This window comes from Opisthocomus hoazin, chromosome 37 (genome assembly GCF_030867145.1).
Source record: "Opisthocomus hoazin isolate bOpiHoa1 chromosome 37, bOpiHoa1.hap1, whole genome shotgun sequence".
Taxonomy (NCBI): Eukaryota; Metazoa; Chordata; class Aves; order Opisthocomiformes; family Opisthocomidae; genus Opisthocomus; species Opisthocomus hoazin.
In genome coordinates, this window is record NC_134450.1 from 1,734,622 (window position 1) to 1,873,418 (window position 138,797).

Consider the following 138,797-nt stretch of genomic DNA (forward strand, 5'->3'; position numbering starts at 1 on the left):
CACTGTTCGCATACAGGCACAGAGAATGGGGCTGCTTGCTTATCTTGCCACTTGAAACTTCAAACGCATGCTGGGAATGGTGGTGTCCCTGCCAGGCTCCTTTCGCAGCCCTGCTCCGAAAGTGCGAACGTCTGCAGATAGCTGGCAGGCAGAAGGGGCTAGCCTGGAAAGCTGTTGCTCAGCCTCATCTGCCCATGGCACTGCTCGCACAGAGGCACAGAGAATGGGGCTGCTTGCTTGTCTTGCCACCTCAAACTTCAAACGTAGCCTGGGAAAGATGGTGTACCTGCTAGGCTCCTTTCGCAGCCCTGCTCTTGAAATGCGAACGTCTGCAGATAGCTGGCAGCCAGAAGGGGCTAGCCTTGAAAGCTGTTGCTCAGCCTCATCTGCCCATGGCACTGTTCGCATAGAGGCACAGAGAATGGGGCTGCTTGCTTGTCTTGCCACCTCAAACTTCAAACGCATGCTGGGAATGGTGGTGTCCCAGCCAGGCTCCTTTCGCAGCCCTGCTCCGAAAGTGCGAACGTCTGCAGATAGCTGGCAGGCAGAAGGGGCTAGCCTGGAAAGCTGTTGCTCAGCCTCATCTGCCCATGGCACTGTTCGCATAGAGGCACAGAGAATGGGGCTGCTTGCTTATCTTGCCACTTGAAACTTCAAACGCATGCTGGGAATGGTGGTGTTTCTGCCAGGCTCCTTTCGCAGCCCTGCTCCGAAAGTGCGAACGTCTGCAGATAGCTGGCAGCCAGAAGGGGCTAGCCTGGAAAGCTGTTGCTCAGCCTCATCTGCCCATGGCACTGTTCGCACAGAGGCACAGAGAATGGGGCTGCTTGCTTGCCTTGCCACCTCAAACTTCAAACGCATGCTGGAAATGGTGGTGTCCCAGCCAGGCTCCTATCACAGCCCTGCTCCGAAAGTGCGAACGTCTGCAGATAGCTGGCAGCCAGAAGGGGCTAGCCTGGAAAGCTGTTGCTCAGCCTCATCTGCCCATGGCAGTGCTCGCACAGAGGCACAGAGAATGGGGCTGCTTGCTTATCTTGCCACCTCAAACTTCAAACGTAGCCTGGGAAAGATGGTGTACCTGCTAGGCTCCTTTCGCAGCCCTGCTCTTGAAATGCGAACGTCTGCAGATAGCTGGCAGCCAGAAGGGGCTAGCCTGGAAAACTGTTGCTCAGCCTCATCTGCCCATGGCACTGTTCGCATAGAGGCACAGAGAATGGGGCTGCTTGCTTATCTTGCCACTTGAAACTTCAAACGCATGCTGGGAATGGTGGTGTCCCAGCCAGGCTCCTTTCGCAGCCCTGCTCCGAAAGTGCGAACGTCTGCAGATAGCTGGCAGGCAGAAGGGGCTAGCCTGGAAAGCTGTTGCTCAGCCTCATCTGCCCATGGCACTGTTCGCATAGAGGCACAGAGAACGGGGCTGCTTGCTTATCTTGCCATTTGAAACTTCAAACGCATGCTGGGAATGGTGGTGTCCCTGCCAGGCTCCTATCGCAGCCCTGCTCCGAAAGTGCGAACGTCTGCAGATAGCTGGCAGGCAGAAGGGGCTAGCCTGGAAAGCTGTTGCTCAGCCTCATCTGCCCATGGCAGTGCTCGCACACAGGCACAGAGAATGGGGCTGCTTGCTTGTCTTGCCACCTCAAACTTGAAACGTAGCCTGGGAATGGTGGTGTCCCAGCCAGGCTCCTTTCGCAGCCCTGCTCCGAAAGTGCGAACGTCTGCAGATAGCTGGCAGGCAGAAGGGGCTAGCCTGGAAAGCTGTTGCTCAGCCTCATCTGCCCATGGCACTGTTCGCATACAGGCACAGAGAATGGGGCTGCTTGCTTATCTTGCCACTTGAAACTTCAAACGCATGCTGGGAATGGTGGTGTCCTTGCCAGGCTCCTATCACAGCCCTGCTCCGAAAGTGCGAACGTCTGCAGATAGCTGGCAGCCAGAAGGGGCTAGCCTGGAAAGCTGTTGCTCAGCCTCATCTGCCCATGGCAGTGCTCGCACAGAGGCACAGAGAATGGGGCTGCTTGCTTGTCTTGCCACCTCAAACTTCAAACGTAGCCTGGGAAAGTTGGTGTCCCAGCCAGGCTCCTTTCGCAGCCCTGCTCCGAAAGTGCGAACGTCTGCAGATAGCTGACAGGCAGAAGGGGCTAGCCTGGAAAGCTGTTGCTCAGCCTCATCTGCCCATGGCACTGTTCGCATAGAGGCACAGAGAATGGGGCTGCTTGCTTATCTTGCCACTTGAAACTTCAAACGCATGCTGGGAATGGTGGTGTCCCTGCCAGGCTCCTTTCGCAGCCCTGCTCCGAAAGTGCGAACGTCTGCAGATAGCTGGCAGCCAGAAGGGGCTAGCCTGGAAAGCTGTTGCTCAGCCTCATCTGCCCATGGCACTGTTCGCATAGAGGCACAGAGAATGGGGCTGCTTGCTTATCTTGCCACTTGAAACTTCAAACGCATGCTGGGAATGGTGGTGTCCCTGCCAGGCTCCTATCACAGCCCTGCTCCGAAAGTGCGAACGTCTGCAGATAGCTGGCAGGCAGAAGGGGCTAGCCTGGAAAGCTGTTGCTCAGCCTCATCTGCCCATGGCACTGCTCGCACAGAGGCACAGAGAATGGGGCTGCTTGCTTGTCTTGCCACCTCAAACTTCAAACGTAGCCTGGGAAAGATGGTGTACCTGCTAGGCTCCTTTCGCAGCCCTGCTCTTGAAATGCGAACGTCTGCAGATAGCTGGCAGCCAGAAGGGGCTAGCCTGGAAAGCTGTTGCTCAGCCTCATCTGCCCATGGCACTGTTCGCATAGAGGCACAGAGAATGGGGCTGCTTGCTTGTCTTGCCACCTCAAACTTCAAACGCATGCTGGGAATGGTGGTGTCCCAGCCAGGCTCCTTTCGCAGCCCTGCTCCGAAAGTGCGAACGTCTGCAGATAGCTGGCAGGCAGAAGGGGCTAGCCTGGAAAGCTGTTGCTCAGCCTCATCTGCCCATGGCACTGTTCGCATAGAGGCACAGAGAATGGGGCTGCTTGCTTATCTTGCCACTTGAAACTTCAAACGCATGCTGGGAATGGTGGTGTTTCTGCCAGGCTCCTTTCGCAGCCCTGCTCCGAAAGTGCGAACGTCTGCAGATAGCTGGCAGGCAGAAGGGGCTAGCCTGGAAAGCTGTTGCTCAGCCTCATCTGCCCATGGCAGTGCTCGCACAGAGGCACAGAGAATGGGGCTGCTTGCTTATCTTGCCACTTGAAACTTCAAACGCATGCTGGGAATGGTGGTGTCCCTGCCAGGCTCCTATCACAGCCCTGCTCCGAAAGTGCGAACGTCTGCAGATAGCTGGCAGGCAGAAGGGGCTAGCCTGGAAAGCTGTTGCTCAGCCTCATCTGCCCATGGCACTGTTCGCATAGAGGCACAGAGAATGGGGCTGCTTGCTTATCTTGCCACTTGAAACTTCAAACGCATGCTGGGAATGGTGGTGTCCTTGCCAGGCTCCTATCACAGCCCTGCTCCGAAAGTGCGAACGTCTGCAGATAGCTGGCAGCCAGAAGGGGCTAGCCTGGAAAGCTGTTGCTCAGCCTCATCTGCCCATGGCAGTGCTCGCACAGAGGCACAGAGAATGGGGCTGCTTGCTTGTCTGGCCACCTCAAACTTCAAACGTAGCCTGGGAAAGTTGGTGTCCCAGCCAGGCTCCTTTCGCAGCCCTGCTCCGAAAGTGCGAACGTCTGCAGATAGCTGGCAGGCAGAAGGGGCTAGCCTGGAAAGCTGTTGCTCAGCCTCATCTGCCCATGGCACTGTTCGCATACAGGCACAGACAATGGGGCTGCTTGCTTATCTTGCCACTTGAAACTTCAAACGCATGCTGGGAATGTTGGTGTCCCAGCCAGTCTCCTTTCGCAGCCCTGCTCCGAAAGTGCGAACGTCTGCAGATAGCTGGCAGGCAGAAGGGGCTAGCCTGGAAAGCTGTTGCTCAGCCTCATCTGCCCATGGCAGTGCTCGCACAGAGGCACAGAGAATGGGGCTGCTTGCTTGTCTTGCCACCTCAAACTTCAAACGTAGCCTGGGAAAGTTGGTGTCCCAGCCAGGCTCCTTTCGCAGCCCTGCTCCGAAAGTGCGAACGTCTGCAGATAGCTGACAGGCAGAAGGGGCTAGCCTGGAAAGCTGTTGCTCAGCCTCATCTGCCCATGGCACTGTTCGCATAGAGGCACAGAGAATGGGGCTGCTTGCTTATCTTGCCACTTGAAACTTCAAACGCATGCTGGGAATGGTGGTGTCCCTGCCAGGCTCCTTTCGCAGCCCTGCTCCGAAAGTGCGAACGTCTGCAGATAGCTGGCAGGCAGAAGGGGCTAGCCTGGAAAGCTGTTGCTCAGCCTCATCTGCCCATGGCACTGTTCGCATAGAGGCACAGAGAATGGGGCTGCTTGCTTATCTTGCCACTTGAAACTTCAAACGCATGCTGGGAATGGTGGTGTCCCTGCCAGGCTCCTATCACAGCCCTGCTCCGAAAGTGCGAACGTCTGCAGATAGCTGGCAGGCAGAAGGGGCTAGCCTGGAAAGCTGTTGCTCAGCCTCATCTGCCCATGGCACTGTTCGCATAGAGGCACAGAGAATGGGGCTGCTTGCTTATCTTGCCACTTGAAACTTCAAACGCATGCTGGGAATGGTGGTGTTTCTGCCAGGCTCCTTTCGCAGCCCTGCTCCGAAAGTGCGAACGTCTGCAGATAGCTGGCAGCCAGAAGGGGCTAGCCTGGAAAGCTGTTGCTCAGCCTCATCTGCCCATGGCACTGTTCGCACAGAGGCACAGAGAATGGGGCTGCTTGCTTGCCTTGCCACCTCAAACTTCAAACGCATGCTGGGAATGGTGGTGTCCCAGCCAGGCTCCTATCACAGCCCTGCTCCGAAAGTGCGAACGTCTGCAGATAGCTGGCAGGCAGAAGGGGCTAGCCTGGAAAGCTGTTGCTCAGCCTCATCTGCCCATGGCAGTGCTCGCACAGAGGCACAGAGAATGGGGCTGCTTGCTTATCTTGCCACTTGAAACTTCAAACGCATGCTGGGAATGGTGGTGTCCCTGCCAGGCTCCTATCACAGCCCTGCTCCGAAAGTGCGAACGTCTGCAGATAGCTGGCAGGCAGAAGGGGCTAGCCTGGAAAGCTGTTGCTCAGCCTCATCTGCCCATGGCACTGTTCGCATACAGGCACAGAGAATGGGGCTGCTTGCTTATCTTGCCACTTGAAACTTCAAACGCATGCTGGGAATGGTGGTGTCCTTGCCAGGCTCCTATCACAGCCCTGCTCCGAAAGTGCGAACGTCTGCAGATAGCTGGCAGCCAGAAGGGGCTAGCCTGGAAAGCTGTTGCTCAGCCTCATCTGCCCATGGCAGTGCTCGCACAGAGGCACAGAGAATGGGGCTGCTTGCTTGTCTGGCCACCTCAAACTTCAAACGTAGCCTGGGAAAGTTGGTGTCCCAGCCAGGCTCCTTTCGCAGCCCTGCTCCGAAAGTGCGAACGTCTGCAGATAGCTGGCAGGCAGAAGGGGCTAGCCTGGAAAGCTGTTGCTCAGCCTCATCTGCCCATGGCACTGTTCGCATACAGGCACAGACAATGGGGCTGCTTGCTTATCTTGCCACTTGAAACTTCAAACGCATGCTGGGAATGTTGGTGTCCCAGCCAGTCTCCTTTCGCAGCCCTGCTCCGAAAGTGCGAACGTCTGCAGATAGCTGGCAGCCAGAAGGGGCTAGCCTGGAAAACTGTTGCTCAGCCTCATCTGCCCATGGCAGTGCTCGCACAGAGGCACAGAGAATGGGGCTGCTTGCTTGTCTTGCCACCTCAAACTTCAAACGTAGCCTGGGAAAGTTGGTGTCCCAGCCAGGCTCCTTTCGCAGCCCTGCTCCGAAAGTGCGAACGTCTGCAGATAGCTGACAGGCAGAAGGGGCTAGCCTGGAAAGCTGTTGCTCAGCCTCATCTGCCCATGGCACTGTTCGCATAGAGGCACAGAGAATGGGGCTGCTTGCTTATCTTGCCACTTGAAACTTCAAACGCATGCTGGGAATGGTGGTGTCCCTGCCAGGCTCCTTTCGCAGCCCTGCTCCGAAAGTGCGAACGTCTGCAGATAGCTGGCAGGCAGAAGGGGCTAGCCTGGAAAGCTGTTGCTCAGCCTCATCTGCCCATGGCACTGTTCGCATAGAGGCACAGAGAATGGGGCTGCTTGCTTATCTTGCCACTTGAAACTTCAAACGCATGCTGGGAATGGTGGTGTCCCTGCCAGGCTCCTATCACAGCCCTGCTCCGAAAGTGCGAACGTCTGCAGATAGCTGGCAGGCAGAAGGGGCTAGCCTGGAAAGCTGTTGCTCAGCCTCATCTGCCCATGGCACTGCTCGCACAGAGGCACAGAGAATGGGGCTGCTTGCTTGTCTTGCCACCTCAAACTTCAAACGTAGCCTAGGAAAGATGGTGTACCTGCTAGGCTCCTTTCGCAGCCCTGCTCTTGAAATGCGAACGTCTGCAGATAGCTGGCAGCCAGAAGGGGCTAGCCTGGAAAGCTGTTGCTCAGCCTCATCTGCCCATGGCAGTGCTCTCATAGAGGCACAGAGAATGGGGCTGCTTGCTTGTCTTGCCACCTCAAACTTCAAACGTAGCCTGGGAAAGTTGGTGTCCCAGCCAGGCTCCTTTCGCAGCCATGCTCCGAAAGTGCGAACGTCTGCAGATAGCTGGCAGCCAGAAGGGGCTAGCCTGGAAAGCTGTTGATCAGCCTCATCTGCCCATGGCAGTGCTCGCACAGAGGCACAGAGAATGGGGCTGCTTGCTTATCTTGCCACTTGAAACTTCAAACGCATGCTGGGAATGGTGGTGTCCCAGCCAGGCTCCTATCACAGCCCTGCTCCGAAAGTGCGAACGTCTGCAGATAGCTGGCAGGCAGAAGGGGCTAGCCTGGAAAGCTGTTGCTCAGCCTCATCTGCCCATGGCACTGTTCGCATAGAGGCACAGAGAATGGGGCTGCTTGCTTGTCTTGCCACCTCAAACTTCAAACGTAGCCTGGGAAAGTTGGTGTCCCAGCCAGGCTCCTTTCGCAGCCCTGCTCCGAAAGTGCGAACGTCTGCAGATAGCTGGCAGCCAGAAGGGGCTAGCCTGGAAAGCTGTTGCTCAGCCTCATCTGCCCATGGCACTGTTCGCATAGAGGCACAGAGAATGGGGCTGCTTGCTTATCTTGCCACTTGAAACTTCAAACGCATGCTGGGAAAGTTTGTGTCCCAGCCAGGCTCCTTTCGCAGCCCTGCTCCGAAAGTGCGAACGTCTGCAGATAGCTGGCAGCCAGAAGGGGCTAGCCTGGAAAGCTGTTGCTCAGCCTCATCTGCCCATGGCAGTGCTTGCACAGAGGCACAGAGAATGGGGCTGCTTGCTTGTCTTGCCACCTCAAACTTCAAACGTAGCCTGGGAAAGTTGGTGTCCCAGCCAGGCTCCTTTCGCAGCCCTGCTCCGAAAGTGCGAACGTCTGCAGATAGCTGGCAGGCAGAAGGGGCTAGCCTGGAAAGCTGTTGCTCAGCCTCATCTGCCCATGGCACTGTTCGCATACAGGCACAGAGAATGGGGCTGCTTGCTTATCTTGCCACTTGAAACTTCAAACGCATGCTGGGAATGGTGGTGTCCCTGCCAGGCTCCTTTCGCAGCCCTGCTCCGAAAGTGCGAACATCTGCAGATAGCTGGCAGGCAGAAGGGGCTAGCCTGGAAAGCTGTTGCTCAGCCTCATCTGCCTATGGCACTGCTCGCACAGAGGCACAGAGAATGGGGCTGCTTGCTTGTCTTGCCACCTCAAACTTCAAACGTAGCCTGGGAAAGTTGGTGTCCCAGCCAGGCTCCTTTCGCAGCCCTGCTCCGAAAGTGCGAACGTCTGCAGATAGCTGGCAGGCAGAAGGGGCTAGCCTGGAAAGCTGTTGCTCAGCCTCATCTGCCCATGGCACTGTTCGCATACAGGCACAGAGAATGGGGCTGCTTGCTTATCTTGCCACTTGAAACTTCAAACGCATGCTGGGAATGGTGGTGTCCCAGCCAGGCTCCTTTCGCAGCCCTGCTCCGAAAGTGCGAACATCTGCAGATAGCTGGCAGGCAGAAGGGGCTAGCCTGGAAAGCTGTTGCTCAGCCTCATCTGCCCATGGCAGTGCTCGCACAGAGGCACAGAGAATGGGGCTGCTTGCTTGTCTTGCCACCTCAAACTTCAAACGTAGCCTGGGAAAGTTGGTGTCCCAGCCAGGCTCCTTTCGCAGCCCTGCTCCGAAAGTGCGAACGTCTGCAGATAGCTGACAGGCAGAAGGGGCTAGCCTGGAAAGCTGTTGCTCAGCCTCATCTGCCCATGGCACTGTTCGCATACAGGCACAGAGAATGGGGCTGCTTGCTTATCTTGCCACTTGAAACTTCAAACGCATGCTGGGAATGGTGGTGTCCCTGCCAGGCTCCTTTCGCAGCCCTGCTCCGAAAGTGCGAACGTCTGCAGATAGCTGGCAGGCAGAAGGGGCTAGCCTGGAAAGCTGTTGCTCAGCCTCATCTGCCCATGGCACTGTTCGCATAGAGGCACAGAGAATGGGGCTGCTTCCTTATCTTGCCACTTGAAACTTCAAACGCATGCTGGGAATGGTGGTGTCCCTTCCAGGCTCCTATCACAGCCCTGCTCCGAAAGTGCGAACGTCTGCAGATAGCTGGCAGGCAGAAGGGGCTAGCCTGGAAAGCTGTTGCTCAGCCTCATCTGCCCATGGCAGTGCTCGCACAGAGGCACAGAGAATGGGGCTGCTTGCTTGTCTTGCCACCTCAAACTTCAAACGTAGCCTAGGAAAGATGGTGTACCTGCTAGGCTCCTTTCGCAGCCCTGCTCTTGAAATGCGAACGTCTGCAGATAGCTGGCAGGCAGAAGGGGCTAGCCTGGAAAGCTGTTGCTCAGCCTCATCTGCCCATGGCACTGTTCGCATAGAGGCACAGAGAATGGGGCTGCTTGCTTATCTTGCCACTTGAAACTTCAAACGCATGCTGGGAAAGTTTGTGTCCCAGCCAGGCTCCTTTCGCAGCCCTGCTCCGAAAGTGCGAACGTCTGCAGATAGCTGGCAGGCAGAAGGGGCTAGCCTGGAAAGCTGTTGCTCAGCCTCATCTGCCCATGGCAGTGCTCGCACAGAGGCACAGAGAATGGGGCTGCTTGCTTATCTTGACACCTCAAACTTCAAACGTAGCCTGGAAAAGTTGGTGTCCCTGCCAGGCTCCTTTCGCAGCCCTGCTCCGAAAGTGCGAACGTCTGCAGATAGCTGGCAGGCAGAAGGGGCTAGCCTGGAAAGCTGTTGCTCAGCCTCATCTGCCCATGGCACTGTTCGCATAGAGGCACAGAGAATGGGGCTGCTTGCTTATCTTGCCACTTGAAACTTCAAACGCATGCTGGGAATGGTGGTGTCCCTGCCAGGCTCCTATCACAGCCCTGCTCCGAAAGTGCGAACGTCTGCAGATAGCTGGCAGGCAGAAGGGGCTAGCCTGGAAAGCTGTTGCTCAGCCTCATCTGCCCATGGCAGTGCTCGCACAGAGGCACAGAGAATGGGGCTGCTTGCTTGTCTTGCCACCTCAAACTTCAAACGTAGCCTGGGAAAGTTGGTGTCCCAGCCAGGCTCCTTTCGCAGCCCTGCTCCGAAAGTGCGAACGTCTGCAGATAGCTGACAGGCAGAAGGGGCTAGCCTGGAAAGCTGTTGCTCAGCCTCATCTGCCCATGGCACTGTTCGCATACAGGCACAGAGAATGGGGCTGCTTGCTTATCTTGCCACTTGAAACTTCAAACGCATGCTGGGAATGGCGGTGTCCCTGCCAGGCTCCTTTCGCAGCCCTGCTCCGAAAGTGCAAACGTCTGCAGATAGCTGGCAGGCAGAAGGGGCTAGCCTGGAAAGCTGTTGCTCAGCCTCATCTGCCCATGGCACTGTTCGCATAGAGGCACAGAGAATGGGGCTGCTTGCTTATCTTGCCACTTGAAACTTCAAACGCATGCTGGGAATGGTGGTGTCCCTGCCAGGCTCCTATCGCAGCCCTGCTCCGAAAGTGCGAACGTCTGCAGATAGCTGGCAGCCAGAAGGGGCTAGCCTGGAAAGCTGTTGCTCAGCCTCATCTGCCCATGGCAGTGCTCGCACAGAGGCACAGAGAATGGGGCTGCTTGCTTGTCTTGCCACCTCAAACTTCAAATGTTGCCTGGGAAAGATGGTGTACCTGCTAGGCTCCTTTCGCAGCCCTGCTCTTGAAATGCGAACGTCTGCAGATAGCTGGTAGACAGAAGGGGCTAGCCTGGAAAGCTGTTGCTCAGCCTCATCTGCCCATGGCACTGTTCGCATAGAGGCACAGAGAATGGGGCTGCTTGCTTATCTTGCCACTTGAAACTTCAAACGCATGCTGGGAATGGTGGTGTCCCTGCCAGGCTCCTATCACAGCCCTGCTCCGAAAGTGCGAACGTCTGCAGATAGCTGGCAGGCAGAAGGGGCTATCCTGGAAAGCTGTTGCTCAGCCTCATCTGCCCATGGCAGTGCTCGCACAGAGGCACAGAGAATGGGGCTGCTTGCTTGTCTTGCCACCTCATACTTCAAACATAGCCTGGGAAAGTTGGTGTTCCAGCTAGGCTCCTTTCGCAGCCCTGCTCTTGAAATGCGAACGTCTGCAGATAGCTGGCAGGCAGAAGGGGCTAGCCTGGAAAGCTGTTGCTCAGCCTCATCTGCCCATGGCACTGTTCGCATAGAGGCACAGAGAATGGGGCTGCTTGCTTATCTTGCCACTTGAAACTTCAAACGCATGCTGGGAATGGTGGTGTTTCTGCCAGGCTCCTTTCGCAGCCCTGCTCCGAAAGTGCGAACGTCTGCATATAGCTGGCAGGCAGAAGGGGCTAGCCTGGATAGCTGTTGCTCAGCCTCATCTGCCCATGGCAGTGCTCGCACAGAGGCACAGAGAATGGGGCTGCTTGCTTGTCTTGCCACCTCAAACTTCAAATGTTGCCTGGGAAAGATGGTGTACCTGCTGGGCTCCTTTCGCAGCCCTGCTCTTGAAATGCGAACGTCTGCAGATAGCTGGCAGGCAGAAGGGGCTAGCCTGGAAAGCTGTTGCTCAGCCTCATCTGCCCATGGCACAGTTCGCATAGAGGCACAGAGAATGGGGCTGCTTGCTTATCTTGCCACTTGAAACTTCAAACGCATGCTGGGAATGGTGGTGTCCCTGCCAGGCTCCTATCACAGCCCTGCTCCGAAAGTGCGAACGTCTGCAGATAGCTGGCAGGCAGAAGGGGCTAGCCTGGAAAGCTGTTGCTCAGCCTCATCTGCCCATGGCACTGCTCGCACAGAGGCACAGAGAATGGGGCTGCTTGCTTGTCTTGCCACTTGAAACTTCAAACGCATGCTGGGAATGGTGGTGTCCCTGCCAGGCTCCTATCACAGCCCTGCTCCGAAAGTGCGAACGTCTGCAGATAGCTGGCAGGCAGAAGGGGCTAGCCTGGAAAGCTGTTGCTCAGCCTCATCTGCCCATGGCAGTGCTCGCACAGAGGCACAGAGAATGGGGCTGCTTGCTTGTCTTGCCACCTCAAACTTCAAACGTAGCCTGGGAAAGGTGGTGTCCCAGCCAGGCTCCTTTCGCAGCCCTGCCCCGAAAGTGCGAACGTCTGCAGATAGCTGGCAGCCAGAAGGGGCTAGCCTGGAAAGCTGTTGCTCAGCCTCATCTGCCCATGGCATTGTTCGCACAGAGGCACAGAGAATGGGGCTGCTTGCTTATCTTGCCACTTGAAACTTCAAACGCATGCTGGGAATGGTGGTGTCCCTGCCAGGCTCCTATCACAGCCCTGCTCCGAAAGTGCGAACGTCTGCAGATAGCTGGCAGGCAGAAGGGGCTAGACTGGAAAGCTGTTGCTCAGCCTCATCTGCCCATGGCAGTGCTCGCACAGAGGCACAGAGAATGGGGCTGCTTGCTTATCTTGACACCTCAAACTTCAAACGTAGCCTGGAAAAGTTGGTGTCCCTGCCAGGCTCCTTTCGCAGCCCTGCTCCGAAAGTGCGAACGTCTGCAGATAGCTGGCAGGCAGAAGGGGCTAGCCTGGAAAGCTGTTGCTCAGCCTCATCTGCCCATGGCACTGTTCGCATAGAGGCACAGAGAATGGGGCTGCTTGCTTATCTTGCCACTTGAAACTTCAAACGCATGCTGGGAATGGTGGTGTCCCTGCCAGGCTCCTATCACAGCCCTGCTCCGAAAGTGCGAACGTCTGCAGATAGCTGGCAGCCAGAAGGGGCTAGCCTGGAAAGCTGTTGCTCAGCCTCATCTGCCCATGGCAGTGCTCGCACAGAGGCACAGAGAATGGGGCTGCTTGCTTGTCTTGCCACCTCAAACTTCAAACGTAGCCTGGGAAAGTTGGTGTCCCAGCCAGGCTCCTTTCGCAGCCCTGCTCCGAAAGTGCGAACGTCTGCAGATAGCTGGCAGGCAGAAGGGGCTAGCCTGGAAAGCTGTTGCTCAGCCTCATCTGCCCATGGCACTGTTCGCATACAGGCACAGAGAATGGGGCTGCTTGCTTATCTTGCCACTTGAAACTTCAAACGCATGCTGGGAATGGTGGTGTCCCAGCCAGGCTCCTTTCGCAGCCCTGCTCCGAAAGTGCGAACATCTGCAGATAGCTGGCAGGCAGAAGGGGCTAGCCTGGAAAGCTGTTGCTCAGCCTCATCTGCCCATGGCAGTGCTCGCACAGAGGCACAGAGAATGGGGCTGCTTGCTTGTCTTGCCACCTCAAACTTCAAACGTAGCCTGGGAAAGTTGGTGTCCCAGCCAGGCTCCTTTCGCAGCCCTGCTCCGAAAGTGCGAACGTCTGCAGATAGCTGACAGGCAGAAGGGGCTAGCCTGGAAAGCTGTTGCTCAGCCTCATCTGCCCATGGCACTGTTCGCATAGAGGCACAGAGAATGGGGCTGCTTGCTTATCTTGCCACTTGAAACTTCAAACGCATGCTGGGAATGGCGGTGTCCCTGCCAGGCTCCTTTCGCAGCCCTGCTCCGAAAGTGCAAACGTCTGCAGATAGCTGGCAGGCAGAAGGGGCTAGCCTGGAAAGCTGTTGCTCAGCCTCATCTGCCCATGGCACTGTTCGCATAGAGGCACAGAGAATGGGGCTGCTTGCTTATCTTGCCACTTGAAACTTCAAACGCATGCTGGGAATGGTGGTGTCCCTGCCAGGCTCCTATCACAGCCCTGCTCCGAAAGTGCGAACGTCTGCAGATAGCTGGCAGGCAGAAGGGGCTAGCCTGGAAAGCTGTTGCTCAGCCTCATCTGCCCATGGCAGTGCTCGCACAGAGGCACAGAGAATGGGGCTGCTTGCTTGTCTTGCCACCTCAAACTTCAAACGTAGCCTAGGAAAGATGGTGTACCTGCTAGGCTCCTTTCGCAGCCCTGCTCTTGAAATGCGAACGTCTGCAGATAGCTGGCAGCCAGAAGGGGCTAGCCTGGAAAGCTGTTGCTCAGCCTCATCTGCCCATGGCACTGTTCGCATAGAGGCACAGAGAATGGGGCTGCTTGCTTATCTTGCCACTTGAAACTTCAAACGCATGTTGGAATGGTGGTGTCCCTGCCAGGCTCCTATCACAGCCCTGCTCCGAAAGTGCGAACGTCTGCAGATAGCTGGCAGGCAGAAGGGGCTAGCCTGGAAAGCTGTTGCTCAGCCTCATCTGCCCATGGCAGTGCTCGCACAGAGGCACAGGGAATGGGGCTGCTTGCTTGTCTTGCCACCTCAAACTTCAAACGTAGCCTGGGAAAGTTGGTGTCCCAGCCAGGCTCCTTTCGCAGCCCTGCTCCGAAAGTGCGAACGTCTGCAGATAGCTGGCAGGCAGAAGGGGCTAGCCTGGAAAGCTGTTGCTCAGCCTCATCTGCCCATGGCAGTGCTCGCACAGAGGCACAGAGAATGGGGCTGCTTGCTTATCTTGCCACTTGAAACTTCAAACGCATGCTGGGAATGGTGGTGTCCCAGCCAGGCTCCTATCACAGCCCTGCTCCGAAAGTGCGAACGTCTGCAGATAGCTGGCAGGCAGAAGGGGCTAGCCTGGAAAGCGGTTGCTCAGCCTCATCTGCCCATGGCACTGTTCGCATAGAGGCACAGAGAATGGGGCTGCTTGCTTATCTTGCCACTTGAAACTTCAAACGCATGCTGGGAAAGTTTGTGTCCCAGCCAGGCTCCTTTCGCAGCCCTGCTCCGAAAGTGCGAACGTCTGCAGATAGCTGGCAGGCAGAAGGGGCTAGCCTGGAAAGCTGTTGCTCAGCCTCATCTGCCCATGGCAGTGCTCGCACAGAGGCACAGAGAATGGGGCTGCTTGCTTATCTTGACACCTCAAACTTCAAACGTAGCCTGGAAAAGTTGGTGTCCCTGCCAGGCTCCTTTCGCAGCCCTGCTCCGAAAGTGCGAACGTCTGCAGATAGCTGGCAGGCAGAAGGGGCTAGCCTGGAAAGCTGTTGCTCAGCCTCATCTGCCCATGGCACTGTTCGCATAGAGGCACAGAGAATGGGGCTGCTTGCTTATCTTGCCACTTGAAACTTCAAACGCATGCTGGGAATGGTGGTGTCCCTGCCAGGCTCCTATCACAGCCCTGCTCCGAAAGTGCGAACGTCTGCAGATAGCTGGCAGGCAGAAGGGGCTAGACTGGAAAGCTGTTGCTCAGCCTCATCTGCCCATGGCAGTGCTCGCACAGAGGCACAGAGAATGGGGCTGCTTGCTTGTCTTGCCACCTCAAACTTCAAACGTAGCCTGGGAAAATTGGTGTCCCAGCCAGGCTCCTTTCGCAGCCCTGCTCCGAAAGTGCGAACGTCTGCAGATAGCTGGCAGGCAGAAGGGGCTAGCCTGGAAAGCTGTTGCTCAGCCTCATCTGCCCATGGCAGTGCTCGCACAGAGGCACAGAGAATGGGGCTGCTTGCTTATCTTGCCACTTGAAACTTCAAACGCATGCTGGGAATGGTGGTGTCCCTGCCAGGCTCCTATCGCAGCCCTGCTCCGAAAGTGCGAACGTCTGCAGATAGCTGGCAGCCAGAAGGGGCTAGCCTGGAAAGCTGTTGCTCAGCCTCATCTGCCCATGGCAGTGCTCGCACAGAGGCACAGAGAATGGGGCTGCTTGCTTGTCTTGCCACCTCAAACTTCAAATGTTGCCTGGGAAAGATGGTGTACCTGCTAGGCTCCTTTCGCAGCCCTGCTCTTGAAATGCGAACGTCTGCAGATAGCTGCCAGGCAGAAGGGGCTAGCCTGGAAAGCTGTTGCTCAGCCTCATCTGCCCATGGCACTGTTCGCATAGAGGCACAGAGAATGGGGCTGCTTGCTTATCTTGCCACTTGAAACTTCAAACGCATGCTGGGAATGGTGGTGTCCCTGCCAGGCTCCTATCACAGCCCTGCTCCGAAAGTGCGAACGTCTGCAGATAGCTGGCAGGCAGAAGGGGCTAGCCTGGAAAGCTGTTGCTCAGCCTCATCTGCCCATGGCAGTGCTCGCACAGAGGCACAGAGAATGGGGCTGCTTGCTTGTCTTGCCACCTCATACTTCAAACGTAGCCTGGGAAAGTTGGTGTTCCAGCTAGGCTCCTTTCGCAGCCCTGCTCTTGAAATGCGAACGTCTGCAGATAGCTGGCAGGCAGAAGGGGCTAGCCTGGAAAGCTGTTGCTCAGCCTCATCTGCCCATGGCACTGTTCGCATAGAGGCACAGAGAATGGGGCTGCTTGCTTATCTTGCCACTTGAAACTTCAAACGCATGCTGGGAATGGTGGTGTTTCTGCCAGGCTCCTTTCGCAGCCCTGCTCCGAAAGTGCGAACGTCTGCAGATAGCTGGCAGGCAGAAGGGGCTAGCCTGGATAGCTGTTGCTCAGCCTCATCTGCCCATTTCAGTGCTCGCACAGAGGCACAGAGAATGGGGCTGCTTGCTTGTCTTGCCACCTCAGACTTCAAATGTTGCCTGGGAAAGATGGTGTACCTGCTGGGCTCCTTTCGCAGCCCTGCTCTTGAAATGCGAACGTCTGCAGATAGCTGGCAGGCAGAAGGGGCTAGCCTGGAAAGCTGTTGCTCAGCCTCATCTGCCCATGGCACAGTTCGCATAGAGGCACAGAGAATGGGGCTGCTTGCTTATCTTGCCACTTGAAACTTCAAACGCATGCTGGGAATGGTGGTGTCCCTGCCAGGCTCCTATCACAGCCCTGCTCCGAAAGTGCGAACGTCTGCAGATAGCTGGCAGGCAGAAGGGGCTAGCCTGGAAAGCTGTTGCTCAGCCTCATCTGCCCATGGCACTGCTCGCACAGAGGCACAGAGAATGGGGCTGCTTGCTTGTCTTGCCACTTGAAACTTCAAACGCATGCTGGGAATGGTGGTGTCCCTGCCAGGCTCCTATCACAGCCCTGCTCCGAAAGTGCGAACGTCTGCAGATAGCTGGCAGGCAGAAGGGGCTAGCCTGGAAAGCTGTTGCTCAGCCTCATCTGCCCATGGCAGTGCTCGCACAGAGGCACAGAGAATGGGGCTGCTTGCTTGTCTTGCCACCTCAAACTTCAAACGTAGCCTGGGAAAGTTGGTGTCCCAGCCAGGCTCCTTTCGCAGCCCTGCTCCGAAAGTGCGAACGTCTGCAGATAGCTGGCAGGCAGAAGGGGCTAGCCTGGAAAGCTGTTGCTCAGCCTCATCTGCCCATGGCAGTGCTCGCACAGAGGCACAGAGAATGGGGCTGCTTGCTTATCTTGCCACTTGAAACTTCAAACGCATGCTGGGAATGGTGGTGTCCCTGCCAGGCTCCTATCGCAGCCCTGCTCCGAAAGTGCGAACGTCTGCAGATAGCTGGCAGCCAGAAGGGGCTAGCCTGGAAAGCTGTTGCTCAGCCTCATCTGCCCATGGCAGTGCTCGCACAGAGGCACAGAGAATGGGGCTGCTTGCTTGTCTTGCCACCTCAAACTTCAAATGTTGCCTGGGAAAGATGGTGTACCTGCTAGGCTCCTTTCGCAGCCCTGCTCTTGAAATGCGAACGTCTGCAGATAGCTGGTAGACAGAAGGGGCTAGCCTGGAAAGCTGTTGCTCAGCCTCATCTGCCCATGGCACTGTTCGCATAGAGGCACAGAGAATGGGGCTGCTTGCTTATCTTGCCACTTGAAACTTCAAACGCATGCTGGGAATGGTGGTGTCCCTGCCAGGCTCCTATCACAGCCCTGCTCCGAAAGTGCGAACGTCTGCAGATAGCTGGCAGGCAGAAGGGGCTATCCTGGAAAGCTGTTGCTCAGCCTCATCTGCCCATGGCAGTGCTCGCACAGAGGCACAGAGAATGGGGCTGCTTGCTTGTCTTGCCACCTCATACTTCAAACGTAGCCTGGGAAAGTTGGTGTTCCAGCTAGGCTCCTTTCGCAGCCCTGCTCTTGAAATGCGAACGTCTGCAGATAGCTGGCAGGCAGAAGGGGCTAGCCTGGAAAGCTGTTGCTCAGCCTCATCTGCCCATGGCACTGTTCGCATACAGGCACAGAGAATGGGGCTGCTTGCTTATCTTGCCACTTGAAACTTCAAACGCATGCTGGGAATGGTGGTGTTTCTGCCAGGCTCCTTTCGCAGCCCTGCTCCGAAAGTGCGAACGTCTGCAGATAGCTGGCAGGCAGAAGGGGCTAGCCTGGATAGCTGTTGCTCAGCCTCATCTGCCCATGGCAGTGCTCGCACAGAGGCACAGAGAATGGGGCTGCTTGCTTGTCTTGCCACCTCAAACTTCAAATGTTGCCTGGGAAAGATGGTGTACCTGCTGGGCTCCTTTCGCAGCCCTGCTCTTGAAATGCGAACGTCTGCAGATAGCTGGCAGGCAGAAGGGGCTAGCCTGGAAAGCTGTTGCTCAGCCTCATCTGCCCATGGCACAGTTCGCATAGAGGCACAGAGAATGGGGCTGCTTGCTTATCTTGCCACTTGAAACTTCAAACGCATGCTGGGAATGGTGGTGTCCCTGCCAGGCTCCTATCACAGCCCTGCTCCGAAAGTGCGAACGTCTGCAGATAGCTGGCAGGCAGAAGGGGCTAGCCTGGAAAGCTGTTGCTCAGCCTCATCTGCCCATGGCACTGCTCGCACAGAGGCACAGAGAATGGGGCTGCTTGCTTGTCTTGCCACTTGAAACTTCAAACGCATGCTGGGAATGGTGGTGTCCCTGCCAGGCTCCTATCACAGCCCTGCTCCGAAAGTGCGAACGTCTGCAGATAGCTGGCAGGCAGAAGGGGCTAGCCTGGAAAGCTGTTGCTCAGCCTCATCTGCCCATGGCAGTGCTCGCACAGAGGCACAGAGAATGGGGCTGCTTGCTTGTCTTGCCACCTCAAACTTCAAACGTAGCCTGGGAAAGTTGGTGTCCCAGCCAGGCTCCGTTCGCAGCCCTGCTCGGAAAGTGCGAACGTCTGCAGATAGCTGGCAGCCAGAAGGGGCTAGCCTGGAAAGCTGTTGCTCAGCCTCATCTGCCCATGGCATTGTTCGCACAGAGGCACAGAGAATGGGGCTGCTTGCTTATCTTGCCACTTGAAACTTCAAACGCATGCTGGGAATGGTGGTGTCCCTGCCAGGCTCCTATCACAGCCCTGCTCCGAAAGTGCGAACGTCTGCAGATAGCTGGCAGGCAGAAGGGGCTAGACTGGAAAGCTGTTGCTCAGCCTCATCTGCCCATGGCAGTGCTCGCACAGAGGCACAGAGAATGGGGCTGCTTGCTTATCTTGACACCTCAAACTTCAAACGTAGCCTGGAAAAGTTGGTGTCCCTGCCAGGCTCCTTTCGCAGCCCTGCTCCGAAAGTGCGAACGTCTGCAGATAGCTGGCAGGCAGAAGGGGCTAGCCTGGAAAGCTGTTGCTCAGCCTCATCTGCCCATGGCACTGTTCGCATAGAGGCACAGAGAATGGGGCTGCTTGCTTATCTTGCCACTTGAAACTTCAAACGCATGCTGGGAATGGTGGTGTCCCTGCCAGGCTCCTATCACAGCCCTGCTCCGAAAGTGCGAACGTCTGCAGATAGCTGGCAGGCAGAAGGGGCTAGCCTGGAAAGCTGTTGCTCAGCCTCATCTGCCCATGGCAGTGCTCGCACAGAGGCACAGAGAATGGGGCTGCTTGCTTGTCTTGCCACCTCAAACTTCAAACGTAGCCTGGGAAAGTTGGTGTCCCAGCCAGGCTCCTTTCGCAGCCCTGCTCCGAAAGTGCGAACGTCTGCAGATAGCTGGCAGGCAGAAGGGGCTAGCCTGGAAAGCTGTTGCTCAGCCTCATCTGCCCATGGCACTGTTCGCATACAGGCACAGAGAATGGGGCTGCTTGCTTATCTTGCCACTTGAAACTTCAAACGCATGCTGGGAATGGTGGTGTCCCAGCCAGGCTCCTTTCGCAGCCCTGCTCCGAAAGTGCGAACATCTGCAGATAGCTGGCAGGCAGAAGGGGCTAGCCTGGAAAGCTGTTGCTCAGCCTCATCTGCCCATGGCAGTGCTCGCACAGAGGCACAGAGAATGGGGCTGCTTGCTTGTCTTGCCACCTCAAACTTCAAACGTAGCCTGGGAAAGTTGGTGTCCCAGCCAGGCTCCTTTCGCAGCCCTGCTCCGAAAGTGCGAACGTCTGCAGATAGCTGACAGGCAGAAGGGGCTAGCCTGGAAAGCTGTTGCTCAGCCTCATCTGCCCATGGCACTGTTCGCATAGAGGCACAGAGAATGGGGCTGCTTGCTTATCTTGCCACTTGAAACTTCAAACGCATGCTGGGAATGGTGGTGTCCCTGCCAGGCTCCTATCACAGCCCTGCTCCGAAAGTGCGAACGTCTGCAGATAGCTGGCAGCCAGAAGGGGCTAGCCTGGAAAGCTGTTGCTCAGCCTCATCTGCCCATGGCAGTGCTCGCACAGAGACACAGAGAATGGGGCTGCTTGCTTGTCTTGCCACCTCAAACTTCAAACGTTGCCTGGGAAAGATGGTGTACCTGCTAGGCTCCTTTCGCAGCCCTGCTCTTGAAATGCGAACGTCTGCAGATAGCTGGCAGCCAGAAGGGGCTAGCCTGGAAAGCTGTTGCTCAGCCTCATCTGCCCATGGCACTGTTCGCATAGAGGCACAGAGAATGGGGCTGCTTGCTTATCTTGCCACTTGAAACTTCAAACGCATGTTGGAATGGTGGTGTCCCTGCCAGGCTCCTATCACAGCCCTGCTCCGAAAGTGCGAACGTCTGCAGATAGCTGGCAGGCAGAAGGGGCTAGCCTGGAAAGCTGTTGCTCAGCCTCATCTGCCCATGGCAGTGCTCGCACAGAGGCACAGGGAATGGGGCTGCTTGCTTGTCTTGCCACCTCAAACTTCAAACGTAGCCTGGGAAAGTTGGTGTCCCAGCCAGGCTCCTTTCGCAGCCCTGCTCCGAAAGTGCGAACGTCTGCAGATAGCTGGCAGGCAGAAGGGGCTAGCCTGGAAAGCTGTTGCTCAGCCTCATCTGCCCATGGCAGTGCTCGCACAGAGGCACAGAGAATGGGGCTGCTTGCTTATCTTGCCACTTGAAACTTCAAACGCATGCTGGGAATGGTGGTGTCCCAGCCAGGCTCCTATCACAGCCCTGCTCCGAAAGTGCGAACGTCTGCAGATAGCTGGCAGGCAGAAGGGGCTAGCCTGGAAAGCGGTTGCTCAGCCTCATCTGCCCATGGCACTGTTCGCATAGAGGCACAGAGAATGGGGCTGCTTGCTTATCTTGCCACTTGAAACTTCAAACGCATGCTGGGAAAGTTTGTGTCCCAGCCAGGCTCCTTTCGCAGCCCTGCTCCGAAAGTGCGAACGTCTGCAGATAGCTGGCAGGCAGAAGGGGCTAGCCTGGAAAGCTGTTGCTCAGCCTCATCTGCCCATGGCAGTGCTCGCACAGAGGCACAGAGAATGGGGCTGCTTGCTTATCTTGCCACTTGAAACTTCAAACGCATGCTGGGAATGGTGGTGTCCCTGCCAGGCTCCTATCGCAGCCCTGCTCCGAAAGTGCGAACGTCTGCAGATAGCTGGCAGCCAGAAGGGGCTAGCCTGGAAAGCTGTTGCTCAGCCTCATCTGCCCATGGCAGTGCTCGCACAGAGGCACAGAGAATGGGGCTGCTTGCTTGTCTTGCCACCTCAAACTTCAAATGTTGCCTGGGAAAGATGGTGTACCTGCTAGGCTCCTTTCGCAGCCCTGCTCTTGAAATGCAAACGTCTGCAGATAGCTGCCAGGCAGAAGGGGCTAGCCTGGAAAGCTGTTGCTCAGCCTCATCTGCCCATGGCACTGTTCGCATAGAGGCACAGAGAATGGGGCTGCTTGCTTATCTTGCCACTTGAAACTTCAAACGCATGCTGGGAATGGTGGTGTCCCTGCCAGGCTCCTATCACAGCCCTGCTCCGAAAGTGCGAACGTCTGCAGATAGCTGGCAGGCAGAAGGGGCTATCCTGGAAAGCTGTTGCTCAGCCTCATCTGCCCATGGCAGTGCTCGCACAGAGGCACAGAGAATGGGGCTGCTTGCTTGTCTTGCCACCTCATACTTTTAACGTAGCCTGGGAAAGTTGGTGTTCCAGCTAGGCTCCTTTCGCAGCCCTGCTCTTGAAATGCGAACGTCTGCAGATAGCTGGCAGGCAGAAGGGGCTAGCCTGGAAAGCTGTTGCTCAGCCTCATCTGCCCATGGCACTGTTCGCATAGAGGCACAGAGAATGGGGCTGCTTGCTTATCTTGCCACTTGAAACTTCAAACGCATGCTGGGAATGGTGGTGTTTCTGCCAGGCTCCTTTCGCAGCCCTGCTCCGAAAGTGCGAACGTCTGCAGATAGCTGGCAGCCAGAAGGGGCTAGCCTGGATAGCTGTTGCTCAGCCTCATCTGCCCATTTCAGTGCTCGCACAGAGGCACAGAGAATGGGGCTGCTTGCTTGTCTTGCCACCTCAAACTTCAAATGTTGCCTGGGAAAGATGGTGTACCTGCTGGGCTCCTTTCGCAGCCCTGCTCTTGAAATGCGAACGTCTGCAGATAGCTGGCAGGCAGAAGGGGCTAGCCTGGAAAGCTGTTGCTCAGCCTCATCTGCCCATGGCACAGTTCGCATAGAGGCACAGAGAATGGGGCTGCTTGCTTATCTTGCCACTTGAAACTTCAAACGCATGCTGGGAATGGTGGTGTCCCTGCCAGGCTCCTATCACAGCCCTGCTCCGAAAGTGCGAACGTCTGCAGATAGCTGGCAGGCAGAAGGGGCTAGCCTGGAAAGCTGTTGCTCAGCCTCATCTGCCCATGGCACTGCTCGCACAGAGGCACAGAGAATGGGGCTGCTTGCTTGTCTTGCCACTTGAAACTTCAAACGCATGCTGGGAATGGTGGTGTCCCTGCCAGGCTCCTATCACAGCCCTGCTCCGAAAGTGCGAACGTCTGCAGATAGCTGGCAGGCAGAAGGGGCTAGCCTGGAAAGCTGTTGCTCAGCCTCATCTGCCCATGGCAGTGCTCGCACAGAGGCACAGAGAATGGGGCTGCTTGCTTGTCTTGCCACCTCAAACTTCAAACGTAGCCTGGGAAAGGTGGTGTCCCAGCCAGGCTCCTTTCGCAGCCCTGCTCCGAAATTGCGAACGTCTGCAGATAGCTGGCAGCCAGAAGGGGCTAGCCTGGAAAGCTGTTGCTCAGCCTCATCTGCCCATGGCATTGTTCGCACAGAGGCACAGAGAATGGGGCTGCTTGCTTATCTTGCCACTTGAAACTTCAAACGCATGCTGGGAATGGTGGTGTCCCTGCCAGGCTCCTATCACAGCCCTGCTCCGAAAGTGCGAACGTCTGCAGATAGCTGGCAGGCAGAAGGGGCTAGACTGGAAAGCTGTTGCTCAGCCTCATCTGCCCATGGCAGTGCTCGCACAGAGGCACAGAGAATGGGGCTGCTTGCTTGTCTTGCCACCTCAAACTTCAAACGTAGCCTGGGAAAGTTGGTGTCCCAGCCAGGCTCCTTTCGCAGCCCTGCTCCGAAAGTGCGAACGTCTGCAGATAGCTGGCAGGCAGAAGGGGCTAGCCTGGAAAGCTGTTGCTCAGCCTCATCTGCCCATGGCAGTGCTCGCACAGAGGCACAGAGAATGGGGCTGCTTGCTTATCTTGCCACTTGAAACTTCAAACGCATGCTGGGAATGGTGGTGTCCCTGCCAGGCTCCTATCGCAGCCCTGCTGCGAAAGTGCGAACGTCTGCAGATAGCTGGCAGCCAGAAGGGGCTAGCCTGGAAAGCTGTTGCTCAGCCTCATCTGCCCATGGCAGTGCTCGCACAGAGGCACAGAGAATGGGGCTGCTTGCTTGTCTTGCCACCTCAAACTTCAAATGTTGCCTGGGAAAGATGGTGTACCTGCTAGGCTCCTTTCGCAGCCCTGCTCTTGAAATGCGAACGTCTGCAGATAGCTGGTAGACAGAAGGGGCTAGCCTGGAAAGCTGTTGCTCAGCCTCATCTGCCCATGGCACTGTTCGCATAGAGGCACAGAGAATGGGGCTGCTTGCTTATCTTGCCACTTGAAACTTCAAACGCATGCTGGGAATGGTGGTGTCCCTGCCAGGCTCCTATCACAGCCCTGCTCCGAAAGTGCGAACGTCTGCAGATAGCTGGCAGGCAGAAGGGGCTATCCTGGAAAGCTGTTGCTCAGCCTCATCTGCCCATGGCAGTGCTCGCACAGAGGCACAGAGAATGGGGCTGCTTGCTTGTCTTGCCACCTCATACTTCAAACGTAGCCTGGGAAAGTTGGTGTTCCAGCTAGGCTCCTTTCGCAGCCCTGCTCTTGAAATGCGAACGTCTGCAGATAGCTGGCAGGCAGAAGGGGCTAGCCTGGAAAGCTGTTGATCAGCCTCATCTGTCCATGGCACTGTTCGCATAGAGGCACAGAGAATGGGGCTGCTTGCTTATCTTGCCACTTGAAACTTCAAACGCATGCTGGGAATGGTGGTGTTTCTGCCAGGCTCCTTTCGCAGCCCTGCTCCGAAAGTGCGAACGTCTGCAGATAGCTGGCAGGCAGAAGGGGCTAGCCTGGAAAGCTGTTGCTCAGCCTCATCTGCCCATGGCAGTGCTCGCACAGAGGCACAGAGAATGGGGCTGCTTGCTTGTCTTGCCACCTCAAACTTCAAACGTAGCCTGGGAAAGTTGGTGTCCCAGCCAGGCTCCTTTCGCAGCCCTGCTCCGAAAGTGCGAACGTCTGCAGATAGCTGGCAGGCAGAAGGGGCTAGCCTGGAAAGCTGTTGCTCAGCCTCATCTGCTCATGGCAGTGCTCGCACAGAGGCACAGAGAATGGGGCTGCTTGCTTGTCTTGCCACCTCAAACTTCAAACGTAGCCTGGGAAAGTTGGTGTCCCAGCCAGGCTCCGTTCGCAGCCCTGCTCCGAAAGTGCGAACGTCTGCAGATAGCTGGCAGGCAGAAGGGGCTAGCCTGGAAAGCTGTTGCTCAGCCTCATCTGCCCATGGCACTGTTCGCATAGAGGCACAGAGAATGGAGCTGCTTGCTTATCTTGCCACTTGAAACTTCAAACGCATGCTGGGAATGGTGGTGTCCCTGCCAGGCTCCTTTCGCAGCCCTGCTCCGAAAGTGCGAACGTCTGCAGATAGCTGGCAGCCAGAAGGGGCTAGCCTGGAAAGCTGTTGCTCAGCCTCATCTGCCCATGGCAGTGCTCGCACAGAGGCACAGAGAATGGGGCTGCTTGCTTGTCTTGCCACCTCAAACTTCAAATGTTGCCTGGGAAAGATGGTGTACCTGCTAGGCTCCTTTCGCAGCCCTGCTCTTGAAATGCGAACGTCTGCAGATAGCTGGCAGGCAGAAGGGGCTAGCCTGGAAAGCTGTTGCTCAGCCTCATCTGCCCATGGCACTGTTCGCATAGAGGCACAGAGAATGGGGCTGCTTGCTTATCTTGCCACTTGAAACTTCAAACGCATGCTGGGAATGGTGGTGTTTCTGCCAGGCTCCTTTCGCAGCCCTGCTCTGAAAGTGCGAACGTCTGCAGATAGCTGGCAGGCAGAAGGGGCTAGCCTGGAAAGCTGTTGCTCAGCCTCATCTGCCCATGGCAGTGCTCGCACAGAGGCACAGAGAATGGGGCTGCTTGCTTGTCTTGCCACCTCAAACTTCAAACGTAGCCTGGGAATGGTGGTGTCCCAGCCAGGCTCCTTTCGCAGCCCTGCTCCGAAAGTGCGAACGTCTGCAGATAGCTGGCAGGCAGAAGGGGCTAGCCTGGAAAGCTGTTGCTCAGCCTCATCTGCCCATGGCACTGTTCGCATAGAGGCACAGAGAATGGGGCTGCTTGCTTATCTTGCCACTTGAAACTTCAAACGCATGCTGGGAATGGTGGTGTCCCTGCCAGGCTCCTATCACAGCCCTGCTTCGAAAGTGCGAACGTCTGCAGATAGCTGGCAGCCAGAAGGGGCTAGCCTGGAAAGCTGTTGCTCAGCCTCATCTGCCCATGGCAGTGCTCGCACAGAGGCACAGAGAATGGGGCTGCTTGCTTGTCTTGCCACCTCAAACTTCAAACGTAGCCTGGGAAAGTTGGTGTCCCAGCCAGGCTCCTTTCGCAGCCATGCTCCGAAAGTGCGAACGTCTGCAGATAGCTGGCAGGCAGAAGGGGCTAGCCTGGAAAGCTGTTGCTCAGCCTCATCTGCCCATGGCAGTGCTCGCACAGAGGCACAGAGAATGGGGCTGCTTGCTTGCCTTGCCACTTGAAACTTCAAACGCATGCTGGGAATGGTGGTGTCCCTGCCAGGCTCCTATCACAGCCCTGCTCCGAAAGTGCGAACGTCTGCAGATAGCTGACAGCCAGAAGGGGCTAGCCTGGAAAGCTGTTGCTCAGCCTCATCTGCCCAAGGCAGTGCTCGCACAGAGGCACAGAGAATGGGGCTGCTTGCTTGTCTTGCCACTTGAAACTTCAAACGCACTGGGAATGGTGGTGTCCCTGCCAGGCTCCTATCACAGCCCTGCTCCGAAAGTGCGAACGTCTGCAGATAGCTGGCAGGCAGAAGGGGCTAGCCTGGAAAGCTGTTGCTCAGCCTCATCTGCCCATGGCACTGTTCGCATAGATGCACAGAGAATGGGGCTGCTTGCTTGTCTTGCCACCTCAAACTTCAAATGTAGCCTGGGAAATTTGGTGTCCCTGCCAGGCTCCTTTCGCAGCCCTGCTCCGAAATTGCGAACGTCTGCAGATAGGTGGCAGGCAGAAGGGGCTAGCCTGGAAAGCTGTTGCTCAGCCTCATCTGCCCATGGCACTGCTCGCACAGAGGCACAGAGAATGGGGCTGCTTGCTTATCTTGCCACCTCAAACTTCAAAAGTATCCTGGGAAACATGGTGTACCTGCTAGGCTCCTTTCGCAGCCCTGCTCTTGAAATGCGAACGTCTGCAGATAGCTGGCAGCCAGAAGAGGCTAGCCTGGAAAACTGTTGCTCAGCCTCATCTGCCCATGGCACTGTTCGCATAGAGGCACAGAGAATGGGGCTGCTTGCTTATCTTGCCACTTGAAACTTCAAACGCATGCTGGGAATGGTGGTGTCCCAGCCAGGCTCCTTTCGCAGCCCTGCTCCGAAAGTGCGAACGTCTGCAGATAGCTGGCAGGCAGAAGGGGCTAGCCTGGAAAGCTGTTGCTCAGCCTCATCTGCCCATGGCACTGTTCGCATAGAGGCACAGAGAATGGGGCTGCTTGCTTATCTTGCCATTTGAAACTTCAAACGCATGCTGGGAATGGTGGTGTCCCTGCCAGGCTCCTATCGCAGCCCTGCTCCGAAAGTGAGAACGTCTGCAGATAGCTGGCAGGCAGAAGGGGCTAGCCTGGAAAGCTGTTGCTCAGCCTCATCTGCCCATGGCAGTGCTCGCACAGAGGCACAGAGAATGGGGCTGCTTGCTTGTCTTGCCACCTCAAACTTCAAACGTAGCCTGGGAAAGTTGGTGTCCCAGCCAGGCTGCTTTCGCAGCCCTGCTCCGAAAGTGCGAACGTCTGCAGATAGCTGGCAGGCAGAAGGGGCTAGCCTGGAAAGCTGTTGCTCAGCCTCATCTGCCCATGGCACTGTTCGCATACAGGCACAGAGAATGGGGCTGCTTGCTTATCTTGCCACTTGAAACTTCAAACGCATGCTGGGAATGGTGGTGTCCCTGCCAGGCTCCTTTCGCAGCCCTGCTCCGAAAGTGCGAACGTCTGCAGATAGCTGGCAGGCAGAAGGGGCTAGCCTGGAAAGCTGTTGCTCAGCCTCATCTGCCCATGGCAGTGCTCGCACAGAGGCACAGAGAATGGGGCTGCTTGCTTGTCTTGCCACCTCAAACTTCAAATGTTGCCTGGGAAAGATGGTGTACCTGCTAGGCTCCTTTCGCAGCCCTGCTCTTGAAATGCGAACGTCTGCAGATAGCTGGCAGGCAGAAGGGGCTAGCCTGGAAAGCTGTTGCTCAGCCTCATCTGCCCATGGCACTGTTCGCATAGAGGCACAGAGAATGGGGCTGCTTGCTTATCTTGCCACTTGAAACTTCAAACGCATGCTGGGAATGGTGGTGTCCCTGCCAGGCTCCTATCACAGCCCTGCTCCGAAAGTGTGAACGTCTGCAGATAGCTGGCAGGCAGAAGGGGCTATCCTGGAAAGCTGTTGCTCAGCCTCATCTGCCCATGGCAGTGCTCGCACAGAGGCACAGAGAATGGGGCTGCTTGCTTGTCTTGCCACCTCAAACTTCAAACGTAGCCTGGGAAAGTTGGTGTTCCAGCCAGGCTCCTTTCGCAGCCCTGCTCTTGAAATGCGAACGTCTGCAGATAGCTGGCAGGCAGAAGGGGCTAGCCTGGAAAGCTGTTGCTCAGCCTCATCTGCCCATGGCACTGTTCGCATACAGGCACAGAGAATGGGGCTGCTTGCTTATCTTGCCACTTGAAACTTCAAACGCATGCTGGGAATGGTGGTGTTTCTGCCAGGCTCCTTTCGCAGCCCTGCTCCGAAAGTGCGAACGTCTGCAGATAGCTGGCAGGCAGAAGGGGCTAGCCTGGAAAGCTGTTGCTCAGCCTCATCTGCCCATGGCAGTGCTCGCACAGAGGCACAGAGAATGGGGCTGCTTGCTTGTCTTGCCACCTCAAACTTCAAACGTAGCCTGAGAAAGTTGGTGTCCCAGCCAGGCTCCATTCGCAGCCCTGCTCCGAAAGTGCCAACGTCTGCAGATAACTGGCAGCCAGAAGGGGCTAGCCTGGAAAGCTGTTGCTCAGCCTCATCTGCCCATGACACTGTTCGCATAGAGGCACAGAGAATGGAGCTGCTTGCTTATCTTGCCACTTGAAACTTCAAACGCATGCTGGGAATGGTGGTGTCCCTGCCAGGCTCCTTTCTCAGCCCTGCTCCGAAAGTGCGAACGTCTGCAGATAGCTGGCAGGCAGAAGGGGCTAGCCTGGAAAGCTGTTGCTCAGCCTCATCTGCCCATGGCACTGTTCGCATAGAGGCACAGAGAATGGGGCTGCTTGCTTATCTTGCCACTTGAAACTTCAAACGCATGCTGGGAATGGTGGTGTCCCTGCCAGGCTCCTATCACAGCCCTGCTCCGAAAGTGCGAACGTCTGCAGATAGCTGGCAGCCAGAAGGGGCTAGCCTGGAAAGCTGTTGCTCAGCCTCATCTGCCCATGGCAGTGCTCGCACAGAGGCACAGAGAATGGGGCTGCTTGCTTGTCTTGCCACCTCAAACTTCAAACGTAGCCTGGGAAAGTTGGTGTCCCAGCCAGGCTCCTTTCGCAGCCCTGCTCCGAAAGTACGAACGTCTGCAGATAGCTGGCAGGCAGAAGGGGCTAGCCTGGAAAGCTGTTGCTCAGCCTCATCTGCCCATGGCAGTGCTCGCACAGAGGCACAGAGAATGGGGCTGCTTGCTTGCCTTGCCACTTGAAACTTCAAACGCATGCTGGGAATGGTGGTGTCCCTGCCAGGCTCCTATCACAGCCCTGCTCCGAAAGTGCGAACGTCTGCAGATAGCTGGCAGGCAGAAGGGGCTAGCCTGGAAAGCTGTTGCTCAGCCTCATCTGCCCATGGCAGTGCTCGCACAGAGGCACAGAGAATGGGGCTGCTTGCTTGTCTTGCCACTTGAAACTTCAAACGCATGCTGGGAATGGTGGTGTCCCTGCCAGGCTCCTATCACAGCCCTGCTCCGAAAGTGCGAACGTCTGCAGATAGCTGGCAGGCAGAAGGGGCTAGCCTGGAAAGCTGTTGCTCAGCCTCATCTGCCCATGGCACTGTTCGCATAGAGGCACAGAGAATGGGGCTGCTTGCTTGTCTTGCCACCTCAAACTTCAAACGTAGCCTGCTAAAGTTGGTGTCCCTGCCAGGCTCCTTTCGCAGCCCTGCTCCGAAATTGCGAACGTCTGCAGATAGCTGGCAGGCAGAAGGGGCTAGCCTGGAAAGCTGTTGCTCAGCCTCATCTGCCCATGGCACTGCTCGCACAGAGGCACAGAGAATGGGGCTGCTTGCTTATCTTGCCACCTCAAACTTCAAACGTAGCCTGGGAAAGACGGTGTACGTGCTAGGCTCCTTTCGCAGCCCTGCTCTTGAAATGCGAATGTCTGCAGATAGCTGGCAGCCAGAAGGGGCTAGCCTGGAAAACTGTTGCTCAGCCTCATCTGCCCATGGCACTGTTCGCATAGAGGCACAGAGAATGGGGCTGCTTGCTTATCTTGCCACTTGAAACTTCAAACGCATGCTGGGAATGGTGGTGTCCCAGCCAGGCTCCTTTCGCAGCCCTGCTCCGAAAGTGCGAACGTCTGCAGATAGCTGGCAGGCAGAAGGGGCTAGCCTGGAAAGCTGTTGCTCAGCCTCATCTGCCCATGGCACTGTTCGCATAGAGGCACAGAGAATGGGGCTGCTTGCTTATCTTGCCACTTGAAACTTCAAACGCATGCTGGGAATGGTGGTGTCCCTGCCAGGCTCCTATCGCAGCCCTGCTCCGAAAGTGCGAACGTCTGCAGATAGCTGGCAGGCAGAAGGGGCTAGCCTGGAAAGCTGTTGCTCAGCCTCATCTGCCCATGGCACTGTTCGCATAGAGGCACAGAGAATGGGGCTGCTTGCTTGTTTTGCCATCTCAAACTTCAAACGTAGCCTGGGAAAGTTGGTGTCCCAGCCAGGCTCCGTTCGCAGCCCTGCTCCGAAAGTGCGAACGTCTGCAGATAGCTGGCAGCCAGAAGGGGCTAGCCTGGAAAGCTGTTGCTCAGCCTCATCTGCCCATGGCACTGTTCGCACAGAGGCACAGAGAATGGGGTTGCTTGCTTGTCTTGCCACCTCAAACTTCAAACGCAGCCTGGGAAAGTTGGTGTCCCAGCCAGGCTCCTTTCGCAGCCATGCTCCGAAAGTGCGAACGTCTGCAGATAGCTGGCAGCCAGAAGGGGCTAGCCTGGAAAGCTGTTGCTCAGCCTCATCTGCCCATGGCACTGTTCACATAGAGGCACAGAGAATGGGGCTGCTTGCTTATCTTGCCACTTGAAACTTCAAACGCATGCTGGGAATGGTGGTGTCCCTGCCAGGCTCCTTTCGCAGCCCTGCTCCGAAAGTGCGAACATCTGCAGATAGCTGGCAGGCAGAAGGGGCTAGCCTGGAAAGCTGTTGCTCAGCCTCATCTGCCCATGGCAGTGCTCGCACAGAGGCACAGAGAATGGGGCTGCTTGCTTGTCTTGCCACCTCAAACTTCAAACGTAGCCTGGGAAATTTGGTGTCCCTGAGAGGCTCCTTTCGCAGCCCTGCTCCGAAAGTGCAAACGTCTGCAGATAGCTGGCAGCCAGAAGGGGCTAGCCTGGAAAGCTGTTGCTCAGCCTCATCTGCCCATGGCACTGTTCGCATAGAGGCACAGAGAATGGGGCTGCTTGCTTATCTTGCCACTTGAAACTTCAAACGCATGCTGGGAATGTTGGTGTCCCTGCCAGGCTCCTATCACAGCCCTGCTCCGAAAGTGCGAACGTCTGCAGATAGCTGGCAGGCAGAAGGGGCTAGCCTGGAAAGCTGTTGCTCAGCCTCATCTGCCCATGGCAGTGCTCGCACAGAGGCACAGAGAATGGGGCTGCTTGCTTGTCTTGCCACCTCAAACTTCAAACGTAGCCTGGGAAATTTGGTGTCCCTGAGAGGCTCCTTTCGCAGCCCTGCTCCGAAAGTGCAAACGTCTGCAGATAGCTGGCAGCCAGAAGGGGCTAGCCTGGAAAGCTGTTGCTCAGCCTCATCTGCCCATGGCACTGTTCGCATAGAGGCACAGAGAATGGGGCTGCTTGCTTATCTTGCCACTTGAAACTTCAAACGCATGCTGGGAATGTTGGTGTCCCTGCCAGGCTCCTATCACAGCCCTGCTCCGAAAGTTCGAACGTCTGCAGATAGCTGGCAGGCAGAAGGGGCTAGCCTGGAAAGCTGTTGCTCAGCCTCATCTGCCCATGGCAGTGCTCGCACAGAGGCACAGAGAATGGGGCTGCTTGCTTGTCTTGCCACCTCAAACTTCAAACGTAGCCTGGGAAAGTTGGTGTCCCAGCCAGGCTCCTATCGCAGCCCTGCTCCGAAAGTGCGAACGTCTGCAGATAGCTGGCAGGCAGAAGGGGCTAGCCTGGAAAGCTGTTGCTCAGCCTCATCTGCCCATGGCAGTGCTCGCACAGAGGCACAGAGAATGGGGCTGCTTGCTTATCTTGCCACCTCAAACTTCAAACGTAGCCTGGGAAAGTTGGTGTCCCAGCCAGGCTCCTTTCGCAGCCCTGCTCCGAAAGTGCGAACGTCTACAGATAGCTGGCAGGCAGAAGGGGCTAGCCTGGAAAGCTGTTGCTCAGCCTCATCTGCCCATGGCACAGCTCGCATAGAGGCACAGAGAATGGGGCTGCTTGCTTATCTTGCCACTTGAAACTTCAAACGCATGCTGGGAATGGTGGTGTCCCTGCCAGGCTCCTATCACAACCCTGCTCCGAAAGTGCGAACGTCTGAAGATAGCTGGCAGCCAGAAGGGGCTAGCCTGGAAAGCTGTTGCTCAGCCTCATCTGCCCATGGCAGTGCTCGCACAGAGGCACAGAGAATGGGGCTGCTTGCTTATCTTGCCACCTCAAACTTCAAACGTAGCCTGGTAAAGTTGGTGTCCCTGCCAGGCTCCTTTCGCAGCCCTGCTCCGAAAGTGCGAACGTCTGCAGATAGCTGGCAGCCAGAAGGGGCTAGCCTGGAAAGCTGTTGCTCAGCCTCATCTGCCCATGGCAGTGCTCGCACAGAGGCACAGAGAATGGGGCTGCTTGCTTATCTTGCCACTTGAAACTTCAAACGCATGCTGGGAATGGTGGTGTCCCTGCCAGGTTACTATCACAGCCCTGCTCCGAAAGTGCGAACGTCTGCAGATAGCTGGCAGGCAGAAGGGGCTAGCCTGGAAAGCTGTTGCTCAGCCTCATCTGCCCATGGCACTGTTCGCATAGAGGCACAGAGAATGGGGCTGCTTGCTTATCTTGCCACTTGAAACTTCAAACGCATGCTGGGAATGGTGGTGTCCCTGCCAGGCTCCTTTCGCAGCCCTGCTCCGAAAGTGCGAACGTCTGCAGATAGCTGGCAGGCAGAAGGGGCTAGCCTGGAAAGCTGTTGCTCAGCCTCATCTGCCCATGGCAGTGCTCGCACAGAGGCACAGAGAATGGGGCTGCTTGCTTGTCTTGCCACCTCAAACTTCAAACGCATGCTGGGAATGGTGGTGTCCCTGCCAGGCTCCTATCACAGCCCTGCTCCGAAAGTGCGAACGTCTGCAGATAGCTGGCAGGCAGAAGGGGCTAGCCTGGAAAGCTGTTGCTCAGCCTCATCTGCCCATGACACTGTTCGCACAGAGGCACAGAGAATGGAGCTGCTTGCTTATCTTGCCACTTGAAACTTCAAACGCATGCTGGGAATGGTGGTGTCCCTGCCAGGCTCCTTTCTCAGCCCTGCTCCGAAAGTGCGAACGTCTGCAGATAGCTGGCAGGCAGAAGGGGCTAGCCTGGAAAGCTGTTGCTCAGCCTCATCTGCCCATGGCACTGTTCGCATAGAGGCACAGAGAATGGGGCTGCTTGCTTATCTTGCCACTTGAAACTTCAAACGCATGCTGGGAATGGTGGTGTCCCTGCCAGGCTCCTATCACAGCCCTGCTCCGAAAGTGCGAACGTCTGCAGATAGCTGGCAGGCAGAAGGGGCTAGCCTGGAAAGCTGTTGCTCAGCCTCATCTGCCCATGGCAGTGCTCGCACAGAGGCACAGAGAATGGGGCTGCTTGCTTGTCTTGCCACCTCAAACTTCAAACGTAGCCTGGGAAACATGGTGTCCCAGCCAGGCTCCTTTCGCAGCCATGCTCCGAAAGTACGAACGTCTGCAGATAGCTGGCAGGCAGAAGGGGCTAGCCTGGAAAGCTGTTGCTCAGCCTCATCTGCCCATGGCAGTGCTCGCACAGAGGCACAGAGAATGGGGCTGCTTGCTTGCCTTGCCACTTGAAACTTCAAACGCATGCTGGGAATGGTGGTGTCCCTGCCAGGCTCCTATCACAGCCCTGCTCCGAAAGTGTGAACGTCTGCAGATAGCTGGCAGGAAGAAGGGGCTAGCCTGGAAAGCTGTTGCTCAGCCTCATCTGCCCATGGCAGTGCTCGCACAGAGGCACAGAGAATGGGGCTGCTTGCTTGTCTTGCCACTTGAAACTTCAAACGCATGCTGGGAATGGTGGTGTCCCTGCCAGGCTCCTATCACAGCCCTGCTCCGAAAGTGCGAACGTCTGCAGATAGCTGGCAGGCAGAAGGGGCTAGCCTGGAAAGCTGTTGCTCAGCCTCATCTGCCCATGGCACTGTTCGCATAGAGGCACAGAGAATGGGGCTGCTTGCTTGTCTTGCCACCTCAAACTTCAAACGTAGCCTGGGAAAGTTGGTGTCCCAGCCAGGCTCCTTTCGCAGCCCTGCTCCGAAATTGCGAACGTCTGCAGATAGCTGGCAGGCAGATTGGGCTAGCCTGGAAAGCTGTTGCTCACCCTCATCTGCCCATGGCACTGCTCGCACAGAGGCACAGAGAATGGGGCTGCTTGCTTATCTTGCCACCTCAAACTTCAAACGTAGCCTGGGAAAGACGGTGTACCTGCTAGGCTCCATTCGCAGCCCTGCTCTTGAAATGCGAATGTCTGCAGATAGCTGGCAGCCAGAAGGGGCTAGCCTGGAAAACTGTTGCTCAGCCTCATCTGCCCATGGCACTGTTCGCATAGAGGCACAGAGAATGGGGCTGCTTGCTTATCTTGCCACTTGAAACTTCAAACGCATGCTGGGAATGGTGGTGTCCCAGCCAGGCTCCTTTCGCAGCCCTGCTCCGAAAGTGCGAACGTCTGCAGATAGCTGGCAGGCAGAAGGGGCTAGCCTGGAAAGCTGTTGCTCAGCCTCATCTGCCCATGGCACTGTTCGCATAGAGGCACAGAGAATGGGGCTGCGTGCTTATCTTGCCACTTGAAACTTCAAACGCATGCTGGGAATGGTGGTGTCGCTGCCAGGCTCCTATCACAGCCCTGCTCCGAAAGTGCGAACGTCTGCAGATAGCTGGCAGGCAGAAGGGGCTAGCCTGGAAATCTGTTGCTCAGCCTCATCTGCCCATGGCACTGTTCACATAGAGGCACAGAGAATGGGGCTGCTTGCTTATCTTGCCACTTGAAACTTCAAACGCATGCTGGTAATGGTGGTGTCCCTGCCAGGCTCCTATCGCAGCCCTGCTCCGAAAGTGCGAACGTCTGCAGATAGCTGGCAGGCAGAAGGGGCTAGCCTGGAAAGCTGTTGCTCAGCCTCATCTGCCCATGGCAGTGCTCGCACAGAGGCACAGAGAATGGGGCTGCTTGCTTGTCTTGCCACCTCAAACTTCAAACGTAGCCTGGGAAAGTTGGTGTCCCAGCCAGGCTCCGTTCGCAGCCCTGCTCGGAAAGTGCGAACGTCTGCAGATAGCTGGCAGCCAGAAGGGGCTAGCCTGGAAAGCTGTTGCTCAGCCTCATCTGCCCATGGCACTGTTCGCATAGAGGCACAGAGAATGGGGTTGCTTGCTTATCGTGCCACTTGAAACTTCAAACGCATGCTGGGAATGGTGGTGTCCCTGCCAGGCTCCTTTCGCAGCCCTGCTCCGAAAGTGCGAACGTCTGCAGATAGCTGGCAGGCAGAAGGGGCTAGCCTGGAAAGCTGTTGCTCAGCCTCATCTGCCCATGGCACTGTTCGCATAGAGGCACAGAGAATGGGGCTGCTTGCTTATCTTGCCACTTGAAACTTCAAACGTATGCTGGGAATGGTGGTGTCCCTGCCAGGCTCCTTTCGCAGCCCTGCTCCGAAAGTGCGAACATCTGCAGATAGCTGGCAGGCAGAAGGGGCTAGCCTGGAAAGCTGTTGCTCAGCCTCATCTGCCCATGGCAGTGCTCGCACAGAGGCACAGAGAATGGGGCTGCTTGCTTGTCTTGCCACCTCAAACTTCAAACGTAGCCTGGGAAATTTGGTGTCCCTGAGAGGCTCCTTTCTCAGCCCTGCTCCGAAAGTGCGAACGTCTGCAGATAGCTGGCAGCCAGAAGGGGCTAGCCTGGAAAGCTGTTGCTCAGCCTCATCTGCCCATGGCACTGTTCGCATAGAGGCACAGAGAATGGGGCTGCTTGCTTATCTTGCCACTTGAAACTTCAAACGCATGCTGGGAATGTTGGTGTCCCTGCCAGGCTCCTTTCACAGCCCTGCTCCGAAAGTGCGAACGTCTGAAGATAGCTGGCAGCCAGAAGGGGCTAGCCTGGAAAGCTGTTGCTCAGCCTCATCTGCCCATGGCAGTGCTCGCACAGAGGCACAGAGAATGGGGCTGCTTGCTTGTCTTGCCACCTCAAACTTCAAACGTAGCCTGGGAAAGTTGGTGTCCCAGCCAGGCTCCTATCGCAGCCCTGCTCCGAAAGTGCGAACGTCTGCAGATAGCTGGCAGGCAGAAGGGGCTAGCCTGGAAAGCTGTTGCTCAGCCTCATCTGCCCATGGCAGTGCTCGCACAGAGGCACAGAGAATGGGGCTGCTTGCTTATCTTGCCACCTCAAACTTCAAACGTAGCCTGGGAAAGTTGGTGTCCCAGCCAGGCTCCTTTCGCAGCCCTGCTCCGAAAGTGCGAACGTCTACAGATAGCTGGCAGGCAGAAGGGGCTAGCCTGGAAAGCTGTTGCTCAGCCTCATCTGCCCATGGCACTGCTCGCATAGAGGCACAGAGAATGGGGCTGCTTGCTTATCTTGCCACTTGAAACTTCAAACGCATGCTGGGAATGTTGGTGTCCCAGCCAGGCTCCTATCACAACCCTGCTCCGAAAGTGCGAACGTCTGAAGATAGCTGGCAGGCAGAAGGGGCTAGCCTGGAAAGCTGTTGCTCAGCCTCATCTGCCCATGGCAGTGCTCGCACAGAGGCACAGAGAATGGGGCTGCTTGCTTATCTTGCCACCTCAAACTTCAAACGTAGCCTGGTAAAGTTGGTGTCCCTGCCAGGCTCTTTTCGCAGCCCTGCTCCGAAAGTGCGAACGTCTGCAGATAGCTGGCAGCCAGAAGGGGCTAGCCTGGAAAGCTGTTGCTCAGCCTCATCTGCCCATGGCACTGTTCGCATAGAGGCACAGAGAATGGGGCTGCTTGCTTATCTTGCCACTTGAAACTTCAAACGCATGCTGGGAATGGTGGTGTCCCTGCCAGGTTACTATCACAGCCCTGCTCCGAAAGTGCGAACGTCTGCAGATAGCTGGCAGGCAGAAGGGGCTAGCCTGGAAAGCTGTTGCTCAGCCTCATCTGCCCATGGCACTGTTCGCATAGAGGCACAGAGAATGGGGCTGCTTGCTTATCTTGCCACTTGAAACTTCAAACGCATCCTGGCAATGGTGGTGTCCCTGCCAGGCTCCTTTCGCAGCCCTGCTCCGAAAGTGCGAACGTCTGCAGATAGCTGGCAGGCAGAAGGGGCTAGCCTGGAAAGCTGTTGCTCGGCCACATCTGCCCATGGCAGTGCTCGCACAGAGGCACAGAGAATGGGGCTGCTTGCTTGTCTTGCCACCTCAAACTTCAAACGCATGCTGGGAATGGTGGTGTCCCTGCCAGGCTCCTATCACAGCCCTGCTCCGAAAGTGCGAACGTCTGCAGATAGCTGGCAGGCAGAAGGGGCTAGCCTGGAAAGCTGTTGCTCAGCCTCATCTGCCCATGGCACTGTTCGCACAGTGGCACAGAGAATGGGGCTGCTTGCTTATCTTGCCACTTGAAACTTCAAACGCATGCTGGGAATGGTGGTGTCCCTGCCAGGCTCCTATCACAGCCCTGCTCCGAAAGTGCGAACGTCTGCAGATAGCTGGCAGGCAGAAGGGGCTAGCCTGGAAAGCTGTTGCTCAGCCTCATCTGCCCATGGCACTGTTCGCACAGAGGCACAGAGAATGGGGCTGCTTGCTTGTCTTGCCACCTCAAACTTCAAACGTAGCCTGGGAAGTTGGTGTCCCAGCCAGACTCCTTTCGCAGCCCTGCTCCGAAAGTGCGAACGTCTGCAGATAGCTGGCAGGCAGAAGGGGCTAGCCTGGAAAGCTGTTGCTCAGCCTCATCTGCCCATGGCAATGCTCGCACAGAGGCACAGAGAATGGGGCTGCTTGCTTATCTTGCCACCTCAAACTTCAAACGTAGCCTGGGAAAGTTTGTGTCCCTGCCAGGTTCCTTTCGCAGCCCTGCTCCGAAAGTGCGAACGTCTGCAGATAGCTGGCAGGCAGAAGGGGCTAGCCTGGAAAGCTGTTGCTCAGCCTCATCTGCCCATGGCACTGTTCGCATAGAGGCACAGAGAATGGGGCTGCTTGCTTATCTTGCCACTTGAAACTTCAAACGCATGCTGGGAATGGTGGTGTCCCTGCCAGGCTCCTATCACAGCCCTGCTCCGAAAGTGCGAACGTCTGCAGATAGCTGGCAGGCAGAAGGGGCTAGCCTGGAAAGCTGTTGCTCAGCCTCATCTGCCCATGGCAGTGCTCGCACAGAGGCACAGAGAATGGGGCTGCTTGCTTGTCTTGCCACCTCAAACTTCAAACGTAGCCTGGGAAAGTTGGTGTCCCTGCCAGGCTCCATTCGCAGCCATGCTCCGAAAGTGCGAACGTCTGCAGATAGCTGGCAGCCAGAAGGGGCTAGCCTGGAAAGCTGTTGCTCAGCCTCATCTGCCCATGGCACTGTTTGCATAGAGGCACAGAGAATGGGGCTGCTTGCTTATCTTGCCACTTGAAACTTCAAACGCATGCTGGGAATGGTGGTGTCCCTGCCAGGCTCCTTTTGCAGCCCTGCTCTTGAAATGCGAACGTCTGCAGATAGCTGGCAGCCAGAAGGGGCTAGCCTGGAAAGCTGTTGCTCAGCCTCATCTGCCCATGGCACTGTTCGCACAGAGGCACAGAGAATGGGGCTGCTTGCTTATCTTGCCACTTGAAACTTCAAACGCTTGCTGGGAATGGTGGTGTCCCTGCCAGGTTACTATCACAGCCCTGCTCCGAAAGTGCGAACGTCTGCAGATAGCTGGCAGGCAGAAGGGGCTAGCCTGGAAAGCTGTTGCTCAGCCTCATCTGCCCATGGCACTGTTCGCATAGAGGCACAGAGAATGGGGCTGCTTGCTTATCTTGCCACTTGAAACTTCAAACGCATGCTGGGAATGGTGGTGTCCCTGCCAGGCTCCTTTCGCAGCCCTGCTCCGAAAGTGCGAACGTCTGCAGATAGCTGGCAGGCAGAAGGGGCTAGCCTGGAAAGCTGTTGCTCAGCCTCATCTGCACATGGCAGTGCTCGCACAGAGGCACAGAGAATGGGGCTGCTTGCTTGTCTTGCCACCTCAAACTTCAAACGCATGCTGGGAATGGTGGTGTCCCTGCCAGGCTCCTATCACAGCCCTGCTCCGAAAGTGCGAATGTCTGCAGATAGCTGGCAGGCAGAAGGGGCTAGCCTGGAAAGCTGTTGCTCAGCCTCATCTGCCCATGGCACTGTTCGCATAGAGGCACAGAGACTGGGGCTGCTTGCTTATCTTGCCACTTGAAACTTCAAACGCATGCTGGGAATGGTGGTGTCCCTGCCAGGCTCCTATCACAGCCCTGCTCCGAAAGTGCGAACGTCTGCAGATAGCTGGCAGGCAGAAGGGGCTAGCCTGGAAAGCTGTTGCTCAGCCTCATCTGCCCATGGCACTGTTCGCACAGAGGCACAGAGAATGGGGCTGCTTGCTTGTCTTGCCACCTCAAACTTCAAACGTAGCCTGGGAAAGTTGGTGTCCCTGCCAGGCTCCTTTCGCAGCCCTGCTCCGAAAGTGCGAACGTCTGCAGATAGCTGGCAGCCAGAAGGGGCTAGCCTGGAAAGCTGTTGCTCAGCCTCATCTGCCCATGGCACTGTTCGCATAGAGGCACAGAGAATGGGGCTGCTTGCTTATCTTGCCACTTGAAACTTCAAACGCTTGCTGGGAATGGTGGTGTCCCTGCCAGGTTCATTTCACAGCCCTGCTCCGAAAGTGAGAACGTCTGCAGATAGCTGGCAGGCAGAAGGGGCTAGCCTGGAAAGCTGTTGCTCAGCCTTATCTGCCCATGGCACTGTTCGCATAGAGGCACAGAGAATGGGGCTGCTTGCTTATCTTGCCACTTGAAACTTCAAACGCATGCTGGGAATGGTGGTGTCCCTGCCAGGCTCCTTTCGCAGCCCTGCTCCGAAAGTGCGAACGTCTGCAGATAGCTGGCAGGCAGAAGGGGCTAGCCTGGAAAGCTGTTGCTCAGCCTCATCTGCCCATGGCACTGTTCGCATAGAGGCACAGAGAATGGGGCTGCTTGCTTATCTTGCCACTTGAAACTTCAAACGCATGCTGGGAATGGTGGTGTCCCTGCCAGGCTCCTATCACAGCCCTGCTCCGAAAGTGCGAACGTCTGCAGATATCTGGCAGGCAGAAGGGGCTAGCCTGGAAAGCTGTTGCTCAGCCTCATCTGCCCATGGCAGTGCTCGCACAGAGGCACAGAGAATGGGGCTGCTTGCTTGTCTTGCCACCTCAAACTTCAAACGTAGCCTGGGAAAGTTGGTGTCCCAGCCAGGCTCATTTCGCAGCCCTGCTCCGAAAGTGCGAACGTCTGCAGATAGGTGGCAGGCAGAAGGGGCTAGCCTGGAAAGCTGTTGATCAGCCTCATCTGCCCATGGCAGTGCTCGCACAGAAGCACAGAGAATGGGGCTGCTTGCTTATCTTGCCACTTGAAACTTCAAACGCATGCTGGGAATGGTGGTGTCCCTGCCAGGCTCCTATCACAGCCCTGCTCCGAAAGTGCGAACGTCTGCAGATAGCTGGCAGGCAGAAGGGGCTAGCCTGGAAAGCTGTTGCTCAGCCTCATCTGCCCATGGCACTGCTCGCATAGAGGCACGGAGAATGGGGCTGCTTGCTTATCTTGCCACTTGAAACTTCAAACGCATGCTGGGAATGGTGGTGTCCCTGCCAGGCTCCTTTCGCAGCCCTGCTCCGAAAGTGCGAACGTCTGCAGATAGCTGGCAGGCAGAAGGGGCTAGCCTGGAAAGCTGTTGCTCAGCCTCATCTGCCCATGGCACTGTTCGCATAGAGGCACAGAGAATGGGGCTGCTTGCTTATCTTGCCACTTGAAACTTCAAACGCATGCTGGGAATGGTGGTGTCCCTGCCAGGCTCCTATCACAGCCCTGCTCCGAAAGTGCGAACGTCTGCAGATATCTGGCAGGCAGAAGGGGCTAGCCTGGAAAGCTGTTGCTCAGCCTCATCTGCCCATGGCACTGTTCGCATAGAGGCACAGAGAATGGGGCTGCTTGCTTGTCTTGCCACCTCAAACTTCAAATGTAGCCTGGGAAAGTTGGTGTCCCAGCCAGGCTCCTTTCGCAGCCCTGCTCCGAAAGTGCGAACGTCTGCAGATAGCTGGCAGGCAGAAGGGGCTAGCCTGGAAAGCTGTTGCTCAGCCTCATCTGCCCATGGCACTGTTCGCATAGAGGCACAGAGAATGGGGCTGCTTGCTTATCTTGCCACTTGAAACTTCAAACGCATGCTGGGAATGGTGGTGTCCCTGCCAGGCTCCTATCACAGCCCTGCTCCGAAAGTGCGAACGTCTGCAGATATCTGGCAGGCAGAAGGGGCTAGCCTGGAAAGCTGTTGATCAGCCTCATCTGCCCATGGCAGTGCTCGCACAGAAGCACAGAGAATGGGGCTGCTTGCCTATCTTGACACGTCAAACTTCAAACGTAGCCTGGGAAAGTTGGTGTCCCAGCCAGGTTCCTTTCGCAGCCCTGCTCCGAAAGTGCGAACGTCTGCAGATAGCTGGCAGCCAGAAGGGGCTAGCCTGGAAAGCTGTTGCTCAGCCTCATCTGCCCATGGCAGTGCTCGCACAGAGGCACAGAGAATGGGGCTGCTTGCTTGTCTTGCCACCTCAAACTTCAAACGTAGCCTGGGAAGTTGGTGTCCCAGCCAGGCTCCTTTCGCAGCCCTGCTCCGAAAGTGCGAACGTCTGCAGATAGCTGGCAGCCAGAAGTGGCTAGCCTGGAAAGCTGTTGCTCAGCCTTATCTGCCCATGGCAATGCTCGCACAGAGGCACAGAGAATGGGGCTGCTTGCTTGTCTTGCCACCTCAAACTTCAAACGTAGCCTGGGAAAGTTGGTGTCCCTGCCAGGTTCCTTTCGCAGCCCTGCTCCGAAAGTGCGAACGTCTGCAGATAGCTGGCAGCCAGAAGGGGCTAGCCTGGAAAGCTGTTGCTCAGCCTCATCTGCCCATGGCACTGTTCGCATAGAGGCACAGAGAATGGGGCTGCTTGCTTATCTTGCCACTTGAAACTTCAAACGCATGCTGGGAATGGTGGTGTCCCTGCCAGGCTCCTATCGCAGCCCTGCTCCGAAAGTGCGAACGTCTGCAGATAGCTGGCAGGCAGAAGGGGCTAGCCTGGAAAGCTGTTGCTCAGCCTCATCTGCCCATGGCAGTGCTCGCACAGAGGCACAGAGAATGGGGCTGCTTGCTTGTCTTGCCACCTCAAACTTCAAACGTAGCCTCGGAAAGTTGGTGTCCCAGCCAGGCTCCGTTCGCAGCCCTGCTCCGAAAGTGCGAACGTCTGCAGATAGCTGGCAGCCAGAAGGGGCTAGCCTGGAAAGCTGTTGCTCAGCCTCATCTGCCCATGGCACTGTTCGCATAGAGGCACAGAGAATGGGGTTGCTTGCTTATCTTGCCACTTGAAACTTCAAACGCATGCTGGGAATGGTGGTGTCCCTGCCAGGCTCCTTTCGCAGCCCTGCTCCGAAAGTGCGAACGTCTGCAGATAGCTGGCAGGCAGAAGGGGCTAGCCTGGAAAGCTGTTGCTCAGCCTCAACTGCCCACGGCACTGTTCGCATAGAGGCACAGAGAATGGGGCTGCTTGCTTATCTTGCCACTTGAAACTTCAAACGCATGCTGGGAATGGTGGTGTCCCTGCCAGGCTCCTTTCGCAGCCCTGCTCCGAAAGTGCGAACGTCTGCAGATAGCTGGCAGGCAGAAGGGGCTAGCCTGGAAAGCTGTTGCTCAGCCTCAACTGCCCACGGCACTGTTCGCATAGAGGCACAGAGAATGGGGCTGCTTGCTTATCTTGCCACTTGAAACTTCAAACGCATGCTGGGAATGGTGGTGTCTCTGCCAGGCTCCTTTCGCAGCCCTGCTCCGAAAGTGCGAACATCTGCAGATAGCTGGCAGGCAGAAGGGGCTAGCCTGGAAAGCTGTTGCTCAGCCTCATCTGCCCATGGCAGTGCTCGCACAGAGGCACAGAGAATGGGGCTGCTTGCTTGTCTTGCCACCTCAAACTTCAAACGTAGCCTGGGAAAGTTGGTGTCCCAGCCAGGCTCCTTTCGCAGCCCTGCTCCGAAAGTGCGAACGTCTGCAGATATCTGGCAGCCAGAAGGGGCTAGCCTGGAAAGCTGTTGCTCAGCCTCATCTGCCCATGGCACTGTTCGCATAGAGGCACAGAGAATGGGGCTGCTTGCTTATCTTGCCACTTGAAACTTCAAACGCATGCTGGGAATGGTGGTGTCCCTGCCAGGCTCCTTTTGCAGCCCTGCTCTTGAAATGCGAACGTCTGCAGATAGCTGGCAGCCAGAAGGGGCTAGCCTGGAAAGCTGTTGCTCAGCCTCATCTGCCCATGGCACTGTTCGCACAGAGGCACAGAGACTGGGGCTGCTTGCTTATCTTGCCACTTGAAACTTCAAACGCATGCTGGGAATGGTGGTGTCCCTGCCAGGCTCCTATCACAGCCCTGCTCCGAAAGTGCGAACGTCTGCAGATAGCTGGCAGGCAGAAGGGGCTAGCCTGGAAAGCTGTTGCTCAGCCTCATCTGCCCATGGCACTGTTCGCACAGAGGCACAGAGAATGGGGCTGCTTGCTTGTCTTGCCACCTCAAACTTCAAACGTAGCCTGGGAAAGTTGGTGTCCCTGCCAGGCTCCTTTCGCAGCCCTGCTCCGAAAGTGCGAACGTCTGCAGATAGCTGGCAGTCAGAAGGGGCTAGCCTGGAAAGCTGTTGCTCAGCCTCATCTGCCCATGGCACTGTTCGCATAGAGGCACAGAGAATGGGGCTGCTTGCTTATCTTGCCACTTGAAACTTCAAACGCATGCTGGGAATGGTGGTGTCCCTGCCAGGTTCATTTCACAGCCCTGCTCCGAAAGTGAGAACGTCTGCAGATAGCTGGCAGGCAGAAGGGGCTAGCCTGGAAAGCTGTTGCTCAGCCTTATCTGCCCATGGCACTGTTCGCATAGAGGCACAGAGAATGGGGCTGCTTGCTTATCTTGCCACTTGAAACTTCAAACGCATGCTGGGAATGGTGGTGTCCCTGCCAGGCTCCTTTCGCAGCCCTGCTCCGAAAGTGCGAACGTCTGCAGATAGCTGGCAGGCAGAAGGGGCTAGCCTGGAAAGCTGTTGCTCAGCCTCATCTGCCCATGGCAGTGCTCGCACAGAGGCACAGAGAATGGGGCTGCTTGCTTGTCTTGCCACCTCAAACTTCAAACGTAGCCTGGGAATGGTGGTGTCCCAGCCAGGCTCCTTTCGCAGCCCTGCTCCGAAAGTGCGAACGTCTGCAGATAGCTGGCAGGCAGAAGGGGCTAGCCTGGAAAGCTGTTGCTCAGCCTCATCTGCCCATGGCACTGTTCGCATAGAGGCACAGAGAATGGGGCTGCTTGCTTATCTTGCCACTTGAAACTTCAAACGCATGCTGGGAATGGTGGTGTCCCTGCCAGGCTCCTATCACAGCCCTGCTCCGAAAGTGCGAACGTCTGCAGATAGCTGGCAGCCAGAAGGGGCTAGCCTGGAAAGCTGTTGCTCAGCCTCATCTGCCCATGGCACTGTTCGCATAGAGGCACAGAGAATGGGGCTGCTTGCTTGTCTTGCCACCTCAAACTTCAAACGTAGCCTGGGAAAGTTGGTGTCCCAGCCAGGCTCCTTTCGCAGCCCTGCTCCGAAAGTGCGAACGTCTGCAGATAGGTGGCAGGCAGAAGGGGCTAGCCTGGAAAGCTGTTGATCAGCCTCATCTGCCCATGGCAGTGCTCGCACAGAAGCACAGAGAATGGGGCTGCTTGCTTATCTTGCCACTTGAAACTTCAAACGCATGCTGGGAATGGTGGTGTCCCTGCCAGGCTCCTATCACAGCCCTGCTCCGAAAGTGCGAACGTCTGCAGATAGCTGGCAGGCAGAAGGGGCTAGCCTGGAAAGCTGTTGCTCAGCCTCATCTGCCCATGGCACTGCTCGCATAGAGGCACGGAGAATGGGGCTGCTTGCTTATCTTGCCACTTGAAACTTCAAACGCATGCTGGGAATGGTGGTGTCCCTGCCAGGCTCCTATCACAGCCCTGCTCCGAAAGTGCGAACGTCTGCAGATATCTGGCAGGCAGAAGGGGCTAGCCTGGAAAGCTGTTGCTCAGCCTCATCTGCCCATGGCACTGTTCGCATAGAGGCACAGAGAATGGGGCTGCTTGCTTGTCTTGCCACCTCAAACTTCAAATGTAGCCTGGGAAAGTTGGTGTCCCTGCCAGGCTCCTTTCGCAGCCCTGCTCCGAAAGTGCGAACGTCTGCAGATAGCTGGCAGGCAGAAGGGGCTAGCCTGGAAAGCTGTTGCTCAGCCTCATCTGCCCATGGCACTGTTCGCATAGAGGCACAGAGAATGGGGCTGCTTGCTTATCTTGCCACTTGAAACTTCAAACGCATGCTGGGAATGGTGGTGTCCCTGCCAGGCTCCTATCACAGCCCTGCTCCGAAAGTGCGAACGTCTGCAGATATCTGGCAGGCAGAAGGGGCTAGCCTGGAAAGCTGTTGATCAGCCTCATCTGCCCATGGCAGTGCTCGCACAGAAGCACAGAGAATGGGGCTGCTTGCCTATCTTGACACCTCAAACTTCAAACGTAGCCTGGGAAAGTTGGTGTCCCAGCCAGGTTCCTTTCGCAGCCCTGCTCCGAAAGTGCGAACGTCTGCAGATAGCTGGCAGCCAGAAGGGGCTAGCCTGGAAAGCTGTTGCTCAGCCTCATCTGCCCATGGCAGTGCTCGCACAGAGGCACAGAGAATGGGGCTGCTTGCTTGTCTTGCCACCTCAAACTTCAAACGTAGCCTGGGAAGTTGGTGTCCCAGCCAGGCTCCTTTCGCAGCCCTGCTCCGAAAGTGCGAACGTCTGCAGATAGCTGGCAGCCAGAAGTGGCTAGCCTGGAAAGCTGTTGCTCAGCCTCATCTGCCCATGGCACTGTTCGCATAGAGGCACAGAGAATGGGGCTGCTTGCTTATCTTGCCACTTGAAACTTCAAACGCATGCTGGGAATGGTGGTGTCCCTGCCAGGCTCCTATCGCAGCCCTGCTCCGAAAGTGCGAACGTCTGCAGATAGCTGGCAGGCAGAAGGGGCTAGCCTGGAAAGCTGTTGCTCAGCCTCATCTGCCCATGGCAGTGCTCGCACAGAGGCACAGAGAATGGGGCTGCTTGCTTGTCTTGCCACCTCAAACTTCAAACGTAGCCTCGGAAAGTTGGTGTCCCAGCCATGCTCCGTTCGCAGCCCTGCTCCGAAAGTGCGAACGTCTGCAGATAGCTGGCAGCCAGAAGGGGCTAGCCTGGAAAGCTGTTGCTCAGCCTCATCTGCCCATGGCACTGTTCGCATAGAGGCACAGAGAATGGGGTTGCTTGCTTATCTTGCCACTTGAAACTTCAAACGCATGCTGGGAATGGTGGTGTCCCTGCCAGGCTCCTTTCGCAGCCCTGCTCCGAAAGTGCGAACGTCTGCAGATAGCTGGCAGCCAGAAGGGGCTAGCCTGGAAAGCTGTTGCTCAGCCTCATCTGCCCATGGCACTGTTCGCATAGAGGCACAGAGAATGGGGCTGCTTGCTTGTCTTGCCACCTCAAACTTCAAACGTAGCCTGGGAAAGTTGGTGTCCCAGCCAGGCTCCTTTCGCAGCCCTGCTCCGAAAGTGCGAACGTCTGCAGATAGGTGGCAGGCAGAAGGGGCTAGCCTGGAAAGCTGTTGATCAGCCTCATCTGCCCATGGCAGTGCTCGCACAGAAGCACAGAGAATGGGGCTGCTTGCTTATCTTGCCACTTGAAACTTCAAACGCATGCTGGGAATGGTGGTGTCCCTGCCAGGCTCCTATCACAGCCCTGCTCCGAAAGTGAGAACGTCTGCAGATAGCTGGCAGGCAGAAGGGGCTAGCCTGGAAAGCTGTTGCTCAGCCTCATCTGCCCATGGCACTGTTCGCATAGAGGCACAGAGAATGGGGCTGCTTGCTTATCTTGCCACTTGAAACTTCAAACGCATGCTGGGAATGGTGGTGTCCCTGCCAGGCTCCTATCACAGCCCTGCTCCGAAAGTGCGAACGTCTGCAGATATCTGGCAGGCAGAAGGGGCTAGCCTGGAAAGCTGTTGCTCAGCCTCATCTGCCCATGGCACTGTTCGCATAGAGGCACAGAGAATGGGGCTGCTTGCTTGTCTTGCCACCTCAAACTTCAAATGTAGCCTGGGAAAGTTGGTGTCCCAGCCAGGCTCCTTTCGCAGCCCTGCTCCGAAAGTGCGAACGTCTGCAGATAGCTGGCAGGCAGAAGGGGCTAGCCTGGAAAGCTGTTGCTCAGCCTCATCTGCCCATGGCACTGTTCGCATAGAGGCACAGAGAATGGGGCTGCTTGCTTATCTTGCCACTTGAAACTTCAAACGCATGCTGGGAATGGTGGTGTCCCTGCCAGGCTCCTATCACAGCCCTGCTCCGAAAGTGCGAACGTCTGCAGATATCTGGCAGGCAGAAGGGGCTAGCCTGGAAAGCTGTTGATCAGCCTCATCTGCCCATGGCAGTGCTCGCACAGAAGCACAGAGAATGGGGCTGCTTGCCTATCTTGACACCTCAAACTTCAAACGTAGCCTGGGAAAGTTGGTGTCCCAGCCAGGTTCCTTTCGCAGCCCTGCTCCGAAAGTGCGAACGTCTGCAGATAGCTGGCAGGCAGAAGGGGCTAGCCTGGAAAGCTGTTGCTCAGCCTCATCTGCCCATGGCAGTGCTCGCACAGAGGCACAGAGAATGGGGCTGCTTGCTTGTCTTGCCACCTCAAACTTCAAACGTAGCCTGGGAAGTTGGTGTCCCAGCCAGGCTCCTTTCGCAGCCCTGCTCCGAAAGTGCGAACGTCTGCAGATAGCTGGCAGCCAGAAGTGGCTAGCCTGGAAAGCTGTTGCTCAGCCTTATCTGCCCATGGCAATGCTCGCACAGAGGCACAGAGAATGGGGCTGCTTGCTTGTCTTGCCACCTCAAACTTCAAACGTAGCCTGGGAAAGTTGGTGTCCCTGCCAGGTTCCTTTCGCAGCCCTGCTCCGAAAGTGCGAACGTCTGCAGATAGCTGGCAGCCAGAAGGGGCTAGCCTGGAAAGCTGTTGCTCAGCCTCATCTGCCCATGGCACTGTTCGCATAGAGGCACAGAGAATGGGGCTGCTTGCTTATCTTGCCACTTGAAACTTCAAACGCATGCTGGGAATGGTGGTGTCCCTGCCAGGCTCCTATCGCAGCCCTGCTCCGAAAGTGCGAACGTCTGCAGATAGCTGGCAGGCAGAAGGGGCTAGCCTGGAAAGCTGTTGCTCAGCCTCATCTGCCCATGGCAGTGCTCGCACAGAGGCACAGAGAATGGGGCTGCTTGCTTGTCTTGCCACCTCAAACTTCAAACGTAGCCTCGGAAAGTTGGTGTCCCAGCCAGGCTCCGTTCGCAGCCCTGCTCCGAAAGTGCGAACGTCTGCAGATAGCTGGCAGCCAGAAGGGGCTAGCCTGGAAAGCTGTTGCTCAGCCTCATCTGCCCATGGCACTGTTCGCATAGAGGCACAGAGAATGGGGTTGCTTGCTTATCTTGCCACTTGAAACTTCAAACGCATGCTGGGAATGGTGGTGTCCCTGCCAGGCTCCTTTCGCAGCCCTGCTCCGAAAGTGCGAACGTCTGCAGATAGCTGGCAGCCAGAAGGGGCTAGCCTGGAAAGCTGTTGCTCAGCCTCAACTGCCCACGGCACTGTTCGCATAGAGGCACAGAGAATGGGGCTGCTTGCTTATCTTGCCACTTGAAACTTCAAACGCATGCTGGGAATGGTGGTGTCCCTGCCAGGCTCCTTTCGCAGCCCTGCTCCGAAAGTGCGAACATCTGCAGATAGCTGGCAGGCAGAAGGGGCTAGCCTGGAAAGCTGTTGCTCAGCCTCATCTGCACATGGCAGTGCTCGCACAGAGGCACAGAGAATGGGGCTGCTTGCTTGTCTTGCCACCTCAAACTTCAAACGTAGCCTGGGAAAGTTGGTGTCCCAGCCAGGCTCCTTTCGCAGCCCTGCTCCGAAAGTGCGAACGTCTGCAGATAGCTGGCAGCCAGAAGGGGCTAGCCTGGAAAGCTGTTGCTCAGCCTCATCTGCCCATGGCACTGTTCGCATAGAGGCACAGAGAATGGGGCTGCTTGCTTATCTTGCCACTTGAAACTTCAAACGCATGCTGGGAATGGTGGTGTCCCTGCCAGGCTCCTTTTGCAGCCCTGCTCTTGAAATGCGAACGTCTGCAGATAGCTGGCAGCCAGAAGGGGCTAGCCTGGAAAGCTGTTGCTCAGCCTCATCTGCCCATGGCACTGTTCGCACAGAGGCACAGAGAATGGGGCTGCTTGCTTATCTTGCCACTTGAAACTTCAAACGCTTGCTGGGAATGGTGGTGTCCCTGCCAGGTTACTATCACAGCCCTGCTCCGAAAGTGCGAACGTCTGCAGATAGCTGGCAGGCAGAAGGGGCTAGCCTGGAAAGCTGTTGCTCAGCCTCATCTGCCCATGGCACTGTTCGCATAGAGGCACAGAGAATGGGGCTGCTTGCTTATCTTGCCACTTGAAACTTCAAACGCATGCTGGGAATGGTGGTGTCCCTGCCAGGCTCCTTTCGCAGCCCTGCTCCGAAAGTGCGAACGTCTGCAGATAGCTGGCAGGCAGAAGGGGCTAGCCTGGAAAGCTGTTGCTCAGCCTCATCTGCCCATGGCAGTGCTCGCACAGAGGCACAGAGAATGGGGCTGCTTGCTTGTCTTGCCACCTCAAACTTCAAACGCATGCTGGGAATGGTGGTGTCCCTGCCAGGCTCCTATCACAGCCCTGCTCCGAAAGTGCGAATGTCTGCAGATAGCTGGCAGGCAGAAGGGGCTAGCCTGGAAAGCTGTTGCTCAGCCTCATCTGCCCATGGCACTGTTCGCATAGAGGCACAGAGACTGGGGCTGCTTGCTTATCTTGCCACTTGAAACTTCAAACGCATGCTGGGAATGGTGGTGTCCCTGCCAGGCTCCTATCACAGCCCTGCTCCGAAAGTGCGAACGTCTGCAGATAGCTGGCAGGCAGAAGGGGCTAGCCTGGAAAGCTGTTGCTCAGCCTCATCTGCCCATGGCACTGTTCGCACAGAGGCACAGAGAATGGGGCTGCTTGCTTGTCTTGCCACCTCAAACTTCAAACGTAGCCTGGGAAAGTTGGTGTCCCTGCCAGGCTCCTTTCGCAGCCCTGCTCCGAAAGTGCGAACGTCTGCAGATAGCTGGCAGCCAGAAGGGGCTAGCCTGGAAAGCTGTTGCTCAGCCTCATCTGCCCATGGCACTGTTCGCATAGAGGCACAGAGAATGGGGCTGCTTGCTTATCTTGCCACTTGAAACTTCAAACGCTTGCTGGGAATGGTGGTGTCCCTGCCAGGTTCATTTCACAGCCCTGCTCCGAAAGTGAGAACGTCTGCAGATAGCTGGCAGGCAGAAGGGGCTAGCCTGGAAAGCTGTTGCTCAGCCTTATCTGCCCATGGCACTGTTCGCATAGAGGCACAGAGAATGGGGCTGCTTGCTTATCTTGCCACTTGAAACTTCAAACGCATGCTGGGAATGGTGGTGTCCCTGCCAGGCTCCTTTCGCAGCCCTGCTCCGAAAGTGCGAACGTCTGCAGATAGCTGGCAGGCAGAAGGGGCTAGCCTGGAAAGCTGTTGCTCAGCCTCATCTGCCCATGGCACTGTTCGCATAGAGGCACAGAGAATGGGGCTGCTTGCTTATCTTGCCACTTGAAACTTCAAACGCATGCTGGGAATGGTGGTGTCCCTGCCAGGCTCCTATCACAGCCCTGCTCCGAAAGTGCGAACGTCTGCAGATATCTGGCAGGCAGAAGGGGCTAGCCTGGAAAGCTGTTGCTCAGCCTCATCTGCCCATGGCACTGTTCGCATAGAGGCACAGAGAATGGGGCTGCTTGCTTGTCTTGCCACCTCAAACTTCAAATGTAGCCTGGGAAAGTTGGTGTCCCAGCCAGGCTCCTTTCGCAGCCCTGCTCCGAAAGTGCGAACGTCTGCAGATAGCTGGCAGGCAGAAGGGGCTAGCCTGGAAAGCTGTTGCTCAGCCTCATCTGCCCATGGCACTGTTCGCATAGAGGCACAGAGAATGGGGCTGCTTGCTTATCTTGCCACTTGAAACTTCAAACGCATGCTGGGAATGGTGGTGTCCCTGCCAGGCTCCTATCACAGCCCTGCTCCGAAAGTGCGAACGTCTGCAGATATCTGGCAGGCAGAAGGGGCTAGCCTGGAAAGCTGTTGATCAGCCTCATCTGCCCATGGCAGTGCTCGCACAGAAGCACAGAGAATGGGGCTGCTTGCCTATCTTGACACCTCAAACTTCAAACGTAGCCTGGGAAAGTTGGTGTCCCAGCCAGGTTCCTTTCGCAGCCCTGCTCCGAAAGTGCGAACGTCTGCAGATAGCTGGCAGCCAGAAGGGGCTAGCCTGGAAAGCTGTTGCTCAGCCTCATCTGCCCATGGCAGTGCTCGCACAGAGGCACAGAGAATGGGGCTGCTTGCTTGTCTTGCCACCTCAAACTTCAAACGTAGCCTGGGAAGTTGGTGTCCCAGCCAGGCTCCTTTCGCAGCCCTGCTCCGAAAGTGCGAACGTCTGCAGATAGCTGGCAGCCAGAAGTGGCTAGCCTGGAAAGCTGTTGCTCAGCCTTATCTGCCCATGGCAATGCTCGCACAGAGGCACAGAGAATGGGGCTGCTTGCTTATCTTGCCACTTGAAACTTCAAACGCATGCTGGGAATGGTGGTGTTTCTGCCAGGCTCCTTTCGCAGCCCTGCTCCGAAAGTGCGAACGTCTGCAGATAGCTGGCAGGCAGAAGGGGCTAGCCTGGAAAGCTGTTGCTCAGCCTCATCTGCCCATGGCAGTGCTCGCACAGAGGCACAGAGAATGGGGCTGCTTGCTTGTCTTGCCACCTCAAACTTCAAACGTAGCCTCGGAAAGTTGGTGTCCCAGCCAGGCTCCGTTCGCAGCCCTGCTCCGAAAGTGCGAACGTCTGCAGATAGCTGGCAGCCAGAAGGGGCTAGCCTGGAAAGCTGTTGCTCAGCCTCATCTGCCCATGGCACTGTTCGCATAGAGGCACAGAGAATGGGGTTGCTTGCTTATCTTGCCACTTGAAACTTCAAACGCATGCTGGGAATGGTGGTGTCCCTGCCAGGCTCCTTTCGCAGCCCTGCTCCGAAAGTGCGAACGTGTGCAGATAGCTGGCAGGCAGAAGGGGCTAGCCTGGAAAGCTGTTGCTCAGCCTCAACTGCCCACGGCACTGTTCGCATAGAGGCACAGAGAATGGGGCTGCTTGCTTATCTTGCCACTTGAAACTTCAAACGCATGCTGGGAATGGTGGTGTCCCTGCCAGGCTCCTTTCGCAGCCCTGCTCCGAAAGTGCGAACATCTGCAGATAGCTGGCAGGCAGAAGGGGCTAGCCTGGAAAGCTGTTGCTCAGCCTCATCTGCCCATGGCAGTGCTCGCACAGAGGCACAGAGAATGGGGCTGCTTGCTTGTCTTGCCACCTCAAACTTCAAACGTAGCCTGGGAAAGTTGGTGTCCCAGCCAGGCTCCTTTCGCAGCCCTGCTCCGAAAGTGCGAACGTCTGCAGATAGGTGGCAGGCAGAAGGGGCTAGCCTGGAAAGCTGTTGCTCAGCCTCATCTGCCAATGGCACTGTTCGCATAGAGGCACAGAGAATGGGGCTGCTTGCTTATCTTGCCACTTGAAACTTCAAACGCATGCTGGGAATGTTGGTGTCTCTGCCAGGCTCCTTTCGCAGCCCTGCTCCGAAAGTGCGAACGTCTGCAGATAGCTGGCAGCCAGAAGTGGCTAGCCTGGAAAGCTGTTGCTCAGCCTTATCTGCCCATGGCAATGCTCGCACAGAGGCACAGAGAATGGGGCTGCTTGCTTATCTTGCCACTTGAAACTTCAAACGCATGCTGGGAATGGTGGTGTTTCTGCCAGGCTCCTTTCGCAGCCCTGCTCCGAAAGTGCGAACGTCTGCAGATAGCTGGCAGGCAGAAGGGGCTAGCCTGGAAAGCTGTTGCTCAGCCTCATCTGCCCATGGCAGTGCTCGCACAGAGGCACAGAGAATGGGGCTGCTTGCTTGTCTTGCCACCTCAAACTTCAAACGTAGCCTCGGAAAGTTGGTGTCCCAGCCAGGCTCCGTTCGCAGCCCTGCTCCGAAAGTGCGAACGTCTGCAGATAGCTGGCAGCCAGAAGGGGCTAGCCTGGAAAGCTGTTGCTCAGCCTCATCTGCCCATGGCACTGTTCGCATAGAGGCACAGAGAATGGGGTTGCTTGCTTATCTTGCCACTTGAAACTTCAAACGCATGCTGGGAATGGTGGTGTCCCTGCCAGGCTCCTTTCGCAGCCCTGCTCCGAAAGTGCGAACGTGTGCAGATAGCTGGCAGGCAGAAGGGGCTAGCCTGGAAAGCTGTTGCTCAGCCTCAACTGCCCACGGCACTGTTCGCATAGAGGCACAGAGAATGGGGCTGCTTGCTTATCTTGCCACTTGAAACTTCAAACGCATGCTGGGAATGGTGGTGTCCCTGCCAGGCTCCTTTCGCAGCCCTGCTCCGAAAGTGCGAACATCTGCAGATAGCTGGCAGGCAGAAGGGGCTAGCCTGGAAAGCTGTTGCTCAGCCTCATCTGCCCATGGCAGTGCTCGCACAGAGGCACAGAGAATGGGGCTGCTTGCTTGTCTTGCCACCTCAAACTTCAAACGTAGCCTGGGAAAGTTGGTGTCCCAGCCAGGCTCCTTTCGCAGCCCTGCTCCGAAAGTGCGAACGTCTGCAGATAGGTGGCAGGCAGAAGGGGCTAGCCTGGAAAGCTGTTGCTCAGCCTCATCTGCCAATGGCACTGTTCGCATAGAGGCACAGAGAATGGGGCTGCTTGCTTATCTTGCCACTTGAAACTTCAAACGCATGCTGGGAATGTTGGTGTCTCTGCCAGGCTCCTATCACAGCCCTGCTCCGAAAGTGCGAACGTCTGCAGATAGCTGGCAGGCAGAAGGGGCTAGCCTGGAAAGCTGTTGCTCAGCCTCATCTGCCCATGGCAGTGCTCGCACAGAGGCACAGAGAATGGGGCTGCTTGCTTGTCTTGCCACCTCAAACTTCAAACGTAGCCTGCGAAAGTTGGTGTCCCAGCCAGGCTCCTTTCGCAGCCCTGCTCCGAAAGTGCGAACGTCTGCAGATAGCTGGCAGCCAGAAGGTGCTAGCCTTGAAAGCTGTTGCTCAGCCTCATCTGCCCATGGCAGTGCTCGCACAGAGGCACAGAGAATGGGGCTGCTTGCTTATCTTGCCACCTCAAACTTCAAACGTAGCCTGGGAAAGTTGGTGTCCCAGCCAGGCTCCTTTCGCAGCCCTGCTCCGAAAGTGCGAACGTCTACAGATAGCTGGCAGGCAGAAGGGGCTAGCCTGGAAAGCTGTTGCTCAGCCTCATCTGCCCATGGCACTGTTCGCATAGAGGCACAGAGAATGGGGCTGCTTGCTTATCTTGCCACTTGAAACTTCAAACGCATGCTGGGAATGGTGGTGTCCCTGCCAGGCTCCTTTAGCAGCCCTGCTCCGAAAGTGCGAACGTCTGCAGATAGCTGGCAGGCAGAAGGGGCTAGCCTGGAAAGCTGTTGCTCAGCCTCATCTGCCCATGGCAGTGCTCGCACAGAGGCACAGAGAATGGGGCTGCTTGCTTGTCTTGCCACCTCAAACTTCAAACGTAGCCTGGTAAAGTTGGTGTCCCTGCCAGGTTACTATCACAGCCCTGCTCCAAAAGTGCGAACGTCTGCAGATAGCTGGCAGCCAGAAGGGGCTATCCTGGAAAGCTGTTGCTCAGCCTCATCTGCCCATGGCACTGTTCGCATAGAGGCACAGAGAATGGGGCTGCTTGCTTATCTTGCCACTTGAAACTTCAAACGCATCCTGGCAATGGTGGTGTCCCTGCCAGGCTCCTTTCGCAGCCCTGCTCCGAAAGTGCGAACGTCTGCAGATAGCTGGCAGCCAGAAGGGGCTAGCCTGGAAAGCTGTTGCTCAGCCTCATCTGCCCATGGCAGTGCTCGCACAGAGGCACAGAGAATGGGGCTGCTTGCTTGTCTTGCCACTTGAAACTTCAAACGCATGCTGGGAATGGTGGTGTCCCTGCCAGGCTCCTATCACAGCCCTGCTCCGAAAGTGCGAACGTCTGCAGATAGCTGGCAGCCAGAAGGGGCTAGCCTGGAAAGCTGTTGCTCAGCCTCATCTGCCCATGGCACTGTTCGCATAGAGGCACAGAGACTGGGGCTGCTTGCTTATCTTGCCACTTGAAACTTCAAACGCATGCTGGGAATGGTGGTGTCCCTGCCAGGCTCCTATCACAGCCCTGCTCCGAAAGTGCGAACGTCTGCAGATAGCTGGCAGGCAGAAGGGGCTAGCCTGGAAAGCTGTTGCTCAGCCTCATCTGCCCATGGCACTGTTCGCACAGAGGCACAGAGAATGGGGCTGCTTGCTTGTCTTGCCACCTCAAACTTCAAACGTAGCCTGGGAAAGTTGGTGTCCCTGAGAGGCTCCTATCGCAGCCCTGCTCCGAAAGTGCGAACGTCTGCAGATAGCTGGCAGGCAGAAGGGGCTAGCCTGGAAAGCTGTTGCTCAGCCTCATCTGCCCATGGCACTGTTCGCATAGAGGCACAGAGAATGGGGCTGCTTGCTTATCTTGCCACTTGAAACTTCAAACGCTTGCTGGGAATGGTGGTGTCCCTGCCAGGTTCCTTTCACAGCCCTGCTCCGAAAGTGCGAACGTCTGCAGATAGCTGGCAGGCAGAAGGGGCTAGCCTGGAAAGCTGTTGCTCAGCCTCATCTGCCCATGGCAGTGCTCGCACAGAGGCACAGAGAATGGGGCTGCTTGCTTGTCTTGCCACCTCAAACTTCAAACGTAGCCTGGGAAAGTTGGTGTCCCAGCCAGGCTCCTTTCGCAGCCCTGCTCCGAAAGTGCGAACGTCTGCAGATAGCTGGCAGCCAGAAGGTGCTAGCCTTGAAAGCTGTTGCTCAGCCTCATCTGCCCATGGCAGTGCTCGCACAGAGGCACAGAGAATGGGGCTGCTTGCTTATCTTGCCACCTCAAACTTCAAACGTAGCCTGGGAAAGTTGGTGTCCCAGCCAGGCTCCTTTCGCAGCCCTGCTCCGAAAGTGCGAACGTCTACAGATAGCTGGCAGGCAGAAGGGGCTAGCCTGGAAAGCTGTTGCTCAGCCTCATCTGCCCATGGCACTGTTCGCATAGAGGCACAGAGAATGGGGCTGCTTGCTTATCTTGCCACTTGAAACTTCAAACGCATGCTGGGAATGGTGGTGTCCCTGCCAGGCTCCTTTAGCAGCCCTGCTCCGAAAGTGCGAACGTCTGCAGATAGCTGGCAGGCAGAAGGGGCTAGCCTGGAAAGCTGTTGCTCAGCCTCATCTGCCCATGGCACTGTTCGCACAGAGGCACAGAGAATGGGGCTGCTTGCTTGTCTAGCCACCTCAAACTTCAAACGTAGCCTGGGAAAGTTGGTGTCCCTGAGAGGCTCCTATCGCAGCCCTGCTCCGAAAGTGCGAACGTCTGCAGATAGCTGGCAGGCAGAAGGGGCTAGCCTGGAAAGCTGTTGCTCAGCCTCATCTGCCCATGGCACTGTTCGCATAGAGGCACAGAGAATGGGGCTGCTTGCTTATCTTGCCACTTGAAACTTCAAACGCTTGCTGGGAATGGTGGTGTCCCTGCCAGGTTCCTTTCACAGCCCTGCTCCGAAAGTGCGAACGTCTGCAGATAGCTGGCAGGCAGAAGGGGCTAGCCTGGAAAGCTGTTGCTCAGCCTCATCTGCCCATGGCAGTGCTCGCACAGAGGCACAGAGAATGGGGCTGCTTGCTTGTCTTGCCACCTCAAACTTCAAACGTAGCCTGGGAAAGTTGGTGTCCCAGCCAGGCTCCTTTCGCAGCCCTGCTCCGAAAGTGCGAACGTCTGCAGATAGCTGGCAGCCAGAAGGTGCTAGCCTTGAAAGCTGTTGCTCAGCCTCATCTGCCCATGGCAGTGCTCGCACAGAGGCACAGAGAATGGGGCTGCTTGCTTATCTTGCCACCTCAAACTTCAAACGTAGCCTGGGAAAGTTGGTGTCCCAGCCAGGCTCCTTTCGCAGCCCTGCTCCGAAAGTGCGAACGTCTACAGATAGCTGGCAGGCAGAAGGGGCTAGCCTGGAAAGCTGTTGCTCAGCCTCATCTGCCCATGGCAGTGTTCGCATAGAGGCACAGAGAATGGGGCTGCTTGCTTATCTTGCCACTTGAAACTTCAAACGCATGCTGGGAATGGTGGTGTCCCTGCCAGGCTCCTTTAGCAGCCCTGCTCCGAAAGTGCGAACGTCTGCAGATAGCTGGCAGGCAGAAGGGGCTAGCCTGGAAAGCTGTTGCTCAGCCTCATCTGCCCATGGCACTGCTCGCACAGAGGCACAGAGAATGGGGCTGCTTGCTTGTCTTGCCACCTCAAACTTCAAACGTAGCCTGGTAAAGTTGGTGTCCCTGCCAGGTTACTATCACAGCCCTGCTCCGAAAGTGCGAACGTCTGCAGATAGCTGGCAGCCAGAAGGGGCTATCCTGGAAAGCTGTTGCTCAGCCTCATCTGCCCATGGCACTGTTCGCATAGAGGCACAGAGAATGGGGCTGCTTGCTTATCTTGCCACTTGAAACTTCAAACGCATCCTGGCAATGGTGGTGTCCCTGCCAGGCTCCTTTCGCAGCCCTGCTCCGAAAGTGCGAACGTCTGCAGATAGCTGGCAGCCAGAAGGGGCTAGCCTGGAAAGCTGTTGCTCAGCCTCATCTGCCCATGGCAGTGCTCGCACAGAGGCACCGAGAATGGGGCTGCTTGCTTGTCTTGCCACCTCAAACTTCAAACGCATGCTGGGAATGGTGGTGTCCCTGCCAGGCTCCTATCACAGCCCTGCTCCGAAAGTGCGAACGTCTGCAGATAGCTGGCAGGCAGAAGGGGCTAGCCTGGAAAGCTGTTGCTCAGCCTCATCTGCCCATGGCACTGTTCGCACAGAGGCACAGAGAATGGGGCTGCTTGCTTGTCTTGCCACCTCAAACTTCAAACGTAGCCTGGGAAAGTTGGTGTCCCTGCCAGGCTCCTATCGCAGCCCTGCTCCGAAAGTGCGAACGTCTGCAGATAGCTGGCAGGCAGAAGGGGCTAGCCTGGAAAGCTGTTGCTCAGCCTCATCTGCCCATGGCACTGTTCGCATAGAGGCACAGAGAATGGGGCTGCTTGCTTATCTTGCCACTTGAAACTTCAAACGCTTGCTGGGAATGGTGGTGTCCCTGCCAGGTTCCTTTCACAGCCCTGCTCCGAAAGTGCGAACGTCTGCAGATAGCTGGCAGGCAGAAGGGGCTAGCCTGGAAAGCTGTTGCTCAGCCTCATCTGCCCATGGCACTATTCGCATTGAGGCACAGAGAATGGGGCTGCTTGCTTGTCTTGCCACCTCAAACTTCAAACGTAGCCTGGGAAAGTTGGTGTCCCAGCCAGGCTCCTTTCGCAGCCCTGCTCCGAAAGTGCGAACGTCTGCAGATAGCTGGCAGGCAGAAGGGGCTAACCTGGAAAGATGTTGCTCAGCCTCATCTGCCCATGGCACTGTTCGCATAGAGGCACAGAGAATGGGGCTGCTTGCTTATCTTGCCACTTGAAACTTCAAACGCATGCTGGGAATGGTGTTGTCTCTGCCAGGCTCCTATCACAGCCCTGCTCCAAAAGTGCGAACGTCTGCAGATAGCTGGCAGGCAGAAGGGGCTAGCCTGGAAAGCTGTTGCTCAGCCTCATCTGCCCATGGCACTGCTCGCATAGAGGCACGGAGAATGGGGCTGCTTGCTTATCTTGCCACTTGAAACTTCAAACGAATGCTGGGAATGGTGGTGTCCCTGCCAGGCTCCTTTCGCAGCCCTGCTCCGAAAGTTCGAACGTCTGCAGATAGCTGGCAGGCAGAAGGGGCTAGCCTGGAAAGCTGTTGCTCAGCCTCATCTGCCCATGGCACTGTTCGCATAGAGGCACAGAGAATGGGGCTGCTTGCTTATCTTGCCACTTGAAACTTCAAACGCTTGCTGGGAATGGTGGTGTCCCTGCCAGGTTCCTATCACAGCCCTGCTCCGAAAGTGCGAACGTCTGCAGATAGCTGGCAGGCAGAAGGGGCTAGCCTGGAAAGCTGTTGCTCAGCCTCATCTGCCCATGGCACTGTTCGCACAGAGGCACAGAGAATGGGGCTGCTTGCTTGTCTTGCCACCTCAAACTTCAAACGTAGCCTGGGAAAGTTGGTGTCCCTGCCAGGCTCCTATCGCAGCCCTGCTCCGAAAGTGCGAACGTCTGCAGATAGCTGGCAGGCAGAAGGGGCTAGCCTGGAAAGCTGTTGCTCAGCCTCATCTGCCCATGGCACTGTTCGCATAGAGGCACAGAGAATGGGGCTGCTTGCTTATCTTGCCACTTGAAACTTCAAACGCTTGCTGGGAATGGTGGTGTCCCTGCCAGGTTCCTTTCACAGCCCTGCTCCGAAAGTGCGAACGTCTGCAGATAGCTGGCAGGCAGAAGGGGCTAGCCTGGAAAGCTGTTGCTCAGCCTCATCTGCCCATGGCAGTGCTCGCACAGAGGCACAGAGAATGGGGCTGCTTGCTTGTCTTGCCACCTCAAACTTCAAACGTAGCCTGGGAAAGTTGGTGTCCCTGCCAGGCTCCTTTCGCAGCCCTGCTCCGAAAGTTCGAACGTCTGCAGATAGCTGGCAGGCAGAAGGGGCTAGCCTGGAAAGCTGTTGCTCAGCCTCATCTGCCCATGGCACTGTTCGCATAGAGGCACAGAGAATGGGGCTGCTTGCTTATCTTGCCACTTGAAACTTCAAACGCTTGCTGGGAATGGTGGTGTCCCTGCCAGGTTCCTATCACAGCCCTGCTCCGAAAGTGCGAACGTCTGCAGATAGCTGGCAGGCAGAAGGGGCTAGCCTGGAAAGCTGTTGCTCAGCCTCATCTGCCCATGGCACTGTTCGCATAGAGGCACAGAGAATGGGGCTGCTTGCTTATCTTGCCACTTGAAACTTCAAACGCATGCTGGGAATGGTGGTGTCCCAGCCAGGCTCCTTTCGCAGCCCTGCTCCGAAAGTGCGAACGTCTGCAGATAGCTGGCAGGCAGAAGGGGCTAGCCTGGAAAGCTGTTGCTCAGCCTCATCTGCCCATGGCACTGTTCGCATAGAGGCACAGAGAATGGGGCTGCTTGCTTATCTTGCCACTTGAAACTTCAAACGCATGCTGGGAATGGTGGTGTCCCTGCCAGGCTCCTATCACAGCCCTGCTCCGAAAGTGCGAACGTCTGCAGATAGCTGGCAGGCAGAAGGGGCTAGCCTGGAAAGCTGTTGCTCAGCCTCATCTGCCCATGGCACTGCTCGCATAGAGGCACAGAGAATGGGGCTGCTTGCTTATCTTGCCACTTGAAACTTCAAACGCATGCTGGGAATGGTGGTGTCCCTGCCAGGCTCCTTTCGCAGCCCTGCTCCGAAAGTGCGAACGTCTGCAGATAGCTGGCAGGCAGAAGGGGCTAGCCTGGAAAGCTGTTGCTCAGCCTCATCTGCCCATGGCACTGCTCGCATAGAGGCACAGAGAATGGGGCTGCTTGCTTATCTTGCCACTTGAAACTTCAAACGCATGCTGGGAATGGTGGTGTCCCTGCCAGGCTCCTTTCGCAGCCCTGCTCCGAAAGTGCGAACGTCTGCAGATAGCTGGCAGGCAGAAGGGGCTAGCCTGGAAAGCTGTTGCTCAGCCTCATCTGCCCATGGCACTGTTCGCATAGAGGCACAGAGAATGGGGCTGCTTGCTTATCTTGCCACTTGAAACTTCAAACGCATGCTGGGAATGGAGGTGTCCCTGCCAGGTTCCTATCACAGCCCTGCTCCGAAAGTGCGAACGTCTGCAGATAGCTGGCAGCCAGAAGGGGCTAGCCTGGAAAGCTGTTGCTCAGCCTCATCTGCCCATGGCACTGCTCGCACAGAGGCACAGAGAATGGGGCTGCTTGCTTGTCTTGCCACCTCAAACTTCAAACGTAGCCTGGGAAATTTGGTGTCCCAGCCAGGCTCCTTTCGCAGCCCTGCTCCGAAAGTGCGAACGTCTGCAGATAGCTGGCAGGCAGAAGGGGCTAGCCTGGAAAACTGTTGCTCAGCCTCATCTGCCCATGGCACTGCTCGCACAGAGGCACAGAGAATGGGGCTGCTTGCTTGTCTTGCCACCTCAAACCTCAAACGTAGCCTGGGAAAGATGGTGTAACTGCTAGGCTCCTTTCGCAGCCCTGCTCCGAAAGTGCGAACGTCTGCAGATAGCTGGCAGCCAGAAGGGGCTAGCCTGGAAAGCTGTTGCTCAGCCTCATCTGCCCATGGCACTGTTCGCATAGAGGCACAGAGAATGGGGCTGCTTGCTTATCTTGCCACCTCAAACTTCAAACGTAGCCTGGGAATGGTGGTGTCCCTGCCAGGCTCCTTTCGCAGCCCTGCTCCGAAAGTGCGAACGTCTGCAGATAGCTGGCAGGCAGAAGGGGCTAGCCTGGAAAGCTGTTGCTCAGCCTCATCTGCCCATGGCACTGCTCGCATAGAGGCACAGAGAATGGGGCTGCTTGCTTATCTTGCCACTTGAAACTTCAAACGCATGCTGGGAATGGTGGTGTCCCTGCCAGGCTCCTTTCACAGCCCTGCTCCGAAAGTGCGAACGTCTGCAGATAGCTGGCAGGCAGAAGGGGCTAGCCTGGAAAGCTGTTGCTCAGCCTCATCTGCCCATGGCACTGTTCGCATAGAGGCACAGAGAATGGGGCTGCTTGCTTATCTTGCCACTTGAAACTTCAAACGCATGCTGGGAATGGAGGTGTCCCTGCCAGGCTCCTATCACAGCCCTGCTCCGAAAGTGCGAACGTCTGCAGATAGCTGGCAGCCAGAAGGGGCTAGCCTGGAAAGCTGTTGCTCAGCCTCATCTGCCCATGGCACTGCTCGCACAGAGGCACAGAGAATGGGGCTGCTTGCTTGTCTTGCCACCTCAAACTTCAAACGTAGCCTGGGAAAGTTGGTGTCCCTGCCAGGCTCCTTTCGCAGCCCTGCTCCGAAAGTGCGAACGTCTGCAGATAGCTGGCAGCCAGAAGGGGCTAGCCTGGAAAGCTGTTGATCAGCCTCATCTGCCCATGGCAGTGCTCGCACAGAAGCACAGAGAATGGGGCTGCTTGCTTATCTTTCTACCTCAAACTTCAAACGTAGCCTGGGAATGTTTGTGTCCCAGCCAGGTTCCTTTCGCAGCCCTGCTCCGAAAGTGCGAACGTCTGCAGATAGCTGGCAGGCAGAAGGGGCTAGCCTGGAAAGCTGTTGCTCAGCCTCATCTGCCCATGGCACTGTTCGCATAGAGGCACAGAGAATGGGGCTGCTTGCTTATCTTGCCACTTGAAACTTGAAATGCATGCTGGGAATGGTAGTGTCCCTGCCAGGCTCCTATCACAGCCCTGCTCCGAAAGTGCGAACGTCTGCAGATAGCTGGCAGCCAGAAGGGGCTAGCCTGGAAAGCTGTTGCTCAGCCTCATCTGCCCATGGCACTGCTCGCATAGAGGCACAGAGAATGGGGCTGCTTGCTTATCTTGCCACTTGAAACTTCAAACGCATGCTGGGAATGGTGGTGTCCCAGCCAGGCTCCTTTCGCAGCCCTGCTCCGAAAGTGCGAACGTCTGCAGATAGCTGGCAGGCAGAAGGGGCTAGCCTGGAAAGCTGTTGCTCAGCCTCATCTGCCCATGGCACTGTTCGCATAGAGGCACAGAGAATGGGGCTGCTTGCTTATCTTGCCACTTGAAACTTCAAACGCATGCTGGGAATGGAGGTGTCCCTGCCAGGCTCCTATCACAGCCCTGCTCCGAAAGTGCGAACGTCTGCAGATAGCTGGCAGGCAGAAGGGACTAGCCTGGAAAGCTGTTGCTCAGCCTCATCTGCCCATGGCAGTGCTCGCACAGAGGCACAGAGAATGGGGCTGCTTGCTTGTCTTGCCACCTCAAACTTCAAACGTAGCCTGGGAAGTTGGTGTCCCTGCCAGGCTCCTTTCGCAGCCCTGCTCCGAAAGTGCGAACGTCTGCAGATAGCTGGCAGGCAGAAGGGGCTAGCCTGGAAAGCTGTTGATCAGCCTCATCTACCCATGGCAGTGCTCGCACAGAAGCACAGAGAATGGGGCTGCTTGCTTATCTTGCCACTTGAAACTTCAAACGTAGCCTGGGAAAGTTTGTGTCCCAGCCAAGTTCCTTTCGCAGCCCTGCTCCGAAAGTGCGAACGTCTGCAGATAGCTGGCAGCCAGAAGGGGCTAGCCTGGAAAGCTGTTGCTCAGCCTCATCTCCGCATGGCACTGCTCGCATAGAGGCACGGAGAATGGGGCTGCTTGCTTATCTTGCCACTTGAAACTTCAAACGCATGCTGGAAATGGTGGTGTCCCTGCCAGGCTCCTTTCGCAGCCCTGCTCCGAAAGTGCGAACGTCTGCATATAGCTGGCAGGCAGAAGGGGCTAGCCTGGAAAGCTGTTGCTCAGCCTCATCTGCCCATGGCACTGTTCGCATAGAGGCACAGAGAATGGGGCTGCTTGCTTATCTTGCCACTTGAAACTTCAAACGCATGCTGGGAATGGAGGTGTCCCTGCCAGGCTCCTATCACAGCCCTGCTCCGAAAGTGCGAACGTCTGCAGATAGCTGGCAGGCAGAAGGGACTAGCCTGGAAAGCTGTTGCTCAGCCTCATCTGCCCATGGCAGTGCTCGCACAGAGGCACAGAGAATGGGGCTGCTTGCTTGTCTTGCCACCTCAAACTTCAAACGTAGCCTGGGAAAGTTGGTGTCCCTGCCAGGCTCCTTTCGCAGCCCTGCTCCGAAAGTGCGAACGTCTGCAGATAGCTGGCAGGCAGAAGGGGCTAGCCTGGAAAGCTGTTGCTCAGCCTCATCTGCCCATGGCACTGTTCACATAGAGGCACAGAGAATGGGGCTGCTTGCTTATCTTGCCACTTGAAACTTCAAACGCATGCTGGGAATGGTGGTGTCCCTGCCAGGCTCCTATCACAGCCCTGCTCCGAAAGTGCGAACGTCTGCAGATAGCTGGCAGGCAGAAGGGGCTAGCCTGGAAAGCTGTTGCTCAGCCTCATCTGCCCATGGCAGTGCTCGCACAGAGGCACAGAGAATGGGGCTGCTTGCTTGTCTTGCCACCTCAAACTTCAAACGTAGCCTGGGAAAGTTGGTGTCCCAGCCAGGCTCCTTTCGCAGCCCTGCTCCGAAAGTGCGAACGTCTGCAGATAGCTGGCAGGCAGAAGGGGCTAGCCTGGAAAGCTGTTGCTCAGCCTCATCTGCCCATGGCAGTGCTCGCACAGAGGCACAGAGAATGTGGCTGCTTGCATATCTTGCCACCTCAAACTTCAAACGTAGCCTGGGAAAGTTGGTGTCCCAGCCAGGCTCCTTTCGCAGCCCTGCTCCGAAAGTGCGAACGTCTGCAGATACCTGGCAGCCAGAAGGGGCTAGCCTGGAAAGCTGTTGCTCAGCCTCATCTGCCCATGACACTGTTCGCATAGAGGCACAGAGAATGGGGCTGCTTGCTTATCTTGCCACTTGAAACTTCAAACGCATGCTGGGAATGGTGGTGTCCCTGCCAGGCTCCTTTCGCAGCCCTGCTCCGAAAGTGCGAACGTCTGCAGATAGCTGGCAGGCAGAAGGGGCTAGCCTGGAAAGCTGTTGCTCAGCCTCATCTGCCCATGGCAGTGCTCGCATAGAGGCACAGAGAATGGGGCTGCTTCCTTGTCTTGCCACCTCAAACTTCAAACGTAGCCTGGGAAAGTTGGTGTCCCTGCCAGGCTCCTTTCGCAGCCCTGCTCCGAAAGTGCGAACGTCTGCAGATAGCTGGCAGGCAGAAGGGGCTAGCCTGGAAAGCTGTTGCTCAGCCTCATCTGCCCATGGCACTGTTCGCATAGAGGCACAGAGAATGGGGCTGCTTGCTTATCTTGCCACTTGAAACTTCAAACGCATGCTGGGAATGGTGGTGTCCCAGCCAGGCTCCTTTCGCAGCCCTGCTCCGAAAGTGCGAACGTCTGCATATAGCTGGCAGCCAGAAGGGGCTAGCCTGGAAAGCTGTTGCTCAGCCTCATCTGCCCATGGCACTGTTCGCATAGAGGCACAGAGAATGGGGCTGCTTGCTTATCTTGCCACTTGAAACTTCAAACGCATGCTGGGAATGGAGGTGTCCCTGCCAGGCTCCTATCACAGCCCTGCTCCGAAAGTGCGAACGTCTGCAGATAGCTGGCAGGCAGAAGGGACTAGCCTGGAAAGCTGTTGCTCAGCCTCATCTGCCCATGGCAGTGCTCGCACAGAGGCACAGAGAATGGGGCTGCTTGCTTGTCTTGCCACCTCAAACTTCAAACGTAGCCTGGGAAGTTGGTGTCCCAGCCAGGCTCCTTTCGCAGCCCTGCTCCGAAAGTGCGAACGTCTGCAGATAGCTGGCAGCCAGAAGGGGCTAGCCTGGAAAGCTGTTGATCAGCCTCATCTGCCCATGGCAGTGCTCGCACAGAAGCACAGAGAATGGGGCTGCTTGCTTATCTTGCCACTTGAAACTTCAAACGTAGCCTGGGAAAGTTTGTGTCCCAGCCAAGTTCCTTTCGCAGCCCTGCTCCGAAAGTGCGAACGTCTGCAGATAGCTGGCAGCCAGAAGGGGCTAGCCTGGAAAGCTGTTGCTCAGCCTCATCTCCGCATGGCACTGCTCGCATAGAGGCACGGAGAATGGGGCTGCTTGCTTATCTTGCCACTTGAAACTTCAAACGCATGCTGGAAATGGTGGTGTCCCTGCCAGGCTCCTATCACAGCCCTGCTCTGAAAGTGCGAACGTCTGCAGATAGCTGGCAGCCAGAAGGGGCTAGCCTGCAGAGCTGTTGCTCAGCCTTATCTGCCCATGGCACTGCTCGCACAGAGGCACAGAGAATGGGGCTGCTTACTTATCTTGCCACTTGAAACTTCAAACGTAGCCTGGGAAAGTTGGTGTCCCATCCAGGCTCCTTTCGCAGCCCTGCTCCGAAAGTGCAAACGTCTGCAGATAGCTGGCAGGCAGAAGGGGCTAGCCTGGAAAGCTGTTGCTCAGCCTCATCTGCCCATGGCAGTGCTCGCACAGAGGCACAGAGAATGGGGCTGCTTGCATATCTTGCCACCTCAAACTTCAAACGTAGCCTGGGAAAGTTTGTGTCCCTGCCAGGCTCCTTTCGCAGCCCTGCTCCGAAAGTGCGAACGTCTGCAGATAGCTGGCAGCCAGAAGGGGCTAGCCTGGAAAGCTGTTGCTCAGCCTCATCTGCCCATGGCACTGTTCGCATAGAGGCACAGAGAATGGGGCTGCTTGCTTATCTTGCCACTTGAAACTTCAAACGCATGCTGGGAATGGTGGTGTCCCTGCCAGGCTCCTTTCGCAGCCCTGCTCCGAAAGTGCGAACGTCTGCAGATAGCTGGCAGCCAGAAGGGGCTGGCCTGGAAAGCTGTTGCTCAGCCTCATCTGCCCATGGCAGTGCTCGCATAGAGGCACAGAGAATGGGGCTGCTTGCTTGTCTTGCCACCTCAAACTTCAAACGTAGCCTGGGAAAGTTGGTGTCTCTGCCAGGCTCCTTTCGCAGCCCTGCTCCGAAAGTGCGAACGTCTGCAGATAGCTGGCAGGCAGAAGGGGCTAGCCTGGAAAGCTGTTGCTCAGCCTCATCTGCCCATGGCAGTGCTCGCACAGAGGCACAGAGAATGGGACTGCTTGCTTGTCTTGCCACCTCAAACTTCAAACGTAGCCTGGGAAAGATGGTGTAACTGCTAGGCTCCTTTCGCAGCCCTGCTCTTGAAATGCCAACGTCTGCAGATAGCTGGCAGGCAGAAGTGGCTAGCCTGGAAAGCTGCTGCTCAGCCTCATCTGCCCATGGCACTGTTCGCATAGAGGCACAGAGAATGGGGCTGCTTGCTTATCTTGCCACTTGAAACTTCAAACGCATGCTGGGAATGGTGGTGTCCCTGCCAGGCTCCTTTCGCAGCCCTGCTCCGAAAGTGCGAACGTCTGCAGATAGCTGGCAGGCAGAAGGGGCTAGCCTGGAAAGCTGTTGCTCAGCCTCATCTGCCCATGGGAGTGCTCGCATAGAGGCACAGAGAATGGGGCTACTTGCTTATCTTGCCACTTGAAACTTCAAACGCATGCTGGGAATGGTGGTGTCCCTGCCAGGCTCCTTTCGCAGCCCTGCTCCGAAAGTGCGAACGTCTGCAGATAGCTGGCAGGCAGAAGGGGCTAGCCTGGAAAGCTGTTGCTCAGCCTCATCTGCCCATGGCAGTGCTCGCATAGAGGCACAGAGAATGGGGCTGCTTACTTATCTTGCCACTTGAAACTTCAAACGCATGCTGGGAATGGTGGTGTCCCTGCCAGGCTCCTATCACAGCCCTGCTCCGAAAGTGCGAACGTCTGCAGATAGCTGGCAGCCAGAAGGGGCTAGCCTGGAAAGCTGTTGCTCAGCCTCATCTGCCCATGGCAGTGCTCGCACAGAGGCACAGAGAATGGGACTGCTTGCTTGTCTTGCCACCTCAAACTTCAAACGTAGCCTGGGAAAGTTGGTGTCCCAGCCAGGCTCCTTTCGCAGCCCTGCTCCGAAAGTGCAAACGTCTGCAGATAGCTGGAAGGCAGAAGGGGCTAGCCTGGAAAGCTGTTGCTCAGCCTCATCTGCCCATGGCACTGTTCGCATAGAGGCACAGAGAATGGGGCTGCTTGCATATCTTGCCACTTGAAACTTCAAACGTAGCCTGGGAAAGTTGGTGTCCCAGCCAGGCTCCTTTCGCAGCCCTGCTCCGAAAGTGCGAACGTCTGCAGATAGCTGGCAGGCAGAAGGGGCTAGCCTGGAAAGCTGTTGCTCAGCCTCATCTGCCCATGGCACTGTTCGCATAGAGGCACAGAGAATGGGGCTGCTTGCTTATCTTGCCACTTGAAACTTCAAACGCATGCTGGGAATGGTGGTGTCCCTGCCAGGCTCCTATCACAGCCCTGCTCCAAAAGTGCGAACGTCTGCAGATAGCTGGCAGGCAGAAGGGGCTAGCCTGGAAAGCTGTTGCTCAGCCTCATCTGCCCATGGCAGTGCTCGCACAGAGGCACAGAGAATGGGGCTGCTTGCTTGTCTTGCCACCTCAAACTTCAAACGTAGCCTGGGAAAGATGGTGTCCCAGCCAGGCTCCTTTCGCAGCCCTGCTCCGAAAGTGCGAACGTCTGCAGATAGCTGGCAGGCAGAAGGGGCTAGCCTGGAAAGCTGTTGCTCAGCCTCATCTGCCCATGGCACTGTTCGCATAGAGGCACAGAGAATGGGGCTGCTTGCTTATCTTGCCACTTGAAACTTCAAACGCATGCTGGGAATGGTGGTGTCCCAGCCAGGCTCCTTTGGCAGCCCTGCTCCGAAAGTGCGAACGTCTGCAGATAGCTGGCAGGCAGAAGGGGCTAGCCTGGAAAGCTGTTGCTCAGCCTCATCTGCCCATGGCAGTGCTCGCATAGAGGCACAGAGAATGGGGCTGCTTGCTTGTCTTGCCACCTCAAACTTCAAACGTAGCCTGGGAAAGTTGGTGTCCCAGCCAGGCTCCTTTCGCAGCCCTGCTCCGAAAGTGCGAACGTCTGCAGATAGCTGGCAGGCAGAAGGGGCTAGCCTGGAAAGCTGTTGCTCAGCCTCATCTGCCCATGGCACTGTTCGCATAGAGGCACAGAGAATGGGGCTGCTTGCTTATCTTGCCACTTGAAACTTCAAACGCATGCTGGGAATGGTGGTGTCCCTGCCAGGCTCCTATCACAGCCCTGCTCCGAAAGTGCGAACGTCTGCAGATAGCTGGCAGCCAGAAGAGGCTAGCCTGGAAAGCTGTTGCTCAGCCTCATCTACCCATGACACTGTTCGCATGGAGGCACAGAGAATGGGGCTGCTTACTTATCTTGCCACTTGAAACTTCAAACGCATGCTGGGAATGGTGGTGTCCCTGCCAGGCTCCTATCACAGCCCTGCTCCGAAAGTGCGAACGTCTGCAGATAGCTGGCAGGCAGAAGGGGCTAGCCTGGAAAGCTGTTGCTCAGCCTTATCTGCCCATGGCAGTGTTCGCATAGAGGCACAGAGAATGGGGCTGCTTACTTATCTTGCCACTTGAAACTTCAAACGCATGCTGGGAATGGTGGTGTCCCTGCCAGGCTCCTATCACAGCCCTGCTCCGAAAGTGCGAACGTCTGCAGATAGCTGGCAGCCAGAAGGGGCTATCCTGGAAAGCTGTTGCTCAGCCTCATCTGCCCATGGCACTGCTCGCACAGAGGCACAGAGAATGGGACTGCTTGCTTGTCTTGCCACGTCAAACTTCAAACGTAGCCTGGGAAAGTTGGTGTCCCATCCAGGCTCCTTTCGCAGCCCTGCTCCGAAAGTGCAAACGTCTGCAGATAGCTGGCAGGCAGAAGGGGCTAGCCTGGAAAGCTGTTGCTCAGCCTCATCTGCCCATGGCAGTGCTCGCACAGAGGCACAGAGAATGGGGCTGCTTGCATATCTTGCCACCTCAAACTTCAAACGTAGCCTGGGAAAGATGGTGTCCCTGCCAGGCTCCTTTCGCAGCCCTGCTCCGAAAGTGCGAACGTCTGCAGATAGCTGGCAGCCAGAAGGGGCTAGCCTGCAAAGCTGTTGCTCAGCCTCATCTGCCCATGACACTGTTCGCATAGAGGCACAGAGAATGGGGCTGCTTGCTTATCTTGCCACTTGAAACTTCAAACGCATGCTGGGAATGGTGGTGTCCCTGCCAGGCTCCTTTCGCAGCCCTGCTCCGAAAGTGCGAACGTCTGCAGATAGCTGGCAGCCAGAAGGGGCTGGCCTGGAAAGCTGTTGCTCAGCCTCATCTGCCCATGGCAGTGCTCGCATAGAGGCACAGAGAATGGGGCTGCTTGCTTGTCTTGCCACCTCAAACTTCAAACGTAGCCTGGGAAAGTTGGTGTCTCTGCCAGGCTCCTTTCGCAGCCCTGCTCCGAAAGTGCGAACGTCTGCAGATAGCTGGCAGGCAGAAGGGGCTAGCCTGGAAAGCTGTTGCTCAGCCTCATCTGCCCATGGCAGTGCTCGCACAGAGGCACAGAGAATGGGACTGCTTGCTTGTCTTGCCACCTCAAACTTCAAACGTAGCCTGGGAAAGATGGTGTAACTGCTAGGCTCCTTTCGCAGCCCTGCTCTTGAAATGCCAACGTCTGCAGATAGCTGGCAGCCAGAAGGGGCTAGCCTGGAAAGCTGCTGCTCAGCCTCATCTGCCCATGGCACTGTTCGCATAGAGGCACAGAGAATGGGGCTGCTTGCTTATCTTGCCACTTGAAACTTCAAACGCATGCTGGGAATGGTGGTGTCCCTGCCAGGCTCCTTTCGCAGCCCTGCTCCGAAAGTGCGAACGTCTGCAGATAGCTGGCAGGCAGAAGGGGCTAGCCTGGAAAGCTGTTGCTCAGCCTCATCTGCCCATGACACTGTTCGCATAGAGGCACAGAGAATGGGGCTGCTTGCTTATCTTGCCACTTGAAACTTCAAACGCATGCTGGGAATGGTGGTGTCCCTGCCAGGCTCCTTTCGCAGCCCTGCTCCGAAAGTGCGAACGTCTGCAGATAGCTGGCAGGCAGAAGGGGCTAGCCTGGAAAGCTGTTGCTCAGCCTCATCTGCCCATGGCAGTGCTCGCATAGAGGCACAGAGAATGGGGCTGCTTGCTTGTCTTGCCACCTCAAACTTCAAACGTAGCCTGGGAAAGATGGTGTAACTGCTAGGCTCCTTTCGCAGCCCTGCTCCGAAAGTGCGAACGTCTGCAGATAGCTGGCAGGCAGAAGGGGCTAGCCTGGAAAGCTGTTGCTCAGCCTCATCTGCCCATGGCACTGTTCGCATAGAGGCACAGAGAATGGGGCTGCTTGCTTATCTTGCCACTTGAAACTTCAAACGCATGCTGGGAATGGTGGTGTCCCTGCCAGGCTCCTTTCGCAGCCCTGCTCCGAAAGTGCGAACGTCTGCAGATAGCTGGCAGGCAGAAGGGGCTAGCCTGGAAAGCTGTTGCTCATGGCAGTGCTCGCATAGAGGCACAGAGAATGGGGCTGCTTACTTATCTTGCCACTTGAAACTTCAAACGTAGCCTGGGAAAGTTGGTGTCCCTGCCAGGCTCCTATCACAGCCCTGCTCCGAAAGTGCGAACGTCTGCAGATAGCTGGCAGCCAGAAGGGGCTAGCCTGGAAAGCTGTTGCTCAGCCTCATCTGCCCATGGCAGTGCTCGCACAGAGGCACAGAGAATGGGACTGCTTGCTTGTCTTGCCACCTCAAACTTCAAACGTAGCCTGGGAAAGTTGGTGTCCCAGCCAGGCTCCTTTCGCAGCCCTGCTCCGAAAGTGCGAACGTCTGCAGATAGCTGGCAGCCAGAAGGGGCTAGCCTGGAAAGCTGTTGCTCAGCCTCATCTGCCCATGACACTGTTCGCATGGAGGCACAGAGAATGGGGCTGCTTACTTATCTTGCCACTTGAAACTTCAAACGCATGCTGGGAATGGTGGTGTCCCTGCCAGGCTCCTATCACAGCCCTGCTCCGAAAGTGCGAACGTCTGCAGATAGCTGGCAGCCAGAAGGGGCTAGCCTGGAAAGCTGTTGCTCAGCCTCATCTGCCCATGGCAGTGCTCGCATAGAGGCACAGAGAATGGGGCTGCTTGCTTGTCTTGCCACCTCAAACTTCAAACGTAGCCTGGGAAAGTTGGTGTCCCAGCCAGGCTCCTTTCGCAGCCCTGCTCCGAAAGTGCGAACGTCTGCAGATAGCTGGCAGGCAGAAGGGGCTAGCCTGGAAAGCTGTTGCTCAGCCTCATCTGCCCATGGCACTGTTCGCATAGAGGCACAGAGAATGGGGCTGCTTGCTTATCTTGCCACTTGAAACTTCAAACGCATGCTGAGAATGGTGGTGTCCCTGCCAGGCTCCTTTCGCAGCCCTGCTCCGAAAGTGCGAACGTCTGCAGATAGCTGGCAGCCAGAAGGGGCTAGCCTGGAAAGCTGTTGCTCAGCCTCATCTGCCCATGGCAGTGCTCGCATAGAGGCACAGAGAATGGGGCTGCTTGCTTGTCTTGCCACCTCAAACTTCAAACGTAGCCTGGGAAAGATGGTGTAACTGCTAGGCTCCTTTCGCAGCCCTGCTCCGAAAGTGCGAACGTCTGCAGATAGCTGGCAGGCAGAAGGGGCTAGCCTGGAAAGCTGTTGCTCAGCCTCATCTGCCCATGACACTGTTCGCATGGAGGCACAGAGAATGGGGCTGCTTACTTATCTTGCCACTTGAAACTTCAAACGCATGCTGGGAATGGTGGTGTCCCAGCCAGGCTCCTATCACAGCCCTGCTCCGAAAGTGCGAACGTCTGCAGATAGCTGGCAGCCAGAAGGGGCTAGCCTGGAAAGCTGTTGCTCAGCCTCATCTGCCCATGGCAGTGCTCGCATAGAGGCACAGAGAATGGGGCTGCTTGCTTGTCTTGCCACCTCAAACTTCAAACGTAGCCTGGGAAAGTTGGTGTCCCTGCCAGGCTCCTTTCGCAGCCCTGCTCCGAAAGTGCGAACGTCTGCAGATAGCTGGCAGGCAGAAGGGGCTAGCCTGGAAAGCTGTTGCTCAGCCTCATCTGCCCATGGCACTGTTCGCATAGAGGCACAGAGAATGGGGCTGCTTGCTTATCTTGCCACTTGAAACTTCAAACGCATGCTGGGAATGGTGGTGTCCCTGCCAGGCTCCTTTCGCAGCCCTGCTCCGAAAGTGCGAACGTCTGCAGATAGCTGGCAGGCAGAAGGGGCTAGCCTGGAAAGCTGTTGCTCAGCCTCATCTGCCCATGGCAGTGCTCGCATAGAGGCACAGAGAATGGGGCTGCTTACTTATCTTGCCACTTGAAACTTCAAACGCATGCTGGGAATGGTGGTGTCCCTGCCAGGCTCCTATCACAGCCCTGCTCCGAAAGTGCGAACGTCTGCAGATAGCTGGCAGCCAGAAGGGGCTAGCCTGGAAAGCTGTTGCTCAGCCTCATCTGCCCATGGCAGTGCTCGCACAGAGGCACAGAGAATGGGACTGCTTGCTTGTCTTGCCACCTCAAACTTCAAACGTAGCCTGGGAAAGTTGGTGTCCCAGCTAGGCTCCTTTCGCAGCCCTGCTCCGAAAGTGCGAACGTCTGCAGATAGCTGGCAGGCAGAAGGGGCTAGCCTGGAAAGCTGTTGCTCAGCCTCATCTGCCCATGGCACTGTTCGCATAGAGGCACAGAGAATGGGGCTGCTTGCATATCTTGCCACTTGAAACTTCAAACGCATGGTGGGAAAGTTGGTGTCCCAGCCAGGCTCCTTTCGCAGCCCTGCTCCGAAAGTGCGAACGTCTGCAGATAGCTGGCAGGCAGAAGGGGCTAGCCTGGAAAGCTGTTGCTCAGCCTCATCTGCCCATGGCAGTGCTCGCACAGAGGCACAGAGAATGGGGCTGCTTGCTTGTCTTGCCACCTCAAACTTCAAACGTAGCCTGGGAAAGATGGTGTCCCAGCCAGGCTCCTATCACAGCCCTGCTCTTGAAATGCGAACGTCTGCAGATAGCTGGCAGGCAGAAGGGGCTAGCCTGGAAAGCTGTTGCTCAGCCTCATCTGCCCATGGCACTGTTCGCATAGAGGCACAGAGAATGGGGCTGCTTGCTTATCTTGCCACTTGAAACTTCAAACGCATGCTGGGAATGGTGGTGTCCCAGCCGGGCTCCTTTCGCAGCCCTGCTCCGAAAGTGCGAACGTCTGCAGATAGCTGGCAGGCAGAAGGGGCTAGCCTGGAAAGCTGTTGCTCAGCCTCATCTGCCCATGGCACTGTTCGCATAGAGGCACAGAGAATGGGGCTGCTTGCTTGTCTTGCCACCTCAAACTTCAAACGTAGCCTGGGAAAGTTGGTGTCCCAGCCAGGCTCCTTTCGCAGCCCTGCTCCGAAAGTGCGAACGTCTGCAGATAGCTGGCAACCAGAAGGGGCTAGCCTGGAAAGCTGTTGCTCAGCCTCATCTGCCCATGGCACTGTTCGCATAGAGGCACAGAGAATGGGGCTGCTTGCTTATCTTGCCACTTGAAACTTCAAACGCATGTTGTGAATGGTGGTGTCCCTGCCAGGCTCCTATCACAGCCCTGCTCCGAAAGTGCGAACGTCTGCAGATAGCTGGCAGCCAGAAGAGGCTAGCCTGGAAAGCTGTTGCTCAGCCTCATCTGCCCATGACACTGTTCGCATGGAGGCACAGAGAATGGGGCTGCTTACTTATCTTGCCACTTGAAACTTCAAACGCATGCTGGGAATGGTGGTGTCCCTGCCAGGCTCCTATCACAGCCCTGCTCCGAAAGTGCGAACGTCTGCAGATAGCTGGCAGCCAGAAGGGGCTAGCCTGGAAAGCTGTTGCTCAGCCTCATCTGCCCATGGCAGTGCTCGCATAGAGGCACAGAGTATGGGGCTGCTTGCTTGTCTTGCCACCTCAAACTTCAAACGTAGCCTGGGAAAGTTGGTGTCCCTGCCAGGCTCCTTTCGCAGCCCTGCTCCGAAAGTGCGAACGTCTGCAGATAGCTGGCAGCCAGAAGGGGCTAGCCTGGAAAGCTGTTGCTCAGCCTCATCTGCCCATGGCACTGTTCGCATAGAGGCACAGAGAATGGGGCTGCTTGCTTATCTTGCCACTTGAAACTTCAAACGCATGCTGGGAATGGTGGTGTCCCTGCCAGGCTCCTATCAGAGCCCTGCTCCGAAAGTGCGAACGTCTGCAGATAGCTGGCAGCCAGAAGGGGCTAGCCTGCAAAGCTGTTGCTCAGCCTCATCTGCCCATGACACTGTTCGCATAGAGGCACAGAGAATGGGGCTGCTTGCTTATCTTGCCACTTGAAACTTCAAACGCATGCTGGGAATGGTGGTGTCCCTGCCAGGCTCCTTTCGCAGCCCTGCTCCGAAAGTGCGAACGTCTGCAGATAGCTGGCAGCCAGAAGGGGCTAGCCTGGAAAGCTGTTGCTCAGCCTCATCTGCCCATGGCAGTGCTCGCATAGAGGCACAGAGAATGGGGCTGCTTGCTTGTCTTGCCACCTCAAACTTCAAACGTAGCCTGGGAAAGTTGGTGTCCCTGCCCGGCTCCTTTCGCAGCCCTGCTCCGAAAGTGCGAACGTCTGCAGATAGCTGGCAGGCAGAAGGGGCTAGCCTGGAAAGCTGTTGCTCAGCCTCATCTGCCCATGGCACTGTTCGCATAGAGGCACAGAGAATGGGGCTGCTTGCTTATCTTGCCACTTGAAACTTCAAACGCATGCTGGGAATGGTGGTGTCCCTGCCAGGCTCCTATCACAGCCCTGCTCCGAAAGTGCGAACGTCTGCAGATAGCTGGCAGCCAGAAGGGGCTAGCCTGGAAAGCTGTTGCTCAGCCTCATCTGCCCATGGCAGTGCTCGCACAGAGGCACCGAGAATGGGGCTGCTTGCTTGTCTTGCCACCTCAAACTTCAAACGTAGCCTGGGAAAGTTGGTGTCCCAGCCAGGCTCCTTTCGCAGCCCTGCTCCGAAAGTGCAAACGTCTGCAGATAGCTGGCAGGCAGAAGGGGCTAGCCTGGAAAGCTGTTGCTCAGCCTCATCTGCCCATGGCACTGTTCGCATAGAGGCACAGAGAATGGGGCTGCTTGCTTATCTTGCCACTTGAAACTTCAAACGCATGCTGGGAAAGTTGGTGTCCCAGCCAGGCTCCTTTCGCAGCCCTGCTCCGAAAGTGCGAACGTCTGCAGATAGCTGGCAGGCAGAAGGGGCTAGCCTGGAAAGCTGTTGCTCAGCCTCATCTGCCCATGGCACTGTTCGCATAGAGGCACAGAGAATGGGGCTGCTTGCTTATCTTGCCACTTGAAACTTCAAACGCATGCTGGGAATGGTGGTGTCCCTGCCAGGCTCCTATCACAGCCCTGCTCCGAAAGTGCGAACGTCTGCAGATAGCTGGTAGGCAGAAGGGGCTAGCCTGGAAAGCTGTTGCTCAGCCTCAACTGCACATGGCAGTGCTCGCACAGAGGCACAGAGAATGGGGCTGCTTGCTTGTCTTGCCACCTCAAACTTCAAACGTAGCCTGGGAAAGTTGGTGTCCCAGCCAGACTCCTTTCGCAGCCCTGCTCCGAAAGTGCGAACGTCTGCAGATAGCTGGTAGGCAGAAGGGGCTAGCCTGGAAAGCTGTTGCTCAGCCTCATCTGCCCATGGCAGTGCTCGCACAGAGGCACAGAGAATGGGGCTGCTTGCTTGTCTTGCCACCTCAAACTTCAAACGTAGCCTGGGAAAGTTGGTGTCCCAGCCAGGCTCCTTTCGCAGCCCTGCTCCGAAAGTGCGAACGTCTGCAGATAGCTGGCAGCCAGAAGGGGCTAGCCTGGAAAGCTGTTGCTCAGCCTCATCTGCCCATGGCAGTGCTCGCATAGAGGCACAGAGAATGAGGCTGCTTGCTTATCTTGCCACCTCAAACTTCAAACGCATGCTGGGAATGGTGGTGTCCCTGTCAGGCTCCTATCACAGCCCTGCTCCGAAAGTGCGAACGTCTGCAGATAGCTGGCAGGCAGAAGGGGCTAGCCTGGAAAGCTGTTGCTCAGCCTCATCTGCCCATGGCACTGTTCGCATAGAGGCACAGAGAATGGGGCTGCTTGCTTATCTTGCCACTTAAAACTTCAAACTCATGCTGGGAATGGTGGTGTCCCTGCCAGGCTCCTACCACAGCCCTGCTCCGAAAGTGCGAACGTCTGCAGATAGCTGGCAGGCAGAAGGGGCTAGCCTGCAAAGCTGTTGCTCAGCCTCATCTGCCCATGGCACTGTTCGCATAGAGGCACAGAGAATGGAGCTGCTTGCTTGTCTTGCCACCTCAAACTTCAAACGTAGCCTGGGAAAGTTGGTGTCCCAGCCAGACTCCTTTCGCAGCCCTGCTCCGAAAGTGCGAACGTCTGCAGATAGCTGGTAGGCAGAAGGGGCTAGCCTGGAAAGCTGTTGCTCAGCCTCATCTGCCCATGGCAGTGCTCGCACAGAGGCACAGAGAATGGGGCTGCTTGCTTATCTTGCCACCTCAAACTTCAAACGCATGCTGGGAATGGTGGTGTCCCTGCCAGGCTCCTATCACAGCCCTGCTCCGAAAGTGCGAACGTCTGCAGATAGCTGGCAGCCAGAAGGTGCTAGCCTGGAAAGCTGTTGCTCAGCCTCATCTGCCCATGGCACTGTTCGCATAGAGGCACAGAGAATGGGGCTGCTTGCTTATCTTGCCACTTGAAACTTCAAACGCATGCTGGGAATGGTGGTGTCCCTGCCAGGCTCCTATCACAGCCCTGCTCCGAAAGTGCGAACGTCTGCAGATAGCTGGCAGGCAGAAGGGGCTAGCCTGGAAAGCTGTTGCTCAGCCTCATCTGCCCATGGCACTGTTCGCATAGAGGCACAGAGAATGGGGCTGCTTGCTTATCTTGCCACTTGAAACTTCAAACGCATGCTGGGAATGGTGGTGTCCCTGCCAGGCTCCTTTCGCAGCCCTGCTCCGAAAGTGCGAACGTCTGCAGATAGCTGGCAGCCAGAAGGGGCTAGCCTGGAAAGCTGTTGCTCAGCCTCATCTGCCCATGGCAGTGCTCGCATAGAGGCACAGAGAATGGGGCTGCTTGCTTGTCTTGCCACCTCAAACTTCAAACGTAGCCTGGGAAAGTTGGTGTCCCTGCCCGGCTCCTTTCGCAGCCCTGCTCCGAAAGTGCGAACGTCTGCAGATAGCTGGCAGGCAGAAGGGGCTAGCCTGGAAAGCTGTTGCTCAGCCTCATCTGCCCATGGCACTGTTCGCATAGAGGCACAGAGAATGGGGCTGCTTGCTTATCTTGCCACTTGAAACTTCAAACGCATGCTGGGAATGGTGGTGTCCCTGCCAGGCTCCTATCACAGCCCTGCTCCGAAAGTGCGAACGTCTGCAGATAGCTGGCAGCCAGAAGGTGCTAGCCTGGAAAGCTGTTGCTCAGCCTCATCTGCCCATGGCAGTGCTCGCACAGAGGCACCGAGAATGGGGCTGCTTGCTTGTCTTGCCACCTCAAACTTCAAACGTAGCCTGGGAAAGTTGGTGTCCCAGCCAGGCTCCTTTCGCAGCCCTGCTCCGAAAGTGCAAACGTCTGCAGATAGCTGGCAGGCAGAAGGGGCTAGCCTGGAAAGCTGTTGCTCAGCCTCATCTGCCCATGGCACTGTTCGCATAGAGGCACAGAGAATGGGGCTGCTTGCTTATCTTGCCACTTGAAACTTCAAACGCATGCTGGGAAAGTTGGTGTCCCAGCCAGGCTCCTTTCGCAGCCCTGCTCCGAAAGTGCGAACGTCTGCAGATAGCTGGTAGGCAGAAGGGGCTAGCCTGGAAAGCTGTTGCTCAGCCTCATCTGCCCATGGCAGTGCTCGCACAGAGGCACAGAGAATGGGGCTGCTTGCTTGTCTTGCCACCTCAAACTTCAAACGTAGCCTGGGAAAGTTGGTGTCCCAGCCAGGCTCCTTTCGCAGCCCTGCTCCGAAAGTGCGAACGTCTGCAGATAGCTGGCAGCCAGAAGGGGCTAGCCTGGAAAGCTGTTGCTCAGCCTCATCTGCCCATGGCAGTGCTCGCATAGAGGCACAGAGAATGAGGCTGCTTGCTTATCTTGCCACCTCAAACTTCAAACGCATGCTGGGAATGGTGGTGTCCCTGTCAGGCTCCTATCACAGCCCTGCTCCGAAAGTGCGAACGTCTGCAGATAGCTGGCAGGCAGAAGGGGCTAGCCTGGAAAGCTGTTGCTCAGCCTCATCTGCCCATGGCACTGTTCGCATAGAGGCACAGAGAATGGGGCTGCTTGCTTATCTTGCCACTTAAAACTTCAAACTCATGCTGGGAATGGTGGTGTCCCTGCCAGGCTCCTATCACAGCCCTGCTCCGAAAGTGCGAACGTCTGCAGATAGCTGGCAGGCAGAAGGGGCTAGCCTGCAAAGCTGTTGCTCAGCCTCATCTGCCCATGGCACTGTTCGCATAGAGGCACAGAGAATGGAGCTGCTTGCTTGTCTTGCCACCTCAAACTTCAAACGTAGCCTGGGAAAGTTGGTGTCCCAGCCAGACTCCTTTCGCAGCCCTGCTCCGAAAGTGCGAACGTCTGCAGATAGCTGGTAGGCAGAAGGGGCTAGCCTGGAAAGCAGTTGCTCAGCCTCATCTGCCCATGGCAGTGCTCGCACAGAGGCACAGAGAATGGGGCTGCTTGCTTGTCTTGCCACCTCAAACTTCAAACGTAGCCTGGGAAAGTTGGTGTCCCAGCCAGGCTCCTTGAGCAGCCCTGCTCCGAAAGTGCGAACGTCTGCAGATAGCTGGCAGGCAGAAGGGGCTAGCCTGGAAAGCTGTTGCTCAGCCTCATCTGCCCATGGCAGTGCTCGCATAGAGGCACAGAGAATGGGGCTGCTTGCTTATCTTGCCACCTCAAACTTCAAACGCATGCTGGGAATGGTGGTGTCCCTGCCAGGCTCCTATCACAGCCCTGCTCCGAAAGTGCGAACGTCTGCAGATAGCTGGCAGCCAGAAGGTGCTAGCCTGGAAAGCTGTTGCTCAGCCTCATCTGCCCATGGCACTGTTCGCATAGAGGCACAGAGAATGGGGCTGCTTGCTTATCTTGCCACTTGAAACTTCAAACGCATGCTGGGAATGGTGGTGTCCCTGCCAGGCTCCTATCACAGCCCTGCTCCGAAAGTGCGAACGTCTGCAGATAGCTGGCAGGCAGAAGGGGCTAGCCTGGAAAGCTGTTGCTCAGCCTCATCTGCCCATGGCACTGTTCGCATAGAGGCACAGAGAATGGGGCTGCTTGCTTATCTTGCCACTTGAAACTTCAAACGCATGCTGGGAATGGTGGTGTCCCTGCCAGGCTCCTATCACAGCCCTGCTCCGAAAGTGCGAACGTCTGCAGATAGCTGGTAGGCAGAAGGGGCTAGCCTGGAAAGCTGTTGCTCAGCCTCATCTGCCCATGGCAGTGCTCGCACAGAGGCACAGAGAATGGGGCTGCTTGCTTGTCTTGCCACCTCAAACTTCAAACGTAGCCTGGGAAAGTTGGTGTCCCAGCCAGACTCCTTTCGCAGCCCTGCTCCGAAAGTGCGAACGTCTGCAGATAGCTGGTAGGCAGAAGGGGCTAGCCTGGAAAGCTGTTGCTCAGCCTCATCTGCCCATGGCAGTGCTCGCACAGAGGCACAGAGAATGGGGCTGCTTGCTTGTCTTGCCACCTCAAACTTCAAACGTAGCCTGGGAAAGTTGGTGTCCCAGCCAGGCTCCTATCACAGCCCTGCTCCGAAAGTGCGAACGTCTGCAGATAGCTGGCAGGCAGAAGGGGCTAGCCTGGAAAGCTGTTGCTCAGCCTCATCTGCCCATGGCACTGTTCGCATAGAGGCACAGAGAATGGGGCTGCTTGCTTATCTTGCCACTTGAAACTTCAAACGCATGCTGGGAATGGTGGTGTCCCAGCCAGGCTCCTTTCGCAGCCCTGCTCCGAAAGTGCGAACGTCTGCAGATAGCTGGCAGGCAGAAGGGGCTAGCCTGGAAAGCTGTTGCTCAGCCTCATCTGCCCATGGCAGTGCTCGCATAGAGGCACAGAGAATGGGGCTGCTTGCTTGTCTTGCCACCTCAAACTTCAAACGTAGCCTGGGAAAGTTGGTGTCCCAGCCAGGCTCCTTTCGCAGCCCTGCTCCGAAAGTGCGAACGTCTGCAGATAGCTGGCAGGCAGAAGGGGCTAGCCTGGAAAGCTGTTGCTCAGCCTCATCTGCCCATGGCACTGTTCGCATAGAGGCACAGAGAATGGGGCTGCTTGCTTGTCTTGCCACCTCAAACTTCAAACGCATGCTGGGAAAGTTGGTGTCCCTGCCAGGCTCCTTTCGCAGCCCTGCTCCGAAAGTGCGAACGTCTGCGGATAGCTGGCAGGCAGAAGGGGCTAGCCTGGAAAGCTGTTGCTCAGCCTCATCTGCCCATGGCACTGTTCGCATAGAGGCACAGAGAATGGCGCTGCTTGCTTATCTTGCCACTTGAAACTTCAAACGCATGCTGGGAATGGTGGTGTCCCTGCCAGGCTCCTATCACAGCCCTGCTCCGAAAGTGCGAACGTCTGCAGATAGCTGGCAGCCAGAAGGGGCTAGCCTGGAAAGCTGTTGCTCAGCCTCATCTGCCCATGGCAGTGCTCGCACAGAGGCACAGAGAATGGGACTGCTTGCTTGTCTTGCCACATCAAACTTCAAACGTAGCCTGGGAAAGTTGGTGTCCCTGCCATGCTCCTTTCGCAGCCCTGCTCCGAAAGTGCGAACGTCTGCAGATAGCTGGCAGGCAGAAGGGGCTAGCCTGGAAAGATGTTGCTCAGCCTCATCTGCCCATGGCACTGTTCGCATAGAGGCACAGAGAATGGGGCTGCTTGCTTATCTTGCCACCTCAAACTTCAAACGCATGCTGGGAATGGTGGTGTCCCTGCCAGGCTCCTTTCGCAGCCCTGCTCCGAAAGTGCGAACGTCTGCAGATAGCTGGCAGGCAGAAGGGGCTAGCCTGGAAAGCTGTTGCTCAGCCTCATCTGCCCATGGCACTGTTCGCATAGAGGCACAGAGAATGGGGCTGCTTGCTTATCTTGCCACTTGAAACTTCAAACGCATGCTGGGAATGGTGGTGTCCCTGCCAGGCTCCTATCACAGCCCTGCTCCGAAAGTGCGAACGTCTGCAGATAGCTGGTAGGCAGAAGGGGCTAGCCTGGAAAGCTGTTGCTCAGCCTCAACTGCACATGGCAGTGCTCGCACAGAGGCACAGAGAATGGGGCTGCTTGCTTGTCTTGCCACCTCAAACTTCAAACGTAGCCTGGGAAAGTTGGTGTCCCAGCCAGACTCCTTTCGCAGCCCTGCTCCGAAAGTGCGAACGTCTGCAGATAGCTGGTAGGCAGAAGGGGCTAGCCTGGAAAGCTGTTGCTCAGCCTCATCTGCCCATGGCAGTGCTCGCACAGAGGCACAGAGAATGGGGCTGCTTGCTTGTCTTGCCACCTCAAACTTCAAACGTAGCCTGGGAAAGTTGGTGTCCCAGCCAGGCTCCTTTCGCAGCCCTGCTCCGAAAGTGCGAACGTCTGCAGATAGCTGGCAGCCAGAAGGGGCTAGCCTGGAAAGCTGTTGCTCAGCCTCATCTGCCCATGGCAGTGCTCGCATAGAGGCACAGAGAATGAGGCTGCTTGCTTATCTTGCCACCTCAAACTTCAAACGCATGCTGGGAATGGTGGTGTCCCTGTCAGGCTCCTATCACAGCCCTGCTCCGAAAGTGCGAACGTCTGCAGATAGCTGGCAGGCAGAAGGGGCTAGCCTGGAAAGCTGTTGCTCAGCCTCATCTGCCCATGGCACTGTTCGCATAGAGGCACAGAGAATGGGGCTGCTTGCTTATCTTGCCACTTAAAACTTCAAACTCATGCTGGGAATGGTGGTGTCCCTGCCAGGCTCCTATCACAGCCCTGCTCCGAAAGTGCGAACGTCTGCAGATAGCTGGCAGGCAGAAGGGGCTAGCCTGCAAAGCTGTTGCTCAGCCTCATCTGCCCATGGCACTGTTCGCATAGAGGCACAGAGAATGGAGCTGCTTGCTTGTCTTGCCACCTCAAACTTCAAACGTAGCCTGGGAAAGTTGGTGTCCCAGCCAGACTCCTTTCGCAGCCCTGCTCCGAAAGTGCGAACGTCTGCAGATAGCTGGCAGGCAGAAGGGGCTAGCCTGGAAAGCAGTTGCTCAGCCTCATCTGCCCATGGCAGTGCTCGCACAGAGGCACAGAGAATGGGGCTGCTTGCTTGTCTTGCCACCTCAAACTTCAAACGTAGCCTGGGAAAGTTGGTGTCCCAGCCAGGCTCCTTTCGCAGCCCTGCTCCGAAAGTGCGAACGTCTGCAGATAGCTGGCAGGCAGAAGGGGCTAGCCTGGAAAGCTGTTGCTCAGCCTCATCTGCCCATGGCAGTGCTCGCATAGAGGCACAGAGAATGGGGCTGCTTGCTTATCTTGCCACCTCAAACTTCAAACGCATGCTGGGAATGGTGGTGTCCCTGCCAGGCTCCTATCACAGCCCTGCTCCGAAAGTGCGAACGTCTGCAGATAGCTGGCAGCCAGAAGGTGCTAGCCTGGAAAGCTGTTGCTCAGCCTCATCTGCCCATGGCACTGTTCGCATAGAGGCACAGAGAATGGGGCTGCTTGCTTATCTTGCCACTTGAAACTTCAAACGCATGCTGGGAATGGTGGTGTCCCTGCCAGGCTCCTTTCGCAGCCCTGCTCCGAAAGTGCGAACGTCTGCAGATAGCTGGCAGGCAGAAGGGGCTAGCCTGGAAAGCTGTTGCTCAGCCTCATCTGCCCATGGCACTGTTCACATAGAGGCACAGAGAATGGGGCTGCTTGCTTATCTTGCCACTTGAAACTTCAAACGCATGCTGGGAATGGTGGTGTCCCTGCCAGGCTCCTATCACAGCCCTGCTCCGAAAGTGCGAACGTCTGCAGATAGCTGGTAGGCAGAAGGGGCTAGCCTGGAAAGCTGTTGCTCAGCCTCATCTGCCCATGGCAGTGCTCGCACAGAGGCACAGAGAATGGGGCTGCTTGCTTGTCTTGCCACCTCAAACTTCAAACGTAGCCTGGGAAAGTTGGTGTCCCAGCCAGACTCCTTTCGCAGCCCTGCTCCGAAAGTGCGAACGTCTGCAGATAGCTGGTAGGCAGAAGGGGCTAGCCTGGAAAGCTGTTGCTCAGCCTCATCTGCCCATGGCAGTGCTCGCACAGAGGCACAGAGAATGGGGCTGCTTGCTTGTCTTGCCACCTCAAACTTCAAACGTAGCCTGGGAAAGTTGGTGTCCCAGCCAGGCTCCTTTCGCAGCCCTGCTCCGAAAGTGCGAACGTCTGCAGATAGCTGGCAGGGAGAAGGGGCTAGCCTGGAAAGCTGTTGCTCAGCCTCATCTGCCCATGGCAGTGCTCGCATAGAGGCACAGAGAATGGGGCTGCTTGCTTATCTTGCCACCTCAAACTTCAAACGCATGCTGGGAATGGTGGTGTCCCTGCCAGGCTCCTATCACAGCCCTGCTCCGAAAGTGCGAACGTCTGCAGATAGCTGGCAGCCAGAAGGGGCTAGCCTGGAAAGCTGTTGCTCAGCCTCATCTGTCCATGGCACTGTTCGCATAGAGGCACAGAGAATGGGGCTGCTTGCTTATCTTGCCACTTGAAACTTCAAACGCATGCTGGGAATGGTGGTGTCCCAGCCAGGCTCCTATCACAGCCCTGCTCCGAAAGTGCGAACGTCTGCAGATAGCTGGCAGGCAGAAGGGGCTAGCCTGGAAAGCTGTTGCTCAGCCTCATCTGCCCATGGCAGTGCTCGCACAGAGGCACAGAGAATGGGACTGCTTGCTTGTCTTGCCACCTCAAACTTCAAACGTAGCCTGGGAAAGTTGGTTTCCCAGCCAGGCTCCTTTCGCAGCCCTGCTCCGAAAGTGCGAACGTCTGCAGATAGGTGGCAGGCAGAAGGGGCTAGCCTGGAAAGCTGTTGCTCAGCCTCATCTGCCCATGGCACTGTTCGCATAGAGGCACAGAGAATGGGGCTGCTTGCTTATCTTGCCACTTGAAACTTCAAACGCATGCTGGGAATGGTGGTGTCCCTGCCAGGCTCCTATCACAGCCCTGCTCCAAAAGTGCGAACGTCTGCAGATAGCTGGCAGCCAGAAGGGGCTAGCCTGGAAAACTGTTGCTCAGCCTCATCTGCCCATGGCACTGCTCGCACAGAGGCACAGAGAATGGGGCTGCTTGCTTGTCTTGCCACCTCAAACTTCAAACGTAGCCTGGGAAAGATGGTGTAACTGCTAGGCTCCTTTCGCAGCCCTGCTCTTGAAATGCGAACGTCTGCAGATAGCTGGCAGGCAGAAGGGGCTAGCCTGGAAAGCTGTTGCTCAGCCTCATCTGCCCATGGCACTGTTCGCATAGAGGCACAGAGAATGGGGCTGCTTGCTTATCTTGCCACTTGAAACTTCAAACGCATGCTGGGAATGGTGGTGTCCCTGCCAGGCTCCTTTCGCAGCCCTGCTCCGAAAGTGCGAAAGTCTGCAGATAGCTGGCAGGCAGAAGGGGCTAGCCTGGAAAGCTGTTGCTCACCCTCATCTGCCCATGGCAGTGCTCGCATAGAGGCACAGAGAATGGGGCTGCTTGCTTGTCTTGCCACCTCAAACTTCAAACGTAGCCTGGGAAAGTTGGTGTCCCAGCCAGGCTCCTTTCGCAGCCCTGCTCCGAAAGTGCGAACGTCTGCAGATAGCTGGCAGGCAGAAGGGGCTGGCCTGGAAAGCTGTTGCTCAGCCTCATCTGCCCATGGCACTGTTCGCATAGAGGCACAGAGAATGGGGCTGCTTGCTTATCTTGCCACTTGAAACTTCAAACGCATGCTGGGAATGGTGGTGTCCCTGCCAGGCTCCTATCACAGCCCTGCTCCAAAAGTGCGAACGTCTGCAGATAGCTGGCAGCCAGAAGGGGCTAGCCTGGAAAACTGTTGCTCAGCCTCATCTGCCCATGGCACTGCTCGCACAGAGGCACAGAGAATGGGGCTGCTTGCTTGTCTTGCCACCTCAAACTTCAAACGTAGCCTGGGAAAGATGGTGTAACTGCTAGGCTCCTTTCGCAGCCCTGCTCTTGAAATGCGAACGTCTGCAGATAGCTGGCAGGCAGAAGGGGCTAGCCTGGAAAGCTGTTGCTCAGCCTCATCTGCCCATGGCACTGTTCGCATAGAGGCACAGAGAATGGGGCTGCTTGCTTATCTTGCCACTTGAAACTTCAAACGCATGCTGGGAATGGTGGTGTCCCTGCCAGGCTCCTTTCGCAGCCCTGCTCCGAAAGTGCGAAAGTCTGCAGATAGCTGGCAGGCAGAAGGGGCTAGCCTGGAAAGCTGTTGCTCACCCTCATCTGCCCATGGCAGTGCTCGCATAGAGGCACAGAGAATGGGGCTGCTTGCTTGTCTTGCCACCTCAAACTTCAAAAGTAGCCTGGGAAAGTTGGTGTCCCAGCCAGGCTCCTTTCGCAGCCCTGCTCCGAAAGTGCGAACGTCTGCAGATAGCTGGCAGGCAGAAGGGGCTAGCCTGGAAAGCTGTTGCTCAGCCTCATCTGCCCATGGCACTGTTCGCATAGAGGCACAGAGAATGGGGCTGCTTGCTTATCTTGCCACTTGAAACTTCAAACGATTGCTGGGAATGGTGGTGTCCCTGCCAGGCTCCTATCACAGCCCTGCTCCGAAAGTGCGAACGTCTGCAGATAGCTGGCAGCCAGAAGAGGCTAGCCTGGAAAGCTGTTGCTCAGCCTCATCTGCCCATGACACTGTTCGCATGGAGGCACAGAGAATGGGGCTGCTTACTTATCTTGCCACTTGAAACTTCAAACGCATGCTGGGAATGGTGGTGTCCCTGCCAGGCTCCTATCACAGCCCTGCTCCGAAAGTGCGAACGTCTGCAGATAGCTGGCAGCCAGAAGGGGCTAGCCTGGAAAGCTGTTGCTCAGCCTCATCTGCCCATGGCAGTGCTCGCATAGAGGCACAGAGAATGGGGCTGCTTGCTTGTCTTGCCACCTCAAAATTCAAACGTAGCCTGGGAAAGTTGGTGTCCCTGCCAGGCTCCTTTCGCAGCCCTGCTCCGAAAGTGCGAACGTCTGCAGATAGCTGGCAGGCAGAAGGGGCTAGCCTGCAAAGCTGTTGCTCAGCCTCATCTGCCCATGGCACTGTTCGCATAGAGGCACAGAGAATGGGGCTGCTTGCTTATCTTGCCACTTGAAACTTCAAACGCATGCTGGGAATGGTGGTGTCCCTGCCAGGCTCCTATCAGAGCCCTGCTCCGAAAGTGCGAACGTCTGCAGATAGCTGGCAGCCAGAAGGTGCTAGCCTGCAAAGCTGTTGCTCAGCCTCATCTGCTCATGGCACTGTTCGCATAGAGGCACAGAGAATGGGGCTGCTTACTTATCTTGCCACTTGAAACTTCAAACGCATGCTGGGAATGGTGGTGTCCCTGCCAGGCTCCTATCACAGCCCTGCTCCGAAAGTGCGAACGTCTGCAGATAGCTGGCAACCAGAAGGGGCTAGCCTGGAAAGCTGTTGCTCAGCCTCATCTGCCCATGGCAGTGCTCGCACAGAGGCACAGAGAATGGGGCTGCTTGCATATCTTGCCACCTCAAACTTCAAACGTAGCCTGGGAAAGATTGTGTCCCATCCAGGCTCCTTTCGCAGCCCTGCTCCGAAAGTGCGAACGTCTGCAGATAGCTGGCAGCCAGAAGGGGCTAGCCTGGAAAGCTGTTGCTCAGCCTCATCTGCCCATGACACTGTTCACATAGAGGCACAGAGAATGGGGCTGCTTGCTTATCTTGCCACTTGAAACTTCAAACGCATGCTGGGAATGGTGGTGTCCCTGCCAGGCTCCTTTCGCAGCCCTGCTCCGAAAGTGCGAACGTCTGCAGATAGCTGGCAGGCAGAAGGGGCTAGCCTGGAAAGCTGTTGCTCAGCCTCATCTGCCCATGGCAGTGCTCGCATAGAGGCACAGAGACTGGTGCTGCTTGCTTGTCTTGCCACCTCAAACTTCAAACGTAGCCTGGGAAAGTTGGTGTCCCTGCCAGGCTCCTTTCGCAGCCCTGCTCCGAAAGTGCGAACGTCTGCAGATAGCTGGCAGGCAGAAGGGGCTAGCCTGGAAAGCTGTTGCTCAGCCTCATCTGCCCATGGCACTGTTCGCATAGAGGCACAGAGAATGGGGCTGCTTGCTTATCTTGCCACTTGAAACTTCAAACGCATGCTGGGAATGGTGGTGTCCCTGCCAGGCTCCTATCACAGCCCTGCTCCGAAAGTGCGAACGTCTGCAGATAGCTGGCAGGCAGAAGGGGCTAGCCTGCAAAGCTGTTGCTCAGCCTCATCTGCCCATGGCAGTGCTCGCACAGAGGCACAGAGAATGGGACTGCTTGCTTGTCTTGCCACCTCAAACTTCAAACGTAGCCTGGGAAAGTTGGTGTCCCAGCCAGACTCCTTTCGCAGCCCTGCTCCGGAAGTGCAAACGTCTGCAGATAGCTGGCAGGCAGAAAGGGCTAGCCTGGCAAGCTGTTGCTCAGCCTCATCTGCCCATGGCACTGTTCGCATAGAGGCACAGAGAATGGGGCTGCTTGCTTATCTTGCCACTTGAAACTTCAAACGCATGCTGGGAAAGTTGGTGTCCCAGCCAGGCTCCTTTCGCAGCCCTGCTCCGGAAGTGCGAACGTCTGCAGATAGCTGGCAGGCAGAAGGGGCTAGCCTGGAAAGCTGTTGCTCAGCCTCATCTGCCCATGGCACTGTTCGCATAGAGGCACAGAGAATGGGGCTGCTTGCTTATCTTGCCACTTGAAACTTCAAACGCATGCTGGGAATGGTGGTGTCCCTGCCAGGCTCCTTTCGCAGCCCTGCTCCGAAAGTGCGAACGTCTGCAGATAGCTGGCAGGCAGAAGGGGCTAGCCTGGAAAGCTGTTGCTCAGCCTCATCTGCCCATGGCAGTGCTCGCATAGAGGCACAGAGACTGGTGCTGCTTGCTTGTCTTGCCACCTCAAACTTCAAACGTAGCCTGGGAAAGTTGGTGTCCCTGCCAGGCTCCTATCAGAGCCCTGCTCCGAAAGTGCGAACGTCTGCAGATAGCTGGCAGCCAGAAGGTGCTAGCCTGGAAAGCTGTTGCTCAGCCTCATCTGCCCATGGCACTGTTCGCATAGAGGCACAGAGAATGGGGCTGCTTGCTTATCTTGCCACTTGAAACTTCAAACGCATGCTGGGAATGGTGGTGTCCCTGCCAGGCTCCTATCACAGCCCTGCTCCGAAAGTGCGAACGTCTGCAGATAGCTGGCAGGCAGAAGGGGCTAGCCTGCAAAGCTGTTGCTCAGCCTCATCTGCCCATGGCAGTGCTCGCACAGAGGCACAGAGAATGGGACTGCTTGCTTGTCTTGCCACCTCAAACTTCAAACGTAGCCTGGGAATGGTGGTGTCCCAGCCAGACTCCTTTCGCAGCCCTGCTCCGAAAGTGCAAACGTCTGCAGATAGCTGGCAGGCAGAAAGGGCTAGCCTGGAAAGCTGTTGCTCAGCCTCATCTGCCCATGGCACTGTTCGCATAGAGGCACAGAGAATGGGGCTGCTTGCTTATCTTGCCACTTGAAACTTCAAACGCATGCTGGGAAAGTTGGTGTCCCAGCCAGGCTCCTTTCGCAGCCCTGCTCCGAAAGTGCGAACGTCTGCAGATAGCTGGCAGGCAGAAGGGGCTAGCCTGGAAAGCTGTTGCTCAGCCTCATCTGCCCATGGCACTGTTCGCATAGAGGCACAGAGAATGGGGCTGCTTGCTTATCTTGCCACTTGAAACTTCAAACGCATGCTGGGAATGGTGGTGTCCCTGCCAGGCTCCTATCACAGCCCTGCTCCGAAAGTGCGAACGTCTGCAGATAGCTGGCAGGCAGAAGGGGCTAGCCTGGAAAACTGTTGCTCAGCCTCATCTGCCCATGGCACTGCTCGCACAGAGGCACAGAGAATGGGGCTGCTTGCTTGTCTTGCCACCTCAAACTTCAAACGTAGCCTGGGAAAGATGGTGTAACTGCTAGGCTCCTTTCGCAGCCCTGCTCCGAAAGTGCGAAAGTCTGCAGATAGCTGGCAGCCAGAAGGGGCTAGCCTGGAAAGCTGTTGCTCAGCCTCATCTGCCCATGGCACTGTTCGCATAGAGGCACAGAGAATGGGGCTGCTTGCTTATCTTGCCACCTCAAACTTCAAACGTAGCCTGGGAATGGTGGTGTCCCTGCCAGGCTCCTTTCGCAGCCCTGCTCCGAAAGTGCGAACGTCTGCAGATAGCTGGCAGGCAGAAGGGGCTAGCCTGGAAAGCTGTTGCTCAGCCTCATCTGCCCATGGCACTGTTCGCATAGAGGCACAGAGAATGGGGCTGCTTGCTTGTCTTGCCACCTCAAACTTCAAACGTAGCCTGGGAAAGTTGGTGTCCCTGCCAGGCTCCTTTCGCAGCCCTGCTCCGAAAGTGCGAACGTCTGCAGATAGCTGGCAGGCAGAAGGGGCTAGCCTGGAAAGCTGTTGCTCAGCCTCATCTGCCCATGGCACTGTTCGCATAGAGGCACAGAGAATGGGGCTGCTTGCTTATCTTGCCACTTGAAACTTCAAACGCATGCTGGGAATGGTGGTGTCCCTGCCAGGCTCCTATCACAGCCCTGCTCCAAAAGTGCGAACGTCTGCAGATAGCTGGCAGGCAGAAGGGGCTAGCCTGGAAAACTGTTGCTCAGCCTCATCTGCCCATGGCACTGCTCGCACAGAGGCACAGAGAATGGGGCTGCTTGCTTGTCTTGCCACCTCAAACTTCAAACGTAGCCTGGGAAAGATGGTGTAACTGCTAGGCTCCTTTCGCAGCCCTGCTCTTGAAATGCGAACGTCTGCAGATAGCTGGCAGGCAGAAGGGGCTAGCCTGGAAAGCTGTTGCTCAGCCTCATCTGCCCATGGCACTGTTCGCATAGAGGCACAGAGAATGGGGCTGCTTGCTTATCTTGCCACTTGAAACTTCAAACGCATGCTGGGAATGGTGGTGTCCCTGCCAGGCTCCTTTTGCAGCCCTGCTCCGAAAGTGCGAACGTCTGCAGATAGCTGGCAGGCAGAAGGGGCTAGCCTGGAAAGCTGTTGCTCACCCTCATCTGCCCATGGCAGTGCTCGCATAGAGGCACAGAGAATGGGGCTACTTGCTTGTCTTGCCACCTCAAACTTCAAACGTAGCCTGGGAAAGTTGGTGTCCCAGCCAGGCTCCTTTCGCAGCCCTGCTCCGAAAGTGCGAACGTCTGCAGATAGCTGGCAGGCAGAAGGGGCTAGCCTGGAAAGCTGTTGCTCAGCCTCATCTGCCCATGGCACTGTTCGCATAGAGGCACAGAGAATGGGGCTGCTTGCTTATCTTGCCACTTGAAACTTCAAACGCATGCTGGGAATGGTGGTGTCCCTGCCAGGCTCCTATCACAGCCCTGCTCCGAAAGTGCGAACGTCTGCAGATAGCTGGCAGCCAGAAGAGGCTAGCCTGGAAAGCTGTTGCTCAGCCTCATCTGCCCATGACACTGTTCGCATGGAGGCACAGAGAATGGGGCTGCTTACTTATCTTGCCACTTGAAACTTCAAACGCATGCTGGGAATGGTGGTGTCCCTGCCAGGCTCCTATCACAGCCCTGCTCTGAAAGTGCGAACGTCTGCAGATAGCTGGCAGCCAGAAGGGGCTAGCCTGGAAAGCTGTTGCTCAGCCTCATCTGCCCATGGCAGTGCTCGCATAGAGGCACAGAGAATGGGGCTGCTTGCTTGTCTTGCCACCTCAAACTTCAAACGTAGCCTGGGAAAGTTGGTGTCCCTGCCAGGCTCCTTTCGCAGCCCTGCTCCGAAAGTGCGAACGTCTGCAGATAGCTGGCAGGCAGAAGGGGCTAGCCTGGAAAGCTGTTGCTCAGCCTCATCTGCCCATGGCACTGTTCGCATAGAGGCACAGAGAATGGGGCTGCTTGCTTATCTTGCCACTTGAAACTTCAAACGCATGCTGGGAATGGTGGTGTCCCTGCCAGGCTCCTATCACAGCCCTGCTCCGAAAGTGCGAACGTCTGCAGATAGCTGGCAACCAGAAGGGGCTAGCCTGGAAAGCTGTTGCTCAGCCTCATCTGCCCATGGCAGTGCTCGCACAGAGGCACAGAGAATGGGGCTGCTTGCATATCTTGCCACCTCAAACTTCAAACGTAGCCTGGGAAAGATTGTGTCCCATCCAGGCTCCTTTCGCAGCCCTGCTCCGAAAGTGCGAACGTCTGCAGATAGCTGGCAGCCAGAAGGGGCTAGCCTGGAAAGCTGTTGCTCAGCCTCATCTGCCCATGACACTGTTCACATAGAGGCACAGAGAATGGGGCTGCTTGCTTATCTTGCCACTTGAAACTTCAAACGCATGCTGGGAATGGTGGTGTCCCTGCCAGGCTCCTTTCGCAGCCCTGCTCCGAAAGTGCGAACGTCTGCAGATAGCTGGCAGGCAGAAGGGGCTAGCCTGGAAAGCTGTTGCTCAGCCTCATCTGCCCATGGCAGTGCTCGCATAGAGGCACAGAGACTGGTGCTGCTTGCTTGTCTTGCCACCTCAAACTTCAAACGTAGCCTGGGAAAGTTGGTGTCCCTGCCAGGCTCCTTTCGCAGCCCTGCTCCGAAAGTGCGAACGTCTGCAGATAGCTGGCAGGCAGAAGGGGCTAGCCTGGAAAGCTGTTGCTCAGCCTCATCTGCCCATGGCACTGTTCGCATAGAGGCACAGAGAATGGGGCTGCTTGCTTATCTTGCCACTTGAAACTTCAAACGCATGCTGGGAATGGTGGTGTCCCTGCCAGGCTCCTATCACAGCCCTGCTCCGAAAGTGCGAACGTCTGCAGATAGCTGGCAGGCAGAAGGGGCTAGCCTGCAAAGCTGTTGCTCAGCCTCATCTGCCCATGGCAGTGCTCGCACAGAGGCACAGAGAATGGGACTGCTTGCTTGTCTTGCCACCTCAAACTTCAAACGTAGCCTGGGAAAGTTGGTGTCCCAGCCAGACTCCTTTCGCAGCCCTGCTCCGAAAGTGCAAACGTCTGCAGATAGCTGGCAGGCAGAAAGGGCTAGCCTGGAAAGCTGTTGCTCAGCCTCATCTGCCCATGGCACTGTTCGCATAGAGGCACAGAGAATGGGGCTGCTTGCTTATCTTGCCACTTGAAACTTCAAACGCATGCTGGGAAAGTTGGTGTCCCAGCCAGGCTCCTTTCGCAGCCCTGCTCCGAAAGTGCGAACGTCTGCAGATAGCTGGCAGGCAGAAGGGGCTAGCCTGGAAAGCTGTTGCTCAGCCTCATCTGCCCATGGCACTGTTCGCATAGAGGCACAGAGAATGGGGCTGCTTGCTTATCTTGCCACTTGAAACTTCAAACGCATGCTGGGAATGGTGGTGTCCCTGCCAGGCTCCTATCACAGCCCTGCTCCAAAAGTGCGAACGTCTGCAGATAGCTGGCAGGCAGAAGGGGCTAGCCTGGAAAACTGTTGCTCAGCCTCATCTGCCCATGGCACTGCTCGCACAGAGGCACAGAGAATGGGGCTGCTTGCTTGTCTTGCCACCTCAAACCTCAAACGTAGCCTGGGAAAGATGGTGTAACTGCTAGGCTCCTTTCGCAGCCCTGCTCCGAAAGTGCGAACGTCTGCAGATAGCTGGCAGCCAGAAGGGGCTAGCCTGGAAAGCTGTTGCTCAGCCTCATCTGCCCATGGCACTGTTCGCATAGAGGCACAGAGAATGGGGCTGCTTGCTTATCTTGCCACCTCAAACTTCAAACGTAGCCTGGGAATGGTGGTGTCCCTGCCAGGCTCCTTTCGCAGCCCTGCTCCGAAAGTGCGAACGTCTGCAGATAGCTGGCAGGCAGAAGGGGCTAGCCTGGAAAGCTGTTGCTCAGCCTCATCTGCCCATGGCACTGTTCGCATAGAGGCACAGAGAATGGGGCTGCTTGCTTGTCTTGCCACCTCAAACTTCAAACGTAGCCTGGGAAAGTTGGTGTCCCTGCCAGGCTCCTTTCGCAGCCCTGCTCCGAAAGTGCGAACGTCTGCAGATAGCTGGCAGGCAGAAGGGGCTAGCCTGGAAAGCTGTTGCTCAGCCTCATCTGCCCATGGCACTGTTCGCATAGAGGCACAGAGAATGGGGCTGCTTGCTTATCTTGCCACTTGAAACTTCAAACGCATGCTGGGAATGGTGGTGTCCCTGCCAGGCTCCTATCACAGCCCTGCTCCGAAAGTGCGAACGTCTGCAGATAGCTGGCAGCCAGAAGAGGCTAGCCTGGAAAGCTGTTGCTCAGCCTCATCTGCCCATGACACTGTTCGCATGGAGGCACAGAGAATGGGGCTGCTTACTTATCTTGCCACTTGAAACTTCAAACGCATGCTGGGAATGGTGGTGTCCCTGCCAGGCTCCTATCACAGCCCTGCTCTGAAAGTGCGAACGTCTGCAGATAGCTGGCAGCCAGAAGGGGCTAGCCTGGAAAGCTGTTGCTCAGCCTCATCTGCCCATGGCAGTGCTCGCATAGAGGCACAGAGAATGGGGCTGCTTGCTTGTCTTGCCACCTCAAACTTCAAACGTAGCCTGGGAAAGTTGGTGTCCCTGCCAGGCTCCTTTCGCAGCCCTGCTCCGAAAGTGCGAACGTCTGCAGATAGCTGGCAGGCAGAAGGGGCTAGCCTGCAAAGCTGTTGCTCAGCCTCATCTGCCCATGGCACTGTTCGCATAGAGGCACAGAGAATGGGGCTGCTTGCTTATCTTGCCACTTGAAACTTCAAACGCATGCTGGGAATGGTGGTGTCCCTGCCAGGCTCCTATCACAGCCCTGCTCCGAAAGTGCGAACGTCTGCAGATAGCTGGCAACCAGAAGGGGCTAGCCTGGAAAGCTGTTGCTCAGCCTCATCTGCCCATGGCAGTGCTCGCACAGAGGCACAGAGAATGGGGCTGCTTGCATATCTTGCCACCTCAAACTTCAAACGTAGCCTGGGAAAGATTGTGTCCCATCCAGGCTCCTTTCGCAGCCCTGCTCCGAAAGTGCGAACGTCTGCAGATAGCTGGCAGGCAGAAGGGGCTAGCCTGGAAAGCTGTTGCTCAGCCTCATCTGCCCATGACACTGTTCGCATAGAGGCACAGAGAATGGGGCTGCTTGCTTATCTTGCCACTTGAAACTTCAAACGCATGCTGGGAATGGTGGTGTCCCTGCCAGGCTCCTTTCGCAGCCCTGCTCCGAAAGTGCGAACGTCTGCAGATAGCTGGCAGGCAGAAGGGGCTAGCCTGGAAAGCTGTTGCTCAGCCTCATCTGCCCATGGCACTGTTCGCATAGAGGCACAGAGAATGGGGCTGCTTGCTTGTCTTGCCACCTCAAACTTCAAACGTAGCCTGGGAAAGTTGGTGTCCCTGCCAGGCTCCTTTCGCAGCCCTGCTCCGAAAGTGCGAACGTCTGCAGATAGCTGGCAGGCAGAAGGGGCTAGCCTGGAAAGCTGTTGCTCAGCCTCATCTGCCCATGGCACTGTTCGCATAGAGGCACAGAGAATGGGGCTGCTTGCTTATCTTGCCACTTGAAACTTCAAACGCATGCTGGGAATGGTGGTGTCCCTGCCAGGCTCCTATCACAGCCCTGCTCCGAAAGTGCGAACGTCTGCAGATAGCTGGCAGCCAGAAGAGGCTAGCCTGGAAAGCTGTTGCTCAGCCTCATCTGCCCATGACACTGTTCGCATGGAGGCACAGAGAATGGGGCTGCTTACTTATCTTGCCACTTGAAACTTCAAACGCATGCTGGGAATGGTGGTGTCCCTGCCAGGCTCCTATCACAGCCCTGCTCTGAAAGTGCGAACGTCTGCAGATAGCTGGCAGCCAGAAGGGGCTAGCCTGGAAAGCTGTTGCTCAGCCTCATCTGCCCATGGCAGTGCTCGCATAGAGGCACAGAGAATGGGGCTGCTTGCTTGTCTTGCCACCTCAAACTTCAAACGTAGCCTGGGAAAGTTGGTGTCCCTGCCAGGCTCCTTTCGCAGCCCTGCTCCGAAAGTGCGAACGTCTGCAGATAGCTGGCAGGCAGAAGGGGCTAGCCTGCAAAGCTGTTGCTCAGCCTCATCTGCCCATGGCACTGTTCGCATAGAGGCACAGAGAATGGGGCTGCTTGCTTATCTTGCCACTTGAAACTTCAAACGCATGCTGGGAATGGTGGTGTCCCTGCCAGGCTCCTATCACAGCCCTGCTCCGAAAGTGCGAACGTCTGCAGATAGCTGGCAACCAGAAGGGGCTAGCCTGGAAAGCTGTTGCTCAGCCTCATCTGCCCATGGCAGTGCTCGCACAGAGGCACAGAGAATGGGGCTGCTTGCATATCTTGCCACCTCAAACTTCAAACGTAGCCTGGGAAAGATTGTGTCCCATCCAGGCTCCTTTCGCAGCCCTGCTCCGAAAGTGCGAACGTCTGCAGATAGCTGGCAGGCAGAAGGGGCTAGCCTGGAAAGCTGTTGCTCAGCCTCATCTGCCCATGACACTGTTCGCATAGAGGCACAGAGAATGGGGCTGCTTGCTTATCTTGCCACTTGAAACTTCAAACGCATGCTGGGAATGGTGGTGTCCCTGCCAGGCTCCTTTCGCAGCCCTGCTCCGAAAGTGCGAACGTCTGCAGATAGCTGGCAGGCAGAAGGGGCTAGCCTGGAAAGCTGTTGCTCAGCCTCATCTGCCCATGGCAGTGCTCGCACAGAGGCACAGAGAATGGGACTGCTTGCTTGTCTTGCCACCTCAAACTTCAAACGTAGCCTGGGAAAGATGGTGTAACTGCTAGGCTCCTTTCGCAGCCCTGCTCCGAAAGTGCGAAAGTCTGCAGATAGCTGGCAGGCAGAAAGGGCTAGCCTGGAAAGCTGTTGCTCAGCCTCATCTGCCCATGGCACTGTTCGCATAGAGGCACAGAGAATGGGGCTGCTTGCTTATCTTGCCACTTGAAACTTCAAACGCATGCTGGGAAAGTTGGTGTCCCAGCCAGGCTCCTTTCGCAGCCCTGCTCCGAAAGTGCGAACGTCTGCAGATAGCTGGCAGGCAGAAGGGGCTAGCCTGGAAAGCTGTTGCTCAGCCTCATCTGCCCATGGCACTGTTCGCATAGAGGCACAGAGAATGGGGCTGCTTGCTTATCTTGCCACTTGAAACTTCAAACGCATGCTGGGAATGGTGGTGTCCCTGCCAGGCTCCTATCACAGCCCTGCTCCAAAAGTGCGAACGTCTGCAGATAGCTGGCAGGCAGAAGGGGCTAGCCTGGAAAACTGTTGCTCAGCCTCATCTGCCCATGGCACTGCTCGCACAGAGGCACAGAGAATGGGGCTGCTTGCTTGTCTTGCCACCTCAAACTTCAAACGTACCCTGGGAAAGATGGTGTAACTGCTAGGCTCCTTTCGCAGCCCTGCTCCGAAAGTGCGAAAGTCTGCAGATAGCTGGCAGGCAGAAGGGGCTAGCCTGGAAAGCTGTTGCTCAGCCTCATCTGCCCATGGCACTGTTCGCATAGAGGCACAGAGAATGGGGCTGCTTGCTTATCTTGCCACCTCAAACTTCAAACGTAGCCTGGGAATGGTGGTGTCCCTGCCAGGCTCCTTTCGCAGCCCTGCTCCGAAAGTGCGAACGTCTGCAGATAGCTGGCAGGCAGAAGGGGCTAGCCTGGAAAGCTGTTGCTCAGCCTCATCTGCCCATGGCACTGTTCGCATAGAGGCACAGAGAATGGGGCTGCTTGCTTGTCTTGCCACCTCAAACTTCTAACGTAGCCTGGGAAAGTTGGTGTCCCTGCCAGGCTCCTTTCGCAGCCCTGCTCCGAAAGTGCGAACGTCTGCAGATAGCTGGCAGGCAGAAGGGGCTAGCCTGGAAAGCTGTTGCTCAGCCTCATCTGCCCATGACACTGTTCGCATGGAGGCACAGAGAATGGGGCTGCTTACTTATCTTGCCACTTGAAACTTCAAACGCATGCTGGGAATGGTGGTGTCCCTGCCAGGCTCCTATCACAGCCCTGCTCCGAAAGTGCGAACGTCTGCAGATAGCTGGCAGGCAGAAGGGGCTAGCCTGGAAAGCTGTTGCTCAGCCTCATCTGCCCATGGCAGTGCTCGCATAGAGGCACAGAGAATGGGGCTGCTTGCTTGTCTTGCCACCTCAAACTTCAAACGTAGCCTGGGAAAGTTGGTGTCCCTGCCAGGCTCCTTTCGCAGCCCTGCTCCGAAAGTGCGAACGTCTGCAGATAGCTGGCAGGCAGAAGGGGCTAGCCTGGAAAGCTGTTGCTCAGCCTCATCTGCCCATGGCACTGTTCGCATAGAGGCACAGAGAATGGGGCTGCTTGCTTATCTTGCCACTTGAAACTTCAAACGCATGCTGGGAATGGTGGTGTCCCTGCCAGGCTCCTATCAGAGCCCTGCTCCGAAAGTGCGAACGTCTGCAGATAGCTGGCAGCCAGAAGGTGCTAGCCTGGAAAGCTGTTGCTCAGCCTCATCTGCCCATGGCACTGTTCGCATAGAGGCACAGAGAATGGGGCTGCTTACTTATCTTGCCACTTGAAACTTCAAACGCATGCTGGGAATGGTGGTGTCCCTGCCAGGCTCCTATCACAGCCCTGCTCCGAAAGTGCGAACGTCTGCAGATAGCTGGCAACCAGAAGGGGCTAGCCTGGAAAGCTGTTGCTCAGCCTCATCTGCCCATGGCAGTGCTCGCACAGAGGCACAGAGAATGGGGATGCTTGCATATCTTGCAACCTCAAACTTCAAACGTAGCCTGGGAAAGTTTGTGTCCCAGCCAGGCTCCTTTCGCAGCCCTGCTCCGAAAGTGCGAACGTCTGCAGATAGCTGGCAGCCAGAAGGGGCTAGCCTGGAAAGCTGTTGCTCAGCCTCATCTGCCCATGACACTGTTCGCATAGAGGCACAGAGAATGGGGCTGCTTGCTTATCTTGCCACTTGAAACTTCAAACGCATGCTGGGAATGGTGGTGTCCCTGCCAGGCTCCTATCACAGCCCTGCTCCGAAAGTGCGAACGTCTGCAGATAGCTGGCAGCCAGAAGGGGCTAGCCTGCAAAGCTGTTGCTCAGCCTCATCTGCCCATGGCAGTGCTCGCACAGAGGCACAGAGAATGGGACTGCTTGCTTATCTTGCCACCTCAAACTTCAAACGTAGCCTGGGAAAGTTGGTGTCCCAGCCAGACTCCTTTCGCAGCCCTGCTCCGAAAGTGCAAACGTCTGCAGATAGCTGGCAGGCAGAAAGGGCTAGCCTGGAAAGCTGTTGCTCAGCCTCATCTGCCCATGGCACTGTTCGCATAGAGGCACAGAGAATGGGGCTGCTTGCTTATCTTGCCACTTGAAACTTCAAACGCATGCTGGGAAAGTTGGTGTCCCAGCCAGGCTCCTTTCGCAGCCCTGCTCCGAAAGTGCGAACGTCTGCAGATAGCTGGCAGGCAGAAGGGGCTAGCCTGGAAAGCTGTTGCTCAGCCTCATCTGCCCATGGCACTGTTCGCATAGAGGCACAGAGAATGGGGCTGCTTGCTTATCTTGCCACTTGAAACTTCAAACGCATGCTGGGAATGGTGGTGTCCCTGCCAGGCTCCTATCACAGCCCTGCTCCAAAAGTGCGAACGTCTGCAGATAGCTGGCAGGCAGAAGGGGCTAGCCTGGAAAACTGTTGCTCAGCCTCATCTGCCCATGGCACTGCTCGCACAGAGGCACAGAGACTGGGGCTGCTTGCTTGTCTTGCCACCTCAAACTTCAAACGTAGCCTGGGAAAGATGGTGTAACTGCTAGGCTCCTTTCGCAGCCCTGCTCCGAAAGTGCGAACGTCTGCAGATAGCTGGCAGGCAGAAGGGGCTAGCCTGGAAAGCTGTTGCTCACCCTCATCTGCCCATGGCAGTGCTCGCACAGAGGCACAGAGAATGGGGCTGCTTGCTTGTCTTGCCACCTCAAACTTCAAACGTAGCCTGGGAAAGTTGGTGTCCCAGCCAGGCTCCTTTCGCAGCCCTGCTCCGAAAGTGCGAACGTCTGCAGATAGCTGGCAGGCAGAAGGGGCTAGCCTGGAAAGCTGTTGCTCAGCCTCATCTGCCCATGGCACTGTTCGCATAGAGGCACAGAGAATGGGGCTGCTTGCTTATCTTGCCACCTGAAACTTGAAACGCATGCTGGGAATGGTGGTGTCCCAGCCAGGCTCCTATCACAGCCCTGCTCCGAAAGTGCGAACGTCTGCAGATAGCTGGCAGCCAGAAGAGGCTAGCCTGGAAAGCTGTTGCTCAGCCTCATCTGCCCATGGCACTGTTCGCATGGAGGCACAGAGAATGGGGCTGCTTACTTATCTTGCCACTTGAAACTTCAAACGCATGCTGGGAATGGTGGTGTCCCTGCCAGGCTCCTATCACAGCCCTGCTCCGAAAGTGCGAACGTCTGCAGATAGCTGGCAGGCAGAAGGGGCTAGCCTGGAAAGCTGTTGCTCAGCCTCATCTGCCCATGGCACTGTTCGCATAGAGGCACAGAGAATGGGGCTGCTTGCTTATCTTGCCACTTGAAACTTCAAACGCATGCTGGGAATGGTGGTGTCCCTGCCAGGCTCCTTTCGCAGCCCTGCTCCGAAAGTGCGAACGTCTGCAGATAGCTGGCAGGCAGAAGGGGCTAGCCTGGAAAGCTGTTGCTCAGCCTCATCTGCCCATGGCAGTGCTCGCATAGAGGCACAGAGACTGGTGCTGCTTGCTTGTCTTGCCACCTCAAACTTCAAACGTAGCCTGGGAAAGTTGGTGTCCCTGCCAGGCTCCTTTCGCAGCCCTGCTCCGAAAGTGCGAACGTCTGCAGATAGCTGGCAGGCAGAAGGGGCTAGCCTGGAAAGCTGTTGCTCAGCCTCATCTGCCCATGGCACTGTTCGCATAGAGGCACAGAGAATGGGGCTGCTTGCTTATCTTGCCACTTGAAACTTCAAACGCATGCTGGGAATGGTGGTGTCCCTGCCAGGCTCCTATCACAGCCCTGCTCCGAAAGTGCGAACATCTGCAGATAGCTGGCAGGCAGAAGGGGCTAGCCTGGAATGCTGTTGCTCAGCCTCATCTGCCCATGGCAGTGCTCGCACAGAGGCACAGAGAATGGGACTGCTTGCTTATCTTGCCACCTCAAACTTCAAACGTAGCCTAGGAAAGTTGGTGTCCCAGCCAGACTCCTTTCGCAGCCCTGCTCCGAAAGTGCAAACGTCTGCAGATAGCTGGCAGGCAGAAAGGGCTAGCCTGGAAAGCTGTTGCTCAGCCTCATCTGCCCATGGCACTGTTCGCATAGAGGCACAGAGAATGGGGCTGCTTGCTTATCTTGCCACTTGAAACTTCAAACGCATGCTGGGAAAGTTGGTGTCCCAGCCAGGCTCCTTTCGCAGCCCTGCTCCGAAAGTGCGAACGTCTGCAGATAGCTGGCAGGCAGAAGGGGCTAGCCTGGAAAGCTGTTGCTCAGCCTCATCTGCCCATGGCACTGTTCGCATAGAGGCACAGAGAATGGGGCTGCTTGCTTATCTTGCCACTTGAAACTTCAAACGCATGCTGGGAATGGTGGTGTCCCTGCCAGGCTCCTATCACAGCCCTGCTCCAAAAGTGCGAACGTCTGCAGATAGCTGGCAGGCAGAAGGGGCTAGCCTGGAAAACTGTTGCTCAGCCTCATCTGCCCATGGCACTGCTCGCACAGAGGCACAGAGAATGGGGCTGCTTGCTTGTCTTGCCACCTCAAACTTCAAACGTAGCCTGGGAAAGATGGTGTAACTGCTAGGCTCCTTTCGCAGCCCTGCTCCGAAAGTGCGAACGTCTGCAGATAGCTGGCAGGCAGAAGGGGCTAGCCTGGAAAGCTGTTGCTCACCCTCATCTGCCCATGGCAGTGCTCGCATAGAGGCACAGAGAATGGGGCTGCTTGCTTGTCTTGCCACTTGAAACTTCAAACGTAGCCTGGGAAAGTTGGTGTCCCAGCCAGGCTCCTTTCGCAGCCCTGCTCCGAAAGTGCGAACGTCTGCAGATAGCTGGCAGGCAGAAGGGGCTAGCCTGGAAAGCTGTTGCTCAGCCTCATCTGCCCATGGCACTGTTCGCATAGAGGCACAGAGAATGGGGCTGCTTGCTTATCTTGCCACTTGAAACTTCAAACGCATGCTGGGAATGGTGGTGTCCCTGCCAGGCTCCTATCACAGCCCTGCTCCGAAAGTGCGAACGTCTGCAGATAGCTGGCAGCCAGAAGAGGCTAGCCTGGAAAGCTGTTGCTCAGCCTCATCTGCCCATGACACTGTTCGCATGGAGGCACAGAGAATGGGGCTGCTTACTTATCTTGCCACTTGAAACTTCAAACGCATGCTGGGAATGGTGGTGTCCCTGCCAGGCTCCTATCACAGCCCTGCTCCGAAAGTGCGAACGTCTGCAGATAGCTGGCAGGCAGAAGGGGCTAGCCTGGAAAGCTGTTGCTCAGCCTCATCTGCCCATGGCACTGTTCGCATAGAGGCACAGAGAATGGGTCTGCTTGCTTATCTTGCCACTTGAAACTTCAAACGCATGCTGGGAATGGTGGTGTCGCTGCCAGGCTCCTATCACAGCCCTGCTCCGAAAGTGCGAACGTCTGCAGATAGCTGGCAGGCAGAAGGGGCTAGCCTGGAAAGCTGTTGCTCAGCCTCATCTGCCCATGGCACTGTTCGCATAGAGGCACAGAGAATGGGGCTGCTTGCTTATCTTGCCACTTGAAACTTCAAATGCATGCTGGGAATGGTGGTGTCCCTGCCAGGCTCCTTTCCCAGCCCTGCTCCGAAAGTGCGAACGTCTGCAGATAGCTGGCAGGCAGAAGGGGCTAGCCTGGAAAGCTGTTGCTCAGCCTCATCTGCCCATGGCAGTGCTCGCACAGAGGCACAGAGAATGGGTCTGCTTGCTTGTCTTGCCACCTCAAACTTCAAATGTAGCCTGGGAAAGTTGGTGTCCCAGCCAGGCTCCTTTCGCAGCCCTGCTCCGAAAGTGCGAACGTCTGCAGATAGCTGGCAGGCAGAAGGGGCTAGCCTGGAAAGCTGTTGCTCAGCCTCATCTGCCCATGGCAGTGCTCGCACGGAGGCACAGGGAATGGGGCTGCTTGCTTGTCTTGCCACCTCAAACTTCAAACGTAGCCTGGGAAAATTGGTGTCCCAGCCAGGCTCCTTTCGCAGCCCTGCTCCGAAAGTGCGAACGTCTGCAGATAGGTGGCAGGCAGAAGGGGCTAGCCTGGAAAGCTGTTGCTCAGCCTCATCTGCCCATGGCACTGTTCGCATAGAGGCACAGAGAATGGGGCTGCTTGCTTATCTTGCCACTTGAAACTTCAAACGCATGCTGGGAATGGTGGTGTCCCTGCCAGGCTCCTTTCGCAGCCCTGCTCCGAAAGTGCGAACGTCTGCAGATAGCTGGCAGGCAGAAGGGGCTAGCCTGGAAAGCTGTTGCTCAGCCTCATCTGCCCATGGCACTGTTCGCATAGAGGCACAGAGAATGGGGCTGCTTGCTTATCTTGCCACTTGAAACTTCAAACGCATGCTGGGAATGGAGGTGTCCCTGCCAGGCTCCTATCACAGCCCTGCTCCGAAAGTGCGAACGTCTGCAGATAGCTGGCAGCCAGAAGGGGCTAGCCTGGAAAGCTGTTGCTCAGCCTCATCTGCCCATGGCACTGCTCGCACAGAGGCACAGAGAATGGGGCTGCTTGCTTATCTTGCCACTTGAAACTTCAAACGCATGCTGGGAAAGTTGGTGTCCCAGCCAGGCTCCTTTCGCAGCCCTGCTCCGAAAGTGCGAACATCTGCAGATAGCTGGTAGGCAGAAGGGGCTAGCCTGGAAAGCTGTTGCTCAGCCTCATCTGCCCATGGCAGTGCTCGCACAGAGGCACAGAGAATGGGGCTGCTTGCTTGTCTTGCCACCTCAAACTTCAAACGTAGCCTGGGAAAGTTGGTGTCCCAGCCAGGCTCCTTTCGCAGCCCTGCTCCGAAAGTGCGAACGTCTGCAGATAGCTGGCAGGCAGAAGGGGCTAGCCTGGAAAGCTGTTGCTCAGCCTCATCTGCCCATGGCAGTGCTCGCATAGAGGCACAGAGAATGAGGTTGCTTGCTTATCTTGCCACCTCAAACTTCAAACGCATGCTGGGAATGGTGGTGTCCCTGCCAGGCTCCTATCACAGCCCTGCTCCAAAAGTGCGAACGTCTGCAGATAGCTGGCAGGCAGAAGGTGCTAGCCTGGAAAGCTGTTGCTCAGCCTCATCTGCCCATGGCACTGTTCGCATAGAGGCACAGAGAATGGGGCTGCTTGCTTATCTTGCCACTTGAAACTTCAAACGCATGCTGGGAATGGTGGTGTCCCTGCCAGGCTCCTATCACAGCCCTGCTCCGAAAGTGCGAACGTCTGCAGATAGCTGGCAGGCAGAAGGTGCTAGCCTGGAAAGCTGTTGCTCAGCCTCATCTGCCCATGGCACTGTTCGCATAGAGGCACAGAGAATGGGGCTGCTTGCTTATCTTGCCACTTGAAACTTCAAACGCATGCTGGGAATGGTGGTGTCCCTGCCAGGCTCCTATCACAGCCCTGCTCCAAAAGTGCGAACGTCTGCAGATAGCTGGCAGGCAGAAGGTGCTAGCCTGCAAAGCTGTTGCTCAGCCTCATCTGCCCATGGCACTGTTCGCATAGAGGCACAGAGAATGGGGCTGCTTGCTTATCTTGCCACTTGAAACTTCAAAGGCATGCTGGGAATGGTGGTGTCCCTGCCAGGCTCCTATCACAGCCCTGCTCCGAAAGTGCGAACGTCTGCAGATAGCTGGCAGCCAGAAGGGGCTAGCCTGGAAAGCTGTTGCTCAGCCTCATCTGCACATGGCAGTGCTCGCACAGAGGCACAGAGAATGGAGCTGCTTGCTTGTCTTGCCACCTCAAACTTCAAACGTAGCCTGGGAAAGTTGGTGTCCCAGCCAGGCTCCTTTCGCAGCCCTGCTCCGAAAGTGCGAACGTCTGCAGATAGCTGGCAGGCAGAAGGGGCTAGCCTGGAAAGCTGTTGCTCAGCCTCATCTGCCCATGGCACTGCTCGCACAGAGGCACAGAGAATGGGGCTGCTTGCTTATCTTGCCACTTGAAACTTCAAACGCATGCTGGGAATGGTGGTGTCCCTGCCAGGCTCCTTTCGCAGCCCTGCTCCGAAAGTGCGAACGTCTGCAGATAGCTGGCAGGCAGAAGGGGCTAGCCTGGAAAGCTGTTGCTCAGCCTCATCTGCCCATGGCACTGTTCGCATAGAGGCACAGAGAATGGGGCTGCTTGCTTATCTTGCCACTTGAAACTTCAAACGCATGCTGGGAATGGAGGTGTCCCTGCCAGGCTCCTATCACAGCCCTGCTCCGAAAGTGCGAACGTCTGCAGATAGCTGGCAGCCAGAAGGGGCTAGCCTGGAAAGCTGTTGCTCAGCCTCATCTGCCCATGGCACTGCTCGCACAGAGGCACAGAGAATGGGGCTGCTTGCTTATCTTGCCACTTGAAACTTCAAACGCATGCTGGGAAAGTTGGTGTCCCAGCCAGGCTCCTTTCGCAGCCCTGCTCCGAAAGTGCGAACATCTGCAGATAGCTGGTAGGCAGAAGGGGCTAGCCTGGAAAGCTGTTGCTCAGCCTCATCTGCCCATGGCAGTGCTCGCACAGAGGCACAGAGAATGGGGCTGCTTGCTTGTCTTGCCACCTCAAACTTCAAACGTAGCCTGGGAAAGTTGGTGTCCCAGCCAGGCTCCTTTCGCAGCCCTGCTCCGAAAGTGCGAACGTCTGCAGATAGCTGGCAGGCAGAAGGGGCTAGCCTGGAAAGCTGTTGCTCAGCCTCATCTGCCCATGGCAGTGCTCGCATAGAGGCACAGAGAATGAGGTTGCTTGCTTATCTTGCCACCTCAAACTTCAAACGCATGCTGGGAATGGTGGTGTCCCTGCCAGGCTCCTATCACAGCCCTGCTCCAAAAGTGCGAACGTCTGCAGATAGCTGGCAGGCAGAAGGTGCTAGCCTGGAAAGCTGTTGCTCAGCCTCATCTGCCCATGGCACTGTTCGCATAGAGGCACAGAGAATGGGGCTGCTTGCTTATCTTGCCACTTGAAACTTCAAACGCATGCTGGGAATGGTGGTGTCCCTGCCAGGCTCCTATCACAGCCCTGCTCCGAAAGTGCGAACGTCTGCAGATAGCTGGCAGGCAGAAGGTGCTAGCCTGGAAAGCTGTTGCTCAGCCTCATCTGCCCATGGCACTGTTCGCATAGAGGCACAGAGAATGGGGCTGCTTGCTTATCTTGCCACTTGAAACTTCAAACGCATGCTGGGAATGGTGGTGTCCCTGCCAGGCTCCTATCACAGCCCTGCTCCAAAAGTGCGAACGTCTGCAGATAGCTGGCAGGCAGAAGGTGCTAGCCTGCAAAGCTGTTGCTCAGCCTCATCTGCCCATGGCACTGTTCGCATAGAGGCACAGAGAATGGGGCTGCTTGCTTATCTTGCCACTTGAAACTTCAAAGGCATGCTGGGAATGGTGGTGTCCCTGCCAGGCTCCTATCACAGCCCTGCTCCGAAAGTGCGAACGTCTGCAGATAGCTGGCAGCCAGAAGGGGCTAGCCTGGAAAGCTGTTGCTCAGCCTCATCTGCACATGGCAGTGCTCGCACAGAGGCACAGAGAATGGAGCTGCTTGCTTGTCTTGCCACCTCAAACTTCAAACGTAGCCTGGGAAAGTTGGTGTCCCAGCCAGGCTCCTTTCGCAGCCCTGCTCCGAAAGTGCGAACGTCTGCAGATAGCTGGCAGGCAGAAGGGGCTAGCCTGGAAAGCTGTTGCTCAGCCTCATCTGCCCATGGCACTGCTCGCACAGAGGCACAGAGAATGGGGCTGCTTGCTTGTCTTGCCACCTCAAACTTCAAACGTAGCCTGGGAAAGATAGTGTAACTGCTACGCTCCTTTCGCAGCCCTGCTCTTGAAATGCGAACGTCTGCAGATAGCTGGCAGGCAGAAGGGGCTAGCCTGGAAAGCTGTTGCTCAGCCTCATCTGCCCATGGCACTGTTCGCATAGAGGCACAGAGAATGGGGCTGCTTGCTTGTCTTGCCACCTCAAACTTCAAACGTAGCCTGGGAAAGTTGGTGTCCCTGCCAGGCTCCTTTCGCAGCCCTGCTCCGAAAGTGCGAACGTCTGCAGATAGGTGGCAGGCAGAAGGGGCTAGCCTGGAAAGCTGTTGCTCAGCCTCATCTGCCCATGGCACTGTTCGCATAGAGGCACAGAGAATGGGGCTGCTTGCTTATCTTGCCACTTGAAACTTCAAACGCATGCTGGGAATGGTGGTGTCCCTGCCAGGCTCCTTTCGCAGCCCTGCTCTTGAAATGCGAACGTCTGCAGATAGCTGGCAGCCAGAAGGGGCTAGCCTGGAAAGCTGTTGCTCAGCCTCATCTGCCCATGGCACTGTTCGCATAGAGGCACAGAGAATGGGGCTGCTTGCTTGTCTTGCCACCTCAAACTTCAAACGTAGCCTGGGAAAGTTGGTGTCCCTGCCAGGCTCCTTTCGCAGCCCTGCTCCGAAAGTGCGAACGTCTGCAGATAGCTGGCAGGCAGAAGGGGCTAGCCTGGAAAGCTGTTGCTCAGCCTCATCTGCCCATGGCACTGTTCGCATAGAGGCACAGAGAATGGGGCTGCTTGCTTATCTTGCCACTTGAAACTTCAAACGCATGCTGGGAATGGTGGTGTCCCTGCCAGGCTCCTATCACAGCCCTGCTCCGAAAGTGCGATTGTCTGCAGATAGCTGGCAGCCAGAAGGGGCTAGCCTGGAAAGCTGTTGCTCAGCCTCATCTGCCCATGGCACTGTTCGCATAGAGGCACAGAGAATGGGGCTGCTTGCTTATCTTGCCACTTGAAACTTCAAACGCATGCTGGGAATGGTGGTGTCCATGCCAGGCTCCTATCACAGCCCTGCTCCGAAAGTGCGAACGTCTGCAGATAGCTGGCAGGCAGAAGGGGCTAGCCTGCAAAGCTGTTGCTCAGCCTCATCTGCCCATGGCACTGTTCGCATAGAGGCACAGAGAATGGGGCTGCTTGCTTATCTTGCCACTTGAAACTTCAAACGCATGCTGGGAATGGTGGTGTCCCTGCCAGGCTCCTATCACAGCCCTGCTCCGAAAGTGCGAACGTCTGCAGATAGCTGGTAGGCAGAAGGGGCTAGCCTGGAAAGCTGTTGCTCAGCCTCATCTGCACATGGCAGTGCTCGCATAGAGGCACAGAGAATGGAGCTGCTTGCTTGTCTTGCCACCTCAAACTTCAAACGTAGCCTGGGAAAGTTGGTGTCCCATCCAGGCTCCTTTCGCAGCCCTGCTCCGAAAGTGCGAACGTCTGCAGATAGCTGGTAGGCAGAAGGGGCTAGCCTGGAAAGCTGTTGCTCAGCCTCATCTGCCCATGGCAGTGCTCGCACAGAGGCACAGAGAATGGGGCTGCTTGCTTGTCTTGCCACCTCAAACTTCAAACGTAGCCTGGGAAAGATGGTGTCCCAGCCAGGCTCCTTTCGCAGCCCTGCTCCGAAAGTGCGAACGTCTGCAGATAGCTGGCAGGCAGAAGGGGCTAGCCTGGAAAGCTGTTGCTCAGCCTCATCTGCCCATGGCACTGTTCGCATAGAGGCACAGAGAATGGGGCTGCTTGCTTATCTTGCCACTTGAAACTTCAAACGCATGCTGGGAATGGTGGTGTCCCTGCCAGGCTCCTATCACAGCCCTGCTCCGAAAGTGCGAACGTCTGCAGATAGCTGGCAGGCAGAAGGGGCTAGCCTGCAAAGCTGTTGCTCAGCCTCATCTGCCCATGGCACTGTTCGCATAGAGGCACAGAGAATGGGGCTTCTTACTTATCTTGCCACTTGAAACTTCAAACGCATGCTGGGAAAGTTGGTGTCCCAGCCAGGCTCCTTTCGCAGCCCTGCTCCGAAAGTGCGAACGTCTGCATATAGCTGCAGCCAGAAGGGGCTAGCCTGGAAAGCTGTTGCTCAGCCTCATCTGCCCATGGCACTGTTCGCATAGAGGCACAGAGAATGGGGCTGCTTGCTTATCTTGCCACTTGAAACTTCAAACGCATGCTGGGAATGGTGGTGTCCCAGCCAGGCTCCTTTCGCAGCCCTGCTCCGAAAGTGCGAACGTCTGCAGATAGCTGGCAGCCAGAAGGGGCTAGCCTGGAAAGCTGTTGCTCAGCCTCATCTGCCCATGGCAGTGCTCGCACAGAGGCACAGAGAATGGGGCTGCTTGCTTGTCTTGCCACCTCAAACTTCAAACGTAGCCTGGGAAAGATAGTGTAACTGCTACGCTCCTTTCGCAGCCCTGCTCTTGAAATGCGAACGTCTGCAGATAGCTGGCAGGCAGAAGGGGCTAGCCTGGAAAGCTGTTGCTCAGCCTCATCTGCCCATGGCACTGTTCGCATAGAGGCACAGAGAATGGGGCTGCTTGCTTGTCTTGCCACCTCAAACTTCAAACGTAGCCTGGGAAAGTTGGTGTCCCTGCCAGGCTCCTTTCGCAGCCCTGCTCCGAAAGTGCGAACGTCTGCAGATAGCTGGCAGGCAGAAGGGGCTAGCCTGGAAAGCTGTTGCTCAGCCTCATCTGCCCATGGCACTGTTCGCATAGAGGCACAGAGAATGGGGCTGCTTGCTTATCTTGCCACTTGAAACTTCAAACGCATGCTGGGAATGGTGGTGTCCCTGCCAGGCTCCTTTCGCAGCCCTGCTCCGAAAGTGCGAACGTCTGCAGATAGCTGGCAGGCAGAAGGGGCTAGCCTGGAAAGCTGTTGCTCAGCCTCATCTGCCCATGGCAGTGCTCGCACAGAGGCACAGAGAATGGGGCTGCTTGCTTGTCTTGCCACCTCAAACTTCAAACGTAGCCTGGGAAAGTTGGTGTCCCAGCCAGGCTCCTTTCGCAGCCCTGCTCCAAAAGTGTGAACGTCTGCAGATAGCTGGCAGGCAGAAGGGGCTAGCCTGGAAAGCTGTTGCTCAGCCTCATCTGCCCATGGCACTGTTCGCATAGAGGCACAGAGAATGGGGCTGCTTGCTTATCTTGCCACTTGAAACTTCAAACGCATGCTGGGAATGGTGGTGTCCCTGCCAGGCTCCTATCACAGCCCTGCTCCGAAAGTGCGAACGTCTGCAGATAGCTGGCAGCCAAAAGAGGCTAGCCTGGAAAGCTGTTGCTCAGCCTCATCTGCCCATGGCACTGTTCGCATAGAGGCACAGAGAACGGGGCTGCTTACTTATCTTGCCACTTGAAACTTCAAACGCATGCTGGGAATGGAGGTGTCCCTGCCAGGCTCCTATCACAGCCCTGCTCCGAAAGTGCGAACGTCTGCAGATAGCTGGCAGCCAGAAGGGGCTAGCCTGGAAAGCTGTTGCTCAGCCTCATCTGCCCATGGCACTGTTCGCATAGAGGCACAGAGAATGGGGCTGCTTGCTTATCTTGCCACTTGAAACTTCAAACGCATGCTGGGAATGGTGGTGTCCCTGCCAGGCTCCTTTCGCAGCCCTGCTCCGTAATTGCGAACGTCTGCAGATAACTGGCAGGCAGAAGGGGCTAGCCTGGAAAGCTGTTGCTCAGCCTCATCTGCCCATGGCAGTGCTCGCACAGAAGCACAGAGAATGGGGCTGCTTGCTTGTCTTGCCACCTCAAACTTCAAACGTAGCCTGGGAATGGTGGTGTCACAGCCAGGCTCCTTTCGCAGCCCTGCTCCGAAAGTGCGAACATCTGCAGATAGCTGGCAGCCAGAAGGGGCTAGCCTGGAAAGCTGTTGCTCAGCCTCATCTGCCCATGGCAGTGCTCGCACAGAGGCACAGAGAATGGGGCTGCTTGCTTATCTTGCCACCTCAAACTTCAAACATAGCCTGGGAAAGTTGGTGTCCCAGCCAGGCTCCTTTCGCAGCCCTGCTCTTGAAATACGGACGTCTGCAGATAGCTGGCAGGCAGAAGGGGCTAGCCTGGAAAGCTGTTGCTCAGCCTCATCTGCCCATGGCACTGTTCGCATAGAGGCACAGAGAATGGGGCTGCTTGCTTATCTTGCCACTTGAAACTTCAAACGCATGCTGGGAATGGTGGTGTCCCTGCCAGGCTCCTATCACAGCCCTGCTCCGAAAGTGCGAACGTCTGCAGATAGCTGGCAGGCAGAAGGGGCTAGCCTGGAAAGCTGTTGCTCAGCCTCATCTGCCCATGGCACTGTTCGCATAGAGGCACAGAGAATGGGGCTGCTTGCTTATCTTGCCACCTCAAACTTCAAACGTAGCCTGGGAAAGTTGGTGTCCCTGCCAGGCTCCTTTCGCAGCCCTGCTCTTGAAATGCGAACGTCTGCAGATAGCTGGCAGCCAGAAGGGGCTAGCCTGGAAAGCTGTTGCTCAGCCTCATCTGCCCATGGCACTGTTCGCATAGAGGCACAGAGAATGGGGCTGCTTGCTTATCTTGCCACTTGAAACTTCAAACGCATGCTGGGAATGGTGGTGTCCCTGCCAGGCTCCTATCACAGCCCTGCTCCGAAAGTGCGAACGTCTGCAGATAGCTGGCAGGCAGAAGGGGCTAGCCTGCAAAGCTGTTGCTCAGCCTCATCTGCCCATGGCAGTGCTCGCACAGAGGCACAGAGAATGGGGCTGCTTGCTTGTCTTGCCACCTCAAACTTCAAACGTAGCCTGGGAAAGATGGTGTAACTGCTAGGCTCCTTTCGCAGCCCTGCTCTTGAAATGCGAACGTCTGCAGATAGCTGGCAGGCAGAAGGGGCTAGCCTGGAAAGCTGTTGCTCAGCCTCATCTGCCCATGGCACTGTTCGCATAGAGGCACAGAGAATGGGGCTGCTTGCTTATCTTGCCACTTGAAACTTCAAACGCATGCTGGGAATGGTGGTGTCCCTGCCAGGCTCCTTTCGCAGCCCTGCTCCGAAAGTGCGAACGTCTGCAGATAGCTGGCAGGCAGAAGGGGCTAGCCTGGAAAGCTGTTGCTCAGCCTCATCTGCCCATGGCACTGTTCGCATAGAGGCACAGAGAATGGGGCTGCTTGCTTATCTTGCCACTTGAAACTTCAAACGCATGCTGGGAATGGTGGTGTCCCTGCCAGGCTCCTTTCGCAGCCCTGCTCCGAAATTGCGAACGTCTGCAGATAGCTGGCAGCCAGAAGGGGCTAGCCTGGAAAGCTGTTGCTCAGCCTCATCTGCCCATGGCAGTGCTCGCACAGAAGCACAGAGAATGGGGCTGCTTGCTTGTCTTGCCACCTCAAACTTCAAACGTAGCCTGGGAAAGTTGGTGTCACAGCCAGGCTCCTTTCGCAGCCCTGCTCCGAAAGTGCGAACATCTGCAGATAGCTGGCAGCCAGAAGGGGCTAGCCTGGAAAGCTGTTGCTCAGCCTCATCTGCCCATGGCAGTGCTCGCACAGAGGCACAGAGAATGGGGCTGCTTGCTTATCTTGCCACCTCAAACTTCAAACGTAGCCTGGGAAAGTTGGTGTCCCAGCCAGGCTCCTTTCGCAGCCCTGCTCTTGAAATACGGACGTCTGCAGATAGCTGGCAGGCAGAAGGGGCTAGCCTGGAAAGCTGTTGCTCAGCCTCATCTGCCCATGGCACTGTTCGCATAGAGGCACAGAGAATGGGGCTGCTTGCTTATCTTGCCACTTGAAACTTCAAACGCATGCTGGGAAAGTTGGTGTCCCAGCCAGGCTCCTTTCGCAGCCCTGCTCCGAAAGTGCGAACGTCTGCATATAGCTGCAGCCAGAAGGGGCTAGCCTGGAAAGCTGTTGCTCAGCCTCATCTGCCCATGGCACTGTTCGCATAGAGGCACAGAGAATGGGGCTGCTTGCTTATCTTGCCACTTGAAACTTCAAACGCATGCTGGGAATGGTGGTGTCCCAGCCAGGCTCCTTTCGCAGCCCTGCTCCGAAAGTGCGAACGTCTGCAGATAGCTGGCAGGCAGAAGGGGCTAGCCTGGAAAGCTGTTGCTCAGCCTCATCTGCCCATGGCACTGCTCGCACAGAGGCACAGAGACTGGGGCTGCTTGCTTGTCTTGCCACCTCAAACTTCAAACGTAGCCTGGGAAAGATAGTGTAACTGCCAGGCTCCTTTCGCAGCCCTGCTCTTGAAATGCGAACGTCTGCAGATAGCTGGCAGCCAGAAGGGGCTAGCCTGGAAAGCTGTTGCTCAGCCTCATCTGCCCATGGCACTGTTCGCATAGAGGCACAGAGAATGGGGCTGCTTGCTTATCTTGCCACTTGAAACTTCAAACGCATGCTGGGAAAGTTGGTGTCCCAGCCAGGCTCCTTTCGCAGCCCTGCTCCAAAAGTGCGAACGTCTGCATATAGCTGCAGCCAGAAGGGGCTAGCCTGGAAAGCTGTTGCTCAGCCTCATCTGCCCATGGCAGTGCTCGCACAGAGGCACAGAGAATGGGGCTGCTTGCTTGTCTTGCCACCTCAAACTTCAAACGTAGCCTGGGAAAGTTGGTGTCCCAGCCAGGCTCCTTTCGCAGCCCTGCTCCAAAAGTGTGAACGTCTGCAGATAGCTGGCAGGCAGAAGGGGCTAGCCTGGAAAGCTGTTGCTCAGCCTCATCTGCCCATGGCACTGTTCGCATAGAGGCACAGAGAATGGGGCTGCTTGCTTATCTTGCCACTTGAAACTTCAAACGCATGCTGGGAATGGTGGTGTCCCTGCCAGGCTCCTATCACAGCCCTGCTCCGAAAGTGCGAACGTCTGCAGATAGCTGGCAGCCAAAAGAGGCTAGCCTGGAAAGCTGTTGCTCAGCCTCATCTGCCCATGGCACTGTTCGCATAGAGGCACAGAGAACGGGGCTGCTTACTTATCTTGCCACTTGAAACTTCAAACGCATGCTGGGAATGGAGGTGTCCCTGCCAGGCTCCTATCACAGCCCTGCTCCGAAAGTGCGAACGTCTGCAGATAGCTGGCAGCCAGAAGGGGCTAGCCTGGAAAGCTGTTGCTCAGCCTCATCTGCCCATGGCACTGTTCGCATAGAGGCACAGAGAATGGGGCTGCTTGCTTATCTTGCCACTTGAAACTTCAAACGCATGCTGGGAATGGTGGTGTCCCTGCCAGGCTCCTTTCGCAGCCCTGCTCCGTAATTGCGAACGTCTGCAGATAACTGGCAGGCAGAAGGGGCTAGCCTGGAAAGCTGTTGCTCAGCCTCATCTGCCCATGGCAGTGCTCGCACAGAAGCACAGAGAATGGGGCTGCTTGCTTGTCTTGCCACCTCAAACTTCAAACGTAGCCTGGGAATGGTGGTGTCACAGCCAGGCTCCTTTCGCAGCCCTGCTCCGAAAGTGCGAACATCTGCAGATAGCTGGCAGCCAGAAGGGGCTAGCCTGGAAAGCTGTTGCTCAGCCTCATCTGCCCATGGCAGTGCTCGCACAGAGGCACAGAGAATGGGGCTGCTTGCTTATCTTGCCACCTCAAACTTCAAACGTAGCCTGGGAAAGTTGGTGTCCCAGCCAGGCTCCTTTCGCAGCCCTGCTCTTGAAATACGGACGTCTGCAGATAGCTGGCAGGCAGAAGGGGCTAGCCTGGAAAGCTGTTGCTCAGCCTCATCTGCCCATGGCACTGTTCGCATAGAGGCACAGAGAATGGGGCTGCTTGCTTATCTTGCCACTTGAAACTTCAAACGCATGCTGGGAATGGTGGTGTCCCTGCCAGGCTCCTATCACAGCCCTGCTCCGAAAGTGCGAACGTCTGCAGATAGCTGGCAGGCAGAAGGGGCTAGCCTGGAAAGCTGTTGCTCAGCCTCATCTGCCCATGGCACTGTTCGCATAGAGGCACAGAGAATGGGGCTGCTTGCTTATCTTGCCACCTCAAACTTCAAACGTAGCCTGGGAAAGTTGGTGTCCCTGCCAGGCTCCTTTCGCAGCCCTGCTCTTGAAATGCGAACGTCTGCAGATAGCTGGCAGCCAGAAGGGGCTAGCCTGGAAAGCTGTTGCTCAGCCTCATCTGCCCATGGCACTGTTCGCATAGAGGCACAGAGAATGGGGCTGCTTGCTTATCTTGCCACTTGAAACTTCAAACGCATGCTGGGAATGGTGGTGTCCCTGCCAGGCTCCTATCACAGCCCTGCTCCGAAAGTGCGAACGTCTGCAGATAGCTGGCAGGCAGAAGGGGCTAGCCTGCAAAGCTGTTGCTCAGCCTCATCTGCCCATGGCAGTGCTCGCACAGAGGCACAGAGAATGGGGCTGCTTGCTTGTCTTGCCACCTCAAACTTCAAACGTAGCCTGGGAAAGATGGTGTAACTGCTAGGCTCCTTTCGCAGCCCTGCTCTTGAAATGCGAACGTCTGCAGATAGCTGGCAGGCAGAAGGGGCTAGCCTGGAAAGCTGTTGCTCAGCCTCATCTGCCCATGGCACTGTTCGCATAGAGGCACAGAGAATGGGGCTGCTTGCTTATCTTGCCACTTGAAACTTCAAACGCATGCTGGGAATGGTGGTGTCCCTGCCAGGCTCCTTTCGCAGCCCTGCTCCGAAAGTGCGAACGTCTGCAGATAGCTGGCAGGCAGAAGGGGCTAGCCTGGAAAGCTGTTGCTCAGCCTCATCTGCCCATGGCACTGTTCGCATAGAGGCACAGAGAATGGGGCTGCTTGCTTATCTTGCCACTTGAAACTTCAAACGCATGCTGGGAATGGTGGTGTCCCTGCCAGGCTCCTTTCGCAGCCCTGCTCCGAAATTGCGAACGTCTGCAGATAGCTGGCAGCCAGAAGGGGCTAGCCTGGAAAGCTGTTGCTCAGCCTCATCTGCCCATGGCAGTGCTCGCACAGAAGCACAGAGAATGGGGCTGCTTGCTTGTCTTGCCACCTCAAACTTCAAACGTAGCCTGGGAAAGTTGGTGTCACAGCCAGGCTCCTTTCGCAGCCCTGCTCCGAAAGTGCGAACATCTGCAGATAGCTGGCAGCCAGAAGGGGCTAGCCTGGAAAGCTGTTGCTCAGCCTCATCTGCCCATGGCAGTGCTCGCACAGAGGCACAGAGAATGGGGCTGCTTGCTTATCTTGCCACCTCAAACTTCAAACGTAGCCTGGGAAAGTTGGTGTCCCAGCCAGGCTCCTTTCGCAGCCCTGCTCTTGAAATACGGACGTCTGCAGATAGCTGGCAGGCAGAAGGGGCTAGCCTGGAAAGCTGTTGCTCAGCCTCATCTGCCCATGGCACTGTTCGCATAGAGGCACAGAGAATGGGGCTGCTTGCTTATCTTGCCACTTGAAACTTCAAACGCATGCTGGGAAAGTTGGTGTCCCAGCCAGGCTCCTTTCGCAGCCCTGCTCCGAAAGTGCGAACGTCTGCATATAGCTGCAGCCAGAAGGGGCTAGCCTGGAAAGCTGTTGCTCAGCCTCATCTGCCCATGGCACTGTTCGCATAGAGGCACAGAGAATGGGGCTGCTTGCTTATCTTGCCACTTGAAACTTCAAACGCATGCTGGGAATGGTGGTGTCCCAGCCAGGCTCCTTTCGCAGCCCTGCTCCGAAAGTGCGAACGTCTGCAGATAGCTGGCAGGCAGAAGGGGCTAGCCTGGAAAGCTGTTGCTCAGCCTCATCTGCCCATGGCACTGCTCGCACAGAGGCACAGAGACTGGGGCTGCTTGCTTGTCTTGCCACCTCAAACTTCAAACGTAGCCTGGGAAAGATAGTGTAACTGCCAGGCTCCTTTCGCAGCCCTGCTCTTGAAATGCGAACGTCTGCAGATAGCTGGCAGCCAGAAGGGGCTAGCCTGGAAAGCTGTTGCTCAGCCTCATCTGCCCATGGCACTGTTCGCATAGAGGCACAGAGAATGGGGCTGCTTGCTTATCTTGCCACTTGAAACTTCAAACGCATGCTGGGAAAGTTGGTGTCCCAGCCAGGCTCCTTTCGCAGCCCTGCTCCAAAAGTGCGAACGTCTGCATATAGCTGCAGCCAGAAGGGGCTAGCCTGGAAAGCTGTTGCTCAGCCTCATCTGCCCATGGCACTGCTCGCACAGAGGCACAGAGACTGGGGCTGCTTGCTTGTCTTGCCACCTCAAACTTCAAACGTAGCCTGGGAAAGATAGTGTAACTGCTACGCTCCTTTCGCAGCCCTGCTCTTGAAATGCGAACGTCTGCAGATAGCTGGCAGGCAGAAGGGGCTAGCCTGGAAAGCTGTTGCTCAGCCTCATCTGCCCATGGCACTGTTCGCATAGAGGCACAGAGACTGGGGCTGCTTGCTTATCTTGCCACTTGAAACTTCAAACGCATGCTGGGAATGGTGGTGTCCCTGCCAGGCTCCTATCACAGCCCTGCTCCGAAATTGCGAACGTCTGCAGATAGCTGGCAGCCAGAAGGGGCTAGCCTGCAAAGCTGTTGCTCAGCCTCATCTGCCCATGGCAGTGCTCGCACAGAGGCACAGAGAATGGGGCTGCTTGCTTATCTTGCCACTTGAAACTTCAAACGCATGCTGGGAATGGTGGTGTCCCTGCCAGGCTTCTATAACAGCCCTGCTCCGAAAATGCGAACGTCTGCAGATAGATGGCAGCCAGAAGGGGCTAGCCTGGAAAGCTGTTGCTCAGCCTCATCTGCCCATGGCAGTGCTCGCACAGAGGCACAGAGAATGGGGCTGCTTGCTTGTCTTGCCACCTCAAACTTCAAACGTAGCCTGGGAAAGTTGGTGTCCCAGCCAGGCTCCTTTCGCAGCCCTGCTCTTGAAATGCGAACGTCTGCAGATAGCTGGCAGCCAGAAGGGGCTAGCCTGGAAAGCTGTTGCTCAGCCTCATCTGCCCATGGCAGTGCTCGCACAGAGGCACAGAGAATGGGGCTGCTTGCTTATCTTGCCACCTCAAACTTCAAACGTAGCCTGGGAAAGTTGGTGTCCCAGCCAGGCTCCTTTGGCAGCCCTGCTCCGAAAGTGCGAACGTCTGCAGATAGCTGGCAGCCAGAAGGGGCTAGCCTGGAAAGCTGTTGCTCAGCCTCATCTGCCCATGGCACTGTTCGCATAGAGGCACAGAGAATGGGGCTGCTTGCTTATCTTGCCACTTGAAACTTCAAACGCATGCTGGGAATGGTGGTGTCCCTGCCAGGCTCCTTTCGCAGCCCTGCTCCGAAAGTGCGAACGTCTGCAGATAGCTGGCAGGCAGAAGGGGCTAGCCTGGAAAGCTGTTGCTCAGCCTCATCTGCCCATGGCAGTGCTCGCACAGAGGCACAGAGAATGGGGCTGCTTGCTTGTCTTGCCACCTCAAACTTCAAACGTAGCCTGGGAAAGATGGTGTCCCAGCCAGGCTCCTTTCGCAGCCCTGCTCTTGAAATGCGAACGTCTGCAGATAGCTGGCAGGCAGAAGGGGCTAGCCTGGAAAGCTGTTGCTCAGCCTCATCTGCCCATCACACTGTTCGCATAGAGGCACAGAGAATGGGGCTGCTTGCTTATCTTGCCACTTGAAACTTCAAACGCATGCTGGGAATGGTGGTGTCCCTGCCAGGCTCCTTTCGCAGCCCTGCTCCGAAAGTGCGAACGTCTGCAGATAGCTGGCAGCCAGAAGGGGCTAGCCTGGAAAGCTGTTGCTCAGCCTCATCTGCCCATGGCACTGTTCGCATAGAGGCACAGAGAATGGGGCTGCTTGCTTATCTTGCCACTTGAAACTTCAAACGCATGCTGGGAATGGAGGTGTCCCTGCCAGGCTCCTTTCGCAGCCCTGCTCCGAAAGTGCGAACGTCTGCAGATAGCTGGCAGGCAGAAGGGGCTAGCCTGGAAAGCTGTTCCTCAGATTCATCTGCCCATGGCACTGTTCGCATAGAGGCACAGAGAATGGGGCTGCTTGCTTATCTTGCCACTTGAAACTTCAAACGCATGCTGGGAAAGTTGGTGTCCCAGCCAGGCTCCTTTCGCAGCCCTGCCCTGAAAGTGCGAACGTCTGCAGATAGCTGGCAGGCAGAAGGGGCTAGCCTGGAAAGCTGTTGCTCAGCCTCATCTGCCCATGGCACTGCTCGCACAGAGGCACAGAGACTGGGGCTGCTTGCTTGTCTTGCCACCTCAAACTTCAAACGTAGCCTGGGAAAGATAGTGTAACTGCTACTCTCCTTTCGCAGCCCTGCTCTTGAAATGCGAACGTCTGCAGATAGCTGGCAGCCAGAAGGGGCTAGCCTGGAAAGCTGTTGCTCAGCCTCATCTGCCCATGGCACTGTTCGCATAGAGGCACAGAGAATGGGGCTGCTTGCTTATCTTGCCACTTGAAACTTCAAACGCATGCTGGGAATGGTGGTGTCCCTGCCAGGATCCTATCACAGCCCTGCTCCGAAAGTGCGAACGTCTGCAGATAGCTGGCAGGCAGAAGGGGCTAGCCTGGAAAGCTGTTGCTCAGCCTCATCTGCCCATGGCACTGTTCGCATAGAGGCACAGAGAATGGGGCTGCTTGCTTATCTTGCCACTTGAAACTTCAAACGCATGCTGGGAATGGTGGTGTCCCTGCCAGGCTTCTATAACAGCCCTGCTCCGAAAATGCGAACGTCTGCAGATAGCTGGCAGCCAGAAGGGGCTAGCCTGGAAAGCTGTTGCTCAGCCTCATCTGCCCATGGCAGTGCTCGCACAGAGGCACAGAGAATGGGGCTGCTTGCTTGTCTTGCCACCTCAAACTTCTAACGTAGCCTGGGAAAGTTGGTGTCCCAGCCAGGCTCCTTTCGCAGCCCTGCTCCGAAAGTGCGAACGTCTGCAGATAGCTGGCAGCCAGAAGGGGCTAGCCTGGAAAGCTGTTGCTCAGCCTCATCTGCCCATGGCACTGTTCGCATAGAGGCACAGAGAATGGGGCTGCTTGCTTATCTTGCCACTTGAAACTTCAAATGCATGCTGCGAATGGTGGTGTCCCTGCCAGGCTCCTTTCGCAGCCCTGCTCCGAAAGTGCGAACGTCTGCAGATAGCTGGCAGGCAGAAGGGGCTAGCCTGGAAAGCTGTTGCTCAGCCTCATCTGCCCATGGCACTGTTCGCATAGAGGCACAGAGAATGGGGCTGCTTCCTTATCTTGCCATTTGAAACTTCAAATGCATGCTGCGAATGGTGGTGTCCCTGCCAGGCTCCTTTCGCAGCCCTGCTCCGAAAGTGCGAACGTCTGCAGATAGCTGGCAGGCAGAAGGGGCTAGCCTGGAAAGCTGTTGCTCAGCCTCATCTGCCCATGGCACTGTTCGCATAGAGGCACAGAGAATGGGGCTGCTTGCTTATCTTGCCACTTGAAACTTCAAATGCATGCTGCGAATGGTGGTGTCCCTGCCAGGCTCCTTTCGCAGCCCTGCTCCGAAAGTGCGAACGTCTGCAGATAGCTGGCAGGCAGAAGGGGCTAGCCTGGAAAGCTGTTGCTCAGCCTCATCTGCCCATGGCACTGTTCGCATAGAGGCACAGAGAATGGGGCTGCTTGCTTATCTTGCCACTTGAAACTTCAAACGCATGCTGGGAATGGTGGTGTCCCTGCCAGGCTCCTATCACAGCCCTGCTCCGAAAGTGCGAACGTCTGCAGATAGCTGGCAGGCAGAAGGGGCTAGCCTGGAAAGCTGTTGCTCAGCCTCATCTGCCCATGGCAGTGCTCGCACAGAGGCACCGAGAATGGGGCTGCTTGCTTGTCTTGCCACCTCAAACTTCAAAGGTAGCCTGGGAAAGTTGGTGTCCCAGCCAGGCTCCTTTCGCAGCCCTGCTCCGAAAGTGCGAACGTCTGCAGATAGCTGGCAGCCAGAAGGGGCTAGCCTGCAAAGCTGTTGCTCAGCCTCATCTGCCCATGGCACTGTTCGCATAGATGCACAGAGAATGGGGCTGCTTGCTTATCTTGCCACTTGAAACTTCAAACGCATGCTGGGAATGGTGGTGTCCCTTCAGGCTCCTATCACAGACCTGCTCCGAAAGTGCGAACGTCTGCAGATAGCTGGCAGCCAGAAGGGGCTAGCCTGGAAAGCTGTTGCTCAGCCTCATCTGCCCATGGCACTGTTCGCATAGAGGCACAGAGAATGGGGCTGCTTGCTTGTCTTGCCACCTCAAACTTCAAACGCATGCTGGGAAAGATGGTGTCCCTGCCAGGCTCCTTTCGCAGCCCTGCTCCGAAAGTGCGAACGTCTGCAGATAGCTGGCAGCCAGAAGGGGCTAGCCTGGAAAGCTGTTGCTCAGCCTCATCTGCCCATGGCACTGTTCGCATAGAGGCACAGAGAATGGGGCTGCTTGCTTATCTTGCCACTTGAAACTTCAAACGCATGCTGGGAATGGTGGTGTCCCTGCCAGGCTCCTTTCGCAGCCCTGCTCCGAAAGTGCGAACGTCTGCAGATAGCTGGCAGCCAGAAGGGGCTAGCCTGGAAAGCTGTTGCTCAGCCTCATCTGCCCATGGCACTGTTCGCACAGAGGCACAGAGAATGGGGCTGCTTGCTTATCTTGCCACCTCAAACTTCAAACGTAGCCTGGGAAAGTTGGTGTCCCAGCCAGGCTCCTTTCGCAGCCCTGCTCCGAAAGTGCGAACGTCTGCAGATAGCTGGCAGCCAGAAGGGGCTAGCCTGGAAAGCTGTTGCTCAGCCTCATCTGCCCATGGCACTGTTCGCATAGAGGCACAGAGAATGGGGCTGCTTGCTTATCTTGCCACTTGAAACTTCAAACGCATGCTGGGAATGGTGGTGTCCCAGCCAGGCTCCTTTCGCAGCCCTGCTCCGAAAGTGCAAACGTCTGCAGATAGCTGGCAGGCAGAAGGGGCTAGCCTGGAAAGCTGTTGCTCAGCCTCATCTGCCCATGGCACTGTTCACATAGAGGCACAGAGAATGGGGCTGCTTGCTTATCTTGCCACTTGAAACTTCAAACGCATGCTGGGAATGGTGGTGTCCCTGCCACGCTCCTATCACAGCCCTGCTCCGAAAGTGCGAACGTCTGCAGATAGCTGGCAGCCAGAAGGGGCTAGCCTGGAAAGCTGTTGCTCAGCCTCATCTGCCCATGGCAGTGCTCGCACAGAGGCACAGAGAATGGGGCTGCTTGCTTGTCTTGCCACCTCAAACTTCAAACGTAGCCTGGGAAAGTTGGTGTCCCAGCCAGGCTCCTTTGGCAGCCCTGCTCCGAAAGTGCGAACGTCTGCAGATAGCTGGCAGCCAGAAGGGGCTAGCCTGGAAAGCTGTTGCTCAGCCTCATCTGCCCATGGCACTGCTCGCACAGAGGCACAGAGACTGGGGCTGCTTGCTTGTCTTGCCACCTCAAACTTCAAACGTAGCCTGGGAAAGATAGTGTATCTGCTACGCTCCTTTCGCAGCCCTGCTCTTGAAATGCGAACGTCTGCAGATAGCTGGCAGCCAGAAGGGGCTAGCCTGGAAAGCTGTTGCTCAGCCTCATCTGCCCATGGCAGTGCTCGCACAGAGGCACAGAGAATGGGGCTGCTTGCTTGTCTTGCCACCTCAAACTTCAAACGTAGCCTGGGAAAGTTGGTGTCCCAGCCAGGCTCCTTTGGCAGCCCTGCTCCGAAAGTGCGAACGTCTGCAGATAGCTGGCAGCCAGAAGGGGCTAGCCTGGAAAGCTGTTGCTCAGCCTCATCTGCCCATGGCACTGCTCGCACAGAGGCACAGAGACTGGGGCTGCTTGCTTGTCTTGCCACCTCAAACTTCAAACGTAGCCTGGGAAAGATAGTGTATCTGCTACGCTCCTTTCGCAGCCCTGCTCTTGAAATGCGAACGTCTGCAGATAGCTGGCAGCCAGAAGGGGCTAGCCTGGAAAGCTGTTGCTCAGCCTCATCTGCCCATGGCAGTGCTCGCACAGAGGCACAGAGAATGGGGCTGCTTGCTTATCTTGCCACCTCAAACTTCAAACGTAGCCTGGTAAAGTTGGTGTCCCAGCCAGGCTCCTTTGGCAGCCCTGCTCCGAAAGTGCGAACGTCTGCAGATAGCTGGCAGCCAGAAGGGGCTAGCCTGGAAAGCTGTTGCTCAGCCTCATCTGCCCATGGCACTGTTCGCATAGAGGCACAGAGAATGGGGCTGCTTGCTTATCTTGCCACTTGAAACTTCAAACGCATGCTGGGAATGGTGGTGTCCCTGCAAGGCTCCTATCACAGCCCTGCTCCGAAAGTGCGAACGTCTGCAGATAGCTGGCAGGCAGAAGGGGCTAGCCTGGAAAGCTGTTGCTCAGCCTCATCTGCCCATGGCAGTGCTCGCACAGAGGCACCGAGAATGGGGCTGCTTGCTTGTCTTGCCACCTCAAACTTAAAACGTAGCCTGGGAAAGATGGTGTCCCAGCCAGGCTCCTTTCGCAGCCCTGCGCCGAAAGTGCGAACGTCTGCAGATAGCTGGCAGCCAGAAGGGGCTAGCCTGGAAAGCTGTTGCTCAGCCTCATCTGCCCATGGCACTGTTCGCATAGATGCACAGAGAATGGGGCTGCTTGCTTATCTTGCCACTTGAAACTTCAAACGCATGCTGGGAATGGTGGTGTCCCTTCAGGCTCCTATCACAGACCTGCTCCGAAAGTGCGAACGTCTGCAGATAGCTGGCAGCCAGAAGGGGCTAGCCTGGAAAGCTGTTGCTCAGCCTCATCTGCCCATGGCACTGTTCGCATAGAGGCACAGAGAATGGGGCTGCTTGCTTGTCTTGCCACCTCAAACTTCAAACGCATGCTGGGAAAGATGGTGTCCCTGCCAGGCTCCTTTCGCAGCCCTGCTCCGAAAGTGCGAACGTCTGCAGATAGCTGGCAGGCAGAAGGGGCTAGCCTGGAAAGCTGTTGCTCAGCCTCATCTGCCCATGGCACTGTTCGCATAGAGGCACAGAGAATGGGGCTGCTTGCTTATCTTGCCACTTGAAACTTCAAACGCATGCTGGGAATGGTGGTGTCCCTGCCAGGCTCCTTTCGCAGCCCTGCTCCGAAAGTGCGAACGTCTGCAGATAGCTGGCAGCCAGAAGGGGCTAGCCTGGAAAGCTGTTGCTCAGCCTCATCTGCCCATGGCACTGTTCGCACAGAGGCACAGAGAATGGGGCTGCTTGCTTATCTTGCCACCTCAAACTTCAAACGTAGCCTGGGAAAGTTGGTGTCCCAGCCAGGCTCCTTTCGCAGCCCTGCTCCGAAAGTGCGAACGTCTGCAGATAGCTGGCAGGCAGAAGGGGCTAGCCTGCAAAGCTGTTGCTCAGCCTCATCTGCCCATGGCACTGTTCGCATAGAGGCACAGAGAATGGGGCTGCTTGCTTATCTTGCCACTTGAAACTTCAAACGCATGCTGGGAATGGTGGTGTCCCAGCCAGGCTCCTTTCGCAGCCCTGCTCCGAAAGTGCAAACGTCTGCAGATAGCTGGCAGGCAGAAGGGGCTAGCCTGGAAAGCTGTTGCTCAGCCTCATCTGCCCATGGCACTGTTCACATAGAGGCACAGAGAATGGGGCTGCTTGCTTATCTTGCCACTTGAAACTTCAAACGCATGCTGGGAATGGTGGTGTCCCTGCCACGCTCCTATCACAGCCCTGCTCCGAAAGTGCGAACGTCTGCAGATAGCTGGCAGCCAGAAGGGGCTAGCCTGGAAAGCTGTTGCTCAGCCTCATCTGCCCATGGCAGTGCTCGCACAGAGGCACAGAGAATGGGGCTGCTTGCTTGTCTTGCCACCTCAAACTTCAAACGTAGCCTGGGAAAGTTGGTGTCCCAGCCAGGCTCCTTTGGCAGCCCTGCTCCGAAAGTGCGAACGTCTGCAGATAGCTGGCAGCCAGAAGGGGCTAGCCTGGAAAGCTGTTGCTCAGCCTCATCTGCCCATGGCACTGCTCGCACAGAGGCACAGAGACTGGGGCTGCTTGCTTGTCTTGCCACCTCAAACTTCAAACGTAGCCTGGGAAAGATAGTGTATCTGCTACGCTCCTTTCGCAGCCCTGCTCTTGAAATGCGAACGTCTGCAGATAGCTGGCAGCCAGAAGGGGCTAGCCTGGAAAGCTGTTGCTCAGCCTCATCTGCCCATGGCAGTGCTCGCACAGAGGCACAGAGAATGGGGCTGCTTGCTTGTCTTGCCACCTCAAACTTCAAACGTAGCCTGGGAAAGTTGGTGTCCCAGCCAGGCTCCTTTGGCAGCCCTGCTCCGAAAGTGCGAACGTCTGCAGATAGCTGGCAGCCAGAAGGGGCTAGCCTGGAAAGCTGTTGCTCAGCCTCATCTGCCCATGGAACTGCTCGCACAGAGGCACAGAGACTGGGGCTGCTTGCTTGTCTTGCCACCTCAAACTTCAAACGTAGCCTGGGAAAGATAGTGTATCTGCTACGCTCCTTTCGCAGCCCTGCTCTTGAAATGCGAACGTCTGCAGATAGCTGGCAGCCAGAAGGGGCTAGCCTGGAAAGCTGTTGCTCAGCCTCATCTGCCCATGGCAGTGCTCGCACAGAGGCACAGAGAATGGGGCTGCTTGCTTATCTTGCCACCTCAAACTTCAAACGTAGCCTGGTAAAGTTGGTGTCCCAGCCAGGCTCCTTTGGCAGCCCTGCTCCGAAAGTGCGAACGTCTGCAGATAGCTGGCAGCCAGAAGGGGCTAGCCTGGAAAGCTGTTGCTCAGCCTCATCTGCCCATGGCACTGTTCGCATAGAGGCACAGAGAATGGGGCTGCTTGCTTATCTTGCCACTTGAAACTTCAAACGCATGCTGGGAATGGTGGTGTCCCTGCAAGGCTCCTATCACAGCCCTGCTCCGAAAGTGCGAACGTCTGCAGATAGCTGGCAGGCAGAAGGGGCTAGCCTGGAAAGCTGTTGCTCAGCCTCATCTGCCCATGGCAGTGCTCGCACAGAGGCACCGAGAATGGGGCTGCTTGCTTGTCTTGCCACCTCAAACTTAAAACGTAGCCTGGGAAAGATGGTGTCCCAGCCAGGCTCCTTTCGCAGCCCTGCTCTTGAAATGCGAACATCTGCAGATAGCTGGCAGGCAGAAGGGGCTAGCCTGGAAAGCTGTTGCTCAGCCTCATCTGCCCATGGCACTGTTCGCATAGAGGCACAGAGAATGGGGCTGCTTGCTTATCTTGCCACTTGAAACTTCAAACGCATGCTGGGAATGGTGGTGTCCCTGCCAGGCTCCTTTCGCAGCCCTGCTCCGAAAGTGCGAACGTCTGCAGATAGCTGGCAGCCAGAAGGGGCTAGCCTGGAAAGCTGTTGCTCAGCCTCATCTGCCCATGGCACTGTTCGCATAGAGGCACAGAGAATGGGGCTACTTGCTTATCTTGCCACTTGAAACTTCAAACGCATGCTGGGAATGGAGATGTCCCTGCCAGGCTCCTTTCGCAGCCCTGCTCCGAAAGTGCGAACGTCTGCAGATAGCTGGCAGGCAGAAGGGGCTAGCCTGGAAAGCTGTTGCTCAGCCTCATCTGCCCATGGCACTGTTCACATAGAGGCACAGAGAATGGGGCTGCTTGCTTATCTTGCCACTTGAAACTTCAAACGCATGCTGGGAAAGTTGGTGTCCCAGCCAGGCTCCTTTCGCAGCCCTGCTCCGAAAGTGCGAACGTCTGCAGATAGGTGGCAGGCAGAAGGGGCTAGCCTGGAAAGCTGTTGCTCAGCCTCATCTGCCCATGGCACTGCTCGCATAGAGGCACAGAGAATGGGGCTGCTTGCTTGTCTTGCCACCTCAAACTTCAAACGTAGCCTGGGAAAGATAGTGTAACTGCTACGCTCCTTTCGCAGCCCTGCTCTTGAAATGCGAACGTCTGCAGATAGCTGGCAGGCAGAAGGGGCTAGCCTGGAAAGCTGTTGCTCAGCCTCATCTGCCCATGGCACTGTTCGCATAGAGGCACAGAGAATTGGGCTGCTTGCTTATCTTGCCACTTGAAACTTCAAACGCATGCTGGGAATGGTGGTGTCCCTGCCAGGATCCTATCACAGCCCTGCTCCGAAAGTGCGAACGTCTGCAGATAGCTGGCAGCCAGAAGGGGCTAGCCTGGAAAGCTGTTGCTCAGCCTCATCTGCCCATGGCACTGTTCGCATAGAGGCACAGAGAATGGGGCTGCTTGCTTATCTTGCCACTTGAAACTTCAAACGCATGCTGGGAATGGTGGTGTCCCTGCCAGGCTTCTATAACAGCCCTGCTCCGAAAGGGCGAACGTCTGCAGATAGCTGGCAGGCAGAAGGGGCTAGCCTGGAAAGCTGTTGCTCAGCCTCATCTGCCCATGGCACTGCTCACACAGAGGCACAGAGAAAGGGGCTGCTTGCTTGTCTTGCCACCTCAAACTTCTAACGTAGCCTGGGAAAGTTGGTGTCCCAGCCAGGCTCCTTTCGCAGCCCTGCTCCGAAAGTGCGAACGTCTGCAGATAGCTGGCAGGCAGAAGGGGCTAGCCTGGAAAGCTGTTGCTCAGCCTCATCTGCCCATGGCAGTGCTCGCACAGAGGCACAGAGAATGGGGCTGCTTGCTTATCTTGCCACCTCAAACTTCAAACGTAGCCTGGGAAAGTTGGTGTCCCAGCCAGGCTCCTTTGGCAGCCCTGCTCCGAAAGTGCGAACGTCTGCAGATAGCTGGCAGGCAGAAGGGGCTAGCCTGGAAAGCTGTTGCTCAGCCTCATCTGCCCATGGCAGTGCTCGCACAGAGGCACAGAGAATGGGGCTGCTTGCTTATCTTGCCACTTGAAACTTCAAACGCATGCTGGGAATGGTGGTGTCCCTGCCAGGCTCCTATCACAGCCCTGCTCCGAAAGTGCGAACGTCTGCAGATAGCTGGCAGGCAGAAGGGGCTAGCCTGGAAAGCTGTTGCTCAGCCTCATCTGCCCATGGCAGTGCTCGCACAGAGGCACAGAGAATGGGGCTGCTTGCTTGTCTTGCCACCTCAAACTTCAAACGTAGCCTGGGAAAGATGGTGTCCCAGCCAGGCTCCTTTCGCAGCCCTGCTCTTGAAATGCGAACGTCTGCAGATAGCTGGAAGCCAGAAGGGGCTAGCCTGGAAAGCTGTTGCTCAGCCTCATCTGCCCATGGCACTGTTCGCATAGAGGCACAGAGAATGGGGCTGCTTGCTTATCTTGCCACTTGAAACTTCAAACGCATGCTGGGAATGGTGGTGTCCCTGCCAGGCTCCTTTCGCAGCCCTGCTCCAAAAGTGCGAACGTCTGCAGATAGCTGGCAGGCAGAAGGGGCTAGCCTGGAAAGCTGTTGCTCAGCCTCATCTGCCCACGGCACTGTTCGCATAGAGGCACAGAGAATGGGGCTACTTGCTTATCTTGCCACTTGAAACTTCAAACGCATGCTGGGAATGGTGGTGTCCCAGCCAGGCTCCTATCACAGCCCTGCTCCGAAAGTGCGAACGTCTGCAGATAGCTGGCAGCCAGAAGGGGCTAGCCTGGAAAGCTGTTGCTCAGCCTCATCTGCCCATGGCAGTGCTCGCACAGAGGCACCGAGAATGGGGCTGCTTGCTTGTCTTGCCACCTCAAACTTCAAACGTAGCCTGGGAAAGTTGGTGTCCCAGCCAGGCTCCTTTCGCAGCCCTGCTCCGAAAGTGCGAACGTCTGCAGATAGCTGGCAGCCAGAAGGGGCTAGCCTGCAAAGCTGTTGCTCAGCCTCATCTGCCCATGGCACTGTTCGCATAGATGCACAGAGAATGGGGCTGCTTGCTTATCTTGCCACTTGAAACTTCAAACGCATGCTGGGAATGGTGGTGTCCCTGCCAGGCTCCTATCACAGCCCTGCTCCGAAAGTGCGAACGTCTGCAGATAGCTGGCAGCCAGAAGGGGCTAGCCTGGAAAGCTCTTGCTCAGCCTCATCTGCCCATGGCACTGTTCGCATAGAGGCACAGAGAATGGGGCTGCTTGCTTGTCTTGCCACCTCAAACTTCAAACGTAGCCTGGGAAAGATGGTGTCCCTGCCAGGCTCCTTTCGCAGCCCTGCTCCGAAAGTGCGAACGTCTGCAGATAGCTGGCAGGCAGAAGGGGCTAGCCTGGAAAGCTGTTGCTCAGCCTCATCTGCCCATGGCACTGTTCGCATAGAGGCACAGAGAATGGGGCTGCTTGCTTATCTTGCCACTTGAAACTTCAAACGCATGCTGGGAATGGTGGTGTCCCTGCCAGGCTCCTTTCGCAGCCCTGCTCCGAAAGTGCGAACGTCTGCAGATAGCTGGCAGGCAGAAGGGGCTAGCCTGGAAAGCTGTTGCTCAGCCTCATCTGCCCATGGCACTGTTCGCATAGAGGCACAGAGAATGGGGCTACTTGCTTATCTTGCCACTTGAAACTTCAAACGCATGCTGGGAATGGTGGTGTCCCTGCCAGGCTCCTTTCGCAGCCCTGCTCCGAAAGTGCAAACGTCTGCAGATAGCTGGCAGGCAGAAGGGGCTAGCCTGGAAAGCTGTTGCTCAGCCTCATCTGCCCATGGCACTGTTCACATAGAGGCACAGAGAATGGGGCTGCTTGCTTATCTTGCCACTTGAAACTTCAAAAGCATGCTGGGAATGGTGGTGTCCCTGCCAGGCTTCTATCACAGCCCTGCTCCGCAAGTGCGAACGTCTGCAGATAGCTGGCAGCCAGAAGGGCCTAGCCTGGAAAGCTGTTGCTCAGCCTCATCTGCCCATGGCAGTGCTCGCACAGAGGCACAGAGAATGGGGCTGCTTGCTTGTCTTGCCACCTCAAACTTCAAACGTAGCCTGGGAAAGATAGTGTAACTCCTACGCTCCTTTCGCAGCCCTGCTCTTGAAATGCGAACGTCTGCAGATAGCTGGCAGGCAGAAGGGGCTAGCCTGGAAAGCTGTTGCTCAGCCTCATCTGCCCATGGCACTGTTCGCATAGAGGCACAGAGAATTGGGCTGCTTGCTTATCTTGCCACTTGAAACTTCAAACGCATGCTGGGAATGGAGGTGTCCCTGCCAGGCTCCTTTCGCAGCCCTGCTCCGAAAGTGCGAACGTCTGCAGATATCTGGCAGGCAGAAGGGGCTAGCCTGGAAAGCTGTTGCTCAGCCTCATCTGCCCATGGCACTGTTCGCATAGAGGCACAGAGAATGGGGCTGCTTGCTTATCTTGCCACTTGAAACTTCAAACGCATGCTGGGAATGGTGGTGTCCCTGCCAGGCTCCTATCACAGCCCTGCTCCGAAAGTGCGAACGTCTGCAGATAGCTGGCAGCCAGAAGGGCCTAGCCTGGAAAGCTGTTGCTCAGCCTCATCTGCCCATGGCACTGTTCGCATAGAGGCACAGAGAATGGGGCTGCTTGCTTATCTTGCCACTTGAAACTTCAAACGCATGCTGGGAATGGTGGTGTCCCAGCCAGGCTTCTATGACAGCCCTGCTCCGAAAATGCGAACGTCTGCAGATAGCTGGCAGGCAGAAGGGGCTAGCCTGGAAAGCTGTTGCTCAGCCTCATCTGCCCATGGCAGTGCTCGCACAGAGGCACAGAGAATGGGGCTGCTTGCTTGTCTTGCCTCTTGAAACTTCAAACGTAGCCTGGGAAAGTTGGTGTCCCAGCCAGGCTCCTTTGGCAGCCCTGCTCCGAAAGTGCGAACGTCTGCAGATAGCTGGCAGGCAGAAGGGGCTAGCCTGGAAAGCTGTTGCTCAGCCTCATCTGCCCATGGCACTGTTCGCATAGAGGCACAGAGAATGGGGCTGCTTGCTTATCTTGCCACTTGAAACTTCAAACGCATGCTGGGAATGGTGGTGTCCCAGCCAGGCTCCTATCACAGCCCTGCTCCGAAAGTGCGAACGTCTGCAGATAGCTGGCAGGCAGAAGGGGCTAGCCTGGAAAGCTGTTGCTCAGCCTCATCTGCCCATGGCAGTGCTCGCATAGAGGCACAGAGAATGGGGCTGCTTGCTTATCTTGCCACTTGAAACTTCAAACGCATGCTGAGAATGGAGGTGTCCCAGCCAGGCTCCTTTCGCAGCCCTGCTCCGAAAGTGCGAACGTCTGCAGATAGCTGGCAGCCAGAAGGGGCTAGCCTGGAAAGCTGTTGCTCAGCCTCATCTGCCCATGGCACTGTTCGCATAGAGGCACAGAGAATGGGGCTGCTTGCTTATCTTGCCACTTGAAACTTCAAACGCATGCTGGGAATGGTGGTGTCCCTGCCAGGCTCCTATCACAGCCCTGCTCCGAAAGTGCGAACGTCTGCAGATAGCTGGCAGGCAGAAGGGGCTAGCCTGGAAAGCTGTTGCTCAGCCTCATCTGCCCATGGCACTGTTCGCATAGAGGCACAGAGAATGGGGCTGCTTGCTTATCTTGCCACTTGAAACTTCAAACGCATGCTGGGAATGGTGGTGTCCCTGCCAGGCTCCTATCACAGCCCTGCTCCGAAAGTGCGAACATCTGCAGATAGCTGGCAGCCAGAAGGGGCTAGCCTGGAAAGCTGTTGCTCAGCCTCATCTGCCCATGGCACTGTTCGCATAGAGGCACAGAGAATGGGGCTGCTTGCTTATCTTGCCACTTGAAACTTCAACCGCATGCTGGGAATGGTGGTGTCCCTGCCAGGCTTCTATAACAGCCCTGCTGCGAAAATGCGAACGTCTGCAGATAGCTGGCAGCCAGAAGGGGCTAGCCTGGAAAGCTGTTGCTCAGCCTCATCTGCCCATGGCAGTGCTCACACAGAGGCACAGAGAATGGGGCTGCTTGCTTGTCTTGACATCTCAAACTTCAAACGTAGCCTGGGAAAGTTGGTGTCCCAGCCAGGCTCCTTTCGCAGCCCTGCTCCGAAAGTGCGAACGTCTGCAGATAGCTGGCAGGCAGAAGGGGCTAGCCTGGAAAGCTGTTGCTCAGCCTCATCTGCCCATGGCAGTGCTCGCACAGAGGCACAGAGAATGGGGCTGCTTGCTTATCTTGCCACCTCAAACTTCAAACGTAGCCTGGGAAAGTTGGTGTCCCAGCCAGGCTCCTTTGGCAGCCCTGCTCCGAAAGTGCGAACGTCTGCAGATAGCTGGCAGGCAGAAGGGGCTAGCCTGGAAAGCTGTTGCTCAGCCTCATCTGCCCATGGCACTGTTCGCATAGAGGCACAGAGAATGGGGCTGCTTGCTTATCTTGCCACTTGAAACTTCAAACGCATGCTGGGAATGGTGGTGTCCCTGCCACGCTCCTATCACAGCCCTGCTCCGAAAGTGCGAACGTCTGCAGATAGCTGGCAGGCAGAAGGGGCTAGCCTGGAAAGCTGTTGCTCAGCCTCATCTGCCCATGGCAGTGCTCGCACAGAGGCACAGAGAATGGGGCTGCTTGCTTGTCTTGCCACCTCAAACTTCAAACGTAGACTGGGAAAGATGGTGTCCCAGCCAGGCTCCTTTCGCAGCCCTGCTCCGAAAGTGCGAACGTCTGCAGACAGCTGGCAGCCAGAAGGGGCTAGCCTGGAAAGCTGTTGCTCAGCCTCATCTGCCCATGGCACTGTTCGCATAGAGGCACAGAGAATGGGGCTGCTTGCTTATCTTGCCACTTGAAACTTCAAACGCATGCTGGGAATGGTGGTGTCCCAGCCAGGCTCCTTTCGCAGCCCTGCTCCGAAAGTGCGAACGTCTACAGATAGCTGGCAGGCAGAAGGGGCTAGCCTGGAAAGCTGTTGCTCAGCCTCATCTGCCCATGGCAGTGCTCGCACAGAGGCACAGAGAATGGGGCTGCTTGCTTGTCTTGCCACCTCAAACTTCAAACGTAGCCTGGGAAAGATGGTGTACCTGCCAGGCTCCTTTCGCAGCCCTGCTCTTGAAATGCGAACGTCTGCAGATAGCTGGCAGCCAGAAGGGGCTAGCCTGGAAAGCTGTTGCTCAGCCTCATCTGCCCATGGCACTGTTCGCACAGAGGCACAGAGAATGGGGCTGCTTGCTTATCTTGCCACTTGAAACTTCAAACGCATGCTGGGAATGGTGGTGTCCCAGCCAGGCTCCTTTCGCAGCCCTGCTCCGAAAGTGCGAACGTCTGCAGATAGCTGGCAGGCAGAAGGGGCTAGCCTGGAAAGCTGTTGCTCAGCCTCATCTGCCCATGGCACTGTTCGCATAGAGGCACAGAGAATGGGGCTGCTTGCTTATCTTGCCACTTGAAACTTCAAACGCATGCTGGGAATGGTGGTGTCCCTGCCACGCTCCTATCACAGCCCTGCTCCGAAAGTGCGAACGTCTGCAGATAGCTGGCAGGCAGAAGGGGCTAGCCTGGAAAGCTGTTGCTCAGCCTCATCTGCCCATGGCAGTGCTCGCACAGAGGCACCGAGAATGGGGCTTCTTGCTTGTCTTGCCACCTCAAACTTCAAAGGTAGCCTGGGAAAGTTGGTGTCCCAGCCAGGCTCCTTTCGCAGCCCTGCTCCGAACGTGCGAACGTCTGCAGATAGCTGGCAGGCAGAAGGGGCTAGCCTGGAAAGCTGTTGCTCAGCCTCATCTGCCCATGGCACTGTTCGCATAGAGGCACAGAGAATGGGGCTGCTTGCTTATCTTGCCACTTGAAACTTCAAACGCATGCTGGGAATGGTGGTGTCCCTGCCAGGCTCCTATCACAGCCCTGCTCCGAAAGTGCGAACGTCTGCAGATAGCTGGCAGGCAGAAGGGGCTAGCCTGGAAAGCTGTTGCTCAGCCTCATCTGCCCATGGCAGTGCTCGCACAGAGGCACAGAGAATGGGGCTGCTTGCTTGTCTTGCCACCTCAAACTTCAAACGTAGCCTGGGAAAGTTGGTGTCCCAGCCAGGCTCCTTTCGCAGCCCTGCTCCGAAAGTGCGAACGTCTGCAGATAGCTGGCAGCCAGAAGGGGCTAGCCTGGAAAGCTGTTGCTCAGCCTCATCTGCCCATGGCACTGTTCGCATAGAGGCACCGAGAATGGGGCTGCTTGCTTATCTTGCCACTTGAAACTTCAAACGCATGCTGGGAATGGTGGTGTCCCTGCCAGGCTCCTATCACAGCCCTGCTCCGAAAGTGCGAACGTCTGCAGATAGCTGGCAGGCAGAAGGGGCTAGCCTGGAAAGCTGTTGCTCAGCCTCATCTGCCCATGGCAGTGCTCGCACAGAGGCACAGAGAATGGGGCTGCTTGCTTATCTTGCCACTTGAAACTTCAAACGCATGCTGGGAATGGTGGTGTCCCAGCCAGGCTCCTTTCGCAGCCCTGCTCCGAAAGTGCAAACGTCTGCAGATAGCTGGCAGGCAGAAGGGGCTAGCCTGGAAAGCTGTTGCTCAGCCCCATCTGCCCATGGCACTGCTCGCACAGAGGCACAGAGAATGGGGCTGCTTGCTTATCTTGCCACCTCAAACATCAAACGTAGCCTGGGAAAGTTGGTGTCCCAGCCAGGCTCCTTCGCAGCCCTGCTCCGAAAGTGCGAACGTCTGCAGATAGCTGGCAGGCAGAAGGGGCTAGCCTGGAAAGCTGTTGCTCAGCCTCATCTGCCCATGGCACTGTTCACATAGAGGCACAGAGAATGGGGCTACTTGCTTATCTTGCCACTTGAAACTTCAAACGCATGCTGGGAATGGTGGTGTCCCTGCCAGGCTCCTTTCGCAGCCCTGCTCCGAAAGTGCGAACGTCTGCAGATAGCTGGCAGGCAGAAGGGGCTAGCCTGGAAAGCTGTTGCTCAGCCTCATCTGCCCATGGCACTGTTCGCACAGAGGCACAGAGAATGGGGCTGCTTGCTTATCTTGCCACTTGAAACTTCAAACGCATGCTGGGAACGGTGGTGTCCCTGCCAGGCTCCTTTCACAGCCCTGCTCCGAAAGTGCGAACGTCTGCAGATAGCTGGCAGCCAGAAGGGGCTAGCCTGCAAAGCTGTTGCTCAGCCTCATCTGCCCATGGCACTGTTCGCATAGAGGCACCGAGAATGGGGCTGCTTGCTTATCTTGCCACTTGAAACTTCAAACGCATGCTGGGAATGGTGGTGTCCCTGCCAGGCTTCTATAACAGCCCTGCTCCGAAAATGCGAACGTCTGCAGATAGCTGGCAGCCAGAAGGGGTTAGCCTGGAAAGCTGTTGCTCAGCCTCATCTGCCCATGGCAGTGCTCGCACAGAGGCACAGAGAATGGGGCTGCTTGCTTGTCTTGCCACCTCAAACTTCAAACGTAGCCTGGGAAAGTTGGTGTCCCAGCCAGGCTCCTTTCGCAGCCCTGCTCCGAAAGTGCGAACGTCTGCAGATAGCTGGCAGGCAGAAGAGGCTAGCCTGGAAAGCTGTTGCTCAGCCTCATCTGCCCATGGCAGTGCTCGCACAGAGGCACAGAGAATGGGGCTGCTTGCTTATCTTGCCACCTCAAACTTCAAACGTAGCCTGGGAAAGTTGGTGTCCCAGCCAGGCTCCTTTCGCAGCCCTGCTCCGAAAGTGCGAACGTCTGCAGATAGCTGGCAGCCAGAAGGGGCTAGCCTGGAAAGCTGTTGCTCAGCCTCATCTGCCCATGGCACTGTTCGCATAGAGGCACAGAGAATGGGGCTGCTTGCTTATCTTGCCACTTGAAACTTCAAACGCATGCTGGGAATGGTGGTGTCCCTGCCAGGCTCCTATCACAGCCCTGCTCCGAAAGTGCGAACGTCTGCAGATAGCTTGCAGCCAGAAGGGGCTAGCCTGGAAAGCTGTTGCTCAGCCTCATCTGCCCATGGCAGTGCTCGCACAGAGGCACAGAGAATGGGGCTGCTTGCTTATCTTGCCACTTGAAACTTCAAACGCATGCTGGGAATGGTGGTGTCCCAGCCAGGCTCCTTTCGCAGCCCTGCTCCGAAAGTGCGAACGTCTGCAGATAGCTGGCAGGCAGAAGGGGCTAGCCTGGAAAGCTGTTGCTCAGCCTCATCTGCCCATGGCACTGTTCGCATAGAGGCACAGAGAATGGGGCTGCTTGCTTATCTTGCCACTTGAAACTTCAAACGCATGCTGGGAATGGTGGTGTCCCTGCCACGCTCCTATCACAGCCCTGCTCCGAAAGTGCGAACGTCTGCAGATAGCTGGCAGGCAGAAGGGGCTAGCCTGGAAAGCTGTTGCTCAGCCTCATCTGCCCATGGCAGTGCTCGCACAGAGGCACCGAGAATGGGGCTGCTTGCTTGTCTTGCCACCTCAAACTTCAAAGGTAGCCTGGGAAAGTTGGTGTCCCAGCCAGGCTCCTTTCGCAGCCCTGCTCCGAACGTGCGAACGTCTGCAGATAGCTGGCAGGCAGAAGGGGCTAGCCTGGAAAGCTGTTGCTCAGCCTCATCTGCCCATGGCACTGTTCGCATAGAGGCACAGAGAATGGGGCTGCTTGCTTATCTTGCCACTTGAAACTTCAAACGCATGCTGGGAATGGTGGTGTCCCTGCCAGGCTCCTATCACAGCCCTGCTCCGAAAGTGCGAACGTCTGCAGATAGCTGGCAGGCAGAAGGGGCTAGCCTGGAAAGCTGTTGCTCAGCCTCATCTGCCCATGGCACTGTTCGCATAGAGGCACAGAGAATGGGGCTGCTTGCTTGTCTTGCCACCTCAAACTTCAAACGCATGCTGGGAAAGATGGTGTCCCTGCCAGGCTCCTTTCGCAGCCCTGCTCCGAAAGTGCGAACGTCTGCAGATAGCTGGCAGGCAGAAGGGGCTAGCCTGGAAAGCTGTTGCTCAGCCTCATCTGCCCATGGCACTGTTCGCATAGAGGCACAGAGAATGGGGCTGCTTGCTTATCTTGCCACTTGAAACTTCAAACGCATGCTGGGAATGGTGGTGTCCCTGCCAGGCTCCTTTCGCAGCCCTGCTCCGAAAGTGCGAACGTCTGCAGATAGCTGGCAGGCAGAAGGGGCTAGCCTGGAAAGCTGTTGCTCAGCCTCATCTGCCCATGGCACTGTTCGCATAGAGGCACAGAGAATGGGGCTGCTTGCTTATCTTGCCACTTGAAACTTCAAACGCATGCTGGGAATGGTGGTGTCCCTGCCAGGCTCCTTTCGCAGCCCTGCTCCGAAAGTGCGAACGTCTGCAGATAGCTGGCAGGCAGAAGGGGCTAGCCTGGAAAGCTGTTGCTCAGCCTCATCTGCCCATGGCAGTGCTCGCATAGAGGCACAGAGAATGGGGCTGCTTGCTTATCTTGCCACTTGAAACTTCAAACGCATGCTGGGAATGGTGGTGTCCCTGCCAGGCTCCTTTCGCAGCCCTGCTCCGAAAGTGCGAACGTCTGCAGATAGCTGGCAGGCAGAAGGGGCTAGCCTGGAAAGCTGTTGCTCAGCCTCATCTGCCCATGGCACTGTTCGCACAGAGGCACAGAGAATGGGGCTGCTTGCTTATCTTGCCACTTGAAACTTCAAACGCATGCTGGGAATGGTGGTGTCCCTGCCAGGCTCCTTTCGCAGCCCTGCTCCGAAAGTGCGAACGTCTGCAGATAGCTGGCAGGCAGAAGGGGCTAGCCTGGAAAGCTGTTGCTCAGCCTCATCTGCCCATGGCACTGCTCGCACAGAGGCACAGAGAATGGGGCTGCTTGCTTATCTTGCCACCTCAAACTTCAAACGTAGCCTGGGAAAGTTGGTGTCCCAGCCAGGCTCCTTCGCAGCCCTGCTCCGAAAGTGCGAACGTCTGCAGATAGCTGGCAGCCAGAAGGGGCTAGCCTGGAAAGCTGTTGCTCAGCCTCATCTGCCCATGGCACTGTTCGCATAGAGGCACAGAGAATGGGGCTACTTGCTTATCTTGCCACTTGAAACTTCAAACGCATGCTGGGAATGGTGGTGTCCCTGCCAGGCTCCTTTCGCAGCCCTGCTCCGAAAGTGCGAACGTCTGCAGATAGCTGGCAGGCAGAAGGGGCTAGCCTGGAAAGCTGTTGCTCAGCCTCATCTGCCCATGGCACTGCTCGCATAGAGGCACAGAGAATGGGGCTGCTTGCTTATCTTGCCACTTGAAACTTCAAACGCATGCTGGGAATGGTGGTGTCCCTGCCAGGCTCCTTTCGCAGCCCTGCTCCGAAAGTGCGAACGTCTGCAGATAGCTGGCAGGCAGAAGGGGCTAGCCTGGAAAGCTGTTGCTCAGCCTCATCTGCCCATGGCACTGTTCGCACAGAGGCACAGAGAATGGGGCTGCTTGCTTATCTTGCCACTTGAAACTTCAAACGCATGCTGGGAATGGTGGTGTCCCTGCCAGGCTCCTTTCGCAGCCCTGCTCCGAAAGTGCGAACGTCTACAGATAGCTGGCAGGCAGAAGGGGCTAGCCTGGAAAGCTGTTGCTCAGCCTCATCTACCCATGGCAGTGCTCGCACAGAGGCACAGAGAATGGGGCTGCTTGCTTGTCTTGCCACCTCAGACTTCAAACGTAGCCTGGGAAAGTTTGTGTCCCAGCCAGGCTCCTTTCGCAGCCCTGCTCCGAAAGTGCGAACGTCTGCAGATAGCTGGCAGGCAGAAGGGGCTAGCCTGGAAAGCTGTTGCTCAGCCTCATCTGCCCATGGCACTGTTCGCACAGAGGCACAGAGACTGGGGCTCCTTGCTTATCTTGCCACTTGAAACTTGAAACGCATGCTGGGAATGGTGGTGTCCCTGCCAGACTCCTTTCGCAGCCCTGCTCCGAAAGTGCGAACGTCTGCAGATAGCTGGCAGGCAGAAGGGGCTAGCCTGGAAAGCTGTTGCTCAGCCTCATCTGCCCATGGCAGTGCTCGCACAGAGGCACAGAGAATGGGGCTGCTTGCTTATCTTGCCACCTCAAACTTAAAACGTAGCCTGGGAAAGTTGGTGTCCCAGCCAGGCTCCTTTCGCAGCCCTGCTCCGAAAGTGCGAACGCCTGCAGATAGCTGGCAGCCAGAAGGGGCTAGCCTGGAAAGCTGTTGCTCAGCCTCATCTGCCCATGGCACTGTTCGCATAGAGGCACAGAGAATGGGGCTGCTTGCTTATCTTGCCACTTGAAACTTCAAACGCATGCTGGAAATGGTGGTGTCCCTGCCAGGCTCCTTTCGCAGCCCTGCTCCGAATGTGCGAACGTCTGCAGATAGCTGGCAGGCAGAAGGGGCTAGCCTGGAAAGCTGTTGCTCAGCCTCATCTGCCCATGGCACTGTTCGCACAGAGGCACAGAGAATGGGGCTGCTTGCTTATCTTGCCACTTGAAACTTCAAACGCATGCTGGGAATGGTGGTGTCCCTGCCAGGCTCCTTTCGCAGCCCTGCTCCGAAAGTGCGAACGTCTGCAGATAGCTGGCAGCCAGAAGGGGCTAGCCTGGAAAGCTGTTGCTCAGCCTCATCTGCCCATGGCAGTGCTCGCACAGAGGCACAGAGAATGGGGCTGCTTGCTTATCTTGCCACCTCAAACTTCAAACGTAGCCTGGGAAAGTTGGTGTTCCAGCCAGGCTCCTTTCGCAGCCCTGCTCCGAAAGTGCGAACGTCTGCAGATAGCTGGCAGGCAGAAGGGGCTAGCCTGGAAAGCTGTTGCTCAGCCTCATCTGCCCATGGCACTGTTCGCATAGAGGCACAGAGAATGGGGCTGCTTGCTTATCTTGCCACTTGAAACTTCAAACGCATGCTAGGAATGGTGGTGTCCCTGCCAGGCTCCTTTCGCAGCCCTGCTCCGAAAGTGCGAACGTCTGCAGATAGCTGGCAGGCAGAAGGGGCTAGCCTGGAAAGCTGTTGCTCAGCCTCATCTGCCCATGGCACTGTTCGCATAGAGGCACAGAGAATGGGGCTGCTTGCTTATCTTGCCACTTGAAACTTCAAACGCATGCTGGGAATGGTGGTGTCCCTGCCAGGCTCCTTTCGCAGCCCTGCTCCGAAAGTGCGAACGTCTGCAGATAGCTGGCAGGCAGAAGGGGCTAGCCTGGAAAGCTGTTGCTCAGCCTCATCTGCCCATGGCACTGTTCGCATAGAGGCACAGAGAATGGGGCTGCTTGCTTATCTTGCCACTTGAAACTTCAAACGCATGCTGGGAATGGTGGTGTCCCTGCCAGGCTCCTTTCGCAGCCCTGCTCCGAAAGTGCGAACGTCTGCAGATAGCTGGCAGGCAGAAGGGGCTAGCCTGGAAAGCTGTTGCTCAGCCTCATCTACCCATGGCAGTGCTCGCACAGAGGCACAGAGAATGGGGCT